The 144,179-nt window shown below is 43.8% G+C and overlaps 1 protein-coding gene across 3 annotated transcripts; it reads left to right on the forward strand.

Moving 5' to 3' along the window:
* Positions 1-5,236: 5,236 nt before the first annotated feature.
* Positions 5,237-117,905, forward strand: TAB2 (TGF-beta activated kinase 1 (MAP3K7) binding protein 2). 3 transcript variants are annotated; one of them, XM_073575652.1, is made up of 9 exons: positions 5,237-5,674; positions 44,545-44,590; positions 80,330-80,516; positions 92,012-93,452; positions 107,513-107,673; positions 113,071-113,164; positions 114,189-114,284; positions 115,672-115,841; positions 116,129-117,905. In XM_073575652.1, exons 3-8 carry the CDS (start codon positions 80,415-80,417, stop codon positions 115,815-115,817), a joined length of 2,040 nt encoding a protein of 679 aa, XP_073431753.1. In that variant the 5' UTR covers positions 5,237-5,674; positions 44,545-44,590; positions 80,330-80,414; the 3' UTR covers positions 115,818-115,841; positions 116,129-117,905. The 3 variants fall into 3 exon arrangements, with proteins under 3 accessions (XP_073431753.1, XP_073431752.1, XP_073431751.1); XM_073575650.1 differs by having other exon boundaries at positions 5,238-5,674; positions 115,672-115,821; XM_073575651.1 differs by having other exon boundaries at positions 115,672-117,905.
* The last annotated feature ends 26,274 nt before the right edge of the window (positions 117,906-144,179 follow it).

A 144,179-nucleotide genomic window follows, 5' to 3' on the forward strand; every position in this document is an offset into this window, starting at 1 on the left:
ATAATTACAAAATATCCTCAAAATATTTTCGGACCTCTCTTACTTCACAATTAATGAGGTAAAATCGAAAATTCTTCATTTTTATTTAAGCGAATTACAAATTAGATGTCATGCCCTCAGCTGCAGGCCCGGTCTCTGCTGCTCATGGAGACCGGCACCAATCTCATAGCTCCACTGGTACTACTCACCCTGTCCGTGGCTCCAAACAATCAGCGGCCCCTTTCTCTGCCAAGAACCTGCATGCTCTTGGCAGGTCTCCTGGTAATGATCTTAGGAGACGTGCCCCGCTTCCTGCACATACTTAGAACAGCAGGGCACCTGTTCTCTATTAGGGCTATGATGCTCTGTGCATAAAAGGCATCCTCCCTTTGAGGGAGGTGCCTGAACGTGTTCATTCTGTGGGATCTCTGCCTTCCACTCAGGCCACACTCTGCATACTGAAGGCTGTTGCAATATCCTAATCTCTCTGTCTCCTCAGAATCCTCTGCTGGCAGTACCCTCTCCTGGATCCTTCTGGACACTTCGGTTTCTAGCCCAGACTGACCAAGGCTCTCATCTTGGAATCAGCCAGTTACCATTGCCGGCTAGAAGTTCACACAGACCTTCCAGGATTCCTGCCACCTCCTCTATTCAGTCTGTATGGGTCGTCCCTCTGGTCCGGGTATCGCGGCATTAAGGTCCCCTGGTGTTGCGACGGAGGAGCGCCTGTATAGGGGTACACCTTGCCCGGTGCTCCACTCCGTAGTTCTGTGTCGTGGTCCAGAGGGTTCTTTCCTCAGGCACCTTTTTCGTTTGTTTGCTTCATTTAATAAACATCCTTGGTTTTTGGAAGCTCATTCTCCTGTCTCTTGTATATCGGGTATACAGCTACCACTGCACCATCAGTGGTCCAGTGAGTCCACTATACACCTTCACGCCCTGTGGGCGTAACAGTTTGTTCAGGCCATGGACTCCGCTGATACCCGATACACAGCCCAGAGAGAGCTGGCTGCGCTTCGACAGAGTCAGGATCAGCTAGTGGCCTTTATGCAAACCTTGGATACCTACCTGACTACTCTACAGACTGCCAAGCCCACCAACGTGACCCAGCTAGCAGAGCTCCATCTGGAATTTACTCACCAACTGGAGATGCAGACTCGCTTGTTGGACTATATGACCTCTGTGGAGGACCAGTTAACTAAGGTACCGCATCCTATTGTTGTGCCCACTACAGGACCCAGTCCTCGTCTTTGCAAGCCTCCTCGTTATAATGGTGACCCCAAGTTGTGCAGAGGATTTCTCAACCAATGCTTGTTGCATTTTTGTTTTTTGCCTCAGCATTATCCGACTGACATTGCCAAGGTGGCTTTCCTTGCCTCTCACCTGGAGGGAATGACCCCATCGTGTCAGATCTGCAGGTATTCCTGGACACCTTCCGCAAGATATTCGATGAGCCTGGTCGTGCTACATCTGCCATGGAGTCTCTCTTCAATTTGCAACAGGGCTCTCTCTCTGTCGGTCAGTATGCCATCCGTTTCCGTACTCTGGCTTCGGAGCTCCGGTGGACCAATGAGCCTTTGGTCGGAGCCTTCCGGTGAAAATTATCCGGCAGAATCAAAGATGAATTGGCAGTCAGGGACCTACCTGAGACCCTGGAGGATCTCATATCCCTTGCCATTCGAATTGACCTGCGTCTCCAGGAACGCTCCAGAGAGAGGATTCTCGAGAAGCGATTTCCTCGTCCTGCATTTTCTTCACCGAAACCTCGGTTTCCGCCTTGTCCCACTTCGGTCTCTAAGAAAGAACTCATAGGGCTTGATCGCGTTAAGGTGGAGAGGAATAGGCAGGAGAAAAGGTCCGCTAGGAATCCGCATCATTATGGTGGATGCCCTGCTCCTAGTCTATGCAGTGGCACGGAGAGGCCGAACAAACTCTTCCGCCTGGGACAGGTAAGAGAGGCCTCCCTAGGTGAGAATGATTCCGCCCCTCCACTAACTATATCCATACAGGTGATCTTCGGAAAGGTGCGGTTCTCGGAGACGGCCTATCTGGACTCCGGGTCTGGTGGAAACTTCATCCAGCAAGCAGCGGCCAGGCGGTTCGGGATTCCTATCACTCCTCTGCAGCAGTCCCGGCACATCATCTCCGTAGACGGAAGACCCCTGAAAGATAACATTCTTGGTATCACCGAAGAGGTGGAGCTTCAAATCGGAGCACTCCACAAGGAGAGAATTGCCTTCTTTGTGTTAACGAATCTTTCTCCACCGTTTCTACTAGGTCTTCCGTGGCTGCGCCATCATGAACCCATCCTGGATTGGCAGTTGGGAGATGTCCTTCGATGGGGTCAGTCCTGTCATGATCACTGCCTCATACCCGTACAGCCTGGTTCAACCCCGCGTCCTCCTGCAGCCTTACCCGGATTACCCGCTGCCTACTGGTCCTTCGCAGACGTATTTGACAAAAAGGAGGCCGAAACTCTTCCCCCTCACAGGTCTTACGATTGTCCCATCGACCTAATCCCCGGATCCACTCCGCCTCGAGGTAGGATCTACCCTCTTTCTCCCACTGAAACTCAAGCCATGTCTGATTACATCAAGGAGAATTTGGCTCGAGGGTTTAACCAGAAGTCCTCCTCTCCGGCTGGAGCTGGATTCTTCTTCGTCAAGAAGAAAGATGGATCTCTTCGTCCGTGTATAGACTACCGTGGTCTCAATCTAATAACTGTAAAGAACAGATACCCTCTTCCCTTAATTCCAGAGCTTTTTGATCGTCTTCGAGGTTCCAGAATTTTTTCCAAGTTGGATCTCCGTGGGGATTATAACCTCATCAGGATACGATCTGGGGATGAGTGGAAAACCGCCTTCAACACACGAGATGCCCTTCGGATTAAGTGAATCAGTGATTAGATTCATCTTGGAATCAGCCAGTTACTATTGCCAGCTAGAAGTTCACACAGACCTTCCAGGATTCCTGCCACTTCCTCTATTCGGTCTGTATGGGTCGTCCCTCTGGTCCGGGTATCGCGGCATTAAGGTCCGCGGCATTAAGGTCACCTGGTGTTGCGACGGAGGAGCCCCTGTATAGGGGTACATCTTGCCCGGTGCTCCACTACGTGGCTCTGTGTCGTGGTCCAGAGGGATCTTCCCTCAGGCACCTTTTTTGTTTGTTTGCTTCATTTAATAAACATCCTTGGTTTTTGGAAGCTCATTCTCCTGTCTCTTGTGTATCCGGTATACAGCTACCACTGCACCATCAGTGGTCCAGCGAGTCCACTATACACCTTCACGCCCTGTGGGCATAACATTAGAGATATTAAGAGTCTATCTTCGCTAAGTTGGACGGATAAGGAGATTGTGTACCTTGTTGTTAACATTACTAAAAATGTTAACTCACTAATGTCTACAAATTTGAAATTACTTTCCAACACCATTACAAAAGATTTCTCCTTTTTTGAAAGCCACGATCTCTCTTGGTGGGATAGGATTCTAATAGTTAAAACTTTTACTCTCCCTAAAATTTTATATATTTTCAGAACTCTTCTCCTCACTATCTCCACCTCTTATATTACAAGCAATCAATTAATCTTTTCATCTGGAAGAGGAAAAAGGCAAGAACCCTTACCAATACCTTAAACAAGAGTAAAGCCTTCAGAAGAATAGGTCTCCCAAATATCTCTGCCCTTTAGATATCCAATCTAATCAAAGGATCTATTAGTTATCAATTGATGAACCTCCGGCCTGGTTAGACCTTGAATGTACTGTACATTAAACAACAATAAACCTCTGAGAGATATGCTTTTTAAACTTCGGCTTAATAAAAATCCTAGCACTCATAATCACCCCATTTTCTCTCAGTGCCTATATCTGTCAGTGACTAGAGGCAGCCTACTCTCAGTGCCTCTGTCAGTGACTAGAGGCAGCCTGCTCTCAGTGCCTCTATCTGTCAGTGACTAGAGGCAGCCTGCTCTCAGTGCCTCTATCTGTCAGTGACTAGAGGCAGCCTGCTCTCAGTGCCTCTATCTGTCAGTGACTAGAGGCAGCCTGCTCTCAGTGCCTCTATCTGTCAGTGACTAGAGGCAGCCTGCTCTCAGTGCCTCTATCTGTCAGTGACTAGAGGCAGCCTGCTCTCAGTGCCTCTATCGGTCAGTGACTAGAGGCAGCCTGCTCTCAGTGCCTCTATCGGTCAGTGACTAGAGGCAGCCTGCTCTCAGTGCCTTTAACGGTCAGTGACTAGAGGCAGCCTGCTCTCAGTACCTTTAACGGTCAGTGACTAGAGGCAGCCTGCTCTCAGTACCTCCATCGGTCAGTGACTAGAGACAGCCTGCTCTCAGTACCTCTATCGGTCAGTGACTAGAGACAGCCTGCTCTCAGTACCTCTATCGGTCAGTGACTAGAGACAGCCTGCTCTCAGTACCTCTATCGGTCAGTGACTAGAGACAGCCTGCTCTCAGTACCTCTATCGGTCAGTGACTAGAGGCAGCCTGCTCGCAGTACCTCTCCTAGCTGTCAGTGACTAAAGGCAGCCTGCTCTCAGTGCGGCTATCAGTCAGTGACTAGAGGCAGCCTTCTCTCAGTACCTCTCCTGTCAGTGACTAGAGGCAGCCTGCTCTCAGTGCCTCCATCGGTGAGTGATTAGAGGCAGCCTGCTCTCAGTACCTCTATTCGTCAGTGACTAGAGGTAGTCTGCTCTCAGCACATCTCCTAGGTGTCAGTGACTAGAGGCAGCCTGCTCTCAGTACCTCTATCGGTCAGTGACTAGAGGTAGCCTGCTCTCAGTACCGCTGCTATGGGTCAGTGACTAGAGGCAGCCTGCTCTCAGTACCACTGCTATGGGTCAGTGACCAGAGGCAGCCTGCTCTCAGTACCACTGCTATGGGTCAGTGACCAGAGGCAGCCTGCTCTCAGTACCACTGCTATGGGTCAGTGACCAGAGGCAGCCTGCTCTCAGTACCGCTGCTATGGGTCAGTGACTAGAGGCAGCCTGCTCTCAGTACCACTGCTATGGGTCAGTGACCAGAGGCAGCCTGCTCTCAGTACCGCTGCTATGGGTCAGTGACCAGAGGCAGCCTGCTCTCAGTACCGCTGCTATGGGTCAGTGACTAGAGGCAGCCTGCTCTCAGTACCGCTGCTATGGGTCAGGGACTAGAGGCAGCCTGCTCTCAGTACCGCTGCTATGGGTCAGGGACTAGAGGCAGCCTGTGCTTCCCTGCCCTCTCGCTGACACATGAATAGCAGGCAGGTTGGAGCAGTCAGTCACACACAGCCAGCAGCGTCTCCGGCAGCACGGAGACAGTCTCGTCAGCACAGCATGCTCTCGCGGGATCTCGCTGGGCTCTCGTCCGCCATATTTCGCCCTGCTAGTATTTTGGTTTCGTCTCCTGCCTGGAAGCAGAGGAGCCATAGACAGAACTGCAGCTAGAGGAGGGACCGTTACGTTCTGGGACCTGTGACGTCAGAGGCGCTTGGTTCCGCTGGCGGAGCGCGGGACATTCTGGACTGGGCCCGATACAATTTTGAGGCCGGGACTTTGCAGTGCGGCTGAGGGGGGGAGGTGGCGGTGAGATTGCCGGGCCGGGGCAGCAGAGGCGACACTTGTCCCCCTCCCCCCCGCTGGACCGAGTTGGCTTCGCTAGGAGGCTGAAGGAGCGGTGTCGCGGGCCCCTTTCCGAGCTGGCGGCGGAGGAGAAGGCTGTGAGGTGAGCGGGGACTGCCGTGCAGGTTGCTGGGCCCAGGCCTGAACGGAGGTGGGGGCGGTGGGCGGTCATAGAGCGGTAGGCCCCGGTCTGGGCCTGTCACTGACACTTGTGTGTGGCCGGCTCCTCACCTGAGCCACACATGGCGCCCCCCACTGTGCAGGCACTGCAGGCTGGGGCATGGTCTCCTGCCGGGGTGCACAGGCTGTCACCTATGGGAATGGCTGCAGGTGGTCCCCATGGCTGCCAGTGTGGATTTCCACCCAAAATCTAGTAATGGCCACAGTAAGCCAGACATTCCAGCCAGAGGCAGCGTACGTCCTGTCAGTGTGCGATCCCCCGGGAGTGCTACAGCTTCTGCAGCGTCCCCGGCGTGTGTGTGAGCCTAGGTTCACATTGCGTTAATGCAGTCCATTCAACGCATAGCATTAACGCTACTGTCATATTGTGATCACGCTAGCGCATCTTCGCTATCTGTGCTAGCGGTGACGGACCCCCGAATGCTGCAGACCGCCGTGTCCGAGGGTCCGTCACAGAATGATGGCACATCGCGAACGCTTTCCGATTATGACATACGTTGGCGATGCGCTCGTCTATTGCAGTCTATGGGTGCGTTAACGCCTCCGTTACATAGCATTAATGCCGCTATGTAACAGATGCGTTAAACGCTGTCTACAAACGCAATGTGAACCCAGCCTAAGGGTATGTGTGGACAAGCCTGGCGAGCTTAGGAAAATAACAAAAAATAAAATACTTTTTATATTTTATTTTTATATATTTATCTGCACTCCATTCAAAAATAAAGAAACCACTTTTTTTTTCAGGTAATAACTGCTGGCAAAATGTTGAAAAAGAATGCTGGGGGGTGGTGATGATTTTTTTTTTTTTTTTTTGCCTTCCCATTGAGTTGTAGTACAAACTATAGAATGTTCTCAGAGTGGAAGGTGCCTGATGACTGAGTAGGTCACTTCTAGTAACTACTTGGTGTCTTTAGAAAACGGAAGAGGTTAAAATACTCTCAAAGGCCTGATCATGTGAACAGCGTTTTATTATATGTATATCTGTTCTTTTAACCGCTTTTTCTGTCGGGTTTCAGAGTGGGTCCACCTCAAGATAACATTGTGTGCACATACCCTTAGGCTCTAAGCACGCACTTGGGTTAAGAACATTGTCAGCTATTTCAGTATTGATTATGATTGTCTACAGTGCGGTGCTTGGTGTAGAAAGTACAAGAACCCCAATGGACTTTGTTTACACTGGCTGTATGATTAGGTGAGGCCATCAGTGTTTGGTTTGTGGTAGTTTGACCTATGCAAACTGACTGACAGAAGCAATGACACCACCAGTCAGGCCGGGTGCCCACAATCCGGAACTAGCAGCGCTTTGGACGCAGCACGTGTTCACTGCGTCCAAAGCGCTGCCATCTATTGAACGCAGGTGAATCCCACATGTGATCACTGAACCGTGTAGATTCACCTCGTTCAATGCATTCTATCGCTGAAATAGACATGCTGCGGTCTGGAAAGACGCATCGCATGTCAGTCTCCGTGGATGATCTGCAGTCATCTGTGGACGCAGAGTGGACATGGGATTTCTTGGAATCACAACCACTATGCTGTCACAGCTGGCCACTGCGGGCTTGACACTGCATAAATGTGCAGCGTCAAACCAGCAGCCATTACTGATCATGGGCACATACCCCCCCCCCCCCCCCCCCCCAAAGATCTGTGGCCTAACCTTATTAAAGGGACACTTCCATCAGACTGGCCTTTTTTTACATTGGAAATTTAATTTGTTATGCTTTTACATTTTTGTCTTTTTTATTCTGGTAGTATTTTGCAATTAAAATTGTAAATATAAAGCTTTCTGGTTGAGCTGGCAGAACAGAGGTGGATAGGCCAGTCACACTACAATTTTTAGTGCAGATGAGCAGAGGATTAAAATTACAGCTCTTTTCTGTGGTTGGACTAAATGATCATGGTCAAGATAGATGGGGCGGCATTACCAAGTCCCATTACTTAGGGACTGACGGGCGGCACAACATGACTTTTGATCAGTAAACTTTTAACACAGCAAACGATGAACAGTGAATGGTCTATACTAGATTGCTCAGTACACATAGACTGCCATAGTTCTCAGCAGTGCAAGAACTATTTACACAGGAGACTATGTTGTGCTGCACAAAGATCATTTTACCCAATGAATGAGCATTTTGCAGCTCATTTCCCTCTCCCAAAGATTTATTTGTGCCAAAACTTGATTCTATAGAATAGGATTTTATCAGACTTTATCAGTAAGCCAAAACCGCAGTAAAAGATTTGTGACTTCGGTGAGAAAACAGTGGCTGCTCCAATTGTCTTACATGAAAGAGCAGAGTGCAGTGACTTGATTTTTGTGCTCTGATGCTACTGTATCTGGTGCCGATATTTATCGAGGGCTTTGTGCACAGAATGGATAGTGTTTTGTCATGAAGAAATGTGTATGAAGGGATAGAGAAGTTCTAGTAAGGTTGCACAAGTGTCAGCCATGAAGAAGGAGCCTAACGCTTGTCCACGACTGATGAGAGTGTATGTGAACTGATTCTATTGGATAGACTTGTGACAGTGGATTATGTGGCAAATCGGGCCTGCAGGGATGAAGATTCACATTCACTTCTGAAGAGGTCAAGGCAGCGGTGCATTCATTTCTTGCAACTTAGCCTATAATATTTAAATCACCACTCCATTTTTTTTTTCTGCACTACAGTGGCACTTTAAATGTAAGCCCCCTGCCCCCAGTCATATACTCACCCTCTGGCGTGTTTTTTCGGTACTTCTTCTTTCCTGCGACGCCATCTTGTGAGTGCAACTTCTAACTGGCCGCAAGTCAGAAGCTACGTCACAAGCTCTCAATGTGAGAGCCAGAACAAGGTTCTCTTAGACTTGTATTGAAAAATGACCTCCGGCGTGCTCGATGAAACCCTTTACCTGGAGCAGTTCACCTTTTGCCAGAGAGCAATGGGAGTATCGCTGGAAACCGATGAAGGTAGCAGGAGGAAATACATTTAGAGCACCACTCCAGCAGTGCAATAAAAAACGCTGGAGTGGTGCTTTAATGAGGGAATGAATACAAAAGCTTGTTGACAGATGAACAAAGTGTATTGAAATGCAGAGAGATTATGTTGAAAAATGTCTTTGTTTTGAAAGGTGCTTAAAATAAATACTACAGGCGGAGGAGGCGTTTTTGTTTTAATTTGTGCTATTGCTTTATGGCATACAAAAGGACTACTACATCACATATCGTGTCAGGGTTTTGACGAAGTCCCTGGAGCGTAACCCTACCACACAGTACTAATGCTGGCTAAATAACCGCTGTTAGCCATTGTTAACTAATGAAATGCTGCTGTCAGTCAGTTGTGCGCCGCAATACGGCCCCGGTGTGTTTTTGATCTCTCATTACTTCTCCCGCCAAGTGATCTCTGGAACCAATTGGTTGCTCTGATAGCCAAGGGGCCTCTTTACCTTCAGCTGCAGGTTTGCTGTCATCGGAGATGTTGAGTTTCACAATATACTGCAACACTATTGAATTGCTGTAAATAGTAAAAGTAATCAAACTATTGCAAGTTCAGGTACTCTTAAGGCTATGTTCACGCATAGCTGTTTTTGCAGCGTTTTTTTAATTCAGATTTTCAGTTACTTTTTACAGTACCAGCAGTCTAAGATTTCAAATATCTCATTGACATACCTTGTTTTTTTTCCTGACTTTAAAGAGCTGCGTTTTTTGCAAAATGTAGCATTCCTCTTCATTGTGTGTTCAGCGTTTTTCACTCATTGAAAGCAATGGGTGGTGCAACAAACGCTGCAAAAAGCACAGGTATCAGATTTTGCTGCGTTTTTGGTACCAAACCCTGATGAAGTAAAATCTTTTTTTTTTTTTTTTTTTTTAAAGCACCTGACTTTATTAGTAGTATGCACAAGAGACAAATCTACCCAGACAAAAGCAAAACAAATAATATTTCCAAACAGGGAGCCAATAAAATAAAGCTCATCCACAAATAAGTCATAAATACCCAAAAAACAAAAATTGAACAAAAGAGCAATTAATAAATTGATATGTTCAAATTTTATTAATGAATATGTAGAAGATAACATAAAAAAGGATAAAGTTCTTGTAATGATAAAGAGATAGCGACACCTTTTTGTAAGCAGCCTTAAATGCAGCTTAAATTAGCATAAAAAAAAATACAAAAATGCAACACGTGAACATAACCCTAAGGCGACGTTTAGGCTATGTGCACACACTGCGGATTCACCTGCGGGTTTTTCCACGCGGATCCGCAGGTAAAACCGCAGGTAATGTGACCTGCGGTTTCACACCTCTACTATGTTAAAGGTGTGAAATCGCTGCGCAATCCGCACAAACAATTGACATGCTGCGGTTTTTAAACCGCAGCAAAACCGCGCGGGAAAACCCGCAGCGTAGCACAGCGGATTTGAAATGCCATAGGCTAAGGCTACTTTCACACATCAGGTTTTCGGCGTCAGGCGCGAACCGGCGTCGTGCCGGAATGCCGGATCCGGCAAATGTTTTGTAAAACCTGAAGTGCCGGATCCGGTTTTCTGCCGGATCCGTCTTGTTCTTGACAGACAAAACCGGATCCGTCTCATCCGGTTCATCCGTTTTTCTATCCGTTTTTCGACGGATTACGCCGGATCCGGTTTTTAAAATTGACCCTTGTGGCCTTCCGAACGGGATTGGCTACTGGAAAACTAGATATAGCATGTTCCTACAGCCCTTCTTTGACAGGTTGTAGAGAAGAAAGTGCAGGTTGGAGAGAAGAGCAAGTTACTGGCGAAGATGGATGTTGTCATTGGAAATATTACCACTAGAAGTTCTGTGACGGTTTCAGGGACAATTTTCCACTATACTTTGTCACCTCAAGGCAGAGTACACTGGGATGACAGAGTGTGAGAGATTTTTGCCCTAAACTTGTGTACCTTCTGGACCAACAGTATATACCTTTGCCAACCAAAGTTGGCTATCTTGTCATGGTCTTAATATTTTTACCTTTAGGCAACAGGTGTGTACCTGGTTGTGTTTTATGCAAAGTATTTCACCTTTTAACAAAAGTTGTGTACATTGGTAGGAAATCACCAACAATAAACACAACTTTTTAGGTGAAATACTTTGCATAAAACACAACCAGGAACAAAACTGTGGCAAAAAGCTAAAATTTACCCACAGTTATACCTGGTTTTGAATACCTTTTTACCTTTGAAATACCCTGTATTTAACCTTTTTTTAAAACATAGTTCGCCGCAGAAAGAAATGACAGACAACCATTGTGAAACGATAATTTAACTTTTATTTAAATTTTTTTTTTTTTTTTGTAAAATGTTTTTAAAGTGCAAAAAACTTTTTTAATAAATGTTTTAAACCCAATGGGCATTTTTATTACAAAAAACACACATTACAATTCTGTGTACTGTGGGGTGGAAATATTGCTGGAGGGGCTGCGGGACACTTCGACACTGGGTGTGTGGAGAGAGGACTGGGATCGTGGTGGGGAAGGAACAGTTAGAGGTGAAGGTGTGGAAAAAGCTACAGAATGGGTGGACATGTGGGAGGCAGAAGAGGTGGTGGGCGGTGGAGTGGAGGGTTGGGCAGGGACTGTAGGAGCAGATGATGTTGATGGCAAGTTGTATGGGGAAGGAGTTTGGTACGGGGCAGGTTGCTGGAAGTGGGGAGATGACTGGTACTGGGGAGGTTGCTGGTACTGGGGAGGTTGCTGGTACTGGGCAGGTTGCTGGTATGTAGTAGGAGGGGGAGGATGGAAAGTGGCTGGAGGGGGTGCAGATGTAATAGGAGGGGGAGGATGGAAAGTGGCTGGAGGGGGTGCAGGTGGAGGAACTACAGTGGTGGGAGGTGGAGGTTGGGAGGTAACCTGCTGTAGAGCACCGTGGCACGAATGCATTACATGCATCTGCTGGGTAGGAGATAGTGTTGCCATGCGCTCCACAACAGACCTGAAAAAGGTGTGGTTTGGCGAAGATCTTGCTTCTGAATGCATGGTTTGCAGAAGTGTCTTCACCTCCAGAATGCTGGAGTTGATCTGCTGAAAGCCTGCGGAGATTTGCTCTGACAAGACTTTGAGACAGTTCTGGAAAGATGCATTCAGATGCAATAACTCTTGCGCATAACTCTTTTCCTGACCCCTCTGCCGCTGCCGCCCAGTACCCGCAGGTGTACTAGAGGCGGCAGGGGCAGAAGGGTGGGGTAAAGGGAAAGCGATCTCCTCACCAGCAGCTTCATGTAATGTAGGCGGCCACGATGCTCCTGTGCTGGTGGATGGGACAGATGGGTCGAATGTGTGGGAAGGCTGGGAAGGTGCAGATGTACCGGGGCGGTCGAAGTGTCCCTCGGTGCCGGTCTCCTCAGGGATCGCCTCAGAAGGGTCCAATCGTGCAGGCTCCCGAGTGCTGCTCACCGTGCTGTGGAATAAAGAGGAAAAAAAAAAACAATTAAAATACTGACATGGTATGGCCCTGGCTGAAAAAAAAAAGTTACATCTAACATTTTTTTCACATGTGGTGTGTAATATTTACCTTCTGGTGAGCATTGTTTCCCAGAGGAACGACAGGGCTTGTGCGTACTTGTACTTGCTCCTGCGTCCTCCAGATCCACTCGGGGCCCGCATCTCTTTATTGAACTCCTTCTTGAAACGATCCCTCACAGACCGCCACCGATTCACAATTCTGTTCCCTGAAACGAGAAAGGAGTGGTTAGTATACAACATCAGTGTTTCACAAACTCCAGTCCTCATGGTCCCCAGGGGTCATGTTTTCAGGATTTCCATAGTAAATAGAAATCCTGAACACATGATCCGTGGGGACCATGAGGACTGGAGTTCGGGAAACACTTGTTTACATCAAGCAACCGTTACTGTATATACTTACGCTCTTTAATCTGGGCCCGAGCTTCGAGGTCCTCCCAGCGGCCCACAAGGAGAGAACAGATTTCCTCCCAGAGTCGTCGGGTAATGATCAGGTCAGCGTGGCGGCGGTCAGCCATATTCCAGAGCGGCTCCCTTTCTCTGACGAGATCGATGAGGCGGTCCACATCAATCCCTCCATCCTCACCGTCAGAGTCGGGAGCACGCTGTGAAGGCTGTTAAAGAAAAAGACAAAAATAACATAATTTGCCTCCACAAAAGAAATGAAAAAAAAAGTGCAAAAAAACAAAGCAAAAATATTTATACTTACACGCTGGTGACCGCCGCGTTGCTGTCGCCGACGACCCTGGGAGGCACTGCGAGGACCTCTTGGCCGAGCACCAGATTGGGAAGACTAGAGAAGAAAACAAAAAATGTTATGTCTTTGGATGTAGGCATTTGTTTGCTGTGTATGGTCTGCAGAACATTGTTTTCTATGTGTTGTGTGTAGTGTGATGTTGTGTTTCTGCGTTTGATGCAAAAAACTTACCAATTGTGAGCCCACTCCAGGTGTCTGTCCACCCCTTCCTTCTTCTTCTGGGAGCTCCTCTTCATCTTGTGATTCCTGTTTTGAAATAAAAGGCAATGAATAGACATATATTACAGAGATGATGGATTTTGGAAATAAAAACTTACCGTCAAACGCTGACGATGCGAGGGAGGGCTCCCAGAAGAAGATGTGCTGTCCTGTTGATGGCCAGACTCCATGGCTGTGGGTATTGCTGCTGCCAGTGATGCCATTTCTGCTGCTGCATCTCTTTGGCGGCTGTTGAATAAAGAGAAACAAAGGGCCAATGAATATCTTGATATTCCATGGCCCTAGTTTGGAGGAATGGGGGATTTGATAATTACCGTCTCTCATCTGCTTCTGGACTCCCCTCCCGTTCAGCATGCTGCTCCATTTGGGGTGGTGCTGATGGTGCTGCTGCTGCAGATGTCTGCTGCCTTCGCCTGCTCCTGGTTCTTGGCTTGGGTGGCATGTTGGGTGTGGCTGAGGGTCCCATTGTCTTGCTTTTATATATCTCCTGTGGGCAGAGCTACTGAGCATGCTCAGACCAAAAAAACCGGATCCGGCCACCGGTTCCGGCTTTCGCCGGATCCGGCGCATTGCGGCGCTCATAGGCTTTCATTGTGTGAAAAAGCCGGACGCGCCGGATCCGGCGGGTATGGCTTTTTCGCCGGAGACAAAAAACGTTACAGTAGACGTTTTTTCTAGACGCCGGATCGCGACACATTGCGACACATTGCCGGATCCGGCGAAAACCGGATGAAACGCATGGCCATCCGGCGCGATCCGGCGCAAATGCAAGTCAATGGGGGGGAAACCGGATCCGGCATTGCATTTCGCCGGATCCGGTTTCTGTCAAAAGCGCCGGATCGCGCCTGACGGCGAAAACCTGATGTGTGAAAGAGGCCTAACATGGTACCATGTCTGCGGAACTGCTGCGTTTCCGCAGGGCCAAAACCGCTGCAGAAACGCAGCAGAATCCGCAACGTGTGCACATAGCCTCACACAAGAAGCTTTTGGTGAGTTTTTGACGCTGCAGAATTTCTGCACCTATTTAAATTTGTATACTTGTGGGTTTTCATTGCATTTGCTGTGGTTTTTTTTTTTTTTTTTTTTTTTTTTTTTTTCTCTGCCTTTTTTTGTCTCCTCTTGGTGTGTCATGCTTTGAATAAAGCTGCTTTTGTATTTTATACCTCCTAGTATGTGGCTTTGACCAAATTTTGATATACCGTACTTGGGTGGGGATTCCATTTGAGTTTGAGCCGCGAAAATGCACTAAAATCGCATGTGAGTTGAACCACGGATTTACTGTATCTAATGCAACACTATGGGAAATTCCACATAGAAAGCTAAGCGTAATTAAAGAGAAATTTGACATTATACAGATTTGAAACACGCACCACAAGTCAGTTTACGCTGAGTAAAAAAAAAGCACAATTGGGCGTGAGATTTCTATAAATCCCATCCACTTTACTGGAACTGTAAGATGTTACTTTTTTGATGCTGGAAAAATACGCAGTGTCGAAAATGCACCAAAAGCATGGGAATGAAGCCTAAAAGAACTAAGTGAAAAAGAAAGTTTACATTTAAAAGAAAAAAATAATTGAAATCACGCCCCTTTTCCCAAGTTAATTATAAAGAAATGTAAAAAAAAAAAACATCTGGTATTACAGCAGTGTCTGATTTGATCAAAATTTAGCTAGCCAACCATACAGAGCAAAAAAAATCCTAAAAATTTGAGAATTGCAGCTTTTTAGTTGTCACAACGCCGCAAGACATTCAATTTTATAAGTAATCAAAACGAAGTATGTAGTTGAAAATGGACAAAATATAAAAAACAAGTTCTCGTACAGCTCAATTGATGGTGATCTAAAAAGTTGTCTCAAAAACTAACACACAGCATTTTTTTTCTTTTTTACCCACTACAAAGTTCAGATTTTTTTTGTAAGTCTCTAAAATAGTAAAACAAAACATAATTACTATACAGATTTGGTATCACATTAATTGTACTGACCTGCAGAATTATTTTAGGTCATTTTCACAGCACAATTCATGCTGTGAAAATAAAACCCTATAAACAATGTTGGAGTTGCATGTTACCTTGTTTTTGTTTTGTTTTTTTCTTCACCAATTTCCATTACTCTATATTCTAAATAAATTGTCAGTAAAAACTACAACTGGTCCTGCTAAAAACGAGCTCTTGGGGTACATTACCATGATTGGGAACATCATTGGTTTGGACACAGCGCATTTGTACATTACAAGCACAGTGGATAGGATTTATAGAAATCCCATGCCTATTGTGCTTCTATTTGATGCTCACCCGAGCCACAGCACGTTAACTTCTGTTGCAGAGATGCCAATATACGCTACTTCCAAAGTGCTGCTACTGCAAATCTTCAGACTTACGTGACAATTTTTATTATTGCTTTTTTCATGCTTTTCTGCATCCTAATGTGCTTTGTTTTGAATGAACCACTCTAGATTGATGCAAAAAATCTGTCTAAAATTCGTCAAAACAAAATCCTAGGACTATCAAGATCTAGTTGTATCGTTGGTCATATGCTATAATTACTTTCACTGTATGAACCTTTTATAATCTACTGATGATGTTGCAACCATATATACTCGTGTACAAGCCGACCCATGTGTAAGCCGACCCCCCCCCCCCCCCCCAATCTTGCCACAAAAAACTGGGAAAACTTATTGACTCGTGTATAAGCCGAGGGTGGAATCCATAGACTATGCCCCCCGTATGCTGCTCCATGGGTTATGCCCCCCCGTATGCTGCTCCATGGGTTGTGCCCCCCCGTATGCTGCTCCATGGGTTATGCCCCCCCCGTATGCTGCTCCATGGGTTATGCCCCCCCCCGTATGCTGCTCCATGGGTTATGCCCCCCCCCGTATGCTGCTCCATGGGTTATGCCCCCCCCCCGTATGCTGCTCCATGGGTTATGCCCCCCCCCGTATGCTGCTCCATGGGTTATGCCCCCCCCGTATGCTGCTCCATGGGTTATGCCCCCCCCCGTATGCTGCTCCATGGGTTATGCCCCCCCCCGTATGCTGCTCCATGGGTTATGCCCCCCCCCGTATGCTGCTCCATGGGTTATGCCCCCCCCCGTATGCTGCTCCATGGGTTATGCCCCCCCCCGTATGCTGCTCCATGGGTTATGCCCCCCCCGTATGCTGCTCCATGGGTTATGCCCCCCCCCGTATGCTGCTCCATGGGTTATGCCCCCCCCCCGTATGCTGCTCCATGGGTTATGCCCCCCCCCGTATGCTGCTCCATGGGTTATGCCCCCCCCCCCGTATGCTGCTCCATGGGTTATGCCCCCCCCCCCGTATGCTGCTCCATGGGTTATGCCCCCCCCCGTATGCTGCTCCATGGGTTATGCCCCCCCCGTATGCTGCTCCATGGGTTATGCCCCCCCCGTATGCTGCTCCATGGGTTATGCCCCCCCCGTATGCTGCTCCATGGGTTGTGCCCCCCCCGTATGCTGCTCCATGGGTTGTGCCCCCCCGTATGCTGCTCCATGGGTTATGCCCCCCCCCCCCCGTATGCTGCTCCATGGGTTATGCCCCCCCCCCGTATGCTGCTCCATGGGTTATGCCCCCCCGTATGCTGCTCCATGGGTTATGCCCCCCATAAAAAAAAAAAATGGGCTGAAAATCTCGGCTTATACACGAGTATATACGGTACTTACCTGCCTGTTGTGTGCGGCGCTGTTCTTTGCCATCAGACCACGCCTACCTGGGATCAGCTGCCTCTGCTGAAGTCACATAACAGAGCAGTGAGCTAAAGTCATATTGATTGACAGCTGTCTCCCCCAGTTAGGCAGTGGGGATCCGGCTGTCAGTCAGAATGACTTCGGCAGTCCTGCCGCATCGACAGCAGAGCAGACAAGAAGCCGCTTCTCTGTAGACATGACATCAGCAGAAGCAGCTGAATTGCTGGCAGGAATGGTCTATGCAGGCGGAGAATGGCGCCGGAGACAACAGGTAGGTAGCAAATACATTATTGTTTAGATACAAAGTCCATGATAGCGTCTTTAATTGTTATATGTCCAAACGCTGGCACCTGCACAGAACAGGGAACTTAAAAGTCTTTTACAATGGAGTGGCAAAGTGCATGCCTGACCTCCGCTCCATACATTCCCTATGGGATTGCTGAGCACTGCAGTTACTTGGCTTTTTTGACATTCCCCTGTGAGAATAAATGGAGCTGTTGTTTAACATCCAATCTGCCTCTCTATTTTGTAAAAACGATGAAAGTTTCCTGTCTGGGGAAAAAAAAATTAAGATTTGAGTGCTCAGTGGTTGATACCTTTTAATGGCTAACCATGATGTCGCATTTGTTTGCGAGAATAATTATTTGTTCTTTCAAGTTATGTGGTTCCCTGAAATTGGACCCCTACTATCAGGAAGTTACTACCTGTTCTGTGGATAGGGGATTACCTTTTTTCTCATGCTTGCATTAGGCTACTTTCACACATCCGTCTTTTTAAATCCGGCACAATGCGGCGAAAAGTGTGAAAACCAGATCCGAAATCTGATTCGGTTTTGTCACATTGAACGTAATGATCGCCGCATCGTGCCGGATGGACATGCAGCGCTTCGTTTTTTTGCCGGATACGGCAAACATGAGCCGTCCGGCATCAGCAAACAACATTCCCTGGAACGTTATTTTGCAGCGCCGGAACGGCTTTTTACACAGCGCATGCCCGGACACTGTACCCACAAGTGCCCGGCGAGAGAGATCTCTCACCCGGACACTGTGAGTGTTAGCCCCACAAGTGTCTCTCTGTCCCCCCCCCCCCCCCCCCCCCAAACCTTTCGGCGGCTGTCTCTCTCGTCCCCCGGTGTATCTTCCTCCTGCGGCCCCTTTAAATCGTGTCCGAGCCGTATCAGGCGCCACATACACATCCGGTGTCACCGCTGCAGGCCGGATCCGGCGGCCTGGCTTTTTGCCGCACACCGCCGGACCCCACACACCGGATGTGTGAAAGTAGTCTTAGCAAGTAAAAGATTTGTCACTCTGTCCTCTCGCATTACTGTAGTTACTCTAGCGTAAAGTTTCATCTATTTTCTGCCAGTTTTGCTCTGTTTGTCTATATTCAGCATAGTCTATGCAGTCAATTACTGATTTCTCCCTTTGGTGTTCTCCGATCTGAGACTTGTGCACTCATTTTATTTTGAAATATATTTCATAGTATATCTTTGTGTGTATATATACAGTGGAGAAAATAAATACTTGATACACTACCGGTTTTGCAAGTTCAACCACCTACAAAGAATCGCAAGGTCTGTAAGTTATAATGCTCTAGCTGTGAGACAGAATCTAAAAAAAATCCAGAAAATCACATTGTATGATTTTTAAAAAAAATATTTAGAATTTTTTTTTTGCATGAAATAAGTATTTGGTACAATAGGGGAAAAAATAATTTACCATATAGACTCACGTATAAGCCTAGGGTGGAAAATGCAGCAGCTACTGGTAAATTTCAAAAATAAGAATAGATACCAATAAAAGTAAAATTAATTGAGACATCAGTAGGTTAAATGTTTTTGAATATCCATATTGAATCAGGAGCCCCATATAATGCTCCATACAGTTCATGATGGGCCCCATAAGATGTGCCATACAAAATACACCCTATATAATGCACAAAGGTTAATGCCCCATAAGATGCTCCATAGAATAATATGCCTCATATAATGCCCCCATAAGATGCTCCATAGATTATGCTCCCATAAGATACTTCATAGATTATGCTCCATAGATTATGCTGCCCCATAGACTATTCCCCCATATGCTGCCCCCATAATATGCTCCATATATTATGCCCCCATATGCTGCTGCAAAAAAAAATGCCATACTCTCCTCTCCTGCTCAGGACCCGGAACCTGAGATAGTCACCTGTCCGGGGTCCATTGGTGCTTACCGCTGACTGTTTAGCCAGCAGAGGGCGCAGCGCGCACTAACCACGTCACCGTGCCCCTCTGCTGCCTAAACGTCACTCACAGGATGCAGCAGACAGCGGTGAGCAGCGATGGACCCCGGACAGGTGAATATCGCTATACTTATCCCCACTGACGCGGTCTCTGCAGCGCCGCTTCTCCTCGGTCTCCCTTCTTGCCTTCAGCGGTCACGTGATACTCACTCATGAATATGCGCATATTCATGAGTTTAATGAGCGGTACCACGTGACCGCTGAAGGCAGGAAGGGAGACTGTGGAGAAGCGGCGGGGCTGCAGAGACCGCGCCGGGGGGGGGTAAGTATGATCTGACACCCCCACTCCCCCGCCGACCCCCAGTTATATGACTCGTGTATAAGCCGAGAGAGGGGGGGCGGAGACTTTCAGCCCAAAAAAATGGGCTGAAAATCTCGGCTTATACACAAGTATATACAGTAACTACTTCACTCTGAAGCTTGTTTGTATAGGATGCGGTGATTCCGCATTGTTCACTAAATGCATGCGGAATCAACGTGCGTACAAAAGCCGGCAGCGCTTTGGACGGAACTGTGTCCAAAGCGCTGCCAATACTGATCGTGGACACATACCCTTATGGAAGCCCAGGTTGCTTTGCCTTCAGCTCGTCTGCATTGTTGGGTCTGGTGTCTCTCATCTTCCTCTTGACAATACCCCATAGATTCTCTATGGGGTTAAGGTCAGGCAAGTTTGCTGGCCAATCAAGCACAGTGAAACTGTTGTTTATAAACCAGGTATTGGTACTTTTGACAGTGTGGGCAGGTGCCACTGCCAAGTCCTGCTAGAGAATGAAATTTCCTTCTCCAATAAGCTTGTTGGCCGAAGGAAGCATGAAGTGCTCTAAAATTTCCTGGTAGACAGCTGTGCTGACTTTGGTCTTGATAAAACACAGTGGACCTACACCAGCAGATGACATGGCTCCCTAAACTATCACTGATTGTGGGAACTTCACAATAGACATCATACAGCTTGGATTGTAGGCCCCTCCACTCTCCCTCCTGACTGAATCTCCTAAACTTTTGAATGGCGTTTTCTTAATCTTTTCAAGGCTGAGGTTATCCCGGTTGCTTGTGCACCAAGTATCGTGGGTGCTCGAGTGTCATGCTCGAACCCCTCCCCTGAATGTTTCGTTGCTGACACCCCCCAAAAAAAAATGCGGGGATATGCGATACTCGGGGCATATCCAAGCACCCAGTGCAAACTCGAGTAGTGAGCACTTGTGCTGAACACTAGAGGTCATTTCGGGTTTTTTTTTTACGCTCTATTTATTGTCAGGTGGAATTGTTGTTCAGCAAAACAAGCTATTGATGATGGACATCTTTTTAGTTCTAACCCTATTGATAGAAAAAGTAGGGTATGTTTTCACTTGTCCCTCAAAATAACAAACCCTTCTATTAAATACTAGCAATTTTGTTTAATTTTTGCAGAAACTTATCATTGGGCAAAAGTAGTAAAATAATAAAAGTTAAAACCTTAAAAAGTGTTCTTGTATTAGTTGTATATTGCCTGTAAAACCACTTCAAATACACTTGTGTGAAACTGACCAGAAAAAGAAATGCTTATTAGATGCTACCTTGCTAAAGTTTAGCTCCTGGCAAAAATGAAATTTTAAAGAGGATGTCAGCAGATTTTACGATACAGATTGCTTATATTAACTACCCACTATCTGGATGTCAGGCAGTGTCCTTACTTGTTCTACAGCAGTAGAGAAAGGTGAGCACTTCACTGAGCATTCCTGCTCTAAAAAGAAGCACTTATTTATTTTACTTTTACACAGCCACAAAAAAAACCAAAACAATTTACTCACTGTCCCCACGTCAGTCCAACACTGAGTCTCCGCTGCTACCGCTGAATTCTAGTATTGGCTGTAACACTGACATCCCGTCAGCAGTGTGGCAGCAAAAAACTGGGAACAGCGGCAGAAACTAATCAAGTTAATCACTATACCATCCCAAAGCAGTGCTTCAGCACTAAGAAATTGTTTTTTTGAAGTTCTGTTTGTTTCTGGAAGTGCATTGGGATATGAATGTGCATTTTTAGCTCCTCAGTATCATGTTGTATTCCCTGCTTAGTTCCACTTTCTCTGGTTGACAGGTCGTTGGCTACAATACGTGGCAAAGGATACAGGCTGAGGAGCTGGAAGTGCATTGTCACACCCCAATGTACTTCCAGTCCCGTATACAAAACTTCAAAACCTGAAACCTGATTTATTATAGCTGAAACCTCAGTTTGGGGTCATAAAGTGATTATGGTAACTTGATTATCTTTTAATAGGCTACACAGTCGCATAAATAGCTTCGAGGGGGGGGGGGAGAAGTTTTTTTTTGACAGGTTGCCTTTAAAAAAAGGTACTTGTGCCTTCAAATAACTTTTCAGAATTGGGTAAACTTCTATCCTGCTTTCTCACCCGTGAACTCTTTGGGTGCTCTTATCTACAATTTGTAAACCACTGTTTGCCTGGGGGAGGAGAGAACCTACAGTGTTTTTTTTTTTTTTTTTTTTTCCCATACACTTCATAAAGCAGAACATCTGCTCTTTATTCACTATGTCTCTGTTAGTTAAAGGGGTAGTCTGATCCAAATCGATAAGTCTGCAGTCACATTGTGTGACTTCAGACTTGTGAATCCCCCCAGTGCACGCACTGTGTGCTGTAACGATTCATCGATTTCTGTTCTGGGAACGGGAGGGTATGTATGAATTATTGAGTTATACATTAGTGATGAGCGAGTATACTCGTTGCTCTGGTTTTCCCGAGGATGCTCGGGTGATCAAGTATTTTGGTGTGCTCAGAGACTTAGGTTTCCTCGCCTCAAGTGCATGATTTGCGGCTGCTAGACAGCTTGAATACATGTGTGGAATGCCTATTTGTTATGGAATTCCCACATGTATTCAGCCTGTCTACAAGTCGCAAATCATTGAGATGAGAGGAGGAAATCTAAATCTCCGAGCACACCAAAATACTCGGAGATCACCCGAGTAACAATGCTACTCGCCCATCACTATTATATGTACTCCTGGCCAGTGTGCATGGCCTTGCTCCATACACTTGTATTGAGTGATGTGGCCTTGCTCCATAAAGGTGAATGGAAGTGAGGCTGCGTCCACTGGCCGGAATTTTGTATAACTCATACGTACCCTCCAGTCTTGGCTAAAAGACCAGCGAATCCTTAAAGTGCACAGTGCATGCTCGGGGGGGATTCATAAGTGTGCAGTCGCACAGCGTGACTACACACTTATCGATTTTTGACAAGACAACCCCTTTTAAAATGAGCTGCAACATGGAAGACATTATCAGAGCTGAGCTGTAGTGATCTAGATCAAGCTCTGATGTGAGGTAAACACTTGTTACTGAGCTCTCTGCACAATGTTCACTCCTCTTGCCCCCACCCCTCTGCATAGAAAGTAAAGAGCTGTGTCACATGACATCTGCAATCTGGGTCCTCTGAGCAAGACAGGCTTGATCAGATTTTTCACTGTGGTTGACAGTTCAGGAGGCAGCGAAGAAGTGTCTGATAAAGTGGGGAAAAAAGCAGATTTCTCTGATAAGATGCATTAAAAAGTTCTTTATATTGTTGATTAATGCAGTTTGTTGAAAGTAAAGTTCTGTTTTAACGATCTTTATATTTGTGTAAGTTTGCTACTGAAACATTATAACCATAAGTCATATGTACAATTTTTTACAAGAGCAAAGGTGAACCAATAATAGTGCGCACACTGTCATGATTTCCCTGAATTCTCGTGCAAGTGGAATGTCTAGTTGCCACGTTTGTGATTTATGTATGCTTCCTAGACGCCTGCTTCTCAATGTTTTACAAAGCAGAGTCTAGTCAGTATGTGACCGCAAGAATGCAAATCGTATACTTGTGCTCACATGACCACCCACACTGTACAGGAACATGATTTTTCAGTTTGTGTCTGCAGACTTTTCTTCCTTGGCCACAATCAGTATTTGGTCAGTATTTTAAATCCGTATTTGTAAGCCAAAAGCAGGCGTCAAAAATCGGAGAAAAAGTACAGTGCTGTGCAAATTAATTGGGACAAAGCATTTTTTTAAGTAAAATCGTAAGTTGGTTACCAGTCAGTGATTCAAACCAGATTTAACTGCTTTGAACAGGCACTCACACCTGTTCAAAGCAGTGAAAACTGGTTTGAATCACTGACTGGTAACCAACATACAATTTTACTTAAAAAATGCTTTGTCCCAATTAATTTGCACAGCACTGTATAATAGAAACGTGTCACCACTTCTGTATTTTTCACCCACTGGTTTTGGCTTACAGATACTGATGTAAATAGTGAACGTGGCCTTTAGACTGGACAACTCCTTTTTAAAGCTGGCTGTGCAATTTTATATCACAACTTATGTCAATGGAATAGCCTGACATTGCCCAATAGATCATTTAACAGGTTTCTGCTGAAATAAACATCCATACTTGTCATGGGAAAGCTGGGAGGTGTACAGCTGACAAGCGGATGACTGTCTGTTTACAGTATAGCACCTAAAGGCTGGTTACACACACAGTATCAACTGGTGGTTTTTCTTTCTACATTATCAGCTTCATTATTGCATCATGTGACCACCTACTGACTACCCCAATCATAGTCTTCAATGTGAACTGCAACTCAGTCTCCCTGTGCATTATTATAAGGACCTCAATATGAGTTGTCTGTTTTTCATCTTCATGCAAGCTCTGTTTTACAGCATGATTTTTTTGTATTTAGATTTTATTTTACATATTCTTTTTAGATGCAGTTTTATGGTAATAATTGCGCTTAAAAAAAAAAAAATTGTTGTACACTTTGCTTTCAGTGTTATAAGTAAAGACTTAATTGATTGCTCCAATCTTTGTATGTTTGTCTGCATAAAAGCTTTTCTATACAAGCAATAGCTATTTCTGCTTGTTCAGATTTGTCACCTGTTCTTGAGATATTAACAATTTTGATTACAGCTCCTTGGCTAGGAAATCGACCATCTCTGTCTAGCTTGTAAGCACTGTGCTGACACTGGATGAGATTAGGAGGTAACTGTGTGTTCTGCCAATCCTGCTAAGTAGAGTTCAGCGACTTTGGTGGGATCGGGTTTCGTGAAACCCGACTGAAACAAAATTTGAGTCGGATGAAATTGGTCCGACTAGGGCAAAAAAAAAGTAGGACTTTCGTCCGAAACCCGACCCCAATGCAAGTCAATGGGAAATAAGTCGGCATTGAGCGGATGACATTCATCCGCTCAATGCTGACTTTTATTCCCCATTGACTTGCTTTGGGGTTGGGTTTCGGATGAAACTCCGACTTTTTTTTTTGCCCTAGTCGGACCAGTTTCATCCGACTCAAATTTTGTTTGTCGGGTTTCACGAAACCCGATCCGACCAAAGTCGCTCAACTCTACTGCTAAACTTCAAAACCGTTTTTCCAAGTTTAAAGGGAGTCTGTCACCCCATTTTTATACAAGCAATTTACTGTGTTGTAAAACACTGTTTACAGCTCGTTGCCTAGGTGACCGACCTCCGCTGGTAGATAGAAGAACATGCACACTGCTTAGAAGCACTTTTCTATTAAAGGAAATCTGTCACCCCATTTTTGCCCTATAAGCTGCGACAACCGCCATCAGGGGCTTATCTACAGCATTCTGTAATGCTGTAGATAAGCCCCCAATGTAACCTGAAAGATAAGAAAAAAGAGGTTATACTCACCCCGGCGTTCGGTCCGGTCCGGCGCCTCCCATTTTCATACGATGACTTCCTCCTTGCTTCTCCCTCGGCTCCTGCGCAGGCGTACTTTCTCTGCCCTGTTGAGAGCAGAGTAAAGTACTGCAGTGTACCGACCTTTCTGACCTTTCCCGGCTCCTGCGCACTGCAGTACTTTACTCTGCCCTCAACAGGGCAGATAAAGTACGCCTGCGCAGGAGCCTAGGGAGAAGCAAGGAGGAGGACATCATTGTATGAAGATGCGAGGCGCTGGATCGGTGCACCCGACTCCGCCCCTGGTGAGTATAATCTAACATGTTTTTCTTTCAGGTTTCATCGGGGGCCTATCTACAGCATTACAGAATGTAAGATAAGCCCCTGATGACGGTGGCCGCAGCTTATAGGGCTAAAATGGGGTGACAGATTCCCTTTTAATAGAAAAGTGCTTCTAAGCAGTGTGCATGTTCTTCTATCTACCAGCGGAGGTCGGTCACGTAGGCAACAAGCTGTAAACTGTGTTTTACACCACAGTAAATTGCAAAATTGCTTTTATTTACAATCCCTATCCAACAAACTGCTCATTTCATTCTTTTCAGAGCTTTTTCTGACGAGTTTCCACCTCTGCTCCCTATGTCTGGCTTTTTGCGGTACCGCTGACGTCACATTGAAATTGCAGCAGCCAATCACTGAACTCCGCGGCTGTGCCCCGTGTATACGGAACACCCCCTTAAGAGCCACTGAGCTCACTGATTAACTGTCAGCATGACCTCAGCACAGCTGCTAATGATAGACACCTGGAGCAGCAGAGGATACTCTGTTGGACCTGGGAAAGGTGAGTAAAGCACTTTCTTGAAAAGAAAAAAAAACTCTGAAAAAGAGCAACCCCCTTTAAGTGAATCTGCAGTTTCAGGTGATGTTTCAGAATAAGCGATCATTCTTTTGTACATGAAGATTAACTACCGTATATATGATTTCTAGCTTCCAATTGTTAGCTATTTTTCCCTCCTCATTGGAAACTTGATCCGTTTCATCTTATGCCTTTCTGCTATGTTTCCTTCTAGCGTCTCTCCCCTCCCCTTCAGAAGTTGTAATTTGATTATTCACTGCAGAGAGATTGTTTTTGACAAATTTGATTTTTTTTTTTTTTTTTTTTTTCATACTGACACGTGGGGAAAAATCTTTTCTAAGATATGATGATGCAAAGTTGTGTTTTTGTTTTTTTTTTTTTTTTTTTTCTTCATTTAGAATTAATCTTCGCTTTCACTGTTCTAGTGTACTTAGTGCTTTAAGGGAACCTGACAGCTGAAACGTACTACCTGATCCACATTGTGGCACTTAAGAGGAAAATTGTTGAATAGCTGCCAGTAGCTGACCTGCACTGTAGACTAGTCGGACAAGTGAGCACCCAGTGGCTTCTCATCACACTCTGCCCTTGAAGGGATAAGTCTCTCCCTATACACGCACATGGGGAAAACTGCCAGGGACCCGCCTGTCTGATTAGTCTACTGTTCGTCTATTACCTTTTTTTTTTCTAAGTTGGAACATTATGTCTGAAATTGTGCTGCCAGTACCTGATACATGCTGCCTTATCTACAGGCAGCATTTATCAGCTGTCAAGTTTCCTTTAACCACTTCATGACCAGATGTATTTTCGTTTTTGTTTTTCACTCCCCTTCTTCCCAGAGCCATAACTTTTTTTATTTTTCCGTCAATATGGCCATGTGAGGGCTTATGTTTTGCGGGACGAGTTGTACTTTTGAACAACGCCATTGGTTTTAACATATAGTGTACTCGAAAACGGGAAAAAAATTCCAAGTGCAGTGAAATTGCAAAAAAAAAAAAAAAAAAAGTGCAATCCCACACTTGTTTTTTGTTTTGGCTTTTTTGCTAGGTCCACTAATTGCTAAAACTGACCTGCCATTATGATTCTCCAGGTCATTACGAGTTCATAGACACCAAACATGTCTAGGTTCTCTTTTATCTAAGTGGTGAAAAAAAAATTCCAAAGTGCACCATTTTTCGAGACCCTTAGTGTCTCCATTTTTTGTGATCTCAGGTCGGGTGAGGACTTATTTTTTTGCGTGTCGACATGACGTTTTTAATGATGACACATTTGTGCAGATACGATCTTTTGATTGCCCGTTATTGCATTTTAATGCAATGTCGCGGCGACCAAAAAATGTAATTCTGGCGTTTTGATTTCTCTCTTGGTACGCCGTTTAGCGATCGGGTTAATTTTTTTTTCTTTTGGCGATTCTGAATGCGAGGATACCAAACGTGTAGGTTTGATTTTGATTGGGGCAAAAGGTGGGTGATTTAAACTTTTATGTTCTTTTTTCTTAATTTTTATTTTTTTTTTTTTTTTTTTACTTCAATAGCCTCCATAGGAGGCTAGAAGCATCCCATACTTGATCGGCTCTGCTACATATAGGCGATGCTCATAGCAATCTGCCATCAACAACCATAGAGGTCTCGAGGAGACCTGGTTGTCATGGCAACGCGTCGCTTACCCCCGATCACGTGACGGATCAGCGATGTGCTCATTTCTGGTTGGGCGCCTGAAGTTCTAGTTAAATGCCCACTGTCAACATTTGACAGCGGGATTTAACTAGATAATAGGCGCGGGCTCTCCGCCGGATCTTTAACATGGGGGCAATGTTTGACTAGTGTGACCAACTGTTTACTATTGAGGCTGCCTATGGCTAGATCTAATAATAAAAAAAAAAAAAAAATCTGGTTATATTCACCTTCCGGCGTCCCGCGCAGCCTTCCCGGGCCTCAGCGATGCTCCCGTTCCCAATAATGCCTTGCGAGACCTTTGATGACGTCGCGGTCTCACAGTAATGTAGCAATCTCGCGAGGAATAGGGACTGCTACAGTAATCGCGAGACCGCGACGTCATCAAAGGTCTCGCAAAGCATTACTGGGAACGGGAGCATCGCTGAGGCTCGGGAAGGCTGCACGGGACGCCGGAAGGTGAATATAACGCCATTTTTTATTTATTTTATTTTTTTTTACAGGGATATGGTACCCAGAGCCCGGAGGACAGTCTCCTCTCCTCCGGACCGTAGGTACCATCCGCAAATATTCTGCTTACTTTTCGCATGGTGGGCACAGCCACATGCGGAAAGTAAGCAGAACAATGCATTCCTATGTGGGCGGAATCCCCACGATTCTGCAAAATTAATGAGCATGCTGCGTATTTTTCCGCGATGCGATAACGCCGCTGGAAAATCCACAGCATTAGCACAGCATTGCGGAATCCCATAGGAATACATGGGATGCTGTTTTTTTGCGTTTTCGCGGCAAAAACGCGCGTTAAAACCCGCCGCGAAAAAAACTCGATGTGTGAACGCAGCCTAAACGCTGGTATTCCTGGTTGTGGACACGCAGCCTTATCATCCTCTCTGCAATGTGCTGCAAATCACTAGATTCATCTATACTACCTTTTCTATATTGCTATAATGAAGTGAAATCAACAGAGTTTTAAAGATGACCTGTCGTCAAGTGAACAGTCATTGTTCTTTATTCCTGCTGTTCCCCTAAGTATGTGTTGTTTTTTTTTTGTTTTTTGGTTTTTTTTTTTCTTCAGGTTTAGCAGAAAAATCTGTATAAAGAACAGTTGGAATTTCCGCTATTTTCCACCTATGTTTTTCATAACAGAAAAGATTACATATGAAAAATCTCAAGCGTGGGCCCACACACTGCAATTTTGGTTTAGTCTGCATTGAGGTTTTTTTTTTTTTTTCAAACACTATTTGGGCAGTAATGCATCATTTAGATGCGATTTTCCACAATTGCTGCAAAAAAAAAAAATTGCAGTTTTACTGCAGTCGCAGCCAAAGACTGATTGTAACTTAGAGTTTAGACTCTGACTTTGATTGGGTGAGCAAAATTTAAAAAGCCATTTTAGTTAACGTGGAATATTTGTGGTAATGGCCCTGTTAAACATGCAATCAGAAAATGGACTGTTGGGGTGCATATGCACGCAGAGGTCAAGCTGCAGCTTTAGGCTGTGTGCCCACGTAGCGCTTTTTTTAGCATTTCTGCAGTGCTTTTTGACAAGCGATTCTGCTGCAGAAACGCATAAGAAAAGCATCCAATTGATTTTTTAGGAAAAACGCACATGTTGTGCCAATGGTGCGTTTTTTACCGCTGCGGAAACGCTTAGGCTACTTTCACACTTGCGTTTTTTGCGCATACAAACGATGCTTTTTTTTTCCAGCATTTTTTGTGCGCATGAAGAAAAAACGCAGCGTTTGTATGCGTTTTCAATGCGTTTGCGGTTTTTTGGACGTTGTTTGTCTTCCCACAAAAAGAAATGTAGATAACAATCTTGCAACACACACCACCAATGGGACATCAGTGGCGGTGTGGTGTGGTAATATATAGACCCTGTCTACAGCCGTATTCACATTTGCTTGATTTTTCTCATGTCAACATGGAACTGCGCTGGCAGAGTTTTCACTTCAACTTGGATTTGGACATCGCGATGGCTAGGGCATATGCAGTTGCTTGCCATGAACAAAGGGAGAGAGAGACAGTGAAGACGGCAGCGGCGGCGTTTGTGGATACATCCGATTGTTGAACTCCGGAAGAGCCGTGGGGCGTACCACACCCTCTACAGCGAGTTACAGGCAAACCCGGAGAAATTTACAGATTACTGTATATCCGGATGTCCCAAGAAAGTTTCAGCGATTTGCTTGCTCGTGTCCAAGAATCCATCCGGAGACAGGATACACAGCTTCGTCGTGCGATTCCTCCTGAGGAACGGCTCCTGGTGACATTACGGTACGTAATATTTAAAAATCAAGGTTGGGTATCTGCATTTTTTTTTTGTGACATGTATTATTCTAAACCTGGCCTAATTATTTTTCGTGAATGTACTAATTTTTTTTTTTATTGTTTTAAAAAACCGTATACAGAAATATTAATTTTACTTCTTTCTCTGTTTCGCAGATTCCTGGCGACTGGAGAGACCCTATCTTCACTACACTTCCAGTACCGTATTGGAATCTCCACTTGTCTGGAATTGTTGTGGACACCTGCCGGGCTCTCTGGAATGTTCTTTGTCCAGAATTTATGCCCCTGCCCACCGCTGAAAAGTGGATGGAAATTGCTGACAAATTCTGGACATTATGCAATTTCCCCAACTGTTTGTGAGCGGTGGATGGGAAACACATACGGATCATGAAACCCAAAAGAACTGGATCGGAGTATTATAATTACAAAAAGTACTTTTCAACAGTACTCATGGCCATTGCGGATGCTGGATGTATGTTTGTAGCAGTGGACATTGGAGCATTTGGCCGTGGTAATGACTCACAGGCTTTTAAAAACTCAAGACATGGGCCGGAAGTTGTATGGCAACCAATTTAATTTCCCTATGCCACGGCCTCTTCCCCACACCGAAGCTCCGCCACTGCCCTTTGTAATGGTTGGGGATGAGGCTTTTCAAATGTGCGCAAACCTACTGAAACCCTACTCCAGCCGTGACTTGGACCACACCAAAAAAATCTTTAATTACAGGCTGACCAGGGCCAGAAGAACTGTAGAGTGTGCTTTTGGGATTCTTGTCTCCAGATGGCGAATTCTCGGCACAGCCATTAATCTTAAACTTGAAACAGTGGATGAGGTGGTGAAGGCGTGTGTGGTTCTACATAATTTTGTGATGGCTAAAGAGCACCCGACCTTTGAACTCGATGATGCTGCTCATAACCCATTGCCTGAAATCACTCAGCACCCTCTCAGGTCATCCGTTGAAGTTGGCCAAATGAGGGACCAATTTGCGGCCTACTTTTTTCTCCGATGTAGGACAGGTGCACTGGCAAGATGAAATGGTGTAAAAATGTTTTTGTGTGTGTATGTTAATAAAAAAAACTGTGTTGATACCTGTACCGAGTGCACTATGTCTTTTTACACTCCATTAAAATAAACAACTTCCCATGTATACCTGTGAATTAATGATGTTCTTACACCTGGGCAGGTAACTACACATACAAGTTAAACTGCAGCATCGCTAGTTTTCGTGAAATATATTGGTACGAAGCGACGCTGCAGGTTAAAAATCATATGTGTATTTACCTGCTCATGATTGATAAATAGTTATGATACTAGGCCTGGGTATTGGCCATAGGCCTGGGTATTGGCCATATGACTTGTATTTTACCCATCAGTTGATTGAACACACTTAATAAGAGTATGTTGTTAATTACAAGGTATATCTATCATCCCCCTGGCCTAGTATAACAAGTGAAATGAGGATGGTAAAAACAGCTCATCCTCAAAACACTTAATGACACCTTGCAAAGTTGAAGGCGCAGTGTGTGTACGGCGCAGTGTGTGTAGGCGGCGCAAAAAATATTAATCAAACTTTATGGTAAACCAGAAATTCAAATTTATTTTTAAACAAAAAAAAATTATAAAAAGCTTTATTTTTTTTTTTGGCGTTTGGTGGCAGATGGTTGCAAGTTGGGGATATGCAGTGAAGATGAACAGCTTATAGTGGATGAAGGTGTTCTAGGGGAAGGTGCAACAAAACTTGTGGGTGAAGGGAGGCCAGTGATGGGAATGGAACTAGACACACTAGGAGAGGACAGAGGTTCAGCGACAGTGGTCCTAAGTGTTTTTTGTCTCCTTAAACTGGCCTGCCTGGACCTCCTTGGGCTCAATGCCCGCCTTGATTGTTGGCCCCGCCTGGAACTTGTGGCAAATAAGGAATGTAGGTCCCCCGTCTGCTGCTGTGGCTGCTGCTGCTGATGCTCTGTGGTGGCAGTGCTTGTCCTTGCAGGAGGACTGGTGGTGGCAGTGATGGTCCATGTTTGCGCAGTGGTGGTGGCAGGGCTAGTACATGTTATAGTGCTGGCGGCAGGGCTGTTCCACGTTTGAGGAGTGGTCACGGTGGCTGTGCTCCAAGAATGCATGGGGGTGGCGGTGGTGCTCCAGACAGGAGCAGCGCTTGCCATGGTGGTGTTGGTGATGTGACCAGCAGCACTCAGACTTGTGGTGGTGTAATGGTGGGTGTCCTGGCTTTGAATAGAGGTGTCCGTGCAGTGGTATGCAGCACAAGTCGGTAGTGAGGTGAAGCGAGTCAATGGTGGCACAGTTGGAAATGACACCACTGACTGCTGCCCGTACCGATTATGCTGCATAGCCTGCAAGTAAGCAGTGTTGCAGGCCTGCAGCACACTCAGCTGTTGCTCAGGACTAAGGTGTTCCGCCATGCCCTTTTCAATTTTACTAAAAAAATGGTGCTCTGGTCTGTTGAGGTCGGCTGTTATGATTGAGTCACCGTAGGAGGCAAAAACAAAAATGCTAGCTAAGTCCAGAAAACCAGAGAGGTTGGCAGCTATCGGATTGCATACCCCTGATCCTATCACAACAACTAACAGTAGCCGTGGGGGGTTCCTACGATGCCCTAGACCCCTCGATCACAGCCGGAGAATTAAATAGGCCTAAAGAAAGAAAGGGGAAATCTAAACTGCCCCAGGGCAGACCCCAAAGCAATAGGCAGCCCCCAACATATAATGACGGTGAAGCAAGATGAAAACACTAACACAGACAGAAAGATAGACTGAGCAAAGACGGGGCCCAAAACTACCTAGATAGAAAAGGACAGGAAGGCTGCTGTCTGCAATCCGTAAAAAACCCTATGAAAATAAGAGCCAACAGACTGACAGTGAAAAAGGCCCTGAAGACGCTAGGCTTCAAAAAAGCTATGTCAGTACTCAGGAATATTCTGAAGACAGAGCAACAGGCAAAAGGAGATTCAGCTCATCCCAGCAGGGAATGGCAGAATCCAAAAAAAACAAGGAAAACAAACACAAAACATAAATGCAAACAGGCAAAGCAGAAACTTAGCTTTAGGGAAGCAGGAATCAGACTGGTGTCCTAGAAGTCCACAGAGAAATCACCTGCAGGGCAGAAGGGCTTCGGCAGCCTTATATCCAGTCAGTGACTCCACTCAGCCAGTCATCCTCATTAGACTCAGGTGCCTGATAATCAGGCTCATTACCTTCCTTTACCAGAATAGGGAGTTCCCCTGACCTCAGTGACGAATGGGAAAATGAACTCACAACAGTCGGCCTCCAGATGGTCAAGGCGCTGTTTGACAGAGTGGAAGCGGTGTTCCATGTGGTTAAAACCACGTTCCATTAGTGAAAAAACGCTTTCCACTCTGTCTGACAGTGACTTGAGGCTGGCATTAAAGGCCTCACTCAAGTGCATAAACTCGGGCAAGACATTCCTGTCCAAGGCCCTCTGCAGCTGGCGGGTAGTGCCCGCATAACCAGTGGCAGAGACCTGGGACAGGGAAACACCTGATTGACCAGCTTCCTCGTCAGCAGCTGTCCGTGTTGCAGATGTGCAAGGTGCTTCCTTGCTGTCAGATGGCTGAGACTGGTCCAAGGTCGTCCGATGAAGGACCGCTTCAGGGCCAGGTTGCAGGGTGCTTCTCCAGGTGCTGTTGAAGAAAGGAAAAACATTACTATGCATTTACAAGAAGCATCAGCTGTGGAATAGAAAAACACAGAATAATAAAAATAAAAACCCAAAAATTATAATACTTACGCTCTGGTGGCAAGGACCGGTCTTCGGAACTGCAAAGCTTGATAGTGCCGGTATTTTGTTCTGGTCCTTGCCGCTCAACCACTGCGAACCTGCCCCTCAGCACGAACATCAGTGTTGAAGCGGTCCTTGATCGAGCGCTAACGTGTTCGGACTTTGTTCACTGTTGGAAAAACAAACAACATTTAACAATTGTGTATAATGCACGATATATGCTATCACTAAACCCAACAGTGCCATCACGAACAAGAGTCAATGCTGCACAATACAGCAATACAATACCCAAAGCGGTCACTGTTGAGCCAGATAACACTGTTGGGTTTCCTGCTAGGATATATCTAGCACGAAACACAACAGTGCCATCAAGGACAATAGTCACTGCAGCATAACAGAGCAGGGAAATACTTACTAAACGCCTTTTTGGAGGTTGCAGTGGCGCTGTCCCAGCCATCCATCAACGCTGCGGCCACCTCATTCCATAGCCGATGGGTCACCACATTGTCCTTGTACAACCGGTCACGGCTGGCCCACAATGGGGCACGCTCCTGGACCAGGCGGATAAGGTGCTCATTATCCAGGTAGACGTCTTCATCCCATTGTGGAACCTAGACAAAAAACATTCATTAGAATATTCGAATTTTGTGTGAATAAAAAGTTAAAAAAGATCCAGAATAGAGGAAAGTTAGAAGATAAAAAATAAAGGACATTACAAATCATTTGATACTTACATTCCGTATCACCACTGTCTCTATAGTTATGGTACAGTTCTGGCAGACACCTACTTTTATACAAACATGAAGTTTTTGTAGTTGGGGGTTTTTATAACTGGTCTAACCAATGGACACCAAAAAAACGCATAAGCAAAAAAATGCATACTTGCGCATGCCAATGCGCACCCATAGACAATAATGTTAATTTTTTGCTTAAAACGTGCGCATGCGTTTTTTTAAAGTGGTTGGGCGGACCAAAAAATGCAACATGTAGCGTCTGGAAATTATGGACGCACATCTTAAAAAAAAAAAAAAAATGCAGCGCACGAAAAACGCATACGTGCGCATGCCGATGCGCACGGAAAACGCATACGTGCGCATGCCAACCCAGGTTAAATATAGGTAAAAAAAAACGCATGCGCACATATGCGCAAAAACGCAAATGTGAAATCCAGCCTTAGCGATTAAAAACGCAGCATGTTCATTAATTTTGCGGAATCGCACGCGATTCCGCATACCATCAATTATATGGGCAAAAACGCTTAGCCTCAAGCGTTTTTGCATGCGTTTTCCTATGTGCCCACCCTGGCGTTTTTAAACGCTCAGGAAACGGATCCCATTTCCCAGAAAACGCGCGTCTTTTTCCGCGCGTTTCTTGCGCGTTTTGTGCAAAAAAGCCACGCGTTTGCACACGCGTTTTCTGGGAACATTGGGGGAAGGCTAAAAACGCTCAGCTATGTGGAAATTAATGAGCATGCTGCGTTTTTAGCCGCTAAGCGATTCCTGAGCGGTTAAAAACGCATGCATTGGCACAAAAAGCCAAAAACGCATGCTAAATAATTAGAAGCATCTTGTAAGCGTTTCTGCAGCGTCTGAGCCGGCACAAACGCTGCGGAAACACTTACAAAAACGCTACGTGGGCACACAGCCTGACAAACGCTTACAAAAGCGCGTCAAAAAACGCATGCGTTTTCCCGGTAGCAGGGTGTGCGATTCTGATCAGGTTTATTCTGCTTCAGAATTGCTACGTGGACACATAGCCTTTAGCTGCACAGTCACTTAATCTTTCAGAGAAACTGGTATTTCACCTGCAAAGTCGCTCTATTATTCCTGCAAACACTTTGGCGGTTATCCACTATTGGTAGGAGTGCCGGTCAGTGGCCATGCAGTTGTCACGTGTTGGAAGCGCCTGGCCAACAAATGCGTAAAGATGATCACGGGGTAAAAACTCGATATTGTCTAGAGCTGTAATAGGTTTTGTCTAGCCTTGTGTAGACCCCTGCACTTGTGTATTCTTGTGGTGATATTTAAATTGTTGTATTTGTTTTTGCTAGTGGAAGCACTCATTCATAGTTTCTAAAACTGTCATATCCCATTCACCTTGAACTTTACTTGGTCCTGGTATTGCTTAACTTTGTCGACTTAGTTACCCATCTCTGTAATGAAATAAATCACTGTCACAGCTTTTTGAAGGATGCTGGCAGCCTAAATGTGTGAAGTGTTTCTGTATGCCATGGTTTACTTTGTCTAACAAGAATGTGCTACTAGGTTCTTGACTAGAAACTATTTCCAGAAGAAATTGGAGGAATGATTGAAGAGATATCAGAGCTTTTCCCTGGTGAAGCTGTTGATGATGGTCAGAAGCACATTCTTCTTCACTGATGGGGAAAGATCTCTAATGTAGACACATTGGGGATGATGATAATATCAAAGTTTTACACCAGAACCGTGGCGAAAAATATTTTGAATAGTCATAAAAACTGAGACTCTTTACTTTCCTGCCAGTTTGACGCAGTGCCACCAAAACTACCTGTCAGTTTCCGCAACAGTACTTATGTTTTACACCAAAAATGTTCCCTAGACTTGAGTTTAATTTCTGGCAAGGTGCACGGAGCCACATGCCACTGATCCACCAAAATTCATTAAGTGGCTAATGAATTTGAAGCATCTTATTGTTGCATGCGCATTATTATGACTGGTGTATTAAACGACATTTAATCTGTAAGCAGGTATTTACGGTACTGTGTAATCTGGCAGCAGCATGATGTAGAGACAGATCTTGATTCTAGCGATGTCACTTACCTCCATGCTGTCAGCTACATCACCACAGGAAACTGACATTTTTTTTGTATTATTTTTCATAGACTTCAAAAACGAGCCCCACAGTAATCAGACAGAACAATATACAGTATTTTTCGGACTATAAGATGCACCGGACCATAAGACGCACCCCAATTTTCAGAAGGAAAATAGGGGAAAAAAATGTGTCAAATGGGGGTCCGTCTTACAGTCTGAATTCAGCTTACCTGGGAAAGGATCCGGCACAGGTGGAGGAGTGGTCACAGGGGTCATTCAGTGGTCCAGGCTCATGCGGTGGCGGCTCTGTGCTGGGGCAGGTTGGTTGTGCTGGGGCAGCTGGGCTGGGGCATCTGGGCTGGGGCAGCTGGGCTGTGCTGGGGCTGCTGTGCTGTGCTGGGGCTGGAGCAGCTGGGCTGGGGCAGGTGGGCTCTGTGGGGTGAGGGTGGCGGCTCTCTGTGCTCCGTTGCAGGGGCGGCGGCTCCGCCAGCATTTCCTCCAAGCCCGGAGGCCCCCGCACATCCCTTGCTGGCCGCCGCCAGGTTGCGGTGGCCTCAGGGAAATTGGACGCCGGGAAGATGGCCGCCGGTCCGGGGATGGCGCATGCGCAGGTTCAGATCTCGTCCCGAGATCTCTGGGGATGAGATTCAAATCTCGGCAACGAGATCTCGCCCCCCCGAGATCTCGGGACGAGATCTGAACCTGCGCATGCGCCGTCCCCGGACCAGCGGCCATCTTCCCGGCATCCAATTTCCCTGAGGCCACCGCAACCTGGCGGCGGCCAGCAAGGGATGTGCGGGGGCCTCCGGGCTTGGAGGAAATGCTGGCGGAGCCGCCGCCCCTGCACCGGAGCACAGCCTGCTGCCACCACCGCACTACAGAGCCCCGCGGCACCAGCCATGGACGGCTGTAAGTATATTGTGACCATAGGACGCACCCCCCACTTTCCCCCAAAATTTTTTGGGGAAAAAGTGCGTCTTATGGTCCGAAAAATACGGTACATGCTCTGGCTAATTGGTTCTGGAATTTTGGTTTTGAAAACGGTCATCCATCTAGTTAATTCACCTCCAGCACTTTGGCTGTGCTACTAGATTGCATAGAGGCTGCGTTTCCATTTAGATTTTGTTACGTAATCTGCCAACAAACCCATGGCAGTTCACTTTATTTCGGTATAAATAACCTCAAAGTTATCCTCTGATTTGTGCCACGGATTCCACTACAAATGCACATAGGCATTTCCACACACACAAAATTTGCCACATTAACATATACCGTAATTCAAAGTTTTACCTGTATCAGGACTTGAAGTGTTTTTCCTCTAAAACCTCAGTGTGCACATATTCTTACTTACCCCTTTGCGCTACCCCACCTTCATTAGCACATGCATTAGATGCCCCAATTCTGACATTTTGTCCTGCTTTTCCTGATTGCCCTTGTGCGTTGGCAAGCAGGATAAGTGAATTGGAGTTGATGTCAGCTATGACTTGTCAAAATCACAGCTGGCATAAAGTTCTGGAGTTAGTAATGGAAAGCCGTCTATCAGACACCTCCATTGCGAATCCAGTATTAACCCCTTCCCGACCTTGGACGCACTCAATATGTCTTGGGTGGCTGCCATCCTCGAACGAACGGAGTTCATCTAGGCGATTTTACGTTCACAGTGGCTGTGTGCGCACGATCGCCATTGGGTGTTAGCTGACACCGAACACTCAGTGCAGGAGCAGTGCCCACATTGCTCATGACACTTTAACCACCTAAATACTGCAATCGCAGCATTTATCAGTCATGCAGAGGAATTGTGCCCCCTCTGCACTCCCATCTGCGCCTCATCGCGTGGGCCTGATCATTGCTGCGGTGACCCCATGTTGTCAAGGTGACATCCAGGTCACCAGGCTATGGCAAACCCCTCACACCATGCGCACATCACGGTCTCAGGGGCTTATTAGTGCAGCACTAATAGTTATGGTCCCATAGTGGGACAGTGTGAAAAATTGTAAAAACTTTAAAAATACTGTACTGATTTCTTATTTTTATGTAAAAAAATAAACAAAAAAAGTACAAGTTGGATATCGCTGCATTCATGATGACCCGCCCCATAAAACTGTCCCACTAGTTAACTCCTTCAGTAAACACCGAAAAAATTAATAAAATAAAGAAACGGGGCGGGGGGGGCAATGCTTTTTCATCATATCGCCAAACAAAAAGTGGAATAAAATGCCATAAAAAAAGAATGTAAGTAAAAATGGTATCTCTGAAAACGTCATCTCGTCCTGCAAAAAAGCAAGCTACCATACAACTCAATCAGTGGAAAAAAGTTAGTTTTCAGAATACAGCGATGCAAAAATAGTAAAAACTTTTATAGAAAAAATAACTGTATAAAAGCACCAAAACAAAAAAATGTAAATGTGGTATCGCTGTAATTATACTCACCTGAAGAATAGAGCTGCTTTATTTTACCACATGTGGAACGGCAGACTCCACCTGAAACCCCCCCCCCAATCCCCAAAGGAAAAAACAATTCCTGAATTGCTGGTTTCTGTCATTCTAGAATAGTGCGATCAAAAAATGTCATGTGACTGAAAACTGTACTAATAAAAAAGTTAACTTGTTCCACAAAAAAAACAAGCCCTCACACGACTGTTTGCCGTAATCTGGAATAATTCGAACTATCTAAAAATGGAAATAAAAAAACTGTTTTTTGCAAAAAAAAGCATCTTTTAGTGTGTGACAGCAGCAAAACAACAAAAAAAAAAATTGGTATCGCTCTGTAATTGCACTGATCCGAAGAATAAAGTCGCCTTATCACTTATACCTCACGATGAATGGTGTAAAAAATAAATAAAACCAATTCTTCACCTACTGTTGATTTGGTAATTCTGCCTCCCAAAGATCGCAGTAAAGCTTGGCTCACATTTATCCTGCCTTCAGTCCGGAGTTTTCGTGTAAATCTCTGAAATGCTTGATTCAGACTGAACCACCGGCGCCAAATTCCCTATGAGGGGGACGATGGAGGCACTGTCTAGCAGTCTGTGATCCGGCTGTGTCCATCTTTTTGGACGTGCATAAGAGTGGTCTGCCACAGTTTTGTGCACTACTGAAAAAGGATGCAGCTGAACAGAGGCCATACGGAGTCCAGAGCATCTCTGCGACTTCATTATAGTGAATAGATCCATCCGGGGTTTCATCTGAATCATGTAACTCTGAGAGTTAGATGGAAACCCCAAAGTAAGTGCTCATCGTAGAGGTCCAGATAAACGTGATCCCAAATGTTATGTAAAATGTTCCCAATAAAAGCTTCAAATCAGTCCACAAAAAAGCAAGTCTCTACTCAGGTCCATCATATGTCAATGGAAATGCAGGAGGCTTCCACGTTACTGGTAGCAGGCATAATGGCTCCTCAAACCCCCCCAAAAATCTAGCAAATTCTGCGCTTCCAAATGCCCCTCTCCCTTCTGAGCCCCAGTGTGCCTAAACAACATTTAGCGTCCACATGTTCAGCAATTCTGTAGTGATGAGATTCCGCCTAATTTACGGTTGTGTGTCTCCAGAAGAGCAAGCTGGGTACACCCTACTGGTCATTACAATGTACTGATCACTCCAATGGCAGTTTGCAATTTACTCAGTTACCTCAACACCCATGGAGTCCAAATTGTCACTCCACCTGTAGATAAATTCCCAAAGGGGTATAATTTCTGAAATGTCACTTGTGGGGGAATTCTGATCTTCTAGCACTTAGGGGCTGTGTATATAAAGTCTGCAAACTATTCTAGGAAAATCTGGACTCCAGGAGGAAAATAGCGCTCTGTTTCTCCCTAGTCTCGCCATATGGCTAAGCAGTGCTGTACAGCCACATATCGAGTGTTTCCACATTCAATAGAAATTGTGGTGCCATTTTTACCCATTTCTCCTTGTGAAAATGTAAAATCTGGGGCTAAATTTTTTTTTTTTTTTGTGGTAAAAAATTTTTTTTTTCTTTAGTGTCCAATGGTAAAAAACTGACATACCTCTGGTGTCAATATGATCACTGCAGCCATAGATTAATTCATTGATAGGTGTTTTTTTGTAAAAATGGGGTAACTTATGAGCAGTTCTAATGTTCTGGCATCTCGGGCTCTCCTAGTGGTTCATGGCACCCCCAAACCATAGCAGTAAAATCTTCACTATAATATGGTGCTTCTTCCCTTCTGAGCTTTGCACTGTGCCTGAAAAGTATTTCCCGTTTGCAAACTGAGGTCCATTTTTTCCTATAAGCCCTTAAAAAAATTTAAAACCTGGGGCTAAAACAATGTTTCAGTGGTAAAATTGTATTTTTTTTTTTTTTTTCTTTACCACCCAATAGTATAAAAAAATCTGTGAGGCATATGTGGTTTCAATATGATCACTGTACCCCTAGATGAATTCATTGAGGAGTGTAGTTTGTAAAATGAGATCATATATTGGGGATTTCTCCTCTTCTGGCACCTCAGGAGCTCTACCAATGTGACGTGGCACCCTCGAACCATTACAGCAAACTCTGAACTCCAATATGGTGCATCTTCCCCTTTTGAGCTTTGCACTTTCCCTCAAAAGTAGTTTTTGACCACATATGGAGTATCGCTGTAATTAGTAAGAAAAAAAAATCTCAATTTGTTGCACAATTTCTCATGTTATACCTGTGAAAATAAAAAAATTTGGGTCTAAAATTAAATTTATGTGAAAAAGTTCCATTTTAATTTTTCCTTCCACATTACAGAAATTTCTGTGAAGCACCTGAAGGGTTAATAAACTTCGAGTGTGGTTTTCAGCACCTTCAGGGGTGCAGTTTTTAGAATGTGGTCACTTGGGTATTTTCTGCCATATAGACCCCTCAAAGTTACTTCAAATGTGATATGGTCCCTAAAAAAAAAAAAAAAAAAGTTTGTAAATTTTGTTGAATAAATTAGAAATCGCTGGTCAACTTTTAACTTCCTAATAAAAAAAAAAAAAATTGTTGCCACTATTGTGCTGATGTAAAGTATACATGTGGGAAATGTTTATTAACTACTTTGGGTGAAGTAACTCTGATTTAAAGACATATAAAAATTAAGTTTGAGAATTGCAAAATTTTCATTACATCAGTGACACTGCTTATGATTGTACAATTTTACCTGGTCATGAAGGGGCAAACAGGCTTTTGGGGGGGGGGGGGGGGGTTAAAATGAAAAATATTTGAATAAAGACCCACTCCCCCCAGACACACACTGTCCCTAGTTCATCATTATTTGGGTGGGGTGGGGGAAGCATATCCACTGTATACCATTGAATCTGAAGCAGTCCAGAAATGGATACCTGAAAATATCTAAAGCGAGAAATGAACACAAGATACTGTCCCTCAGTCACCAATTTATTAGCAAGAAATGTTCCCACACAGCTCCGATGTAGTTCATCTTTCCCTGAATCCTGCTCCGGCATCTGTAAAAAGCAAAAAAAGTTCAAACTATTTATATATGCCTGGTACTGACGACAAAGCTAATCAGAGCTGCTGGATATCATTGAATGCAGAATTGGAGCATCTAATCAATGCACCAATTTTAAAGAGGCTGGTAAAGGCTCAATGATCAGGGACCTTCCAAGCGTAATATAACAACTTACAGCTGTCTGCTTTACCTTTGCTGGTTATCAAAATTAAAGGAGACACCCCCCTCCCCCCAAGTCATTTTTTATTTTATTTTTTTTTGTATATATTAGCTTAACCCCTTTCGGACTTTGGGCATAATAGTATCCCTCCCTTTGATGTGGACTCTAACGCTGAGCCCACATCTTTCCCAGCACACGTCAGCTGCCTTTGAACAGCTGACATGTGCCTCTAACAGCCGAGGGTAGAATCGTGATCCACCCGCAGTTGTTAACCTGTTAAATGCCGCTGTTAATCTCTGCATTTAACTAACGCTTCCGGTTAACGCTCCGGAAATTCCGCCCATCTGATCATCGCCAGTATATAGCAGAGCCGATCAGACAACTGCAGCTTTTAGTCTCCCATGGAGACTATTTAAGCATGCAAAAAGTGTAAAAAAAAAAAAAAAAAAAAAAAAAAGTTGTAAAAAAATATAAACGTTCAAATCACCCCACTTTCGCCCTATTCAAAATAAAACGATAAAAAAATCAAACTTACCCATATTTGGTATTGCCGCGTTTAGAATCGCCCAATCTATCAATGTAAAAAAATTAACTCGATCACTAAATGGCGTAATGAGAAAAAAAATTCAAAACGCCTGAACTACATTCTTTTGGTCGCCGGTACATTGCAAAAAAATGCAGTAACAGGCGATCAAAAGATCATATCTACACCAAAATGTTATCCATAAAACCATCAGCTTGGTGCACAAAAAAATAAGCCCCCACCCAGCCCCAAATCACGAAAAATGGAGATGCTTTTTCTTTTATTTACCAAAGCTTGGATTTTTTTTTTTTCAGCCCTTACCGTATTTTTCCGACCATAAGACACACTTTTCCCCCAAAATTTTTTTGGAAAGTGGGGGAGTGCGTCTTATGGTCGCAATATGCTAACCTCTGGGGCTCTGCGGTGCGGTGGTGGCAGCGGGCGGGGCTCTGCGGGGTGAGGGTGGCGGCGGGCTGTGCTCCGGTGCAGGGGCGGCGGCTCCGCTGGCATTTCCTCGCACCCCGGAGGCCCCCGCACATCCCTTGCTGGCCGCCGCCATGTTGCTGTGGCCTCCGTGAACATGGACGCCGGGAAGATGGCCGCCTGTCCGGGGACGGCGCATGCGCGGGTTCAGATCTCGTCCCGAGATCTCGGGGGATGAGATTCAAATCTCGGCAACGAGATCTCGTCCCCCGAGATCTCGGGACGAGATCTGAACCCGCGCATGCGCCGTCCCCGGACCGGCGGCCATGTTCCCGAAGGCCACCGCAACATGGCGGCGGCCAGCAAGGGATGAGCGGGGGCCTCCGGGGTGCGAGGAAATGCCGGCGGAGCCGCCGCCCCCGCACCGGAGCACAGCCCGCCCCCGCACCGGAGCACAGCCCGCCCCCCCCTGCCCCAGCCCAGCTGCCCCAGCCTGGACCACTGAATGACCCCTGTGACTACTCCTCCACCTGTGCCGGATCCCTTCCCAGGTAAGCTGAATTCAGACTGTAAGACGGACTCCCATTTGACACATTATTATTTTTTTCCCTATTTTCCTTCTGAAAATTGGGGTGCGTCTTATGGTCCGGTGCGTCTTATAGTCCGAAAAATACGCTAAATAAAAAAGAGCCTGGACATGTTTGGTGTCTGTGAACTCGTAATGACCTGGAGAATTTTAATGGCAGGTCAGTTTTAGCATTTAGTAAACATGGTAAAAACAATTGGAATTGCACTTTCTTTTTCAATTTCACCGCACTAGGAATTTTTTTCCCGTTTTCCAGTACACGATATGTTAATACCAATTGTGTTGTTCAAAAGTACAACTTGTCCAGCAAAAAACAAGCCCTCACATGGCCATTTTGACGAAAAAATAGTTATGGCTCTGAGAAGGGGAGCAAAAAACAAAAACACAAAAATGAAAATACCTCTGTTCGTTAAGGGGTTAATACAAGTACAGTAAACTACATACGCAAAACACTGATTATATATGACAGATTATCTACTTAGTTGTCTATCCCAAAATCGTTCTTTATCTTTGCACATCTGTCATTTCTATTCTGCATTCTGTTCCGGTACGAGTCACACGGATGGTACACGGATGTCGCACTTTGTCATCTGTGTGCAGGATGTATTGACATCTGCTGCTGCTGGAAAAAAGTGGACGTGTCTATGCATGGTCTGTGTGAACAAACTGGTGTGAGAGCAGCCCCATAGCTTATATTGGGTGTGCGTGTATGTCTCTGGTACGTGTGAAAACGGAACACCACACATACCGGAGACACTGACTTGTCAAGGGGGCTTAATCCCGTACAAGATAAATCCTAGGAACCATGTAGCCAGTGTGCTTAGCAATTCTCTCCTGTGACTTCTTTATTTTATTTTTTCTTGATCTCTCTAAACATGCTTACATTTGTGTACCAGAAAATATCAAGCCAATTCCATAGTCTCCATTGGCACGTTAAATGGGTCCACCTCCGGCTTTACACTGTTGTCCTGGTCCCTATTTAGTTTGTTTGCAATGTTGATGTCACGTCAACAGTGTTGCAGCCTATGTGTAAGTTCCGTGTCTCTGCCCATGTAGACAAACCGATCATGGCAGTGTTAGAGAGCTGGCTCTTGACCTGGAAGAGTAGGTAATATTCATTTTTTTTTTTTTTTTTAATTTTCAATATGGGAGAAACCCCTTTTAAATTTTAATGCAAGAATTCATGTGCCCTTCAATATGTTGTTTTTATTAATCTGTGGCTTCCTTTTTTCTTTCTTGCAGAAAATGCGGTGAGGACACAGATTTAAAGTCTACAAGGGCACTTGAGGTAACTCCTGTAACCTAAATATTGTTGGTGTGAAATGCTCATTTGTTATACACTTGGCTTCATTCCCAAACTACTTGTACATCTCTGCAATTGTAGGGCTGTTTAAAAAGTTGTTTAAGCGATGTCTGCTCTTTGGAAACTAGACTTCATCAGTTTTGTCTTTTAGCACTTTAACTTTTCTAAATTTAGAGCTATGATATAGAAGGCTGTTTTTCAAAGCTTATATACATAAATAACCCTGTAAAATTAATTTGTGTATATAGATTTCTATACAGTGCTTTGAAGTATTCATGCACAGTGAACTTTTCCACATTTTTTTTCATGTTACACCCAAAAACTTAAATGTATTTTATTTAGACTTTGTGTGATACAATTAACACCAAATTAAAAGTTTTTGTGGATATAATGGAAATGATGCATGGTTTTCTAATTATTTTAAAATTATATATCTGAAAATTGACATGCCACCCGTAGTCTGATGTCCCTAAATAAAATCATGAGTGACCAATTGTCTTCTAGAAGTCACGTAATTAGTAAACTGAGTCCACCTGTATGTAATATATTCTCAATATAACTCCAGCTACTCTGAAGGCCTCAGATCAAACAGCATAATGAAAACCAAGGAACACACCGGCCCCCAGTAAACTATTGTAAGGGTATGTGCATACGTTGCGGATTCTGCTGCGGATTCGGCCCTGCGGATCCGCAGCAGAGTCTCCTGCAGTGTACAGTACCATTATATTCAATGTAAAATAAAAAAACGCTGTGCACATTCTGCGGAATAATCCGCGCCGAAACACAGCGGTTTTGAATCCGCAATATGTCCATTCTTTGTGCGGATTCCTCAGCTTTTTTACACCTCTGCCATTATAGGAATCCGCAGGTGTAAAAACGCAGCTGGAATCTGCACAAAAACTGCACTAAATCAGCAGTAAATCTGCACTAAATCCGCAGGTAAAATGCAGGCCGTTTACCCGCGGATTTAGCAAAATCTGCGCGGAACAATCTGCAGCAGAATCTGCAGCATGTGCACATACCCTTAAAGTGGAATATAAGACGCACCACCATTTTAATAAAACCTTTTTTACCATTTTGTACTCAAAATTTGGGGTACTTCTTATGGTCTGATGCGTCTTATCTGAAAAATAGGGTATATACGAGGGGCGTTCATTAAAGATTTCCCCTGACCCACTTCCTGTGGACTGAGAGCAATGAAACTAGTCCTTCTCTACATAGTTAGGTCCATATATATTTGGACAGAGACAACATTTTTCTAATTTTGGTTCTAGACATTACCACAATGAATTTTAAACAAAACAATTCAGATGCAGTTGAAGTTCAGACTTTCAGCTTTCATTTGAGGGTATCCACATTAAAATTGGATGAAGGGTTTAGGAGTTTCAGCTCCTTAACATGTGCCACCCTGTTTTTAAAGGAACCAAAAGTAATTGGACAATTGACTCCAAGGCTATTTCATGGACAGGTGTGGGCAATCCCTTCATTATGTCATTCTCAATTAAGCAGATAAAAGGCCTGAAGTTGATTTGAGGTGTGGTGCTTGCATTTGGAAGGTTTTGCTGTGAAGGAAACATGCAGTCAAAGGAGCTCTCCATGCAGGTGAAACAAGCCATCCTTAAGCTGCAAAAACAGAAAAAACCCATCCGAGAAATTGCTACAACATTAGAAGTGGCAAACTCTACAGTTTGGTACATCCTGAGAAAGAAAGCAAGCACTGGTGAACTCATCAATGCAAAAAGACCTGGGCGCCCACGGAAGACAACAGTGGTGGATGATCGCAGAAAAGTTTCCATGATGAACAGAAACCCCTTCACAACAGCCAACCAAGTGAACAACACTCTCCGGGAGGTAGGCGTATCAATATCCAAATCTACCATAAAGAGAAGACTGCATGAAAGTAAATACAGAGGGTTCACTGCACGGTGCAAGCCACTCATAAGCATCAAGAATAAAAAGGCTAGACTGGACTTTGCTAAAAAAAAAAAATACAAAAAAAGCCAGCACAGTTCTGGAAGAACATTCTTTGGACAGATGAAACCAAGATCAACCTCTACCAGAATGATGGAAAGAGAAAGTATGGCGAAGGCGTGGTACAGCTCATAATCCAAAGCATACCACGTCCTCTGTAAAGCATGGCGGAGGCAGTGTGATGGCTTGGGCATGCATGGCTGCCAGTGGCACTGGGTCACTAGTGTTTATTGATGATGTGACACAGGACAGAAGCAGCCGAATGAATTTTGAGGTATTCAGAGCCATACTGTGTACTCCGATCCAGCCAAATGCAGCCAAACTGATTGGTCGTCGTTTCATACTACAGATGGACAATGACCCAAAACATAAAGCCAAAGCAACCCAGGAGTTTATTAAAGCAAGGAAGTGAAATATTCTTGAATGGCCAAGTCAGTCACCTGATCTCAACCCAATTGACCATGCATTTCACTTGTTAAAGACTAAACTTCAGACAGAAAGGCCCACAAACAAACAGCAACTGAAAACCACCGCAGTGAAGGCCTGGCAGAGCATCAAAAAGGAGGAAACACAGCGTCTGGTGATGTCCATGAGTTCAAGACTTCAGGCAGTCATTGCCAACAAATGGTTTTCAACCAGGTACTAGAAATGAACATTTTATTTACAATTATTTTCCTCTTCGCCACGACAGCACCCACTGAGAGAGGGGATCCGCCCCAGGAACAGGAAACCTACAGAGAGATAAATGGGGCGGTCCCCCTCGCTCCTCAGTTTGGTTTCCTGTTCCTAGGAAGGAACCCGCAGAAGAGGATACCTGGTCTGGTAGCCGCCTGCGTGCATAATATGAGCAGCAGGGGCCCCAGGACTGGAGGCAGCGTCGGGCGGAGAGGTGATGTTTGTTCCCCCCCAGAGCTGGTAATGCAGGTGAGGCCCGGAGGTAAGAAGGTGCCAAGGCTCACTGAGGGGACAGGGGCGTATACCCCCCCCCCCCCCAGGAAGGGGACCAACACATCACACAATGCCATTAGGCATATCAGGGATGGTGGCCGCGCGCCCCCCCTCCCCCCGAGGGAAGCAGAAGAGCTTGAGCGTTTGTGCCAGGCAGCGCTACCGGAGGTCATACCTGCAGGGGTTAACGTGTGGGCCCGTGGTGTCATTGTCGGGGCCGCTGCATCAGCGCTTCCAGCGGCGCTCCCAGGCAGGCAACCCGGAAGTAAGGGTATGGAGGCCTTCCGGGATCAGTGCAGGAGGCGGCGCTCGCGGGAGAACGCCCGCGCATGCGCAGAAGGGGCTAAAAAAAAAAAAAAATGGAGGATGAAAAAAAAAAAAGTGGAAAAGCTATAAAAGGAAGCCACGGAGGCAGCGCCAGTGTGCAGTCATGTCATCCATAGATGACCCAGCTTTGCTCCCGCTAAGTCAGCCAGTGGAATCCCCACATGGCAGCAGACAGAGCGGTGCTACAAGGAGAAGCAGCAGCACCAGAAGAAGTGGCAGCTCCAGGAAGGAATCTAGCGGACCTTCCAGGCAAGTTGAGCCCCTGGAGAAAAAACGGAAGGAGAAGAAATCATCCCACGCCTCGCCTCAGCCTGAGGCGCGGACCCCGCAGCCGGTAGTTTGCTGACGAGACTCACGGGTGAGTGTTTTTAGTCAGAATAAATAGCTGATGGCATTCTTTTTTTCTGGTCCATACCCCCCTTTTTAGGCCAAAAGAACAAAGAAGGCGAAAAATAGAGAGTGTGCCTTATGTTCTCAGCCCCTTCCAGACGGCCACCCTAAAAGATTATGCCAAGCGTGTATTGAGGAGGCCTTACAGGAGGAATCCTCATGGAAGAAAGAGGATATCCGAGCGATAATTAGGGAAGAGCTACGGGCCTTGGGCAGCTCCAGTAGTCTGGGGGGTCACTCCTCCGTGAGACAGATAAGATCACCGAGAGGAGGAGCTTCGCCGGCGTCAGTCGCCTTCAGAATCCGGGGAACTAGACTGATAGATCCCAGGAATACCCTTCCTCAGAGGACGAGGAGCAGGCGTGTTTCCCTACGGACAGCGTCAGTAACTTAGTTAAGTCTGTCCGAAATACCATGGGGCTACCAGAGAGTAAGGACCCCAAGACTCCACAAGACATAATGTTTGCAGGCATTTCCCGTAGAAAGGTCCAAGCATTCCCAGTGGTCCCAGCTATAAAAGAGCTGGTGAAAAGGGAGTGGGAAAAACAGGGGCAGAGAACCTTCCTCCCCTTAACGTCAAAGCGTAAATATCCGTTTGACGATGAGGAATTGACAGCTTGGTCGAGAGCCCCCAAAGTGGATGCGGCGGTGGCCTCTACCTCTCGTAGATCCTCCCTGCCGGTAGAGGATTCAGGAACTTTGGCTGACTCATTAGATCGTAAGACCGATACACTCCTTAAACGATCCTGGGAAGCATGTACGGCAGCTTTTAAGCCCGCAATGGCAGCCACGTGCACAGCAAGATCAATGTTGGTATGGCTGAATGACCTAGAGGACAATATTAAAAACGGAGTGGCCAGGAATAAACTCATGTCCTCTATGCCCCCTCATTAAAGGAGCAGCGGCCTTCCTCTCCGATTCCTCAGCGGACTCTCTCCATTTATCGGCTAGAGCAGCAGGGCTAACCAATGCAGGCCGGCGGGCCTTATGGTTGAAGGGGTGGAAAGGGGACATGCAGACAAAAACTAAACTGTGTGCTATACCCTGCCAGGGTAAGTACCTATTTGGCACGGAACTGGACGAGATTTTAACAAAAGCGGGAGAGAGAAAAAAAGGTTTTCCTAACCCGTATATTCCCTTTAATAGGAGCTCCTACAGAAAGCCGCCGTTTGGCAAAAAGACTTTAAACCCCAGGATCGCTGGGGAAATAAGGACCCCAAACAGAGGGGCAATCTATTCGGGAAGCGTCCCTTCAGAGGAGACAGGTTCCGCTAATACCAGTACACCGGTAGGTGGCAGACTACTGGAATTCAGCCACCAATGGGGGAAGGTAACATCAAACCCATGGGCCATTGATATCGTCTCATCGGGCCTAAAACTAGAATTTGTTTGGCATCCACCAAACTTCTTCCTATTGACTTCCATGAAGTCCCAGATACAGCAGGAAGCACTGGAGATGGAGATTGCAATATTACTAACTAAACAGGTCCTGATAGAGGTCCCAGGGGACGAAGAAGGAATGGGCTTTTATTCTCCTCTATTTTTAGTCCCAAAACCAGATGGCTCTTTTAGGACCATAATAAATTTAAAGAAGCTTAATACCTTCTTAAGGCTGAGGCCATTTAAGATGGAGTCAATAAATTCTGCAATAAAACTTTTGTTTCCCAGGTGTTAAATAGCAGTCTTGGACCTAAAGGATGCCTATTACCATCTACCCATATACCGAGAGCACCAGAAGTTCCTGCGGGTAGCGGTTTGGTTCAAGGGTCGGATTCTGCATTTCCAGTTTGTGGCAATGCCATTCGGGCTATCCATGGCTCCTCGGGTATTTACCAAATTGATGCTGGAAGTGATGTCGTATGTAAGGCTGAATGACACACTAGTGGTCCCTTACTTGGACGACCTGCTCGTAGTAGGGAATTCTGTTTCTCAGTGCAAAACAAGAATGGCTAAGATTATCTCATCCCTACAAACGCTAGGATGGCTAATCAACTGGGAGAAGTCCAGACTAGAACCAGTTACCTGTCAGAGGTTCTTAGGCCTGCAAGTAGATTCTGTAAGTCAGAAGTGCTTTCTACCAGACGCTAAAGCAGTGGCCATAATCAATAAGATACAGAATACTACAGGAAGACCCGTAATATCATTGAGACAGGGTATGTCCTTGCTGGGGTCCCTGATATCGTGCATCCCAGCGGTGCAATGGGCCCAGTTCCACTCTAGAACACTACAGTGGGCTATTCTGCAGGAAACAGAGAGACTGCAGGGGCGGTTGGAAGGGAGGATGTCCCTATCGCCAGAAGTTGTTAAATCCCTAAAGTGGTGGTTAAATCCTACCAATTTGTCTAAGGGAGTGCAATGGTGGGTAACTCCCTCCAAGGTGCTCACCACGGATGCTAGCCTCTTGGGTTGGGGGGCCCACCTGGAGGAGCACATGATACAAGGCCGGTGGCGTAAACATGAGATAGAAACCTCCTCTAATGTAAAGGAGCTAAAAGCAATTTACTATGCGATATCTCAATTTCTCCCGCAGTTAAGAAGAACCCACGTGAGAATCCAGACAGACAATACCAGCGCAGTGGCCTATATAAACCGACAGGGAGGTACGCGGTCGGGACCGTTGATGTCTATCGCGGAAGAGATCCTAGAGATAGCCTAGGTACATCTTCACTCCTTGTCGGCACTCCACATAAGAGGAGTAGACAACTCTCAAGCAGACTATCTCAGTCGCCAGGTCCTATATCAGGGCGAGTGGGTCCTCAGCAGGCACGTCTTCGAGACAGTAGCGACAGAATGGGGCAGACCAGAGATAGACCTGTTTGCCACCAGAGCCAACAGACGCGTAAAGGTCAGACAACCCAGACATTCTAGATGCCCTCCAAGCACCCTGGGCATTCCGGCTAGCCTATGCCTTCCCTCCAATGGTTCTACTTCCAACAGTAGTCAGGAAAATAAGACAAGAGAGGGCGAGGGTCATCTTGATAGCCCCGTTTTGGCCCAAAAGGCCGTGGTTTTCATGGCTGAGAGCCATGTCAATAACCGACCCGTGGATCCTGCCGCTGCACCAGGATCTTCTCTCGCAGGGACCCTGCTACCATCCACAGGCCAAATCAATACACCTAGCGGCCTGGAATTTGAAAGGGAACTATTGAAGCAGAAGGGCTTTTCGGGAAAACCTGATTAATACCCTGCTACAAAGTAGGAAAGAGTCTACTACAAGAATATACGCTAAGGTGTGGAGAAAATTCCTGGCCTTTCACCCAGCAGAGCTAGCCGGTGAAGTACCCATTACGCCCATCTTAGAGTTTCTTCAAAGAGGCCGAGAATTGGGCCTTTCAGTTAATACTCTAAAGGTCCATATATCGGCCCTAGGAGCCCTATTTAACTATAACGTGGCAGCAAATAGATGGGTAAACCGTTTTGTTTCAGCTTGTCAACGATCAGAACCGGTGCATATTCCTCGGCTTCCGGCATGGAACCTTACTCTGGTTTTGGATGCCTTTACTCAGGCCCCGTTTGAGCCCATAAAGTCGGCATCAGTGAAGTGCCTCTCATTGAAAACTGCTACACTAGTAGCTTTAGTATCAGCTAGAAGAGTAAGTGATCTTCATGCTCTATCAGTAGACCCTCCGTTCCTGTCAATAACACGAGACAGACTGATTTTGAAGACAGACCCGTCCTACCTTCCCAAACGGGCAACTAAATTTCATAGGTCTCAGGAGATATGCCTACCGCCTACCTTCCTTCTATGAGAACCCGTCAAACCAGGACGAGGTGAAATATCACACCTTAGATGTGAGGAGAGCTGTACTAGCCTACCTTGATAGGACCAGTCCCTGGAGGCAGAGTAGGTCTCTTTTTGTCTCCTTCCAGGGCAACAGAAAGGGGTCTGGAGTTACAACAGGCACATTATCCAGGTGGATTAGAGATGCGATCACAATGGCATATTTGGCAAAAGGAGAAGACCCTCCGCTGGGGATTAAGGCGCACTCTACTAGAGCTATTTCATCCTCCTGGGCCGAGAGAGCAAACGTCCCAATTGAACAAATATGTAAGGCTGCAACCTGGTCTTCTCCATCTACCTTCTATAGTCACTATAGACTAGATTTGTCCTCTACAGAGGATTTGACCTTTGGTAGATCGGTCCTTAACACGGTGTGCCCTCCCAAGTGTTTATCTCTGGAAATCTCTCAGTGGGTACTGTCGTGGCGAAGAGGAAAAACCGGATTACTTACCGGTAATACTCTTTTGTAGAGTCCACGACAGCACCCGCTCACTTCCCTCCCGTAAAAATTTTTCACACATGGGTCTCCTTGGTGGTGGAGATTGTAATTAGAATTTAATATATGATTAAACTTAGCGAATGTTAAGGCTATAGGGGTAAGATATGAATCGCCCAAACAAAATGATTAAAACATGTATGGCGGTTCCTCCGTTGTTCTCAGTAATACAAACTGAGGGAGCGAGGGGGACCGCCCCATTTATCTCTCTGTAGGTTTCCTGTTCCTGGGGTGGATCCCCTCTCTCAGTGGGTGCTGTCGTGGACTCTACAAAAGAGTATTACCGGTAAGTAATCCGGTTTTTACCTGTCCAATTACTTTTGGTCCCTTTAAAAACCGGGTGTCACATGTTAAGGAGCTGAAACTCCTAAACCCTTCATCCAATTTTAATGTGGATACCTTCAAATGAAAGCTGAAAGTCTGAACTTCAACTGCATCTGAATTGTTTTGATTAAAATTAATTGTGGTAATGTCTAGAACCAAAATTAGAAAAATGTTGTCTCTGTCCAAATATATATGGACCTAACTGTAGGTGCCACCTAGGGACACACACTTCTCCCATCTCTTTAACCCCTTTACGGCCGTCGATACTCCTTTTAAGACTGTGTTCACACAGCGTTTTTTTTAACGGTTTTTACCGCAGTTTTCACTATAAAACCGCTAAAAATAAGCTGCACAGTCATTTCTATGCATTTTGCACTTTTGTGCACATTGATGCGTTTTTTACCGCGAAAAAACCGCATCGCGGTAAAAAACGCAGCATGCACATTAATTTTGCGGATTTTTCCGCGGTTTTGGCTTCCATGCGTTTAGAAACCGCTGCGGAAAAAACGCATCAAAACGCGCAAAAAACGCAGCGGAAAAATAGGTGTGGTTTCTGGGAAGGGATTCAGGTTTTTGAGCAGAAATTTTCTGCAACGTGTGCACTTAGCCTAACGGCGGCATTTGAGGGTGCTTATTCCTCAGCGCCACTTTTATAATGGTGCTGAGAAATAAATGTAAAGCTCCCCCCAGCGTCAGAATTTCTGTGGGTTCTCGGCTACTGGGGTAGCTGACACCCTGGAGAACATGATTTGGGTCGGTTTTTACCGACCCCAGTGTTGCGATCACCGTTATTCATTGGAATAATAGCGACTGCAAAAAAAAGTCACAATTCCCATTTATTTCTCTCTCCTCTGATGTGATCTAGCACATTAGAGAAGAGAAAGATGGGGTTCCCCGAGCCCCCTCGGTGCATGCTGTGTCCCCTGGCCCTCGGCGTCTTCTTTTGGGGAAAAAAATGGTGGGTGCATGCGCAGTGTGTTGAGCTCTCCATGCATATGCTGTGACTGTGACACAGCCGCGACACATGCAGCTGCTGTGCCGATCAGCCGGCGCGCTCCATGTATCCGGGTTCCCTCTGTAGCTTATTCGGTAAGTCTTATAGTTTGCCAAATAAGCAGGGACTCGAACAAATTCGCTCAACTCTACTCTTTATACCCTTGTGAAAATAAAAAAGTTTGGTTCCAAAGTAAATTTTTTGTGAAAAAGTAAAATGCTCATTTTTTCCTTCCACATTGCAAATAATACCAAATAAATTTTACCACTAACATGAAGTACAATGTGACAAAAAAAAATCTCAGAATCAGTGGGATCCGTTGAAGCGTTCCAGAGCTATAACCTCATAACTTGACAGTGGTCAGAATTTTAAAAATCTGCTCGGTCATTAAGTACAAAATTTGCTCTGTCATTAAGGGGTTAACCAACTGTAAACACCTCGCTTGTAGAAGTCACAGGTTGCTCTAAAAGCAATGTTGTGACTTTGGAAATCAGAATCTTATCTGGAAAATGTTTGCCCTTCAAAAATTTCAAAGCCACAGGGACATGCTTCCATTTGGGCAACATGTGAGTTGTGAACTGGTCCATCGTCTTGCAGAAGGCGGACACCTCTGGTGAGCATCTGTTGGTTTTGATGACCTCCCGCAATTTCTGGAGCAGTGAAGCATAGTATGCCCCAGTGATCATGGTACCCTTTCGCTAGGAAATCAATCAATACTACTTGCTAGTCCCAAAGTGGTGTGAGCATGACCTTGCCTGCCAAGGGTTTGGCACGTGCCTTCTTTGGAAGTGTTGTACTTTTAAATGATGCCATTCAATTTACCACATTTCCATGTGGGGGGAGGTAACAATTCTGGGAATTTGTTTTTATGGTGTTCGTTTTGTGGTAAAAATGACATTGCTATATGATTCTGCTCATCTGTATAAAAAATCTAAAGTTTGCAAAAATAGTAAATAAAATTGAGTTGTGTCTCCAGTTTCAGTGATTTGTAATTTTTTTTTTTTTTTTTTTTTCTGGAGCGACCCCCAAAAATTTAATTTTGGCGTTCTTTGTTTTAGTACTTGCCTGAATTCGGAGATATCACATGTATCCCTCTTCCTGTTCTTAAATGCCACTTTGTGATTTTACAGCTGCTTGTTGTGACCTTGCATCACAGCACTGCTGCTTTCCTTCTTTTTTTTTTTTTTCTCCTTCTGCAAGCCAACCTCCTGCCCAAGGCATATTAAAGGCTGTGTGTGGGTTTGATATGTACCATTCCCCTTATTCTCCATTCTTTGCTATACTGCCACAGCTCTCTCCCTGCTTCTTGACCTTTCACATACAAGTTAAGAGCATGCAGACAGTGGAGAACAGTCATGTTTGTTGTACACGTTATGCAATTTATGGCTCATTTTGTGCTCCTTTGCAGCTTTTATAAGACATATAAGCATGGTATTGTAGCACAGCAAAGAGAGCGAGGGGGAGGAAGGACAACAAACCTGAGGCTGTGTGCACACGCTGCGGATTAGGTGCGGATTCATCCGCGCGGATTTTGTAAAATCCGCAGGTGAAACTGCAGGTCAAAATACCTGCGATTTTACCTGCGGATTGCTCTGCGGTTTTGCCCTGCGGTTTTTCATCTCCTCAATGGAGGAGATGGCAAACCGCAGGGGAATCCGCAGAAAGAATTGACATGTCAATTCTTTCTGTGGATTGAAAACCGCAGAAAAACCGCGCGGAAAATTCCGCACCATCTGCACTGCGGTTTTTGATTCCCATAGGGAATCATGGTATTGTACACCGCAGCTAAAACTGCTGCGGGTCCGCAGTGGCCAAAACCGCTGCGGAACCGCAGCAAAATCCGCAGCGTGTGCACACAGCCTTAATGTATTTATGTGATAAGCCTGGGTATGTTGAATGCTTGCTTAAAGAGCAAAAAAACAAGCTGATTTGATTTGTGACTGCAGAGAGAAGACATGGTTGGGGGAGCTGACTTGATTAAGGAGCTAGAAGAAAGCCACATCCCATCAACTGACTTATCCTCTTCCTGACATTTGCAGTATATATACGTCATGGTCAGGAATGACTTCCCTTCCAATACAGTGTATATATATATATAGTCATGGCGATCATCCGCTCACAGGGGGCTGTTGATGGGCGATTGCTGATTCTGACAGCTGACACCCAACTCTCATTGCCAGGAGCGGTCCCCTTGCTAATTAATGCCTGCTGACGACATCTGAGTCACCAGGCACTAAATAGCAAGCAAGTTGGTTAGATCACGCGCAGTGCATGATTTAACGAACTTGCATCTGCAGGGCTGATAGGTTATAAGGTATAGCAATGCTCCTTTATTGCTGTACCTTATAACTGCGATCAGTCTGCAGAACATGACAGCCCTATAGTGGAAATAAGTAATGGAAAAAAAAATAAAGATTTTTTTTTTTTTTTTTTAAATCCCAAAATACAATAAACAAGCCCTCACGTGCCGTTGTCAGCAGAAATAGTTTTTGAAATAAGTCTTTTCGTGTTAGACAGCAGCCAGACCTAAAAACCTGTTATAAATCTGGTATCTCTGTAATCGCACCGACCCGAAGAATGAAGTCGTCTAATTACTTATACCGCGCAAGGAACGGCATAAAAAATTCTTCACCTGCTGTTTTTTTTTTTTTTTTTTTTTCATTCTGTCTCTCAATGATCGCAGCAAGGATCGACTCACATTTATCTTGCGCTCTATGTTGGGTGCTTACTCCGAGGTTGCCGTGTAAATCTCTGAAATACAGGATTCCGACTGAACCTCCGGCAGAAGATTCCCTATAATGAGGCAGTTGGAGGCACTGTGGATGCCGTCTAACCTGTGATCTGGCGGTGTCTGTCTTTTTAGGCTTGCATAAGTGCTGTCGGCCAGAGTTTTGTGCACCTGAGGGAGAAAAAGGACACTGCCGAACAAAGGCCAATCAGAGTCCAGAGTAACTCTTCTGCCCCACTATAGTGAGTGGATGCCTCGGGGGGTGGGGGGTTTCATCTGAATTGCGTCACTTGGAGATTGACGGAAGCCCCGATTGTAAGTGCTTAGCATAGTGATGGATAAATGTGATCCCAAATTTTATGTAAAATGTTCCCGATAAAAGCTTCAACTTAATCCACAAAAAAAGCAAGTTCCCTCTTGGGTCTGTCATCTGTTAACGGAAATATAGGGAGCTTTTCATGTTATTGGTAGCACAAAGGCTCTGAAAACGCTAAATGGCTCCTCACCCTCCAAAATGCAAATTACCTCTTCAGGGGGAAAGAAGACTTGAACTCTATAGCGCCACCTGCTGGAATTAGCAGTCCTACAAGTCACAATCGACCTTTTTACGAATCTTGCAATGACAGAGCCTCCCACCCTCCAAACAAATTCAGGAAATTCTCTGCTTCCAAATGCCTTCTCAGCCCCATTGTGCCTAAACCACAGTTAGTGTCCACATGTTTAGCATTTCTGTAGTAATGCGAGCCCACCTAATTTACAGGTGCATGAGCTGGGCACTACAAGGTAGTGGACACTACAGCGGCAGTTTGCAATTTTCACCCATTGAGTCAAAATCATCGCAACACCTGTAGAGAAATTCCCAAAGAGGTATAATTTTGAAAATGGGGTCTCTTGAGGGGGGATTCTGCTCTTCTAGCACCTAGGGGCTCTGTATATGGAGTCTGCAAGCTATTATAGAAAATTCTGCGCTCCAGGATGCCTTCTGTATATCAGTACTGCTTAGCCATACGTTGAGACTCGGGAGGGACGGAGAGCTATTTGCCAATAGATGAATTTGAGAGGTGTAGTTTGTAAAATGGGGTCTCTTATGGGGGTTTTGCTATTCTGGCAGCTTGAGCGCTCTGACAATGTGACATGGGACCCTCAAACCAGTTCAGCAACATGTGAACTCCAGTATGGCACTTCTTCCCTTCTGAGCTTTGCACTGTGCCTCAATTGTAGTTTTTGACCACATATGGGATAATTCTGGGGAAACTGCACAAACAATTTTGGGGTTCATTTTCTCCTGCTATCCTTGTGAAAATAAAAAGATGCAGCTAATATTTTTGTGGGGAAAAATGTGATTTATTTTTTTTTTATTTTTACGGCTCAATTTTACAAACTTCTGTGAAGCACCTGGGGTTCAATGCACTCACCACACATCTAGATACATTCCTTGAGGGGTCTAGCCTCTAAAATGGTGTCACTTGTGGGGGTTTAGGCACATCAGGGTCTCTCCAAATGCGACCTGGCGTTCCCTAATTATTCTAGCAAATTTTACATTAAAAAAGTCATATGACGTAACTTCCCAGCCCTGTCGTGTGCTCCAACAGTGGTTTTCCCCCACATTTGGGGTATCTGCATGCTCAGGGGAAATTGCACAACACATTTAAGGTTCCTTTTTTTTTTTTTTTTTTTTTTTTTTTTTTTTCCCCTTTTCCCCTTTCAAAAATAAAAAAAAAAATTTGGGTCGAAGTAAAACATTTTTGACAAAGTTAAATGTTCATTTTTTCCTTCCACATACCAAACATTCCTGTGGAGCAACACCTGAAGGGTTAACCCCTTAACCCCCAAGGGTGGTTTGCACGTTCATGACCGGGCCAATTTTTACAATTCTGACCACTGTCCTTTTATGAGGTAATAACTCTGGAACGCTTCCATGGATCCTGGTGACTCTGACATTGTTTTCTCGTGACATATTGCACTTCATGCTAGTGGTAAAATTTCATTCATATAACTTGTGTTTATTCGTGTTTTTTCCAACTTTGAATTTTTATGCCCTTAAATCATAGAGGTACGGCACACAAAAAAACCTAAGTAACATTTCCCACATGTTTACTCTACATCAGCACAATTTTGGAACCCAATTTTTTTTTTCTTAGGAAGTTATAAGGGTTAAAAGTTGACCAGCGATTTCTCATTTTTGCAGCACCATTTTTTTTTCACGGACCACATCACATTTGAAGCCACTATGAGGGGTCTATATGATAGAAAATACCCAAAAGTGACACCATTCTAAAAACTGCACCCCTTAAGGTGCTCAAAACCGCATTCAAGAAGTATATTAACCCTTCAGGTGCTTCACAGGAATTTTTTGAATATTTAAAAAAAAAAAAAAAATTGAACATTTAACTCTTTTTCACACAAAAAATACTTCAGGTTAAATTTTTTTTATTTTACCAAGGGTAACAGGAGAAGTTTGACTGCAAAAGTTATTGTGCAATTTGTCCTGAGAGCGCTGATACCTGATATGTGGGGGGGGAACCACTGTTTCGGCGCATGGCAGAGCTCAGAAGGGAAGGAGCGCCGTTTGACTTCTTCAATGCAAAATTGGCTAGAATTCAGATCGGACGCCATGTCACGTTTGGAGAGCCCCTGATGTACCTAAACAGTGGAACCCCATTTTGGAAACTAGACCCCCCAAGGAACTTATCTAGATATGTGGTGAGAACTTTGAACCCCCAAGGGCTTCACAGAAGTTTATAACGTACAGCCGTACAATTAAAAAAATCATATTTTTTCCACAAAAATGATCTTTTCACCCTCAATTCTTATTTTTCCAAGGCTAACAGGACCCTAAAAGTTATTGTGCAATTTGTCCTGAGTACGCTGATACCCCACATGTGGGGGTAAACCAATATTTGGGCGCATGGCAGAGCTCGGAAGGGAAGCAGCGCCATTTGATGTTTTTGGCTGGAATTGAGATCGGACACCATGTCGCGTTTGGAAATCCCCTGATGTACCAAAACAGTGAAAACCCCCTGACAAATTACACCATTTTGGAAACTAGACCCCTAAGGAACTTATCTAGATGTTTGGTGTGCACTTTGAACCCCCAAGGGCTTCACAGAAGTTTATAATGCCCGGGCATGAAAATAAAAAAAAATCATATTTTTTCCACAAACATGATCATTTAGTCCCCAATTTTTTTATTTTCCCAAGGGTAGTAGGAGAAATTTGACCCCAAAAGTTGTTGTCCAATTTGTCCTGAGTACGCTGATACCTCATTTGTGGGAGAAAACTACTGTATGGGCACACGTTGGGGCTCAGAAGGGAAGTAGTGACGTTTTGGAATGCAGACTTTGATGGAATGTTCTGCGGGTGTCGTGCGTTTTAGAGAGCCTCTGATGTACCTAAACTATTGAAACTCCCCACAAGTGACCCCATTTTGGAAACTAGACCCCCCCCCCCCATAGAACTTATCTAGATGTGTGGTGACCACTTTGAACCCCCAAGTGCTTCACAGAAGTTTATAACGCCCGGGCCTGAAAATAAAAAAAATCATTTTTTCTCCTTCGTCTCATTGGGGGACACAGAGACTGTGGGTGTGTGCTTCTGCCGTCTGGAGGCTGAAACTAAGTATACAAAAAAAGAGTTAGCTCCTCCTCCGCCGCATACACCCTCGCCCCCAGACCGGGCGTAACTCAGTTTTTTGCTTAGTGTCTAATGGAGGCACACGCAGTCTGGATCTCCAGACTAGATTTTTTTTTTTTTTTTTTTGCTTTCTTTTCTATGAAGATATGACAGGGGCGACGGATCCTATAGAGAGGGTCCGATCTCCCCAAATCATCAACGGGCGACCACGTGTGAGTAACCCTCCACGTGTTTCTCTCCCGCACCGAGGGACACATCTGGGACTTTTCCCCAGACTACCATTTTTCTTTTTTATTTTGTAAAGAGGCGGCAACGCATCCTGATAAGAGGATTCGTTTTCCCCATAACCTCATCGGGCGAGCACGTGTGAGCGACCCTCACGTTGTTCCTCTCCTGCAACGCGATTCATTGAGGCCCCTTCCTCCCCTAGGTTGTGAGTCCAGGGGTTGAGTTGGAGGCGCAGGTGAGCTGAGGGATCGATGTTTCGTCCCCATTCCAGAAGCCTCCCCCTCCCTGCCGGGGATGGAGTTGAGAGCACCCCAAGAGAGCCCCCACGGCGTACCTATGGGTGAGTGGAAGGCCCTGCTCACCTTTGGATAAATGGGAAGGTCCGCCTCTCTCCTGACACCGCAGGTACCCGGTGCTGCCCCCAGCGAGTAGCGCCGCACGCAATTTGTGGCTCTGCCCTTAGAGGGGCTTGCCCGCTCAGTGCGGAGTGCAGCCGGAAGCCCCGCCGGCGTCCGCGGCCCCCGCGGCATGAGGAAGTCCGTGGGTATCGCGCGAGGCTCCGCCCGCCGACTTCCGGTGGTAGCCGGAAGACCCGCCCACTAACTTCCGGTACGGCGCAGCCCAGGGGGTGGAGAGCGGGGGCGCACACAGTACCGGAGTGGAAACTCCAAATCCCCCTCCACCCTCGCATTTCCGCGGTCGTTCGACAGGAGTGGAACGTGGCCTGTGGGTGAGTGCAACCCCGTTTCGAGAGCCGCACTGGTACTCAGGGAAGGGGTTACCCTCCTCCTCCTTCTGCCCTACCTTCAAGCTTGGGCAGTATGTCTGGCAAAGGGAAAGCTCACTCTTTCCTATACGCTGTTTGCGTTTCCTGTGGGGTCAGACTGCCAAAGGCGCAGGCGGGTAAATTTTGTGAAGCCTGCGAGTCGGAGTGCGCCCAGGAGCCTCCCACTGTTTCAGAGCCCAGAGGTCAGGACCCCCCGGAATGGGCGATATCTTTATCAGATTCTATGTTGTCCCTTACAAGGGCAATTGAATCCCTTCGAGGCCCGGGCAGGGACAAGGATGGTGGTCTGCCAGCGGAAGACAGCTCGTCCACGTCTCAGGACCCTCCGATCGTTAGAGGCCGCTCCAGTTCCAGACAAGCTCATGGTAAAAGAGCTCGTTCCCCGCCGGCCGGGCCCTCCGGGGCTTCGGCGGCGATTATTAGGGCATCTCGTTCCCCGTCGCTGAGCTCAGGGAGCGATCAGGATGAGGAGGAGGAGGCCTGGAATCTAGAAAGTCTGGGGTACCAAGACTCAGTGGACAGCCTCATTGAGGCAGTCAATCAGACATTAGAGATCGAGGACGATGTGTCCACGGTCTCAGGTCACAAGGTCTCCTTCAAGAAAACCAGGCGACCACATAGAAGCTTTGCCACGCATCCGGAGTTTGAGGATTTAGTCCAAAAACATAGAGAACACCCGGATAAGCGTTTTACAATGCAAAAAGCGCTGCAAGCAAAGTATCCGTTTCCTCCTGAGCTCCATAAAGGATGGGTGGAGTCGCCAGTAGTGGACCCACCGGTATCACGTTTAGCATCAAGGTCGCTATTGTCGATACCCAGTGTTTCTTCCATCAAGGACCCAACTGATCGCCTCCTAGAGGGGCTTGCCCGCTCAGTGTATGAGGCAGCAGGGTCGGCTCTGGCCCCCTCCTTTGCGGCAACTTGGGTGGCTAAGGCCATGGTTTCATGGGCGGACACTCTGCATAAGGCCCTCCAAGACAGGGATCTGCCCGCGGAAGTCTTGGAAGTTGCAAATCAGATATCAGGAGCGAGTGAGTATCTCATCAGCGCCTCACTGGACGCGGCCGAGTGTTCGGCTGTGGCAGCAGCAAATGCGATCGCCATTAGGCTAGCATTATGGCTGAGGTTGTGGAAAGCGGATTCTATCTCTAAAAAATCCTTAACCTCATTGCCTTTCCAGGGCAATCGGTTGTTCGGTTAGAAGCTTGATAAGCTTATCTCAGAAGCCACAGGGGGGAGAAGTAGTTTCCTCCCGCAGCAGAGGAGTTGCCCGGCATTCAGGCAAACGCAGAGGCGTTTTCGGCCTTTTCGTAGCCCCTGGGGGGGGGACTTCGGCCAGGGCATCCTCCTCCGCAAACAATGGCCAGAGTAGGGAAAGGCAAACCTCTTACAGAGCCAATCCGCTGGGTAGAGGCCGAGGCCGTTTGCCCAGGGCGAGGGGGGGCAGATCCCAAAAGCCTCCGGCAAAATGACTCGAGGCGCTTCGTACCTACGGACGACAGAGTGGGCGGACGCCTACTAGGGTTCAGCCACGTTTGGGTCGCAGTGGCACGCGACGCTTGGGTGGCGGAATTGATATCGTCCGGGTACAAGATAGTTTGTCGGACTCCCGCCACAGCGATTCTTCCGTTCCCGACTTTCCGGGACAGAATCGCAGGCGGAAGGGTTGTTACAGGCCATAATGACGCTTCAGCGCAAAGGGGTCATTGTCCCAGTGCCGCAAGGCGAAGAGACGCAGGGTTTTTACTCCAACCTGTTTTCGGTCCCCAAAAAAGACGGGACTGTGAGGCCGGTACTGGATTTAAAGATCCTGAACAGATTCATCAGAGTCAGGCGGTTCCGGATGGAGTCCCTCCGCTCGGTCATTGCAGCCATGGATCCGGGGGAATTCCTGGCCTCGATCGATGTGCAGGATGCATATCTACACATTCCGATATTTCCTCCACACCAGAGGTTCCTGCGTTTTGCGATCGGAGGGCGACATTTTCAATTTGTGGCTCTGCCCTTCGGTTTGGCCACTGCCCCCAGAGTCTTTACGAAGATAATGGCGGTGGTTATGGCCATCCTGCATGCACGGGGCATAACGGTACTACCGTACCTGGACGACCTTTTGGTAAAGGGTCCGTCGTTTCTAGCGTGCCAGAGGAATGTCAGTATCACTCTGGATACCCTGGCCCGTTTAGGCTGGTTGATCAATCGAAACAAGTCGTCCTTGGTTCCAGTCCAGAGAATCGTATTCCTGGGCATGGTTTTCGACACCTCCCGGGGGCTGGTGATCCTCCCTCAGGACAAGGCGCGAAGGATCAAGCAGGGGGTACGGAACCTTCTACAGCCAGGCACCAGATCCATCAGGTACGGCATGAGTGTGTTGGGCAGAATGGTGGCGGCGATGGAGGCAATCCCGTTTGCCCAGTTCCATCTCCGTCCCCTTCAGCATGCGCTCTTGTCAGCATGGGACCGGGGGCTGCTGTCTCTCAATCATCAGTGCAAGTTGCTTCCGCCGGTCCGGCGATCACTCCGATGGTGGACTCGCGACTCGTCTCTGGTCCAGGGGAAACCTTTTCCCCCGGAACAGTGGTTGGTGGTGTCGACCGATGCAAGCCTGCATGGTTGGGGAGCAGTTTTCCAGAGTCACACAGCCCAGGGGCGGTGGTCCATTCGGGAGGTAAATCTCCCGATCAACATTCTGGAGATACGGGCAATACGATTGGCCCTGCAACACTTTCAGCGGTTACTGAGACACCCGCCGGTGCGCATTCAGTCGGACAATGCTACAGCAGTAGCATATGTCAACTATCAAGGGGGCACGCGCAGCCAGACAGCCATGCGCGAGGTTGGGCTGGTACTGCGTTGGGCAGAGAAGAACCACGTGGTAATTTCAGCGGTGCACATTCCGGGAGTCGAAAACTGGGCGGCAGATTTTCTCAGCCGACAGGGGGTCACGGCAGGGGAATGGTCCCTGCATCCCGAGGTCTTTTAACAGATCTGCCAACGATGGGGGACACCAGACGTGGACCTTATGGCATCCAGAGAGAACGCCAAAGTACAAAGGTTTGTTGCTCGATCCCTCGACCCGCAGGCAATCGCAGCAGACGCTCTGGTGCTTCCGTGGAGCCAGTTTCGTCTCCCGTACTTGTTTCCCCCGCTGCCGCTGCTTCCAAGAGTCATCAGAAAAATAAGGAGAGAGAAGGTTCCAGCAATTCTGGTGGCCCCAGACTGGCCCCGGTGGGCCTGGTATGCAGATCTGGTTCAACTAGTGGTGGACGTACCTTGGCGTCTCCCAGATCGGCCGGACTTACTGTCCCAGGGTCCGATCTGCCATCCGAACTTAGGGGCCCTGTGTTTGACGGTGTGGCCATTGAATCTTGGCTGTTAACACAGGCAGGATTCAGGCGCGATGTGGCGGCCACGATGGCGAGTGCCCGGAAGCCTTCCTCGGCGAAAGTATATCACCGGACTTGGGAAGTTTTTTTCCGTTGGTGTAGGGATCGCGGAGTGGCTCCTCTGGTTTTTTCGATCCCCAACGTACTGCCTTTTCTGCAGGCAGGGCTGGACGCAGGATTGGCTCCGAGTTCGCTCAGAACGCAAATCTCGGCCCTGTCGGTGCTTTTCCAACGAAAGGTCGCTTCCGTCTGGCAGGTTAGGACGTTTATGCAGGGGGTCGCACATTTAGTACCCCCCTATAAGGCGCCGACGGAATCATGGGACCTGAACTTGGTGCTCAGAGCCCTTCAGGAGGCTCCTTTCGAACCATTGCAAGAAGTCTCCTTACCTTACCTGTCCAGAAAGGTCGTTTTTCTGGTTGCGATAACGTCTATTAGGCGGGTTTCGGAATTGGCGGCCTTATCTTGTAAACCGCCGTTCCTAACCTTTTATAAAGATAAGGTAGTTTTAAGGCCAGCTCCTCCCTTCTTGCCGAAGGTTGTGTCTGCGTTCCATATCAACGAAGACATTGTTTTACCCTCGTTTTGCCCGGCACCGGTGCACAGGGTAGAAAAGGCATTGCACACCCTGGATCTGGTAAGAGCTCTTAGGAGGTTTGTGACAAGGACAGCACCTTTCCGCCAGACAGACTCTCTATTCGTGATCCCAGAAGGGCGGCGGAAGGGGCTCGCTGCGTCCAAAGCGACTTTGGCCAGATGGGTTCGCCTGACGGTCCAAGAATCTTATGAAATCAGTGGCACGCCGGTTCCGGCAGGGATCAAGGCACACTCGGCTCGAGCAGTGGGTGTTTCATGGGCACTGCGACACCAAGCTTCAGCGGAACAGGTGTGCAAAGCAGCTACCTGGTCCAGCTTGCATACGTTTGTCAAACATTATAACGTACATACCCAGGCATCCTCGGATGCAAGCCTGGGAAGAAAGATTCTCCAGGCAGCAGTTGCGCACCTCTAATCAGGGGCGCAAATTAGCTTGGATTGGGTGAGCTAAGATCCCGCCCAGAGGACTGCTTTAGAACGTCCCACAGTCTCTGTGTCCCCCAATGAGACGAAGGAGAAACATGGATTTTTGTGAGTACTCACCGTAAAATCCTTTTCTCCGAGACGCTCATTGGGGGACACAGCACCCACCCTATTAGCCAGTTGGCATTTACTTATTTTTGAGTTATACAAATCCTTGTGTAGGGTTTAGGGTGGCCCCTTTTTCAGACATATAATTTCTTGCCTGAGTTTAAGGCGCGTTCTCCTACTGCTTATGCACTAAACTGAGTTACGCCCGGTCTGGGGGCGAGGGTGTATGCGGCGGAGGAGGAGCTAACTCTTTTTTTGTATACTTAGTGTCAGCCTCCAGACGGCAGAAGCACACACCCACAGTCTCTGTGTCCCCCAATGAGCGTCTCGGAGAAAAGGATTTTACGGTGAGTACTCACAAAAATCCATGTTTTCCACAAAAATGATATTTTTGCCCCCAATTTTTTATTTTCCTAAGGGTAACAGGAGAAATTGGACCCCAAAAGTTGTTTTGCAATTTGTCCTGAGTACGCTGATACCCTATATGTGGGGGTAAAACACTGTTTGGGCGCATGGCAGAGCTTAGCAGGAGCACCATTTGACTTTTTCAACGCAGAATTGGCTGGAATTAAGATCAGACGCCATGTTGCATTTGGAGAGCACCTGATGTGCCCAAACAGTGGAACCCCCCCCCCCCCCCCCCCAATTCTAACTCCAACCCTAACCCCAACACACCTCCAGCCCTAGCCCTAATGGGAAAATGGAGATAAATACATTTTTTAAATTTTATTATTTTTCCCTAACTAATGGGGTGATAACGGGGGGTTTGATTTACTATTTATGGCGTTTTTTTTATTTGGCAGCTGTCACGCTAAAAGACGCTTTTTATTGTAAAAATAGTTTTTGCATCACCACATATTGAGAGCTATAATTTTTCCATATTTTGACCTACTGAGTCATGTGAGGTCTTATTTTTTGCGGGACGAGTTGACGCTTTTATTGGTATCATGTTCAGGCACGAGACATCTTTTGATCGCTTTTTATTCCGATTTTTGGGACGCAGAATGAACAAAAACCAGCGTTTCATGAATTTCTTTTGGGGGGTGCGTTTACACCGTTCCGCGTGTGGTAAAATTGATAAAGCCCTTTTATTCTTCAGGTCAGTACGGTTACAGCTATACCTCATTTTAGGTCTTTTTTTGTGTTTTGGCGCTTTTATGCAATGAAAACCATTTTATATAAAAAAAATAATAATTTTTGCATTGCTTTATTCTGCAAGCTATAACTTTTTTATTTTCACTGATGATGCTGTATGGTGGCTCGTTTTTTTGCGGGACAAGATGACGTTTTCAGCGGTACCATGCATATTTATATGCGTCTTTTTGATCGCGCGTTATTGCACTTTTTGTTCGGCGGTATGATAATAAATCATTCATTTTTGCTTCGTTTTTTATTTTTTAAGGGGTTCGCTAAAGGGGTTAACTAATGGGACAGTTTTATAGGGCGGGTCGTTACGGACGCGGCGATACCAAATATGTGTACTTTTTTTTGTTTTTTTATTTCCAAAAAATGAATTTATTAGGGGAATATTTTTTTTTTAATTTATTTAGTGATTTTTTTTAAAAATTATTAACTTTTTTTTACTTTATTACATTGTCCCAGGTGGGACATCACGGTCCTGTGCCAGATCGCTGATCTGTCACATCACAGATCACTGTGACAGATCTGCGATCTGTCACAGGCACTGCACAAGGCTTCCTCCTTGCCTGCGCTTTGCAGGCATGAGGAAGCCAGCTCCCTGCAGGCCCCCGAAGGTCCCCATCGCCATCTTGGATTCGGGGACCTGCAGGGATGGAGCCCCCCGCAGCAGCGCTGCACATTGCGCTGCTGTGGGGGGCTCAGGGAAGCACGGAGGGAGACCCCTCCCTGCCAATGCTTCCCTTTAACCCCCGGTACACAGCAATCGTGTTTGATCGCGGTGTGCAAGGGGTCAACGTGTCGGGGGAGGTCCGTGACCGCCCCTGACACATTGTGCCGGGTGTCAGCTGTGATAATCAGCTGACACGCGGCCGCGATCAGCGGCGCTCACCACGTGGGTGCCGCTGATCGCTGTGACGTACTATCCCGTCCCTGGGAATTAAGTCCCAGGGCACATGGACGGGATAGTACGTCACATGACAGAAAGGGGGTTAATAAACTTCTTAAATGTAGTTTTTAGAATGGTGTCACTTATGGGTATTTTCTGTCATTTAAGCCCCCTCAAAGTCAAGTCAAATGTTTCAAACCTTGTGCTAATGTAAATACATGTGGGAAATGGTATTTAACCATTTGTGTGATATTACTATAATTTAAGGGCATAAAAATTATAAGATTGAAAAATGTTTGCCAAATTTCATTTTTTCTTTCCACAAATAAACGCAAGTCATATTGAAGAATTTTATCACTATCATAAAGTACAATATATCACAAAAATGTCTCAGTGAGATCAGTTGAAAAGTTCCAGAGTTGTTACCTCAAAAAAATGACACTGGTTAGAATTGTAAAATTTGGCCTAGTCATGAAGGTGAAAACAGGCCTGGGGGTGCAGGTGTTAAAGGGGTTGTGCCACAAACAAAAAAATACTTTAATCAATAGATCTTGGAATAAAAATAAACTCCACAATTGGATGTGTTTAAAGTAAATGTTCTTATACTCAGGTTTTTTTTTTTTTTTATAAATGTACTGTCTAATGTCTGTCTGATCATGCAGGAACATGGTCTGCTCATACAAGAGGTCCTGTGCAGGGGAGGAAGCAAGAGTATACAGACAGGACAGTGTGGGATCACAGCTGATATATATATTTTTTTTTTTTTGTGTATGTGAGGCTATGTGCCCACGTAGCGTTTTTTAAACGCTCAGGAAACTGGTTCTCCTTCCCAGAAAACGCGCGTGTTTGCAGCGTTTTTGCGCAAAAAACACGCGTTTTTGATGCGTTTTTTTCCGCGCCTCTTTTGGACTATTGGAAATAGCCAAAAACGCGGACCTAAGCGGAAATTAATGAACATGCATTTAAATGAAATGGGATGCTTCCTTTAAGCGTTTTTGATGTGGTTTGACCCTGAAAAACGCATCAAAAACGCTTAAACGCTATGTGGACACACAGCCTTAAACATTTCCCTGCCTGTTTTAAACAATGTTTTACTTCAAAGAAAGAATCGGCTGTGATCCCCTGCTGTCTACTGTATAAGTTTTACCTCCCCTGCCCAGGACCTCTGGTATGATCAGACCACGTTCCTGCACAATCAGGCACAGCCATTACACTCTACACAGCAGGAACACATTTATAAGATTAACTAAGCACAGGAACATATTTTTTTAACACATCCAGTTGTGGAACTTAAAGCCCCGTCTCACATAATGAGATCGTTAGCGAGATCGCTGAAACATCACAGATTTTGTGACGCAACAGTGACCTCTCCAAACAGTGACCTCGCCAGCGATCTCTGTACGTGTGACACATATTGGCGACCGCCCCCCCCAGCTAGATATCGCTTATCATGCTCGAATGTCCTAGGCCATTTTTTGATCGTTGGCATCCCGCTGGCCAGCATGCATCGCTGTGTTTGACGCCGATGAGCGACCTCATTGGTGACGTAGAACTCGGGGACGCAGGCATGAGTCGTCAGAATAGCTGCTGTGTGACAAGGTCCCAACGACCGCCAAGGTCGTTATACGGATCACCGTATCGTTGCTGCGTTGTTGAATAGATCTGCCTGTTTGACAGCTTACTAGCGACCATGTAGCGACGTACCAGCGTTTACCAGGTCGTATCGTTGTCGGGATCGCTGGAGCGTCGCTAAGTGTAACGGTACCCTAATTCAAAGCTTTATTAATTACAATTTACTTTGTAGGAGAATCCTTTTAATGCCGATGTTTGTGTTATGCTTTCCATACAATGGGTACAGAAAGTATTCAGACCCCTTTAAATTTTTCATTCTGATTCATTGCAGCCATTTGGTAAATTCAAAAAAGTTCATTTTTTTTTCTCATTATGTACATTCTACACCCCATCTTTACTGAAAAAGAGAAATGTAGAAATTTTTGCAAATTTATTAAAAAAGAAACACTGAAATAACACATGGTCATAAGTACAGCCATGATTCTTCTTGGGAATGATGCAACAAGTTTTTCACACCTGGATTTGGGGATCCTCTGTCATTCTTCCTGGCAGATCCTCTCCAGTTCCGTCAGGTTGGATGGTGAACGTTGGAGGACATCCATTTTCAGGTCTCTCAAGAGATGCTCAATTGGGTTTAGGGTCAGGGCTCTGGCTGGGCCAGTCAAGAAAGGTTAGAGTTGTTCTGAAGCCACTTCTTTGTTATTTTAGCTGTGTATTTAGGGTAATAATCTTGTTGGAAGGTGAACCTTTGGCCAAGTCTGAGGTCCTGAGCAATCTGGAAGAGGTTTTCATCCAGGATATCTCTGTACTTGGCCGCATTCATGTTTCCTTCAATTGCAACCAGTCGTCCTGTCCCTGCAGCTAGAAAACACCAACATAGCTGCCACCACCATGTTTCACTGTTGCGATTGTATTGGGCAGGTGATGAGCTGTGATTGGTTTTCTCCACACATAACGCTTGGAATTATCACCAAAAAGTTCTATCGTCATCTCATCAGACCAAGTATTTAATTTCTCAGAGTCTGGGAGTCCTTCATGTGGTGGTGTTAGCAAACACTATGCGGGTTTTCATATGTCTGGCACTGAGGAGAGGCTTCCGTCGGGCCACTCTGCCATAAAGGCCCGACTGGTGGAGGGCTGCAGTGATAGTTGACTTTGTCGAACTTTCTCCCATCTCCCTACTGCATCTGTGAAGCTCAGCCACTGTGATCTTGGGGTTCTACTTTACCTCTCTCACCAAGGTTCTTCTCCCACGATTGCTCAGTTTGGCTGGACGGCCAGGTCTAGGCAGACTTCTGGTGGTCCCAAACTACTTCCATTTAAGGATTATGGAGGCCACTGTGCTCAAAGGAACCTTGAGTACTGCAGAAATTCCTTTGTAACCTTGGCCAGATCTGTGCCTTGCCACAATTCTGTCTTGGTGCTCCTTGGCTAGTTCCTTTTGACCTCATGATTCTCATTTGGTCTGACATGCACTGTGAGCCGCGAGGTCTTATATAGACAGATGTGTGCCTTACAAATCAAGTCCTATCAGTTTAATTAAACACAGTTAGGGTACCGTTACACTTAGCGATGCACCAGCGATCCCGACAACGATATGGATCGCTGGTGCATCGCTAAGTGGTCGCTAGTGTGCTGCCACACAGGCAGATCTCACCAGCTACATAGCAGGGGTCGGGGATCGCTATTTACCTGTCAGACGCGGCTATCCTGACGTCCTCCCGCACGTGTCACTCGTCAGCGCCACAGGAAGCGCCCGACGAGAAATGGGCCAGGACGATCTCGCGCGATCAGCGATAACCAGCGGGGGAGCCGATCGGAGGTAAGTATCACACATAGCGATATCGCTAGCAATATTGCTGCTACGTCACAAAATCGGTGACGTTACAGCGATATTGCTAGCGATATCGCTATGTGTAATGGTCGCTTTAGACTCCAATAAAGGAGTAGAACCATCTCAAGGAGGATCACAAGGAAATGGACAGCATGTGACTTAAATGAGTGTCTGAGTAAAGGGCCTGAATACTTGTGACCATGTGATATTTCGGTTTTTCTTTTTTAATAAATTTGCAAAAATGTCTTCATTTGTTTTTTCTGTCAAGATGGGGTGCAGAGTTTACATTAATGAGAAAAAAATGAACTTTTTGGAATTTACCAAATGGCTGCAATGAAACAAAGAGTGAAAAATTTAATGGGGTCTGAATAATTTCCGTACCCACTGTATGTGCAGCCAGCATTGCCAGCACTTGTTAAAGGCTAATAGATCTGCTGCTAATGTCTTGGTGTCAGATACCACAAAGCTCCCTCACGTTTTGTGGAGTCTATCCTTGGATAGGCCAGAGCCGTATTTGTGGCACAATGGCAACCTGTTAGGGTGGTTTTACACTTGCCGTATTTCTGCAGGCTGATTGTGCGGCCCCAATAGCTTTCTATGGGGCCGCAAAATCGGCCCGCAAAAGTTCAATGGTGCGCCGTCCCGTACGGCTGTGAGGGCCGTATATATGGCCATGAAAAAATATCGAGCTTGCTCAATATTTTTCACAGCGTACTGACACAGCGCCCATTTAAATCAATGGGGCCGCAAAAACAAACCGGAAGTTTGTTTTTGCGGCGCGCCGTCACTTCCGGTTTTGCGGAACACCAGTTTTTTTTTCTCCAATACTATTTCCATAGTATTGAAAATAAAACCTGACGATCTGTAAACACTTTTTGCGGCCCGTTATTGCGGTGCACCACAAAAAATGCGGCGATATGGACTGCAATAACGGGCCACAAAAAATGCGGTAAGTGTAAAACCACCCTTAGGCTAGTGGTTTTATGACTGATGAGTGGTATATACTTTTGCACAGCACACTTTCATGGCTTACATTAATAACAGAATATCTTACAACTTGCAATTCTATCTGGTGTGATGTACGAAAGTGTTTGTGCTCTGTTGTACTGCTGAATGTGTAGATTTGAATGTTGTAGTGTACTAGCTATGTAGAAAAGAGTGAAGGTGTTAGTAGATCAGGGTGTTTCATCAACCCTGCTACACAATCTTGAGCTAATTTCTGCTACACAATCTTGAGCTAATTTCACTGCACTCTCAAGGTCAATTGTGAGAAGACTTTGTGATCAGATAGAAAGTAATGTGTACATGTATATTTCATGTAGCCTTCCCATAAAACAGTTTTCCTTGCACTGAAATTGACAATCCCGAACATGCTCTAGATTCCCAGCCAGCTTTTTCCCATATGGTTGAATATGCTCTTAAAAACCACATTTTATATCTATCAAACTGTATTTTTCTACATATTTTCATTACTCAAAGTACTTCTATAATCTACAAATCTGTGAGGCTCTACAGTGGCCTTCTCTATTTAGAGAAGCCAATTATTGGGCAACAAGTGTTCCTGATTATTGAAGTCTGATCACTTGGATAAGTAAAAAGCTTTGTAAATGACCTATATTAACAGTGCTGCCAAATATCTCACCAAAGAAACTGAATCCAAGGATTTACTGTAGTCAGATTCTGCAATCCACCAGAAAGAACAGGATCTAAAGAAAGAAAATAAACTTTCCTCCAAGGTGCATACGGTTAATGCAAATGACAGCAGGTATTGACAGAAAATTTGTTTTGCAAACCTTAACTCTTGCATTGATGTTGTACCTGGAGTACTTCATTTAGGCTATGTGCACACGTTGCAGATCCGCAGCGTTTTTCCACGCGGAATTGCACCAAATCTGCAATGGATAGCTTAAGCAATGTTAATCAATGGGAATTCAAAATTGGTGTGCACATGCTGCAGAAAATTCCGCACTAATTTGCAGCGTTTTATTTTCCACAGCATGTCAATTCTTTTTGCGGATTTGCAGCGTTTCTGCACCCACTGACTTACATTGAGTCAGTCAAATCCGCAGCTAAACCGTAGGTGTAAAAAGGTTATAACAGTGACAGCATGAACCGATGATGAGATAGTAGTCCCATCATCCGGCGACTATGTTCAGTTTTGCTAAAAAAAAAAAACAACAATTCATACTCCCTAAACACCTAATCGCCGACGCCCTTGATCTCCTGCAGCAAAAGAAAATAATAAACTAACATATACTTACCTTTCTGTCGTAGTCCATTTAATAACGAGTTTCCCACGACGATCTCACGTGTAGAAGCCACATCTGGAGATGTGACCGCTCTACCCGGCTACCGGTGATACACTGACAGGAGGTAATCCTCCCGAGTGTATCACTGCGCCGCCGAGTTCATTAGAGTTCATGCGGTAGTGCCGTAAGCGAGACCACAAACTCTGTGATACGCTGACGGGAGATAATCACTCCTGCAGTGTATCACCGGAGGCCGAGTAGAGCAGTCACATCTCCTGATGTGACTGTTGTACATGTGAGATCATCGTGGGACACTGTGTAAATGGACTACGTCGGACAAGGGAGTATTTGTGCTGGTTTATTTTTGTTGCAGGAGATTGAGGGATTCAGAGATTAGGCAATGCAGTAAGTATGGTAGATTAAATAAAGGAGTCTGTGTGATTATTTCAGTTAAAGGACTTTATTCTGGCTGTGTCTTTATTTACCATATAACTATAGGATTAGTAATGGATAGGTGTCATATTGACACTTCTCCATTACTAACCCGTGGGCTTGATGTCAACGGACAATACAAAGGTGACATCAGCCCCACAAATATTACCCCACTTGCCACCGCTACATTGCAAGTGGGAAGAGCGCGGCTAAGTGCTGGAATTGGCACATCTTTAAGATGCGCCATTTCTGGGGCAGTTGAGAGCTGATATTTTTAGCCTGGAGGTGCGCCAATATACATGGCCCCTTCCCAGGCTATTAATATCAGCCCGCAACTGTCTGACTAGCCTTTGCTGGTTTGATTTTATAAGGGGGTGACCCCATGTCAAATTTTTCCTGGGGTATATATGTGTACCATTCATGGGCAAGGCAAGAGAACCTGGATCAGATGAAATACTACTATAACAGCAGACCAAATGAGAGGGGATATATGAAGCATGTGAGATAACTCTGGATGGATACGAGACCTGCATGTCCACTGACTGAGAAACAACTAGTCACCCAGCGTTTCAATATAAAGAGAAAGCTATTATCACAACTTGAGATGGATCAACTGTATTCCAGATCCACCACACATGAAGACCTGGAAGAACATGTGCAACCCCCTGAAGATCCTGACCCAATCCCGACCCAATTAGAGAACATTGCAGCTGATCTGAAACAGAAGATCTTAGATAAACTAAATACCATCATTACCAGAGATCGACTGCCAAGGTTCAGCAAAGAAACTCCACCAGACAGTGTGCTAGAAGATGCCAATAGAGCACTTGCAGCCACCACCATAACTCAAACTAATGAACTGATATATGTTACTGCCACAGCAATCATGGGAATGCTTGGCTATGTAACTAGCAAGAACAACAGAAGTACGTGCCCACCTTGGAAAAGAAGACTGGAGACAAAGATCAAGGTGACACGAAGGGAAGTCAGGCAATTAAGACATACAGAAGGGTGTAAAGATCAAGAGTAAGACCAAGCTGGACAAATACCAAAGCCTGACCCTAACTGAAACACTAGAGACTGCTAAACAAAGGCTCACAGCACTCGCTGCAAGACTAGGGAGATACACTAGAGAAGCTGAGGCCAAGAAGATAAATGCCCTGTTCTCCAGAGAAGCATCCAAGATGTACTCCCAGCTACAGAGTAACAGATCAAAGGTAGCAACTCCACCAATAGCAGAGACTGAACAATACTGGAGGAACATATGGAAGAAGGAAAAAACACACAACACCAGTGCAATGTGGCTGCATGATCTGAGAATGAAACACCGCAACCACCTAGAGCAGGAACCAGTCATCATTACAGAAGCAGACATCCAACAGTGGGTCAAGAATATGAAGAGCTGGACAGCACCTGACCTAGACATGATCCATACCTACTGGCTAAAGAAATTGAACAGCAGTACATGAACACATGGCAAAGCAGATGAACCAACTGCTTGAAGCAGGCCACCACCCAGCCTGGCTAACACAAGGAAGAACAGTGCTGATCATGAAGGATCCTCACAAAGGAACAGTTCCATCCAACTACCGCCCAATAACCTGCCACACAACAACATGGTGTCACGACTAGCGACCGCGGCCGAGCCGGCGCCTCCACGTCTACCGACCACGCCGATGTGGGGCGAGCGTCCCTGGTGAGGACGGAATGTGGACCCACTGGACTAGGGAATAGTAGCGACCGTGGTCTGTGGCAGCTGAGCATGTGGACGAGGTAGCTGAACGACATGACACCGCACAACTTCAGGTATAGACAAAGTTTACTTGAACAAGACATGGTACATAAACGAAACAGTTATGCAGGGATCCCGGTTCCGCACATCAGGGAAGGGTACACGTCTCAGGATAACAGACGAAGGCAGGAGGACATCACGGGTTGATGCAGTCCAGGGTTGTCTGGCATGGGCATACTAGGGCGGCCTCTTCCTCAGGCATAGCACAGGCTCAGCAGAACATCAGACACCGACCTCAGACAGACTTCAGACGATGGCAGCGGTCATCACGGGTTGATGCAGTCCAGGGTCATCTGGCACGGGCATATCAGGACGGCCTCTCTCAGGCATAGCACTGGCTCAGCAGGAGAACATCAGTCACATACCCAGGACAGACACCAGACGATGGCAGGAGTCCTCACGGGTTGATGCAGTCCAGGGTCATCTGGCACGGGCATACTAGGACAGCCTCTCTCTCAGGCCTCAGGCGTAGTACTGGCTCAGCAGGAGAACATCAGACACCGATCCCTGAAGGACGTCATCACTGGGTGGACCTCAGGGAATTCGCAGAACCTCGGGACACAGGCAGGGCAACAGGAACACGGACTGGACATCAGGAACACGGACAGGGCATCAGGACACCAGGCAAAACATCAGGAACATGGGCAAGGATACCAGGCAAGACATCAGGTCATCAGGACACCAGGCAGGACATCAGGTTTCAGGCAGGACTCGAGCATCAGCACACTGGCATCGGACTCGGGACATCTGGCAGCGATCGACAGGCTGCGGACATCGGGCAGGGAAACATATGATCCGGGCATCTGGCAGAGGACATCAGGCACAGCACATCTGGAAGAGGTCGTCAGACATCGGACATCAGGCCGTGGTCATCAGGCTCTGAACGAGAGGCCACGGTCATCAGACTCCGGTCATCTGGCAGCGACCTAGAAAGGAACCCCAGCGGTCTGGTGCAAACCCTGCCGGGTTGGACTGGAACCGGCAGGGAATTGCACCGAATCCCCAGCTGAGCACAGAGTGGCAGAAACTCAGTGGACACACCGGACTCCTACTTCCAAGATGAACCCAGGTTAACTAACAGCAAGTCAGGTAGCAAAGAGACAGTCACTGGGCACAGGGTTCAAGACAAGGAGGGACCTCCGGAACATCACACAGAGGACACAGTTCAGACAGGGTCAGGTAAAGCAGCAGGTCCAGGTCCAAGATTCAGGAAACAAGACACAAAATAGACGGGCCTGGATATGCAGCCTCCAGGAAGGGCGATCTGGGTATTTCTGCCCCAGAGCAGGCGGAGAAACAAGACACAATTCAGACAGGGTCAGGTGCAGGAACAGATCCAGGATCGGGGATTCAGGAAACAAGACACAACATAGACAGGCCTGTATATGCAGCCTCCAGGAAGGGCAATCTCGGTATTTCTGCCCCCAGAGCAGGCAGAGAAACAAGACACAGTTCACACAGGGACAAAGAGCAACAGCTCCCTCAGAACTGATCACAGTCAGAGCAGGAGCTGAACACACACACACTCGCATGGCTAGGTTCAGGAACTCAATGTGAAGCTCTGGCAATGCCCCACAGGGCAGGGAACTTTTATATAGCAGCTGCTTAACAGCGATAGGCTGGAGAAGCAATTGTAGCACACACCCATTCCTCATAAAAGCAGGGGAGGTGTGGCCGCGCGCACGCTAAGCAAAACCAGACAAATCAGGAATGCAATGGACACCTGGCGAGAGCTGCAAGCCTGAACACAGGTGGTAAGCCATACACAATGCAGAGGACCTATTAACCCACGGATAGCTTTCCACAGCGGCAGCCAGGGACCGCACCAGCGGGTGGTCATGCAAAGCAGCGGAGCCACGCATGCATGTACGGCTACGCAGTGGGGCAGGGAACTGAGCAGCATCCATAACAGTAACAGACAACAGTATCCCTGCAGGTTAGGAGGAGAGGAGCAAAGGGTTAATGCAGACATGTAGAGTAACGCCGGGGAAGCAAAGTACAAACACACCGGCGTTACACATGGAAACTCCTGTCGGGCGTCATAGCCACCAAGCTACAGAACCATATATGAACCAGTACATGAATCCAGCACAGAAAGGCATTGGGACAAACACCAGAGGCTCTAAGCACCAGCTCCTAGTAGGTAGAGCAGTTGCTCAAGACTCAAGATCCAGACAGACCAATCTCAGCACAGCCTGGATTGAATACAGGAAAGCCCATGTCTCAATGCCACACACATGGACCTGTGAATGCTTTGTTCTCTAAAATGTCAATAGGAAATTAAGAACCTTCCTCCGAAACTGAATGGGGCAATGGAGAACAACATTGGAAGTCTACTCAAGACAACTAGCACAAGTGGCCATCAAATGCAGCATACACCAAGGTGATGCACTGTCCCTATTGCTGTTCTGTATAGGCTTGAACCCCCTCAGTCAGATAGTTACGGAGTCTGGCTATGGATACAAGTTCAAGAGTGGAAGCACAATCAGCCACCTCCTCTACATGGATGACATCAAGTTGTATACAAAAAACGAACGAGACATCTATTCACTGATCTACCGGACAAGGATCTACAGCGAAGACATCGGGATGTCCTTCAGACCGGAGAAGTGCGGCTGATTGGTAATAAAGAGAGGCAACTTAGTCAAGACGGATGGAGTGGAATTACCAGCAGGACACATAGCAGATGTACAGACATGCTACAAGTACCTCCGCATCCCACAGGGATACGGTAACAATGATGAGGAGGTAAGGAAAGCAGCAACATCCAAATACCATCAAAGGGTAAGACAGGTCCTGAAGAGCCAGCTCAATTGAAAGAATGAAATCTGTGTCAATACATATGTCCTTCCAGTTATCAGATACCCTGTGGCATAGTGTGCTGGCCAAAAGACGAGATGGAAGCTGCAGATGTGCAGACACGAATGCATTGAGGTCTCCACCCTAAAGGGGGTTTTACACATAGCGATATCGCTAGCAATATCGCTAAAGCGTCACCGATTTTGTGACGCAGCAGTGATATTGCTAGTGATGTGTGATACTTACCTCCGACCGCCTCCCCCGCTGTCCGCTGTCTGTCGCTGATCGCACGAGATCGGCCGGTCCATTTCTCGTCGGGCGCTTCCTGCTGGCGCCGACGAGCGACGCGGGCGGGAGGACGTCGTCATCGCTGCGTGTGAAAGGTAAGTAACGACCGCTGCTGCGTCACTACATCGCTAGTGAGATCTGCCTGTTTGGCAGCTCACTAGCGATGCACCAGCGATCCTGACCGGGTCGTATCGTGGTCGGATCGCTGTTGCATTGCTAAATGTAAAGGGGCCTTAAGTCTAACACCCAAAGATTGTATACCAACAGAAAGGAAGATGGTCGGGGCTTGACAAGCCACCATCCCGAATGCAACGAAGTATCCTAGAATACAGCAGAAAAATGGCACCAATAGATGAGATGCTGAGAGAAAGCCTAAGGCCGGGATCACACTACCGTGTGTGATGCGAGAAACTCGCACGAGTCTCTGGCATCAACACCCGGCGCTGCCGCCGACACTCAGGACTGGAGCTGCGGCTGCATGTATTTCTATGCAGCCGCAGCTCCAGTCCTATTTCTATGCAGCCGCAGTTCCAGTCCTGAGTGCCGGGTGTTGATACGAGAGACTTGTGCGAGTTTCTTGATCCTGGCCTAAGGCAGTAAGAACAGATCTGGATGAAAGAACAGGAACATGAAGTACCATGGCAAGACAAGCCACTGCATGGGATGTACCATCGACAGATAATGGAGATGGCTGACATGGAGAAATCCTACCAATGACTGGAGAAAGCTGGACTCCGAGACAGGACAGAGGCACTATTCATAGCAGCACAAGAGCAAGCACTAAGTTTCAGATCCATAGAAGCAGGAATCTACCACACAAGACAAGACCCAAGGTGCAGACTATGTAAAGAAACCTCAGAAACAGCCCAACACATAGTGGAAGGATGCAAAATGCAAGCAGGAATAGTGTATACCGAACGCCACAACCAAGTAGTGGGAATTGTATACAGGAACATCTGCACAGCATATGGGCTAAGTCCAGGTGGGAGATCCCAGAGAAAGTGGTGGAGAATGAAAGGGTAAAAATCCTGTGGGACTTCAAGATCCAGATGGATAAGCAGGTGTTGGCTAACCAACCAAATATTGTGATAGTAGACAAGGTCAAAAGACCGCATTGATAATAGATGTTGCAGTGCCAAGTGACAGCAATATCATAATATATATGTTGTATGTAAAATGTGTATTATATTGTTTTGTGTAAACATTATAATTGAATATGGTATGTAACGATATTATGGTCTTCAATAGAGAATGTGAAAGAGGTTGGACAAGGAAATGATATCACAATTTAGCTTACAAATCCACTGAGAAAATCGCATGAAAATCCGCATCGAAACCGTGTGGATTTTCATCTTCGTTTTCTGCCAAGAGGCAGAATTTTACAAAAGCAAATCTGCAACGTGCGCACATACCCTTAGAAGTAAATTAAATTTAGAAAAATGGTAATGTTAACAGTGAATTCATGTGTAGAAAGTATTGTAAATATCTTTACACAACATCGTTTTTCATATCTTTACATTTTATCAGAAAAGCTCCCTTTTGTTATAATAATACATTAGTGTAAGGCGGGTATCTTATGCATATTCAACTGCCTTTTACTTTATTTACTTGCAGAAAATGCTTACAAAGAGATGAGGTTGGGTTCCATCAAGGCCTAGAACTGTACTGCAAAGAACAGTTCTGCACAGGCAATACACGAATGGCCCAAGGAAGCTCGCAAGTGGACTTTCAGGTTTTAAATGACCTGCGGCAGAAATTCCCAGAGGTGCCTGAAGTTGTCGTTTCCCGGTGCATGCAGCAGGTTGGTTCTTTAAACTTTACAGAAACTATACCTACTTTTACTTCTTGAATTGGTACTTTAGATATGCCTCCTCTTTAAAGGCAGTACAAGTACTTCAAAGTGTGAATGAATCTGAGGAACCATTACATTATAGAGCCAATCCAAACCTTTCAATATTAGTTTGTTATATTTTCTCAAATCCTGCACAGAAAAAAAACACAGTGGGAGACAGCTTTGTGCAATGATTGATATGTATCTGTTTTAAACCGTTAATCTTTGATGGAAAGCATTTGATTTATATATTTTAAAAAGAAAATCTTAAATAAAAATAGTGACTGTGTGTATATGCATCAGTCATCAACCCCTTCCCGACATGCTCCGTACGTATACTCCCGCATTCCCGCAAAGCCAGTATATGTTCGCCGCCGCTATTTCCGGTCACTGCGCTAAGGCTAATTTCACATTTGCACCTTTTTGCACAGCGTTTCGTGCGCACTTGAAACGCAAGCAAAAAACGCAGCAATTTTTAGACGCATCAGCGTGTGCATGACAACAAAAAAATGCAGCGTTTTCATGCCTTTTTGCATGCGTTTGCGTTTTTATGCGAATGCGTTCTCTTGGTGTCACATTTCATAGGAGGAAAATCCTTGAAACATACTCCACCAATGGGCGTATGTCATGGGAATTCTTTATATATACCCTGTTTACAGCTGTGAATTCTTCAGATTTTGTTGCTTTTTCCTTTGTGAATATGGATCTGCGGTGGATGAGTTTTCGCTTCAACTTGAATCTAGACATTGCGCTGTCTCAGTCTTTTGCATTTGCTTGCCAGCAAGAAAGGCAGAGAGAGACAGCGAAGACAGCAGCGGTGGCGTTTGTGGATACATCCGATTATTGAAGTCCGTGAGAGCCGTGGAGCGTACCACACCCTCTATATCGAGCTCCAGGCAAACCAATCAAAATTTAGTGACTATACCCGGATGTCTCAAGAAAGCTTCATGGATTTGCTTGCTCGTGTTCAAGGAGCCATCCGGAGACAGGACACACAGCTTCGTCGTGCGATACGTCCTGAGGAACGGCTCCTGGTCACATTACGGTACGTAATATTTAAAAACCAATGCCTGCATAATTGTTTTTGTTCTGTCATGTACTATTCCAAAGCCTGCAGAATTATTCTTCTGCCATGTAGTAAACAAAAGCCTGCAGAATTATTATGCCATGTACTAATATTTTTTCATTTCAGTGTTTTACAAAACCCTAGACATAAATATTAATTTTTGTTCTTTCTCTGTTTGGCAGATTCCTGGCTACTGGTGAGACCCTATCTTCACTCCCACTTTCATTACCGGCTTGGAATCTCCACCTTGTTGGGAATTGTTGCTGCTGGGCTTTGTGGGACGTTCTCTGTCCAGAATTTATGCCCCTGCCCACCGTGGAAAAGTGGATTGATATTGCTGAAAAATTCTAGACAGTCTGCAATTTCCCCAACTGTTTGGGAGTGGTTGATGGGAAACACATAAGGATAACCAAACCTGCAAGAAGTGGATCGGAATACTAGAACTATAAAAAGTACTTTTCTACAGTACTCATGGCCATTGCGGATGCAGACTGTCTGTTTGTTGCAGTGGACATTGGGGCATTTGGCTGGGGCGAATGACTCACAGGCTTTTAAGAACTGACATGGGCCGTAGGTTGTATGGCAACCATTTTAATTTCCGCATGCCACGGCCTCTTCGCCTCACAGAAGGTCCGCCACAGCCATTTAAGTAATGGTTGGGGATGAGGCCTTTCAAATGTGCCAAAACCTGCTGAAACCCTACTCCAGCCGCGACTTGGACCACACGAAAAAAATAATTACTGACTGACCAGGGCACGAAGAACTGTAGAGTGTGCTTTTGGGATTCTTGTCTCCAGATGGCGCATTCTCGGCACAGCCATTAATCTTAAACTGGAAACAGTGGATGAGGTGATGAAAGCGTGTGTGGTTCTTCACAATTTTGTTATGGCTAAAGAGCACCCTAACTTTGAACTAGATGAACCAGCTGCCATCCTATTGTCTGATTTCACTTAGCACCCTCTCAGGTCATCGGTTGAACTTGGCCAAATGAGGGACCAATTTGCGGCCTACTTTATCTCTGATGTAGGAAGTGTGGAATGGCAAGATCAAATGGTGTAAAATTGTTTTCTTGCGTGTATGTAAATAAAAAACCTGTTTTGATACCTGTACCGAGTGCACTCTGTTTTTATACACTCCAATACAATAATCACCTGCCCAGGTGGCCCAGTGAATTCAGGATGCTGTGTTTTGTGCATCATGTCTTTACTAGGACTCCTGACCAGGTGACGCTACATACACAAGTTGTATGACCTTTATCATCTCTCCAGTCTGTGTTCAATAATGCAGATGGCAGCGACGGTGGAGATAATACAACTAATATTTATATCACCTGTCCTGATTTTACAAATAGTGATTTTGGGATGCACTAGCATCATTCACACTTTGACACCTGACCATGTGAGTATAAATATTAGTTGTAGGATCTGTAGAGATGATAAAGTTTATACAACTTCTACAATCCCCAGGCCTGGTGTCATGTTGAAGTGAGGATGCCCAAAACGCATCCTGACTTCAGAATGTTATCACACCTGGGCAGGTGAATACACATATGAGTGAACCTCCAGCATCTCTCCAGTCTGCGTGCAATAGATAATGCAGACTGAAGCGACGCTGCAGATGACAACTCATAGGTATAGTCACCTGGCCAGGTGTGATACATAGTTATGATGCCAGGGTATTGTAGATATGGCGTGTATTTTCTCCATCTCTTCAGTTTATTCACCACAGACTGAATAGATGATGTGGTTAATTACAAGGTATATCTAGAATCCCCTGGCCTTGTGTCGCAAAGAGTGAAATGATGATTGCCAAAACACACCATCGTCAATTCACTCTGATACCTGGCAAGGTAACAATAGATATGCCTTGCACTCAACACCATCCTCTGTTCAGTCTGTGCAATATTAGCAGACTGAAGAGACTGGTGGTGAAAATACAAGTCATATATTTTTGTTTTTGACAACACATATCTCCAGGACTGACACAAGAAACGTGTGTCGATAATGGAGCTATGTGGTGGCAAAAACACAGTGTACGGCGCAGTGTGTGTAGGCGGCGAAACACAATAACCAAACAGTATTAAGGGAAACCAGATTTTTACATTTATTGTGAAACAAGAAAACAAAACAGTTTTTATTGGGATCGACATTTGGTGGAAGATGGTGGCATGTTGGGGGTGTGGAGAGACAAGGAATGGCCTAAAGGGGAGGAAGGGGTTCTAGGGGAAGGGGCGACAAAAGTAGTGGGGGAAAGGAACTCAGGGAGGGAACTGGAGGCAGGGTGAAACACAATGTGAGGTGAGGGGGGAGGGGCGGACAAACTTCTTTGCTTTTTGGGTCTCGTGTGTCCTGCCTGGACCTCCTGGAACTGTGTGACTGCCTTGACCTGTGTGACCGCCTGGAGCTGGGGGACCTTTGCTGTGTTTCAGCAAAAATTGAATGGGGGTCACCCCTCTGCTGCTGGGTGGTGGTGGTGGCGGTGGTGGTCCAAGCAGGAGGAGTGGTGGCGGCGGTGGTGGTCCAAGCAGGCGTGGTAGTGGCGGTGGTGGTCCAGACAGGACCAGCGCTTGCCATGGTGGTGGCGGTGGAGTGTCCAGCAGCACTTGGCCTTGGGGTGGTGTACAGGTATCCGGCTTGGCGTGGTATGCAGCAGAAGTCGGTAATGAGGTGAAGCGAGTCAGTGGTGGAACAGTTGGAAATGACACCACTGACTGCTGCATAGCCTGCATGAAAGCAGTGTCGCAGGCCTGCATCACATTCAGCTGGAGATCTGGACTAAGGTGTTCCGCCATGCCCTGTTCAGTTTGGTGGAAAAAATGGTGCGCTGGTCTGTGGAGGTTGGCTTCCAGACACGGTCAAGGCGACGGTTGACAGCCTGGAAGCGGTTTTTCATGAGGGCAAAACCGCTTTCCAGTCTGACAGCTCCTCAAGGCCGTACTGAAAGACCGAGCGCAAGTGAAGGAATTCGGGCATGACAGACCTGTCCGAGGCCTTCTGCTGCTGGTAGGAAGTGCCTGCAAAACCAGTGGCAGAGACCTGGGACAGGGGAACACATGACATACCAGCTTCCTGGCTGTCGGATAGCTGGGACGGGTGCGAGGTCGTTCGATGAAGGACTTCTCCAGGGACAGGTTGCAGGGTGCTGCTCCAGGTGCTGTGAAAAGAAAAGCATTACTATCATGCATTTACAATAGTTAAAGCGCCAACTCCTGTGGAATAGAAAACTGTACAATACAACAAAATATTCACGCTCTGGTGGCAAGGACCGGTCTTAGGAGCGCCAACGACCAATGGTAGCGATATTTAGTTCTGGTCCTTGCTGCAGCGCCACTGCGACCCTGACCCTCCTGACAGACATCCCTGTTGAAGCGGTCCTTCATCGAGCGCCAATGGCTTCTGACTTTGTTCACTGTGGGGAAAAAAAAATAAAAAAAAATTAGACAATGCACTGTAGGCCAGGATAACACAAATGTGTGTGATGCTAGAAACTCGCAGGAGTTACTAGCATCACACACACACACACAGTTGTGTGATCCCGGCCAAGGTCACTGCCGCATCACACAGCATTGAAATACTTGCGGACCTGGGGAGAGGCGTTGTCCCAGTCATCCAACATCGCTGCGCCACCTCATTCCAGAGCCGCCAGATCACCACGTTGTCCGCGCTGTCCACAACGGGACTCGCTCTCGCTCCTGGACTAAGTTGATGAGGGCGTCGTTGTCCAGGGCCATTTCTTCATCCCGTTGTGAAGCCTAGAAAAGAAAGAAAAACAATCTTGGAAAGATTTTGAAATGAAAAAGATAGAAAAATATACAGAAAAGAAGCAAGACTGAAGATGGAAAAACAGGCCAGAAAAAAAGTCAGGGGGGAGAAAAACAAAAGTAGTACAATCACAGTCTATACTTACAGGCCATCTCCCCGCCCGCACTTGGACTGGCTGCTCCTGCTGTTCCTCCTCAGAAACCGTGGACGATGAAGTCTGAAAAAAAAGAAAACAAATTAATTTGCCACATGTGTAGATGCGACAGCGAATACTTACCTAAACTGTAGGGCAGGAAGGTACTCACTTCACGCTCTGCTTGGGCCAGTTCACCACGGGCCGGTCTGTATTCCTCTCCAGAAGACATGCTGCCATAAAAAAAGAGACATTAGTACATAATAAATTGAGAAAAAAGTACAGGCAGACATTAGATTTAATACTCGCATTATAAGTTGCTGCGAGTCTCCAAATTGCTCCAGATGATTCTCTCTTCAGGCTGTAGAGTAGTGGACTGTCAGTGCCAACACCTTCTTTTATATACACTACCCCCAAACAATGTTTCTTTGTTTAGGGGGTGGATTAAACCAGTGTCCAGACATGTTTACTCTTACAACGCATGCGTTCGAATTTCCATGCGCACACCTGCGTTCCCATAGACTAATGCTTTATTTTGGCGCATTCTGTGCCAAGCGATCACATGCGTTTTTTTAACGACGTTGGGCGAACCAAAAAATGCAACATGTTGTGTCTAGCACGTCTAGGCGCACACCTGGAAAAAGCGCATGCGCACGATAACGCAGACGAATGCGTGCAAGCGCAAGACCATGCGCCCGCCATGTTAAACACAGGGGCGCATGCGATCGGGTGCGCACGATGCGCTGCGCTAAAAAAAGCGAATGTGAAATCAGCCTAAGATGGCTGCTATCCCTGACAGCAGACCATCCCTGCACGTCATCCTGGGGGTCTGAACCGCCAATTCTGACCAGCCAATCAAAGCAACATGTCGGGTTTTTTTTTGTTTGTTTTTTAAGTGACATGCTGTGATTGGTGCTTTGTGACACACACACAGACGTCACAATGGGTGGGGTGATTGCAACATCGCATCACCTGATTAACGCCTTTTGCACTGATTGGCCAGAAACTATTGTTAAGCCAATCAGCGCAAAAGGGGTTAATCTAAAATGGCGATTACCACTCTGAGTTGGCGCTCAGAGCAGTGGTGAGACCCCCTCCTGTGTACCTGAGGGAGAGATTCTTTGGTGGCCAGTGCGATTCACCCCAACGATGTCCTGCATCCAAATGCTGCTGCTCCTGAGCGATCCTCCTGTGATCTGACTGCTGTGTGCTGGCTGCTTTGTGACTCACCTGTGATCGCAGCAGCAACCCCCCATCCCTTTTCCAGTTCCCCCCCCCATCCCTGTTCCATTACCCCCCTCCCCATTGAATTCTTAGTGTACTTTTTTTTGTGCTTTTTTTCATGTGCGTGGCGTCCTGTGCTGAGCACTCGTGCTCTTCCTGTGTCCGCAGCAATCTGATCAGTATCGCTGCTGAACAGAGACTGCGCCACGGGACTTTTTTTTTAGTTAACATAGCGGACGTTGCAGTGTAGTCAACGAGTTTTAGACCTGTATGAGTTCCAACACTGGGCCCCCCCCCCCCATCTTTCACCATGTCAGGGGACTTGTGTTCTCGATTGGAGCAGTCTGTTGTGCATTCTTTCTGCCGTGTTCACTGTATATAACACTAGTGACGATGGAGTAGGTGTATTCAACGCCTCTTTACTAGAGTTGAGCGACTTTGGTCGGATCGGGTTTCATGAAACAAAATTTGTTTCAGATGAAACTGTGGTGACTAGGGCAAAAAAAAGTCGAAGTTTCGTCCGAAACCCGACCCCAATGCAAGTCAATGGGGAATAAAAGTCTGCATTGAGTGGATGAATGTCATTCGCTCAGTGCCGACTTTTATTCCCCATTGACTTGCATTGGGGTCGGGTTTCGGACGAAACTCCGACTTTTTTTTGCCCTAGTCACCACAGTTTCATCTGAAACATATTTTGTTTCATGAAACCCGATCCTACCAAAGTCGCTCAACCCAACTCTTTACCCTGAACCGTTGATTGAATGCATGTGGTCTAAAAATGTACCTATGCAACAGGAACAAAAATAAGTTTTACTGATGAAGCATTATTTTTAGTCTAACAATGGTAAACATGTATCCAAAATATAGAAATTCACATGTACGTGTCCTTACTGTTTTTTTATTTTCCCCATCTCTGTAAACCAAAAAATAATTAAAAAAAATACTTTTTTTTTCCTTCCATAGACTTGGTAGGAGTCTGATTTTCAGAGAATTGGACCAGAATAAGTCATGCATGAGTTTTTGTCTGATCAAACACTTTGTTCCATAAATAAAGCCAGTTGTGTTGTTAGCCCCAGTAACTTGTTTGGGATAAAACTAACAGGGCATGAGAAAATCTATTGTGTAAATAAGGCCTAAATGAACTCAAACATTCAGGTAAAATCTGCTTGTCATTTTTGGGCTTGACTGAACTTTTGGATATTTTGCTTTCCTAATTTTAGCCATGTTTTCTAAGTTTTTACGGAGACATATTTTATCTTTATGTGTAGCTGGTGTTTTGGAATTTTTATAGCCCTGAGGATTTTATATTTTCTCCTACTCTGCAGTTTCCTTGTGGCTTTCAGCTATTTTGGTAATGTGCAGTATGGATGTCTGTCCTACACATCTGAAAAACTCCCATCTTGTTGATCTATTATATGACTGTAGCTTGATGATACATTTTTTTTTTTTTTTTTCAGGGGATGAGGGACCAATGAATCTTTTTGTTTTTGTTTTTTTAGTTTTTTTTTTCCCCCCTAAACACAGGTGTGGCATTTTTCTCCATTCTTTCCACTACCTAATCAATAGGTGAAAATCACATTACAAAAATGTGTTTATAAAAGGTCACAAAATTAATTTTTACAAGTCACATTTATAAATGTAAACATATGCAGTAGTTTACCTGTAGGACTAAAGGATTATTCCAAAATTATCTAATTCCCAATACAGTAGTCCCATAGACAATTGATAGAGATGAAGCATTGGCATATTCACTACATTGAATAGTTTGCACCAGAGCTCTTATGTTAGGATCGCGGGCAATAAAATAAACTTACTAAAAAAGCTGCATATCTTCTGGAATATTTATATAAGGCGCTCACTTGCCACATCTGTATGTCCCTGTCCCAAGTAGCTTTTATTATGTGCTTGCCTATAACCTGTACACTTGGGGATCTTTGGAGCCTGTGCAGCTTCATAAAAGTTGCAACATCTTTCTGCTTTATTAGTAGAAATTAATGCTTACTGTCAGTGGTCACACAGTTTTGCAAAAACAGAGTGGTCATTAACAATAAGCAAAGAATTTGAAATAAATGTAATGACACTGTTTAATTATCTTGAACTTTAAAGAAGCTGCTGCTTGGCAAGTGAACCGCAGACAAGCTACAGTTGTGGCCAAAAGTATTGACACCCCTGCAATTTTGTCAGATAATACTCAGTTTCTTCCAGAAAATGATTGCAAACACAAATTCTTTGTTATTATTATCTTCATTTAATTTGTCTTAAAGGAAAAAAAACAAAAAGAATTGTTCTAAAGCCAAATTGGATATAATTTCACACCAAACATAAAAAGGATGGTGGACAAAAGTATTTGCACTGTTCGAAAAATCATGTGATGCTTCTCTAATTTGTGTAATTAACAGCACCTGTAACTTACCTGTGGCACCTAACAGGTGTTGGCAATAACTAAATCACACTTGCAGCCAGTTGACATGGATTAAAGTTGACTAAGCCTCTGTCCTGTGTCCTTGTGTGTACCACATTGAGCATGGAGAAAAGAAAGAAGACCAAAGAACTGTCTGAGGACTTGAGAAACCAAATTGTGAGGAAGCATGAGCAATCTCAAGGCTACAAGTCCATCTCCAAAGACCTGAATGTTCCTGTGTCTACCATGCGCAGTGTCATCAAGAAGTTTAAAGCCCATGGCACTGTGGCTAACCTCCATAGATGTGGACGGAAAAGAAAAATTGACAAGAGATTTCAACGCAAGATTGTGCAGATGTTGGATAAAGAACCTCGACTAACATCCAAACAAGTTCAAGCTGCCCAACAGTCCGAGGGTACAACAGTGTCAACCCGTACTATCCGTCGGCGTCTGAATGAAAAGCGACTGTATGGTAGGAGACCCAGGAAGAGCCCACTTCTTACCCCGAGACATAAAAAAGCCAGGCTGGAGTTTGCCAAAACTTACCTGAAAAAGCCTAAAACGTTTTGGAAGAATGTTCTCTGGTCAGATGAGACAAAAGTAGAGCTTTTTGGGCAAAGGCATCAACATAGAGTTTACAGGAGAAAAAAGAGGCATTCAAAGAAAAGAACACGGTCCCTACAGTCAAACATGGCGGAGGTTCCCTGATGTTTTGGGGGTTGCTTTTCTGCCTCTGGCACTGGACTGCTTGACTGTGTGCATGGTATTATGAAGTCAGACTACCAACAAATTTTGCAGCATAATGTTGGGCCCAGTGTGAGAAAGCTGCGTCTCCCTCAGAGGTCATGTGTCTTCCAGCAGGACAATGACCCAAAACACACTTCAAAAAGCACTAGAAAATGGTTTGAGAGAAAGCACTGGAGACTTCTAAGGTGGCCAGCAATGAGTCCAGACCTGAATCCCATAGAACACCTGTGGAGAGATCTAAAAATGGCAGTTTGGAGAAGGCACCCTTCAAATATCAGGGACCTGGAGCAGTTTGCCAAAGAAGAATGGTCTAAAATTCCAGCAGAACATTGTAAGAAACTCATTGATGGTTACCGGAAGCGGTTGGTCGCAGTTATTTTGGCTAAAGGTTGTGCAACCAAGTATTAGGCTGAGGGTGCCAATACTTTTGTCTGGCCCATTTTTGGAGTTTTGTGTGAAATGATCAATGTTTTGCTTCATTCTCTTTTGTGTTTTTTCATTTAAGACAAATTAAATGAAGATAATAATACCAAAGAATTTGTGATTGCAATCATTTTCAGGAATAAACTGAGTATTATCTGCCAAAATTGCAGGGGTGTCAATACTTTTGGCCACAACTGTACATTGCACCCGTGCCATAGAGAGAAAACTTGTGCTCAGTGAGTGTGTTACTGGAGCCATTGAAACATGGATTGGGAAAATACAACTTTATGGGTCCATACTCTGGGCAAAATTTTTTTTTTTTTTTCTTTTTTCTGTACCTAATAAGGTCACCTTAACTATTTTTCAACAGCAATGGTGGAAAAAGTTGCTCTTGTGGGCTAGCAGATTAAGTGCATCTTACTACTTTTCAAATAAATATGTAACAATTTGATAATTAAAGGGGTATTCCTCAATTCACAATGTGATTTTATAATAATGTACAGATTTTTTAATTTGAGCCAATATAGATTCCATTTTTAAATTTGCACAGTTTTCCAGATATCTCCCCTTTTTAAGGATGCCATTCTGTGCACTATTTTCCCTTCAGTTGCTATTGGAACAGTCTTGAAGATTAATGGAGCCAAGTCAATCCTGCTCGGTGCAAGCACTCTCTCTCAGCTGATACCCTGTGTTGTGGCTAGAGCAGAGCTTCTATTGTGAAGGATATTATTGCAAGAGACTGAGCCTCCTTCATTACAGTTCAGAGCTTGTACCTGGAAGCAGCGATGCCTGTGTGCTGGTAACTAAGAGGAGCGAACAACTGCAGGATGAGTGGTGTACAAGATGCTGAGAGATATGGTGGAGATGGTGTTGTGTATATACAGGGGGTAGAAAAGAGAGATATATTGTCCGATCCTAAAATGTACAGGGACAGATTAGTTGAGATTTGTTTGCCTGCTGCTGAACAATCTGTGATGTAAAACTGCAAATGTCACTCTATTGATGCATGTGTCAGAGGAATATCTTATGTTACATACAATAGAGCTGTGTTTGCAGTTTTACATTGTTGATCTCTTAGCAGGTAACAAACGCAGCACTGCACTGCTGTTTTGGAGGCGTCTAGGAAACGGCTCTGCTGGAACCAGCTAATTGATGTAAAAACACACAGGCAGCTATACTGATATAGATGGCAGAAGATAAAATTGGCCAGGTAGGGTACTGTGTGCTTAGATTAGCTTGTTGATAACGCAGTGATGTGTACTAGTTAGGAACGCACAGGGGATGGAAGGAATGTGCTGCTGCACTCAGGCAAGGTATGTGCTGCTTCGAAATGTTTGTTTAGTAGGACCGCCCATTCTGCCATGAAGCTGGATTCACCAAAGGGGAGGAGATAATCACACAGAAAAACTTTGTTGGGATTCTATTAACAATAGTTATGCATATGTGCGTGTGAAAAATGTGATTCTAGGAATAGCCCTCTATTTATGTTATTGGGTTTTCTATAACTGATAATCCGCAAATAGTGAGGCTCTGTGCACACTTCTGGCAAAAAGAAATTTAAAAGCTAATAGAATTTGTCATAAATTTTTATAACAAAAGTGTTATGGGTCCCTAAAAATGCATTTGATTTTACCTGTGTTCAGGCCCTAAAAATGATAGTGATTGTAATCTCAGTAAAGTTAGCTCAATCAATTTTCCTTTCTTTTCCAGAATAACAATAATCTGGATGCTTGCTGCGCAGTCCTATCTCAAGAGAGTACAAAATATCTGTATGGTGAAGGCGACGCGTCTCCCTCTGAAGATTCGAGCATTGCTGGTTTAAGAAATCACATGACATCCCTTAATTTGGATTTGCAGTCTCAGTACCATGAGGGCAGGGATGGAAGTCGAATAAATGGAAACGGCAGGACTTTAAATCACAGCATAAGTGATGGACACCTTCAGGGAGGGCAATCCAACAATGAACTGTATCAATCAGAGCCACAGACTGCACCCGTTATGCCTTCCAGCTATAATGTGTTTGGGATGACAAATACAAATAATACTTCAAACCCGGGCCATCAATTTGGACTTCAGTTGGGTAGCAAAAGTTCCTCGGGTTTGCAGACAACCAGGTTTAATCCCATCATGGTTACTTTGGCTCCAAATATCCAGTCTAATCGTAATACCCCTACATCTTTGCACATACATGGTGGTCCACCTCCTGTACTTAACAGTCCACATGGAAATTCTATTTATATAAGACCTTATATCACTTCTCAAGGTGGCACAGCAAGGCAAACCCCACAGCCATCAGGCTGGATGTCTCCGAATCCCACACAACAGCAAGCTCATCAGCCCACACCACAAAATCCTTGGACAACCCTTCCTTCTTCTTATTCTCAATCACATACCTCAGCACAGCCTAATCAGCATGGTCATCAGACCTCTCATGTGTACATGCCTATTAGTTCACCCACCACTCCTCAAGCTCCAGTGCTGCATTCATCAGGTGGATCCCAGCCATTAAGCCAATACAACATTCAAAATATCTCAACTGGTCCCAGGAAAAACCAAATAGAAATTAAACTTGAACCACCCCAAAGAAGTAACTCAATGTTGCGTTCCTCAAGTTCTCGTAGTTCCACTAACCCTTCTGTTTTGAACAGCCATTCAAGGAATCAACCAACTGTTTACATTGCAGGTCCTCAAAACGCAGATGACTGCTTAGGCCGCAGCCAGCCTAAGGTTTATATTTCAGCTCCTGGAGGTGATGACCAGATGGTTAGAAATCAGCCAACACTTTTTATTTCCGCTAATCCTGGTGCAGCCAGTACCGCCAGAAATGTCTCTGGACAAGTAAGCATGGGACCTGCTTTTATTCATCATCATCCACCCAAAAGCCGAGCACTTGGAAATAGCTTGTCTGCGACATCACCTCGTGTGGTAGTGACTCAGCCCAATACAAAATATACATTTAAAATAACTGTGTCCCCAAACAAACCTCCTTCAGTTTCCCCTGGTGTTGTGTCCCCAACTTTTGAGCCTACAAATCTGCTTCCGTTTGCGGAGTCGGAAGGTATCCATATAGCAGACCCTGTTTTAGCACATGATAGGATAAATGATGGAAGGAAGCTAAGCGTGGGTTCGGATGATGCAGCCTATACACAAGGTAACAAGTTATAGTTTAACTTTTTTTTTTTCTTCCCAATTCTCTGAATGTTTTGGGGTATTTAATTTCAACTACTTCACTTCAGTGCACAGATTTCTCACAGCATCAGTGTTTTGCACTTCAGAGTAACAACAACTCGTATTTCAGAAAATTGTTTTAACTATTGTATTTTTCGAACTAGAAGACACACACCCCAGGTTTAGGCAGCAGAAAAATGGGATAGCAGATTTCCTAATAATGATATATTACCTGGTGTAAAATGGAGAGGTCAGTATTGCAAATTGTAATGCACTAGGGTTGAAAAAGAGGTAAAGTATTGTTAGTGTTCTCTGCAGTATGTGAATTACACACCTTTAGCTGTACACTGCCTGCAGTGCACACACATCAACAATACTGCTGAATGTACAGTGCACAGATATGCTACATGCAGGGCTGTGCAGTCAGAAGAAAATATCCAACTCCTAAAATATATAACTACGTACAGTAGTACAATGCAGTATGTGTTGTAAATTTTTTTTCATAATAATTTGGGAAAGTTATGAAATGTACTGTTCCTGATGTAAGGATCTGGGCTTTTAGTTGAGATGAATCTGCAGCACTTTATTTTGCATGTACAGTGGTGCGCCAGTGCTGTGGAGTTGTAGATTTGGCTTAACAACTCCACAACCCTGGCTACGCCTTCACACAAACTCGTCTACATCATAAAAACACTCGGCTTAGTTAAAACATCAAAGCATATACAATGCATTAGAACATATTGAAGATTCATCCAGGCGTGCATGATCACATGACCTGAATGGTCCTATTGCTACACAGGACATGTAACTTTAGTGATGTACAGGTCCTGGTAATTTCCTCTTTCTCCCCCTACTGATCAGATATCACTGTCAGGCAAGAGGAGAGAGAGAGTAGTTCTCTCTGGGAGGAAGAATTGTTGGTGTTCTGCTTAACCACCGAAAGCTGCGTCTCGCCTAAAATTGCAGATTCCCCCCCAAAATACTGTAATCTAAAAACCTATTCATAATGTAGTTTTTCTAAAAGCTCACTGCGAGCACGAAGCGCATAAAAACTATGACATTTCTCTCCTTCTCTGGAACTGCTTCCTTTATCCAGCAGCGTGGTCTACTCTGTATGTCAGTCTCTGTTTTCCACTGTTTTCCCAAGGAAGAGATTATGTTGCAGATGTAAAGTTTGGAGTTTGTTTTTCTATTCAAGGTGGATTCACTTGTGTTTGCTGCAAATTTTGAAAAACCATGGTTAAAAAAAACATACACTGGTACATGTGGCTTGTTATTGGGAGGGGAGAAAGGAAAGCTTTTCAATGTCTATTTGCACGCTGGTAAATGATAGTAAGATTGTCTCAAAATGCTGCACCTTTGCCATAGTTGCCTAAAACCATGTTATTTTGCAGTGAGTTTGTAGTCCATGCAATAATTTGTGATCTGACCTGTCTGTGAAAAAGCCCTTATAATCAACTCTAAGCTTAGCTCCTTGTGTTCAATGGAAGATCTAATACGTCATAGAGCAAGTATTCATCTGTGGAGCAGGCTCAGGAGCCCCATTTACGCTTTACAATCTGCTCTGTGTGTCTTATCAACATTTTATGCATGATAAATATGAAAAGGAAAGGGATCAAACCTCTAAAATTTGCCTTCTTTTGTTTGCATCTCCATCAAAATGCAATCAAAATGTAGCAGAATGCCCCAAAATGGCATGAATAAAAATGCCAGCTTGTCACTCATAAAAAAAAAAACATTTTTTCCCCATAAAACGTAGATTTTTTTTTTGTAGCTGCAGTAAAAAGGCTGTACATGCTTGATATCAACGTACTCGTGAAGACCTGTAGAATCATGTTGCTAGATGATTTTTATTGCACACACACTGTAAAAATTAAATGAAACCCAAAAAACAATGGAGGAATTGCGCCTTTTCACCACATCTGGCTTTTGTTTTCCAATTCTTCAGTACCAAAGATAAAGTAAATGGTGTATTTGAAAACTACAATTCATCCTGCAAGAAAACAAGCACTTGTATGTCTGTGTATGAAAAAATAAGTTATGGCTCTTTGAAAAAAAAAAAAAAAAGAGGAAAAGATAGAAACCCTAAATCTTCCTTTTAAGAGTTAATGCTGCACCCCCCAAAAAGCCATGTCTTTTCAGTGACTCTGGTATATTATTATTTTTTTTGTATATGGCCCTAGGAAATGTTCCCAGAATTGCTTCTCTGAGAAATAAATCAGTTTAGCTATTCAGATTTTAATGCTGCTGTATGTATGGCTGGAAGACTGGAAATAAAATTTAATGGGCATGTATGTAGCTTTAAAAGCCCACAAGCCTGAGTTTTCATTGCAAAATGTGATGTTGACATTTACAAGCCTGTTACATGTCAGATTGGTTAGCACAATAAAACTTGTTGAAATAGGACAAAATAGCCACTCTGAAAGTGAAGTTCATTAACCCCTTAACATGAATTGGCGTACATGTGATTGTATGGGTAGCGATGTGCTGATGCTCAGGAGCTGAGGTATCTTTACATGTGGTTGATGCTGACTATATTATATAACCTTTTAAATTCTACTATCAATCTCTCACGGTGGCTTTAAAATGGTGCGTTTACTGGTGCTGGTCCTCAGCCAGAGGATGAGCTTCACGAGAAACCATGATTTTCGCTAAATACCACCCTACTATTGAATTGCAGTATATCGTAAAAGTGATATAAAGGCCATCACAGGTTCAAGTCCCCTAAGGGTACATGCCCAGGATCCGGAACTAGAAGCACTTTGGTTGCAGTGTATGCCGTCTATTGAACACAGGTAAATCCACATGTGTTCACTGAACCATGCTGATTTACCGCATTCAATACGTTTCTATTGATTGATTACCTATCTAGTGTCTCCGCAAGAGAAACGGACATGCTGCGGTCTTTGAATACACGCTACAGATGCACATGCACGCATAGTGGACATGGGATTTCTAGAAATCCCTTCTACTATGCAATCCCTGGGAACGTACCCATAAAGGACTAAAAGAATTAAAAATGAAAGTTTTTAAAAATATATACTGTTTGACTCCACCTCCCACCCCTTCTTGCAATACAAAGGTACAGGTACTTCTCACAAAATTAGAATATCATCAAATAGTTTTTCAGTTCTTCAATGCAAAAAGTGAAACTCGTGTAATAGTTAGTCATTACAAGGAGAGTGATCTATTTTACGTCTTTATTTCTGTTAATGTTGATGATTATGGCTTACAACCAATGAAAACCCAAAAGGCATTATCTCAGTAAATTAGAATACTTTATAACACCAGCTTGAAAAATGATTTTAAAATCCGAAATGTTGACCTACTGAACTGTATGTGAAGTAAATGCACTCAATACTCGATCGGGGCTCATTTTGCATCAGTTACTGCATCAATGCGGCGTGACATGGAGACGATCAGCCTGTGGCACTGCTGAGTTGCTGTGGAAGCCCAGGTTTCTTTGATAGCAGTCTTCAGCTCGTCTGCATTGTTAGGTCTGGTGTCTCTCGTTTTTCTCTTGACAATACCCCATAGATTCTTTATGGGGTTAAGGTCAGGCAAATTTGCTGGCCACTCAAAAACAGTGATACTGCTGTTTTTAAACCAGATGTTGGTACTTTTGGCAGTGTGGACAGGTGCCAAGTCCTGCTGGAGAATGAAACTTTCATCTCCAAAAAGCTTGTCTTGAGAGGAAAGCATGAAGTGGTCTAAAATTTCCTGGTAGACTGCTGCGCTGCGCTTTGGTTTTGATAAAACAGTTGACCTACACCAGCAGATGACATGGCTCCCCAAACCATCACTGATTATGGAAACTTCACACTAGACCTCCAGCAGCTTGGATTGTGGCCTCTCCACTCTTTCTCCAGACTCTAGGACCTTGATTTCCAAATGAAATATAAAATTTACTTTCATCTGAAAACACATTGGACCACTGAGCAGCAGTCCAGTTCTTTTTCTCCTTTGCCCAGATAAGACGCTTCTGGCGTTGTTTATTGGTCATGAGTGGCTTGACACAAGGAATGCGACACTTGTAGCCCATATCCTGGATACATCCGTGTGTGGTGGCTCTTGAAGCAATGACTCCAGCAGCAGTCCACTCCTTGTGAATCGCCCCCAAATTTTTGAATGACCTTTTCTTAACAATCCTTTCAAGACTGTGGTTACCCCGGTTGTCTGTGCACCTTTTTCTACCACCCTTTTTCATTCCATTCAATTTACCACTAATATGCTTGGATTCAGCACTCTGTGAACTGCCAGCTTCTCTAGCAATGACCTTTTGTGGCTTACCCTCCTTGTGGAGTGTGTCAGCGACTGCCTTCTGGACATCTGTCAAGTCAGCGGTCTTCCCCATAATTGTGGATCCTACTGAAAAAGACTAAGGGTCTTATATAAACTCTTAAGAAGCCTTTGCTATTGTTATTTGTTAATTCTAATTTACTGACATAATGACTTTTGATAATGATGCAAAAAGAGCAAGTTTTGAGTGCATTTACTGAACATAAATTCCAGTAGGCCAACAGTTCGGATTTTCAAATACTTTATAACACCAGCTTTAAAAATTATTTTAATTTAGTAAGATAATGACTTTTGAGTTTTCACTGGCTGTAAGCCATAATAATCAACACTAAAAAAAAATAAACGCTTTAAATAGATCACTCTGTTTGTAATGACTCTCTATAATGAGATTCACATTTTGTATTGAAGAACTGAGATGAACTTTTTGATATTCTAATTATGTGAGAAGCACCTGTAGACTTTAAAAAAGTCTGTTCTGTCAAAATATGAAATTACCACATATTGGATCCTGCAAAGAGGAAAAAAATTAAAATATAGAATTGCGGGGAGAGGGGGTTTGCCACAATGTCCCCCCTCCCACTCCCAGGACCAAAAAAATGCAATGAAAAGCGGTCAAACCGTCATATGTACTCCAAATTGGTATCGATAAAACCATTCACTTTCCAGGCCAAAAAACAAGGTAAAACAGCTAATTTGATGGAAAAGACATTGTGGTTCTCAGAAAATGACACTTAACAAATACAAATACATTTTTATTTTATACAAACTTCAGATTTTTTTTCACAATTTCATCCAACTTTTGAATTTTTTTCACATTTTCAGTACATTACATGGTAAAATGATGAATTGTGCTGAAAACTTACCCCCCCCCCCCCCCCAAAAAAAAAAAAAAAAAAAAAGCGGTAAATAGGTGATGGCTTTTTGAAGAAAGTGAGGAAAAAAAGCAACAGCAAAAACAAATTGGTCTATGAAGGCAAGGGGTTAAATGGGATCTCCAATAATGTAAAAAAACGGTAGCTTAAGGAAATGACATTACAAGGGGAAGAGGTTCTACTCCATGTTCTCCGTGCAAAAATTTCTACATTTCTGTTTTTTTTCAGTCAAGATGGGATGCAGAGTTTACATTAATGATAAATATGAACTTTTTTGAATTTACCAAATGGCTACAATGAAACAAAGGGAAAAATTTAAAGGGGTCTGAATACTTTCCATACCCACTGTATTTAATGGTATGAAATGAGTTGTTTCCTTTTGGATCAGGGACATTTGGATCGCGATAGGAAGTCCTAATTTAAGTGTACCAATCATGTGGTAGAAAATGTCATGTTTTTGCTCTTATTTTATTCCCGTTGCTCCCCTGTGAACTCCGTGTTTTGTTTTTGTTAAATCTGCCATACAGTTTGAGATATTTGCATTTGTTTGGTACTAGACTTATTTTCTTTACAAGGGCGTGTGACTCACAGGGTAATAATGCTGAGCAGCCTAAAGACATGCTCCCAGAGAATCCTGTGATCCTGTTGTTAAAGACCACAAAAATGAGCAGTAAATTAAAAAGGCCAATATCTCTACAACCATATGGTGTTTTTCTTTTTTAAATTTAAAAAAAAATGGAAACTTAAAGGAGCAATGGGAATAAAATAGGCGCAAAAACTGTCCACTTTTGTCCTGGTGACAGGTCCTCTTTAAAGGGAACCTGTTAACCTGCAGATTAACCGCATATCTTCAATCTACAGGTTAACATCGTTCTTATACTGTCCGGCACCTGCTCGCAGCCAAATGCAGCAGGAAGAAAATGATCTTTATTCTCCCCGCCAACATTCAGTATTCAATCATGGAGGCAAGGGTGCTGATTCAGTCACTGTGCTGAGAATACAGAGCGGCCACTGTTAACCCCAGGCCCGACTGATAGCCGGCCTTGATATAGAGCTGGTGTCAATCAGGGCTGGGGGTGTATTTAAATAGGCCGCTCTGTATACTCAGAGCAGTGACTCAACCTGTGACACTCCCCCTCCTATGACTGAATGCTAGCGGGGAGAATAAAGATAATTTTTTCCTTGCTGCATTCGGCTGCATGCAGGCGCCGGGCAGCGTAACTGATAACCTGCAGATTAACTCCATATCTGCAGGTTAACAGCGTTATTTCTGGTGACTGTTTACCTTTCAAATGGCACAATTGCTATAATCATTCTAAGATGGCCAATAAGTCTGCTTATGATTTACATTTCTCTAAAAAATAAAGGGAACACTTAAACAGAATCTAACTCCAAGTAAATTAAACTTCTGTGAAATCAAACTGTCCACTTAGGAAGTAACTCTGACAATCAATTTCACATACTGTTGTGCAAATGGAATAGACAACTGACAGACACAGCAAACCTTCTTGCAACAGCTCGCATTGATGTCCCAACCTGGATGAGCTGCACTACCTGAGCCACTTGTATGGGTTGTAGAGTCCGTCTCATGCTACCACGAGTGTGAAAGCACAACCAACATTCAAAAGTGACCAAACATCAGCCAGAAAGCATTGGTACTGAGATATGTGATCTGTGGTCCCCCACCTGCAGAACCACTCCTATATTGTGTGTCTTTATAATTGCTAATAATTTGCATCTGTTTATTCCATTTGCAAAACAGCATGTGAAATTGTCAATCAGAGTTGCTTCCTAAGTAGACAGTTTGATTTCCCAGAAGTTTGATTTACTTGGAGTTATATTCTGTTTAGGTGTTCCCTTTATTTTTTTTGAGCAGTGTATGTATTGGTCTCTAAAATTTTAATTTGCCATATACATAATTTCAATCATAAAAAGATGCACCAAGTAACCAAAACCCATGAACTAGGGGTTAATGTACCACTAAATAATTGATAAATCACTGTATTGGTTACATAAGTGGAAAAAAAAATGGTCCCAACAAATGGTACTTTCAAGAAAAAAGTATTAATCGATAAGACAAAACATACTGATTAAGAAAAGGTGCTAGACCATGAAAGAGAGCCATGGAGTATCCCAATACAAAAGCCATAAATGAGGTGTAGCTCAATAAATACAATTGTGGCCAAAAGTATTGACACCCCTGCAATTTTGTCAGATAATACTCAGTTTCTTCCTGAAAATAATTGCAAACACAAATTCTTTGGTATTATTATCTTCATTTAATTTGTCTTAAATGAAAAAACACAAAGAATAGTCCTAAAGCCAAATTGGATATAATTCCACACCAAACATAAAAAAAGAGGGTGGACAAAAGTATTGGCACTGTTCGAAAAATCATGTGATGCTTCTCTAATTTGTGTAATTAACAGCACCTGTAACTTACCTGTGGCACCTAACAGGTGTTGGCAATAACTAAATCACACTTGCAGCCAGTTGACATGGATTAAAGTTGACTCAACCTCTGTCCTGTGTCCTTGTGTGTACCACATTGGTCTTCTTTCTTTTCTCCATGCTCAAAGAACTGTCTGAGGATTTGAGAAACCAAATTGTGAGGAAGCATGAGCAATCTCAAGGCTACAAGTCCATCTCCAAAGACCTGAATGTTCCTGTGTCTACCGTGTGCAGTGTCATCAAGAAGTTTAAAGCCCATGGCACTGTGGCTAACCTTCCTAGATGTGGACGGAAAAGAAAAATTGACAAGAGATTTCAACGCAAGATTGTGCGGATGTTGGATAAAGAACCTCGACTAACATCCAAACAAGTTGAAGCTGCCCTGCAGTCCGAGGGTACGACAGTGTCAATCCGTACTATCCGTCGGCGTCTGAATGAAAAGGGACTGTATGGTAGGAGACCCAGGAAGAGCCCACTTCTTACCCCGAGACGTAAAAAAGCCAGGCTGGAGTTTGCCAAAACTTACCTGAAAAAGCCTAAAACGTTTTGGAAGAATGTTCTCTGGTCAGATGAGACAAAAGTAGAGCTTTATGGGCAAAGGCATCAACATAGAGTTTACAGAAGAAAAAAAAGGCATTCAAAGAAAAGAACTCTGTCCCTACAGTCAAACATGGCGGCGGTTTTCTGATGTTTTGGGGTTGCTTTTTTGCCTCTGGCACTGGACTGCTTGACCGTGTACATGGCATTATGAAGTCTGAAGACTACCAACAAATTTTGCAGCATAATGTAGGGCCCAGTGTGAGAAAGCTGGGTTTCCCTCAGGACAATGACCCAAAGCACACTTCAAAAAGCACTAGAAAATGGTTTGAGAGAAAGCACTGGAGACTTCTAAGGTGGCCAGCAATGAGTCCAGACCTGAATCCCATAGAACACCTGTGGAGAGATCTAAAAATGGCAGTTTGGAGAAGGCACCCTTCTAATATCAGGGACCTGGAGCAGTTTGCCAAAGAAGAATGGTCTAAAATTCCAGCAGAGCATTGTAAGAAACTCATTGATGGTTACCGGAAGCGGTTGGTCGCAGTTATTTTGGCTAAAGGTTGTGCAATCAAGTATTAGGCTGAGGGTGCCAATACTTTTGTCTGGCCCATTTTTGGAGTTTTGTGTGAAATGATCAATGTTTTGCTTCATTCTCTTTTGTGCTTTTTCATTTAAGACAAATTAAATGAAGCTAATACCAAAGAATTTGTGTTTGCAATCATTTTCAGGAAGAAACTGAGTATTATCTGACAAAATTGCAGGGGTGTCAATACTTTTGGCCACAACTGTAAGACAATATGTAAATTAATCTAAGGTGCAAAGAATGTAAACATCAGTTCATAGATGAATGAAAACCATAAAAGATGATTTATGCAATGTCAGTAAAAGATAAAATTAGCAAACCTTAAAGGCACACAACACACCTGCTTTAGTATAGACTGCAATAAAATGCATGTCATGATAAAGAAATGGCAGTGAATTAGTTGTCATGTCCATTAACAAGTCTGATGCTGCAACTTGGCACAAAGTATTAACTGCATCAAATAATCAATGATAGATGGCTAGTAATAGAAGGGCATATTAGACCTAGTACTGGGCACGAAGTGGAGCGAAACGCGCTCGGGGCAGCTCTCCCGACTGTAGCAGTGGCGTGCGTCGTTCGAATTCCGCGCCAATTTGCGCCCAGACTGCACCTGTCGCTGATTGGTCACGGTCGGCCACGACCAATCAGCGACGTGGGATTTCCGTTAGACAGACAGAATTAGACTATTATATAGATGATCCCACACACAGCCTCATACAGTCCCTCATACAGTCCCTCCTAATACACCATGAGTCCACACACCGCTCCTATATACAGTGTGAGCCCCCACACATTTAAAAAAAAAAAAAAAAACACTCTCCTTGCTCCCTCTAGTTAACCTGAAGCTCTGCTCCGGTCTTTGCAGTGTGCACTGACTCTCCGCATAGCAGATGTGAGCAGACTCCCACTTCAACCCACAGTAACAATATGAATAAAACATGCTAAATCTCCTTAGCTTCTTTAGTATTGAAAGTAATATCTACCTCCAACCTCCCTACCCTACCCCATCATTGTTAAAACCCTTCAATAAAATTATTTGGAAAAGAAAGTAATATCTATAGTTAATTTTAGAGGGGTTTTCTGGGACTTATAAAGTGATGGCTTATTTTTAAAATGAGTCAACACATTTTGATCGGGGGGAGCGCCACACCTGGCATCCCTGCCCTGAGGATGAGCTGTTCCTAGTGCTGCTGGCACTGAGGTACACAGCACACTTCAGCTATAATGGCCATGGCTGGGTACTGTACCACTGCCCTCTACTGAAATGAAGATAAAGCACTTCACCGACCAGATTTTTATGACCTATCAGAATTTTTTTTCCTATCTTCTCCTCATCTGAGAAAATCGGATCACACTCTGATCACTGTGAGATTAGCATAATCAGACCTATTTTCTCAGATGAGAGAAAATATGGTCATGTGACCCTATCCTAAGGATAGGCCATCAATGAAAAAGGCCAGGACCCACCCCTTTATGAATTTTGGTATCCTGATCTAGCCATTGGGAATTCTTTGCCAGTTAAGCCTTTATGTCTACATTTAGTATAACTGTGCACCTGTTATATTTTCTTTCAGGAGGGAGTCATAAATTAAATATGCTTAAAGAGAGACAAACAAGTGTTATATAATCCATTTTATAAAACTAATGTTTATTAATACATTACTAAAAAGGCACCGTAGTCCCTAAAGTGCACAAAACGAAACATTTATCAATAGTCTGCAATATCAGACCACTACACTAGGCAGGTCTGCAAGATCAGACCAAATTTGACTTTTGATATACATTAGGATATATTGCATATATGCACAATGTATACTGTGTACACAAAAAAGTACATTGACCAAGCCAGCTGCGTAGTCTGTGTGACCAAAGCGATACTGGATTAGAAAGTGTTGTACAGATAAATGAATTTATATGTATATGCGCACTAGCTATGCCATCATAGAATCATAGAATCGTAGAGTTGGAAGGGACCTCCTGGGCCATCTGGTCCAACCCCCTGCTCAAAGCAGGATTCGCTAAATCATCCCAGTTAGATGTCTGTCCAGCCTCTGTTTGAAGACTTCCATTGAAGGAGAACTCACCACTTCTCGTGGCAGCCTGTTCCACTCATTGATCACTCTAACTGTCAAAAAGTTTTTTCTAATATCTAATCTGTGTCTCCTCCCATTCAGCTTCATCCCATTGCTTCTAGTCTTTCCTTGTCAGACCTGATCAATACTGGATTAGAAAATTTTCCAATATTATCTATACATTTACAGTTATAAAAAAACAATGAAACAAACCGAAATAATATCCAATAATGAGAATTTAAGTACTAGCTGAAGAGCCCGGCGTTGCCCGGGCATAGTAACTAACTGCGGTTAGTTATAACAAATTATAATGAAAAAAAATAAATAATATACCACATCATTCCGTCAGCCAGAGCCACCGGACTACTACCCCTAATATCCCACAACATCCTGTCACAGCCGCCGGACTGCTACCCCTAATATCCCACATCATCCCGTCAGCCAGAGCCACCGGACTACTCCCCCTAATATCCCACATCATCCCATCAGCCTGGAGTCAGAACCAGAGCGCTGAGTGGAATAGCCCTAACTTCCATACCAGGGATCCCTTTAATAGAAGCCTGGGGTGAGAATCGGAGCTCTGAGGGATTTACCCTAACTTCCATACCGGAGATTCCTTTAAGAGAGGCCTGGGGTCTGTACCAAAGCACAGAGTGGATTTGCCCTCACTTCCGTACTGGGGATCCCTTTAAGAGAGGCCTGTGGTTAGAACCAAAGCGCTGGGTGGATTTGCCCTGACTGCCATACCAATGATCCCTTTAATAGAAGCCTGGGGTCAGAATCAGAACTTTGAGGGATTTGTCCTGACTTCCATATCAGAGATCACTTTGAGAGGCCTGGGGTCAGTACCAAAGAGGGAAGATGTGCCTATTGGATGGAGGATGTGTATATGGGCACGGGAGGGGGGATTCATTTCTGTCGTGCTCTCTGCTCCTTTCTGGGGGGCAAACAATGGCTGGTAGCTTATGTTCCCAGGAATGCTAGATTTCTCTCACCATGTCTGTGTCAGCTGAGGTGTTTTCTGGAGTGGGAAAACTGTTGCTCATAGCAACCAATCACAGCTCAGCATCTTTTAAACAGCTGTGGTGAAATTAAAGATGCTTAGTGATTGGTTGGTGCTATGTGGAGTGAGCTTGGCTGACACACACACATGCTGTTGCTCATAGCAACCAATCTCAGCTCAGCTTTTTTTTTTTTTTTTTAACAGCTCTGGTGAAATGAAATATGCTTTGTGATAGGTTGGTGACACACACATTCAGTTTTATATAGAAAGATAAGAGGGGCAGGAAATCAATGCCATGGAAAGGGCACAACACGGGACACAAATAGGTCAGTGAAACTAAATCTGGACCACATATCAAAAAATAGGCACAATTAAGTACAGTACATGCGGTACAAATAAAGTGCCAATGCATAGGAAGTTATGTGTAAAATTTTATATACTATGTGCAACAAATGGTATAGAGCTTAGTAGAATAACTATAAAGTGCCAGTGCATAAATTAAGTTTGCCACACATGAAAGAAGGATCACAATGGACCTAGGGACTCATTGTAAACAGAGAAATATATTGCATAAAAGCAAAAAAAAGTGAGCTGAAGTGAATAGCATAGTGCTGTTGCGGTGATGGAGTCCCCAGGATGCTCCCACCCTGATGCGCGTTTTGGCATTGCCTTCGACCCCCTGATGAAGGCAAAGCCGAAATGCGCGTCGGGGTGGGCGCATCCTGGTGACTCCATCAGCACATGAGGTAACAGCACTATGCTATTTGCTTCAGCTCACTTTTTTTTTGCTCTTATGCGATATATTTCTCTGTTTTCAATGATTCACTAGGTCCATTGTGATCCTTCTTTCATGTGTGGCAAACTTTATTGATGCACTGGCACTTTATAGTTATTCTACTAAGCTCTATACTATTTCTTGTATATAGTATATATAATTTGTATTTCCCATTTAAGGGGAACAAGAGATATAGAGATGAAAACGATATATACTAGTCCCAGGTGATACCACATGGCCTATACATCCCTGAGATGTCCTACTATTTACTCTGCCTGACAGTGGAGGTTGGCACCCTAGTTACAAGGTTTTTAGCGCCCCCGTTCCATGGCGACTGTCCCCAGATATTCCTGTATGTCCCTTTTATAACACATATTGCATAGGGAAGCCTATACTACACATAGTCCAACTGTCTAGTGAGAAGAGAGAATAAAGCAGATGCAGTTTTTTCCTCTCAAAATGTGGAGAAAAATGGGGGGGTGCGTCTTATAGTCCGGATGTACTGGGGGTGGGGGAGCGGTTTTGGCAGAACAGCGGGTCACAGAGGCAGGAGCCGCAGCTGCGGCTAACTCCTGTGCTTGCTGCTAAAGAGAAATGAATATTCACTGCATTCCACGCCCATGGGTGTAGAGGGCAATAAATATTCATTTCTTTTTGGCATCCTGGTATGATTGGCGCCATTATAGTCCTGGTATGCATGGTTCCATCCTTATCCTGGTATGATTGGCCCCATCCCGGTCCTGGTATGCATGGTCTCAATCATACCACGACTGGGATGGGGCCAGTGATACCAGGTTAAGGATGGGACCCTGCATACTAGTATAGGGATGAGGGCGATCATTTCTGCCAGGATAAGGATGAAGGGGACCATTCCTACCAGGATAGGGATGAAGGAGCCATGCATACCAGGCTGGGGATGAGGGCCATGCATACCAGGGTAGTGTTGAGGGGCCATGTATCAGGATGGGGATGAGGGGCTCATACAGTATATACCAGGATAGAGTATATTAAGTACAGAATTGACCACATTTTTTTTGCTTCATTTTTTTTAACCTAATTTCCTCCTCTAAAACCTTGCTCCATGTTATGGTCTGGTGCGTCAAATAATACGGTAATACTTATCAGTATGTTAGGGGATAAAGATGGGGTCCCATGCCTCTTCCTCAACACGTTTCCCCAATACGGTTCATCAGGAAGCCCAGTTCATGTGAGGTACAGAGATTCTCTGATATTCATAGATCCATGTGGTATCAGGAGGGCATTCTATCGCATAAATGACCTTGTTTTGTGCTGTTAGTGTTATACCAATTGTTTAAATTGCGTTAGCTTTGTTTTTTTTTTTTTTTTTTGTTCAGTTGTTCCAAATCACTTTAGTGCAATTGATTTTTTTTTTATTTTCTTCACAACTGCCAATAAACCTTTAAACCTGCTTTTTTTTTTTTTTTTTTAAGCTTTGCTCATACATCAGAAGGCAAGAATGGAGCGGCTTCATCGAGAACTAGAAATACAAAAGAAAAAGTTGGATAAACTTAAAACAGAGGTCAATGAAATGGAAAATAACCTCACCCAGAGACGTTTAAATAGGTCGAATTCAGTTTCACAAATTCCATCAGTAAGTTTACACTGTGCCTTAAATTAATGACTTGCGTTGCGCATGGTGTGTTTTTGGTATTTTTGTTTTTGAATTTTAATTAAATTCGAGGCTTAAATGTTGCAGTTGTGATTGATGTTTCTTTGAAACCACTGACTTTGTATTGGAAAACTAACATACTGTGGCAACCTTTGTGAGATTTCAACGGTAAACTAGAGCTCGTCTCATAAAGGGTTGTTCCAACTGATCACATAGGTACTATTACTTTAAAGAGGAGTTTATCAGTTATAAGGAAAACCTAAAAAAAAAAAAAATACAGGTCTTCTTCCCCCACGTGGTATCTCGCATAGCTGTTAGGTAGTAAGACACAGAGATTCCTAATTTAATCCTTTCTCAAAGGTCCAGTGCGATTATTAAGTTTCACAGGAAGTTTTTAGTTTTCCTCATTCGATACTGCATAAAATAATAAAGTGACAAATTATTATACGAAGTAGAGGGAGTGCTCACTTTTTTTAAATTAAGTTTTTCACCTTTTACAGGGTGGCAGTGACTAGACAGCAGTGGTAATCACAGTAAACATTGCGTTATAATCATGAATCAGCTTCTCCCCCAAATTATAAGCAATGTAATTATTGCAGTAATTATCAATACCCCTCTAACCCAGTTTATTAACTTGCGGTAGTAATAATGTCAAATGTAATCTCCTTTCACATGCTAGTAGGGTGGATTTAAAGCACCACTCCAGCTTTTTTTTTGTTTGTTTTTCAAGTGCGGGCATGGCGCTTTAATTGCAAGTCCCCTGCCCCTGGTCATCTACTCACCCTCCGGCATATTCACAGCTTTTCGGTGCCTCTGGCCAGAAGTCGGAAGCTACGTCACAAGAGCGCAGTGCAAGTCTATAAGAGTCAGAACAAGGCTCTAAAAGCTTGGTATTAATAATAATAATAATAATAAATTTTATTTTTATAGCGCCGACATATTCCGCAGCACTTTACATTTCAGAGGGGATTTGTACAGACAATAGACATTACAGCATAACAATAATCACATACAGTAGATTATAGCAAATACCAAGAGGAAAGAGGGCCCTGCTCGCAAGCTTAGTCTATGAGGAAAGAGGTAGACACGAAAGGTGGGTGGTAACAGTTGCCCTGATTGTATGGACCAGCCATAATGTTAGGTGTGTGACAGTACGGACACAGAGGGCTAATGGATGCATAAAGCATGTGGGAACATGATGCGGGGAACCTGGTTATGGTAAAACTTTTGGCTCATACAAACTTGGGGCGCATACAGCTCCCGTTTATGTTTTTAGCTTTTGCCAATGGACCATTGTGTCCCAAAGATTGTAATAAACAAGATGAACGCTGGAAATCATTGTCGAGGTGAGAAGAAGTCGCAAAAGCTTGCTGTGGCCCTTCATAGCCCAGAGCGCCTGCCTGGTACGAGTAGCCTCCAAAGACAGTGGGGTTGTCATAGTAGGATGTTTTCTGCATCTCCTGGATCCCCGAAACGTGTTGTCACCTACTCGGAGGGTGTCCCCACCCTTACAGAAGAACATTGGCACCCCGCGATCACCTGGCACTGAGAGCCTGGTATTGTAAAGTAACCTCCGCAGCTACATGAAACAGGTCACTTTTTTCGCCGGGGAGCGACGGCGAAAACAGCGGAATACACTGGAACATGAGTAATAGACGGGGGCAGGAGACTTGGTTAATGCACTACTCCACCGTTAGAATTAACAAAAGAAAAATACTACGCTGGAGTTTTGCATTTGTACTGCACGATTAGTGTGAGCAAACGTTTCTAGGAACTCTCATTTTCAGAATATCATGCAGTGTAATAAGGCTGCCATCACTTGATGAATGCTTGTTCGTTGGGTGAAATCTTTTGGTTTGCTGGAAAGTAATTGTTCTTAGTAGTGGATAGATCTGAGCTGCTGACAACAATGGCTGTTTGTGCTAGCAAAACCATGCATTACTGACTTATTCTGTGTGCATGTTAAGGGGGTTATCCAGTCCAAATTTATAAGTCTTCAGTCACTCTGTGTGACTGAAGACTTATGAATCCCCCAACGCATGCACTGTGCTTTGCGGGCATTTGCTGGCTTCTGATCCAGGACCAGAGGGTCTGTGTGAGTAATACTTACCATACTCCCGGCCAGGGCCTGTCAATTGTATGGAGCAAGGCCATGCCCACAAGACAGGCATCGGCCGGGAGTGTGGATAACTCATACTCTCCTGTTTTGGGTCAGAGACCGTCGAATCCCCACAGCGTACAGTTCAGTGTGACTGCAGACATCAATTTGGACCAGACTACACCATTTAAATGCTGTCTGCCTGTTCAAACAAGATATTAAACAACCGCTGAGTGGCAAATGTGTAGCTGATTGGCTGTTGTTCAATGCAGCTAGTTGGATAGCATAAGCCCAGCTTTATAGTTGACAATTATTGGGAGAGTACCATTCCTTGGAAATCTGAAAGCTACTGTAGGTTCTCGAAAATTGGACACTGTAAACAGGCTGCCAAATGCCTGAATTGCAGATTTTTGGTCGCCATGCTTGCTGTGTATTATAAAGGTGTTTTTTTCTTTTTAATAAAAAAAAGTAATCTATACCCCAAAAATATCAGTGAAAATCTGCTCCTCACACTAAAAAGAAGCCTTTGCACAGCTCGATTTACTGAAATACAAAAATTTCTCGTCATAACCCAAATTTATTTTTACAAAGCATAGATTTTTCTTTTTAAAATTTTGAGAAAAAGAAGAAAATAATATGCAAGCTTGGGACTTCTATAATTGTACTGAACTAGAGAATCCTGTTTCCAGGTCAAATTCACCATACAATAAATGCTGTAAAAACTGTGGAATTACACTTTTTTCATAATTTCGTCCCATTTGGATTTTTTCCCATTTCTCAGTATATTTTTTCATGAATATTTGTCTTTTTTTTAAAAAAAAAAACAAAACATGGCATTCAATTGAAAATTTAAAAGGTTTGGCTTTTGGGAAGAGGCAAGAAAAAAGCAAAAGGGGGAAAAAATTTCCAATGAAGGGGGATATGTGTTTACCAAGATAGACCACTGGGCATTACAGTATCTGTGTGATGGGGGATCACATTCAACCTTGTTAAAACCATAATGAGTCTGTCAGATTCAGAAGTGCACTTTTCAGTGGCTTTCTGCTCTTGCGATGACCCCACAAACCCTTTAATATTTAATACATATGAAACTGTTTTACATCTATCTCAGTCATTTTTTTCAGTAAGGATAGTATGAATACAAATTATGGGATTGACAAGGCTACGATTAAGTGGATTCATAACTGCCTCAGTGTTCAAACTCTGAGTGGTAATAAATGGTTGCACATCCATTGGAGAAGTGTTTCAAGTGGGCACCACAAGGCTCTGTCTGGGCCTTAGTGTTTCTTCAACATTTTTATAAATGATCTTGATAAGGGAACTAAAGGTAAACTAATCAAATTTGCATACAATGCAAATCTAGGAGAGATGGCTAAGGCTGGGTTCACACTTGTGTTTGGCTTGTCTGTGTATGGCTGCGTATTTCCTCCCTTAAGCGCTGCCTACTTCCGCATGCGAACAACGTACCTATCTTTAACATTGGGCACGGCAGAGACATGCATTGTATGCGGATGTGTCCGCATGCGGCGTTTTTCCCATGCGGTTGGCTGGCACGTAAAACGCCGCATGCGGACGCATCCGCATACAACGCATCCGCATACAACGCATGTCCCTGCGTACCCAATGTTAAAGATGGGTATGCAGGACGCATGCGGAAGTAGATGGAGCGTAAGCGGAGCTTAAGGGAGGAAGTACGCATCCATGCGCAGACCAGCCAAACGCAAGTGTGAACCCAGCCTAACAATATAGAAGACACAAAGGATTCAGAAGACTCTAGATAAGCTTGAACAATGGGCAGCGACTAATAGAATGATGTTTAACAGGAAGAAATGCAAGATTCTACATATAGGGAAGATAAAGGAAAATTACATTTACAGAATGAAAGGAATAGAACTAAGCAACAGCATGTGTGAAAAAGACTTGGGTATACTAATAGATCACAGACTGCACATGAGTCAGCAGTGTGATGCAGCAGCAAAAAGGCAAACACCATTCTGGGATGTAGTAAAAGAAGCCTAGATCACGTGAAATAATTATCCCCCACTACTCCTTGGTCGGACCTCATGTGGAATACTGTGTCCAGTTACATTGAAAAACTGGAGCAAACTTAGAGGGGAGCTACCAGAATGGTGAGCCAACTGCAAACTGTCAAAAGAGGAACAGATAAAGGATCTGGGAATGTTTAACTTGCAAAACAGAAGGCTAAGAGGAGACTTTTAAACTGTCTACAATTATTTTTAGGGATGTCACAATGTACAAGGATCATCCTTATTATCTTTTGCACATGGAAACACAAGAAGCAATGGAATAATACTTTTTACAGTGTGGGTGATCAGTGAGTGGAACTTAAAACACAGGATGGACAGACATCTGTCGGAGATGGTTTAGTGAATGCTGCATTGAGCAAGGGGGTTGGACACGATGACCCTAGTGGTCCCTTACAACTTTTAACATTCTGTGCAGATGAAGAAAAATTAGCAGCCATCATTAACCTTAAAGGGGTTGTCCACCAGTAAAATAACACCTATTCTCTCTTCTGGTGTTGGCACTTTCTCATGTGACATTGTCAAGTGATCCCTCCGGCCAATTGGTGCTTGCGTGACACTCCCCTCCCCCCTCCTTTGGACAATTCAGACAGCCAGAGGAAAAGAGAGCTGAGGTTGCTCTCTCACTTCCTCCAAGAGGAGAGTTAAGCCCTCACACCCCAGGGATCGCTTAACATAACACTGTCACCCTATCCCTGGGAGAGCCAGTGCTGACACTGCTGAAACAGCGCCAGCACGGAAGGTCAATATAGCTATTATTATTTTACTGGGAGCGGGGAGTAGTGGACAGACCCTTTTAAGTTAACACTAAAGTTCTAAACCTAAATAACGTGATATAAAAGAAACATAGAGGAAAGCCACACTAGATGTTTGTGCATGACTTTCCAATATATATTATAGCCTGTCCTTTTATCTATTCATGGACACAGTAATATAGCACCAAATGCCTTTGTCTTTGTGTTACATTATGATAATGTATCAATAAAATGGTCATGTATTGTCTAATTGTGCATAAACGTCACGCATGGGGCTTTTTTTTTCGTTAGTCATACAGCTTTTAGTGCATTGTAGGTTGGGGAGAAAAATGTTAGTGACTTGCTGCTTAGATGCATTTCAGTGGACTGTGTATTACGACTTGTCGCACAGCTACTGTTGCTCAGTGCATAATGCATACTTTGTTTTGGATGGTTTTAGTACTCTAGAAATTTGTGTAAGATCTTAATTTCCCTTTTCTAGCTGGAAGAAATGCAGCAATTAAGGAGTTCTAACAGACAGTTGCAAATTGATATAGACTGTCTCACCAAAGAAATAGATCTTTTCCAGGCAAGAGGTGAGTTCATAGCATGTTCTAACTTTTCTTTACCATCTCTTTTTAAGTCTTCCTTTTTATATGCCTCCGACTTGTTTTGACATGTTTTCCCCCTAAAGATTTTTTTCATTTAGGCTATGTGCCCACGTAGCGTTTTTCATGCGTTTTTTCCTGAGCAAAAATGCATGTGCTTTTTGACATGCGTTTTTGACGCGATTGTCAAGCGTTTTGACATGCGTTTTCCTATACGTTTTTGCAATTACAGTGTATGTATGCAGAATCGCATGCGATTCCGCACAATTAATGAACATGCTGCGTTTTTTTCCGCTAAGCGTTTCCGCAGCGGAAAAAACGCACCATTAGCACAACATGTGCGGATTCCATTCTATTACATTAGATGCTTTTCTTAAGCGTTTCCGCAGCAGAAACTCTTGTCTAAAAGCGCTGCGGAAATGCTTAAAAAACGCAACGTGGGCACACGGCCTTACAGTTTGCTTCTAAATATAATGTGTAAGCTTCATAAATTATAATTTAATGTATGTGTGGCAGTGCAAGCTGTAAGCTAATGTAGATTTTTTTAATATTTAGTAATTTTGTTCTGTTTTAAATTACATGATGCTGTTGCCCCTTTGTCTGTTTTGTTTTCAATTACTAAAATGAAATTTTGCGTCTCAAATGGGGCTGATCGAATAGCTTTGGATAAGAGCTTATCCGAATAGCTATATAGCTTCCCGAATAGCTGCCTCGGTAACCCAGATACCTAGAGCGCTCCTGATAATCAGCTGTTCGGTGCAGCAGCTGCATGTGTCGTAGCTGTGTGACAGTCACAACACATGCATGGATAGGCCGAACAAACAGGCTCTTCATTTATTTGTTGGGTGACTGTCACACAGCTGCGACACATGCAACTGCGACACCGAACAGCTGATTATTGGGAGCGCTCCAGGTTACCGAGGCAGCTATTCGGATAATCTCTTATCCGAAGCTATTCGATCATCCCTAACAATGGTCACCAAACTTATTTTTGTTACTTGTTTTTGTTTAGGACCGCATTTTGATCCCAGTGCCATTCATAATTTCTATGATAATATTGGATTTTTAGGCCCAGTGCCACCAAAGCCAAAAGGTACACAGTCTGTTGGTAAGTTCATGCAAAAGCAAAACATGGTCAAAATGAAACTGCAGTATTGTATACTAAACTGACAATATGCAAATTAATTAAGGGAATCTGTCAGCAGGGTTTTGCTATGGAATACGAGAGCAGCATGGTTCCAGCAATGTAGCACTTACTGGACTGCTTAGTGCAGTTTTGATAGAATCTGTTTTTGTTTTTTTTTATCTGCTGTAGATGTAGCTGTGGTCAGAGTGCTAAGCTCTGTATAACTCCACCTGCACCCGGTTGGCAGCTTCCTGTGTACATTGTCAGCAAGCTGCCAACCAGTGTTAAACCGGTTAGCTGGTCTGGCTTGCACGACGCACCTAGTCTGACAGTGATAGTCTCCTGCTGATGAAACACTGATTGTAGTGAAACTACAGCAAGCTGCTAAGCAAGCAGCACATATTTGCAATAAGGCTCTCTGCCCATACATTATGCTGTCCTCAGACTAAATGGCAAAAACCTGATGCAGTCTCCCTTAATATAAATGTGTGTTTGGCAATAGTTGTCTTATCCATAGGAAACTGTTATAATGAACCATGTAAATGATAACGTTCGAGTCAAACTTGCCTTGCTGAGCCTGTGGATCGGGCAGTATTAGCCGTCAGGTTCTCTTTTATACTTTATTTCAGGATCCCTCTTCAGAGCTTGTCGCTGCATATTGTTTTGTTTTTGTTTTTTGTCAGGTTCATTTTACTACTTTAATTAAATCAAAACAAGCATTTATCAGATCTGTATCACAAGAAGGAACCGAAAAACATGAAGAGATCCAGTACTTAATTAAAATATCAAATTTTTATTGAAATATTCAAAGAATTTTAAAATAACAAAATGCCCAGTAGGAGGCACTCAAAAACACCAATTCATAATAGTCACATAAGTAATGCAATAGCACATCTACAAATAAATCCTGACTCTAACAGTTAGATATATATTACCGTAATTATAATATAAGGAGTATATAATCTCCATAAATTTACATATCTATAGCAGGATGTAAAAAATACAGGCAATCAGATCAATACTTACAATTCAACAAATCGCCTAATGTCTCAGAATAACTGTGATTGTCTGAACCTAGTCTCTTGTAATGCGGTTGCAAAAACCAGCCAGACTGTAAATTTTTTTAGGGACAGACTGTACCCTGTGAGGAAAAGACGCTGCTGACTGTGCTGACTATGAATGGCGCTGCCTCCTGCCCCAACACACGTTTCGCCTTAGCTTCTTCCAGAGGCGAAACGTGTGTTGGGGCAGGAGGCAGCCCCAAAAAATGCTTGTTTTGATATTGTTTGGAAGTGCCAGATAAAAAAAAAAAAAAATTGGGATTAATTTTGGTATATATACTTTAATTAAATGTTGTGTTTTCATTTAGATCAAAGGTCCACTGTCAAAACTCCAACAAAGGTTCCCGACACAGAGGAAGATGAGGGAGCTCAGTGGAATTGCACTGCATGTACTTTTCTGAACCACCCTGCCTTAAACCGATGTGAACAGTGCGATATGCCCAGGAATTACTGAGCCAGTAGGTCAATTTTGTCAATGGTAATATACAGAAGATTGTCAAAAACAGCATTTTTAATGATGGGAAAAAGAACGGCCTTGTGGTTGTTTACTACTAGCAAACATAAGTCCACAGAATAATACCTCAGTGTTGGTTGTGCGCAGTTGGGTTTTTCCCCTTTACTTAAATTCTCTAATCAGTGTAAGACTGATTCAACCTGGTTCCCAGCTGACCGCCTGTACCATGTACAGTATTAATAGCCTTTAAAGAAGATTTCCCACTGCGCCCAGTATTTTGGGTCCTTACTACTTTTTTTTTTTTCAATCAGTTACTGGATCGTTCTTGGATATACAGAGAAGAAGCAAACCAAGAAATTTTGTTTTTGGCTTTTATATTCTCCTTGTGTGAAACCAGCAATCCCAAATAAACACTAAAACGTAAAGGATTTGCAACTTGCTGTAAGCTGTTGCCGTTACATGAACAGAGGAAGGACTATTCAGTTCATGTGTTTTAAGTGCCTCTCGGGAACCTCCCATGACTTGTGAAACCAGCATCAGTACAATCAAGTGCAACAAAGATGAAAAACTGCATGTGCGGTCTCTGTACAATACAGTGAAAATACCTAAAGCTTTTTTTCCAGTTGTACATAGCTCTGAAGCCTGCTCTAAGTGACCTGTTTTCCCATCTCACCTTTATTAATTTCATGTTTTTCTGTATGTATAGTGTAATAGGTTTTTTGTTTTTTTTTAGTGTTTTTTTTTTTTCTTTTTTTTTGCACAGTCAATGTCCTTTTTAGATCTCTTATCAAAAATTTGGTGCCTTTTAACTGGGTGGTGGGAGGGAATAAAGAATTGTGCATAGTTTGATTTGTTGGCCATCTCTCCACCACAAAACATATTTCTTTTGTATATCCTGATGTCCTGTGAAAATCATGAAAATCATGAAAAGGCAATGTTGCACCATCATTTTTGGTACACATTGGACTTTACAGTGGGTGACTATTTTGTATTGATTTCCTTGAAATGTTTTATTCCAGAATGTGCCAAATGACTCATGCCTGTTATGTCTTAGAGCAAGTGGTATATTTATGACAAAAGGAAAACCCAGATTCTTAACCATCGTGTGTAGGCAGCCAAAGTAATCCCACTATATGTGGATGCAGGTGTCATTTTGCACCATCATATGTTCAGTAATACAAACGTACTGTATTAATATTGTCTGTTGAGAATGAGAGACATTTTGCTAATGCCCAGAATCTCCTTGGGAAGCTCTGTTTTATTAACTTATTTTGTATACACATGGGTCCATGTTCTTTGCTACAATGGTCTCAAATCAGTGCTTTTCCAATTTGAGACACTTGTATCTTAAAACGGAAGCTCCTATGTAAACATAGATCTGGGTAATTCTCATTCCTTCATACCCAGCAAAGAAAAATATTCAGAGGTAGGTTTTGGACAATTTAAAAATATTCACTGGCTTGAAGCAATGATCTCTTGAACATCCTGAACCTTAGGGCAGAAATCGCCCACGTTGTGTAAGCAAATCACTCTTTAGGAAATAAAACTATACACTGCTTGGCATCTCAAATGTACGTTATTGCTGCTCTTGTTTAAGTATTAAGAGAATAAATTGGTGACAATCAGTGGCTCACTTTTTTCTTTTCAGGCTTTTGATATTGAAGTAGCCATTGGCTTAGTAAAGTCATCCACTGTAAATGACTCAGCATCAGACAGTTGTTTGTAAGGTTTTTGTACCAGAAACTAAAATGTGATGAGCCTTTTTTCTTAAGGCTATTTAAATTTGTTGCAGAATAAATTTCTAGGTAACCAAAGTGTTTGAAAGGATTGTTATGTCTTAGGCCTTACAGCACTATAATTGGGCTAAACAGCAGAACCAAAGCACTTGCAAGCAATGCTTTTTGTTAAAAGACCATTTTCAGCTTTTTCTGCAGTTTTCTGTGAAGATTGACAAATTTTTACTTGTTTTAATAATAAAATCTAATTTGGATATCTTGAGCTGATGGTTTTGTGATTTAGCTGGGTAAACAGTCTTTGTAACAGATAAGTTATTTATAAAAATTAAAAAATATATATTCTAAATGCCAATTTGTGGGTTTGTTTTGTTTTTTTCCACATACTTCTAGAAAAGAACAGACTGATTTTCACAGGGCTGTGACGTCTGTAAGGCCTCTTTCACACTTCAGTTGTTTGACGTCAGTCAAAATCCGCCGGTTTTAGAAAACAACGGATCCACCATTTTTCCCATAGACTTGCATTAGCGGTGGATTTTGACGGATGGTCATCCTTTGCATCCGTTTTTTGACGGATCCGTCATAATTTTGGCGTCCGCTGTCTGGAGTGGATGGACAATGAAACGTTTTTTGTCTGTGTTAAAACAGCGGATAGCAACGGATCCGTCATTGTCCGCCATGAGTTATATTGGACGTCTATGGGAGACGGATCCGTTGCAAACCGTTAATTGACGGAATCCGCCAACGGATTCTGGTTTTTTATACTGAGCATGGCTGGAAGAATTTCCTTTCATGAAATTTAACCCCCAAACCCGTTCTGGCAGCAAAACTCCCTCGGCCCCCCCCGGTCTCTCCCTCGGCCGTCTGTTATGAATGGGTCACCGAAGCGGATTGCAGACCCCTGATCCTATCCGTACAACTAGCAGTAGCCGTGGAGCGTTCCTACAATGCCCTAGATGCCTCGTCACAGCCGGAGGACTAACTAAGCCTAAAGACAGAAAGATGAAATCTAAACTGCCCCGGCGCAGATCCCCAAAGGAATAGCCCCCAAACATATATTGTCGGTGAGACAAGATGAGACACAAACAGGCAGAGAACAGACTGAGCAAACGGTGGGGCCCAAGCTGTCTAGACAGGACAGGATAGAAAAGATACTGTCTGCAATCACGCACAAAACCCTGAAAAAGTTCAGCACTGATATACAAAAAAACCTGAGATCACACAATCTCACCCCCGCTAGATCAGCACTCTGGTATAAACTGGCAGCAAGCAAAAAGATACTAACGGGACTGAACAAGCTGCAACATATGAAGCAGGGCCCAGTGCTGCCCCCAGCAGGGAGCACGCTGAACCCTAGCAGCTAAACAGAAAGCAAAAAAAAGACACAACCAGATTCAATTCAAAGGATTAGCAAAAGAATCACTTAGCTGAACATGCAGATCAGACAGGGGACAAAAGAGCTCCAAATGCACACTGAGGAAATCACCAGCAACCTCCAAGAGCATCCAGCTCAATTATATGCTCCCAACCAGTAATCCCAGGTTTCCAATTATTGTCGTCAGGTGGGGAACTTCCATCCCCCTGACCAGCTCCACTACTCAGCAACCACCAGAGGGAGCTTCGGCTCAGAACTGCGAGCAAGAGAATTCACAACACCTCTCCCTCTGTCTCACTCTGTCTCCCTCTCACGCTCTGTCTCTCTCATCCTATTGCTTTAAATTTCAGACATTGGTGGCTGAAGCGGATCCGTCAAAAATACGGATCCGGTGCATCCATTTGTTAAACGGAACCGGATCCTTTTTTTAAACTTTGGCGGATTTAAACTGACGTCAAACAACTGAAGTGTGTGAACAGGCCTTAGCCAAACCTCTGTCTGACTCCTCAATTTCCCCGACTCAGACTCCCTCATACATTTCACACTACTGAGCATGTACATAAAGTGCAGCACAGATTCATCTCCGCTACGACCCCACAGCACTGCTCACTACTGAGCATGTACATAAAGTGCAGCACAGATTCATCTCTGCTACAACCCCACAGCACTGGTCACTAATGAGCATGTACATAAAGTGCAGCACAGATTCATCTCAACTAAAAGCCAAGATCCTTAGCTCAGGAACAGAACGGACATTTCATAACTTTTCCAAATTCTTATGATAAAATATTCAGTAGGAAGGAGTTGGTCCATTTTCTGTTTTTTTTCACACCTATATATTTGTGATATACCGCTATTTAATGATGTATTGCATCCGAACTTTTACTGTACTTAGGATGCTGTTTTTATGTTTTTACTGCTTTTTTTTTTCCAATCTTGTCCAAAAAGAATGTGCTTTCCACACTTGCCCAATTCCAGTTTACCCTGCTTGGCTTTGTCTGGGTTGTCTACTTAATTAACCCTACCGGTGATTATACCATTGGATCACCAATGGTCCTCAAACATCTTACTGTAAAAAGTAATTGCAACTTCTAAATGCAGATCTAACTGATTAGACACAGGCATTACAATATAGGATATAGTAGTTACTGACTAATATTTTGGTAAGATATCCATACTAGTAGAAAAATGATTGTAACAAAATGGAGAGAAAAAAATATACCTAAAAACTTAGAAAAACAAACATTATAAAACCACTAAGATTGTACAGTTCGTGTTCAATCAGTACACAAACACTAACACTTGTGTAAACATAGATGCAGAAAGACGTGGACCACACATCCAAAAGGTATACATTGATATATTGTGGCTAAGCAAAAGTTTTCAAAAGTGAACATGAGGTTGTTAGTTTAAAATTCTGATCAGACTGGGTGAAGCCCACTGCCATGTCACTGCCCTTAAAGATGCAGCACTGTGTGGCAACCTCCGAAGCAACAATAGTGCACTGGCAGGAGGCAGGCAACCTGGTGCATCACTGCACACATGACTCATGGCCCAGCTCTGATATATTGCTAATCTAAACATATGGGATAATCTACCCTGCTACCTTGTTAGCCAGTAGATATAAAAATACATATTTTTCCAAATTTAAAGTGACTTAATTCTAATTTTGTATTGAATCCATTCGGCACAAGTGTTCTTAATGTATATACCGTAGCTCTCCTGCAGGATAAAATTGCTAATGGAATCTCCACCTCTCCATATTTTCTGGACTCTCAGCTGCATGAAATTTTAGTCCTGATATTTTTTTTTCTCTCTACAATTTTTAACACTGAGGACACGCTGTGTTTCAAGACTTGTTTTAATGACTGCTGTTTGTAATACAAGGGTTATAAGAGCTAAGAGGTTTAATCATGTAGACAAGCCCTGTACGAAGCAGAGTAGGAGAAACTCAAGTTGGCCAAGACACCTACTTTTTGGACTATATTGCAAGACATTGCTTATCATTTGAATCTTGTGAGTATGATAAATTGGCATAATGCCTCATGGGATAGTGGTGCTTCCTTAGTGTAGCTTCCTTCTGGTTTCCCACACCTATAGATTTGTGAAGTGAGATTCTGTAACTGTTGAAGGTCTGATAGTGCTGTCCACTGGTTCGAGAAAGAAGAGATACTTGTATCTTCAAGTAAGAGGATAAAGGGACTCTGAGCACAGAATGACTATTGAAAACCTATACAAGTGCTGGGTGCTCTCTGGTTTGACCAAACATTTAAGTGCCCCTTCCCACCTCCTTTTCACACTCTCCACCCCAACCCCCTCCTCTTTCCCAGATTTTGCTTCATAGAGCTAGAGAAGGGTTGGGATGGAGACCAATCAGGTGGGAACTTGCACTTAAATGTTTGGCCAGACCATGGTTCACTGAATGTGTATTTGGTTTGAGCAGTCAGTCTGTGCTGACATTCCCTTTAACCCCTTCACTACCAAGGGTGGTTTGCACGTTCACTCCTGGGCCAATTTTTACAATTCTGACCACTGTCCCTTTATGAGGTAATAACTCTCGAACGCTTCCATGGATCCCGGTGATTCTGACAGTTTTTTTTCGTGACATATTGTACTTCATGCTAGTGGTAAAATTTCATTCAAATAACTTGCGTTTATTTGTGAAAAAAATAAAAATTTGGCAAAAATTTTTAAAATTTTGCAATTTTCCAACTTTGAATTTTTATGCCCTTAAATCACAGAGATACGACACACAAAAAACTTAATAAATAACATTTCCCACATGTTTACTTTACATCAGCACAATTTTGGAACCAACATTTTTTTTTTGTTACGAAGTTATAAGGGTTAAAAGTTGACCAGCGATTTCTCATTTTTGCAACACCATTTTATTTTTGCAGACCACATCACATTTGAAGCCACTTTGAGGGGTCTATATGATAGAAAATACCTAAAAGTGACACCATTCTAAAAACTGCACCCCTTAAGGTGCTCAAAACCACATTCAAGAAGTTTATTAACCCTTCAGGTGCGTCACAGGAATTTTTTTTGAATATTTAAAAAAAATGAACATTTAACTTTTTCACAAAAAAAATACTTCAGGTTCAATTTTTTTTATTTTACCAAGGGTAACAGGAGAAATTGGACTCGAAAAGTTATTGTGCAATTTGTCCTGAGTACGCCGATACCTGATATGTGGGGGGGGAACCACTGTTTCGGCGCATGGCAGATCTCAGAATGGAAGGAGCGCCGTTTGACTTTTTCAATGCAAAATTAGCTTAAATTCAGATCGGACCCCATGTCACGTTTGGAGAGCCCCTGATGTACCTAAACAGTGGAAACCCCACACAAGTGACCCCATTTTGGAAACTATACCCCCCAAGGAACTTATCTAGATATGTGGTGAGAACTTTGAACTCACAAGAGCTTCACAGAAGTTTATAACGTACAGCGGTACAATTAAAAAATCATATTTTTTCCACAAAAATGATCTCTCCACCCCCAATTTTTATTTTCCCAAGGGTAACAGGACCCTAAAAGTTATTGTGCAATTTGTCCTGAGTATACTGATACCCCACATGTGGGGGTAAACCACTATTTGGGCGCATGGCAGAGCTCGGAAGGGAAGCAGCACCATTTGACGTTTTTAGCTGGAATTGAGATCGGACACCATGTCGCGTTTGTAAAGCCCCTGATGTACCAAAACAGTGAAAACCCCCCACAAGTGACACCATTTTGGAATCTAGACCCCCAAGGAACTTATCTAGATGTGTGGTGAGCACTTTGAACCCCCCAGTGCTTCACAGAAGTTTATAACGCCCGGGCGTGAAAATAAAAAAAAATCGTATTTTTTCCACAAACATGATCTTTTAGTCCCCATTTTTTTTATTTTCCCAAGGGTAACAGTAGAAATTGGTCCCCAAAAGTTGTTGTCCAATTTGTCCCAAGTGCGGTGATACCCCATATGTGGGAGAAAACTACTGTATGGGCACACGTCGGGGCTCGGAAGGGAAGTAGCGATGTTTTGGAATATAGACTTTGATGGAATGGTCTGCAGGTGTCATGTTCCCTTTGGAGAGCCCCTGATGTACCTAAACAGTGGAAACCCCCCCACAAATGACCCCATTTTGGAAACTAGACCCCCTAAGAAACTTATCTAGATGTGTGGTGAGCACTTTGAACCCCCAAGTGCTTCACAGAAGTTTATAACACCCGGGCGTGAAAATAAAATCATTTTTTTTCCACAAAATGATATCTTTGCCCCCAATTTTTTTATTTTCCTAAGGGTAACAGGAGAAATTGGACCCCAAAGTTGTTTTGCAATTCGTCCTGAGTAGGCTGATACCCTATATGTGGGGGTAAAACACTGTTTGGGCGCATGGCAGATCTTGGAAGGGAAGGCGCACCATTTGACTTTTTCAACGCAGAATTGGCTGGAATTGAGATTAGACGCCATGTTGCATTTGGAGAGCACCTGATGTGCCCAAACAGTGGAAACCCCCCCAATTATAACTCCAACCCTAACCCCATCACACCCCTAATCTCAGCCCTAACACTAGGCCTAACCCTAATGGGAAAAATGGAAATAAATACATTTTCTTTTAATTTTATTATTTTTCCCTAACTAAAGGGGTGATAAAGAGGGGTTTGATTTACTATTTATGGCGGTGTTTATTTTTGGCAGCTGTCACACGCTAAAAGACGCTTTTTATTGTAAAAATAGTTTTTACATCACCACATATTGAGAGCTATAATTTTTCCATATTTTGATCCACTGAGTCATATGAGGTCTTATTTTTTGCAGGACGAATTGACGTTTTTATTGGTATCATTTTCGGGCACGTGACATCTTTTGATCGCTTTTTATTCCGATTTTTAGGACGCAGAATGAACAAAAACCAGCGTTTCATGAATTTCTTTTGGGGGGTGCGTTTACACCGTTCCGCGTGCGGTAAAATTGATAAAGCGGTTTTATTCTTCGGATCAGTACGGTTACAGCGATACCTCATTTAGGTCATTTTTCAAGTTTTGGCGCTTTTATGCAATGAAAACAATTTTATATAAAAAATAATAATTTTTGCATTGCTTTATTCTGCGAGCTATAACTTTTTTATTTTTTTGCTGATGCTGTATGGCGGCTCGTTTTTTGCGGGACAAGATGACGTTTTCAGCGGTACCATGGATATTTATATGCGTCTTTTTGATCGCGCGTTATTTCACTTTTTGTTCGGCGTTATGAAAATAAATCATTTTTGCTTCGTTTTTTATTTTTATTTTTTAAGGGGTTCGCTAAAGGGGTTAACTAATGGGACAGTTTTATAGGGCGGGTCGTTACGGACACGGCGATACCAAATGTGTACTTTTATTGTGTTTTTTTTTTTTTTTTTTTTTTTTCCAAAAAATGAATTTATTAGGGAATATATATATATTTTTTAATTTATTTAGCGATTTTTTTTAAAACTATTTTTACTTTTTTTTTTTACTTTATTACATTGTCCCAGTGGGGACATAACTGTCCTGTGACAGATCGCTGATCTGTCACATTACAGATCACTGTGACAGATCAGCGATCTGTCACAGGCATAGACGCAGACTTCCTCATGCCTGCGCTTTGCAGGCACTGAGGAAGTCCGCTCCCTGCAGGTCCCCGTCACCATCTTGGATCCGGGGACCTGCAGGGAAAGAGCCCCCTGCAGCAGCGCTGCACATTGCGCTGCTGTGGGGGGCTCAGGGAAGCACGGAGGGATCACCCTCCCTGCCAATGCTTCCCTTTAACCCCCGGTACAACACGATGGTGTTTGATCGCGGTGTGCAAGGGGTTAACGTATCGGGGCGGTCCGTGACCGCCCCTGACACATTGTGCCGGGTGTCAGCTGTGATAATCAGCTGACATCCAGCCGCGATCAGCGGCGCTCACCAAGTGGGCGCCGCTGATCGCTATGACGTATTTTTCCGTCCATGGGACTTAGGGCCCAGGTCACATGGACGGAATATTACGTCCAATGTAGGAAAGGGGTTAATCCCTTTGCCCCCAAATCCTGTTTTCTCCTTCATGACAGGCCAAATTTTAGAATTCTGACCATTGTCACTTCCTGTAGTAATAATTCTGGAACGTGTCAACAGATACCACTGATTCAGAGATTATTTTTTTTCGTGACCTATTCTACTTCATAATATGGTAACATTTGCTTGATATGATATGCGTTTATTTGTATAAAAAAAAAAAATTTGAAGTTTGGTGAAAATTTCAGTTTTCATGCTTAACTTTTGTCCTTAATCCATGTACAATATAAAGCAATAGTGTAGTACTGTGTTAGCCAGAAAAATAGATGTAAATACTTATGTCCCCCCCAAAAATTGAGAAAAGTAATCAAGGAGTGATACCTTTATTGGCTAACCAGAGAAATTATATAATTTCTCTGGTTAGCCAATAAAGGTATCACTCCTTGAATACTTTCCTCAATTTTTTGGGGGGACATAAGTATTTACATCTGTCCTTAAACCAGTCACACAAAAGTTAATAACATTTCTCATTTATGCTTTACATCAGCACAACTTATAAATTTTTTTACGAAGTTATAAGGGTTAAAATTTGTTCAGTAACTCATCCCATTTGAAGTGACGTTGAGGGGCCTATATGTCAGAAAATACCAGAAAGTGACACCATTCTAAAAACTGCATGCCTTCAAGTCCTCAAAACCAAATTCAGGAAGTTTATTAACCATTCTGTTATTTAAAGGAACTAAAGCAATGAGGAAGAAAAAAAAGTTTACTTTGGCCCCCAATTTTTTTTATTTTCATAATGGTAAAAGGGAGCAATGGACACCCAAATATGTTGTGCAATTTCTCCTGAGTTTGCTGATGCCCCATATGTGGGGGAAAACTACTGTTTGGACAGTCGATAGGGCTTGGAATTGAAGGAGAACCGTTTGACTTTTTGAACACAAAACTGGCTGCAATCGAGAGCGGCCGCCATGTTGCGTTTGGCGAGCCCCTGATAAGCCTCAACATTGCAAATCCTCACAAATGACCCCATTTTGAAAAATTGGCCTCTCAGGGAATCTAGACATCCGGTGAGCACCTTGAATCCACAGGGGCTTCACAGAATTTTATAACGTTGAACTGTGAAAATAAAAAAATATTTTTTTCCTCAAATGTTTTTAGCCCCGTTTTTTTATTCATTTTCACAAGAATAGCAGGAGAAAATGTACCCCAAGGTATGCTGTCTAATTTCTCGTGAGTGCGCCAATTCCCTACATGTAATCTATAAATACGTTTCCTTCACAGTGCAAAGCTCAGAAGGGAAGGAGCGCCTTATAGTGCAGATTTACTGTTATGGTTTGCTGGTGCCATGACCCACTGGGAGATCCCCTTAGGTGCCAGAACAGCAGAACGCCCCCACTACCACCATAAGTGACCATATTTTACAAACTACGCCTCAATTAATTTGTTTTAGCCCCAGATTTTATATTTACACACTGGGAAATGGGTAAAAATGGCACCAAAATTTTTCCCGCAATTTCTGCTGAATATGGCAACACCCCGGGTATTTTCCAGTAACAAGCATCAGTGGATGTTTGAGTGAAAATTGCAAATCTGCCATTGTAGTGCCCAGTACATTATGCTTAGGTCATGTTTCTGGTATCATGCACCCATAAATTACGCGGGTTCTCATCTGTACAGAAATGCCAAACATGTAGATGTTAAATGTGGTTTAGGCATACTGTGAGACTCAGAAGGGAGAGAGGGATTTGGGAGCACAGAATTTCTTTTTGTGGATGAGGAGCCATTTTGATTTTCCAGAGCCTTTGCACTACTAGTAACGTGGAAGCCCCTTATATTTCTGTTAACAGATGACAGACCTGAGTGGGGACTTGCTTTTTTGTGTGTTGATTTGAAGCTTTTGTTGAAAACATTTTACATAACGCTTTGGATCACATTTATCCTGCGCTCTACGCTGAGCACTTACATCGGGGTTTCCATCTAAATCTCTGAATGACAGGATTCATATGAAATCCTAAGGGATCCATTCACTGTAATGAGTCAGCAGAGTTACTCTGCCCTCTGGTCACTGGTGTCATTTTCAGAAGTGCACAACTGAAATCCCTGATTTACCTGCAGACTGGGTGAGTGCTAACATTCCATCTTCTCCTTGAAAGCTTAATATAGATCTTGCACCACCCTGAAAAGTTCTGTGCATGAGGTTGTGAAATAGCTATATGAGTCATTCAGACTGTGAAAAGGCTTCAGAAATTGGTGCCCTGATATTATTCCTCTCACATGACTCTGTGGGTAGAAATATAGAAAACTTACAGGTGCATCTCACAAAATTAGAATATCATCAAATTTCAGTTCTTCAATCCAAAAAGTGAAACTCGTATAGAATCACTGCAAACAGAGTGATCTATTTCAGGTGTTTATTTCTGTTAATGTTGATGATTATGGCTTACAGCCAATGAAAACCCAAGAGTCATTATTTCAGTAAATTAGAATACTTTATAACACCAGCTTGAAAAAATGATTTTAAAATCTGAAATGTCCTACTGAAATGTATGTTCAGTAGTGATGAGCGAAAGTGCTCGCCACTACTCATTACTCGCCCGAGTATGACTGCACTGAGATTACTCAGAAGGAACTCGGGTCTCCATCCTGCATCTTTGGCAGTCTTTAGAGACCCAATCACCAAGCAGGGATTGTCTGCCAGGCACTGTAACGCCACAGCCATCTTTGTTGTGGTCTTGCAGTGATTGGCTGGCCGCACAGCATCATCAGGGGTATAAGAGACCGAACGTCGCCCTGCTCGGCGCATTCAGCTCTGGACTGAGATGGTGTAGGGAGAGCTGCTGCCGAGATAGGGTCAGAATTGGGAATTTCTTAGTCAGTGTGGGTATACTATCCTAAACTACTTAAATACTGCTAAACAAAAAGTTCTTCTAAGGACTAATTCCGGAGTATACAGGTTCCAGTGTTAGGTAGGCAGGGGACTGTACGTCGCTCTATACATATCAGTGCAATGCCTGCAGGCACTGTATGTGTGTATATAGATATCATTGCATACATCAAGAGGGTCCATTCCATTACTGTCTGCTGCTGCTGCCTATAGCATATGTTGGCCATATATACCTAGCCCCAGGTATAATTGGCTAGGAAAATTTTTTTTTGCCAGGTTAATAGATTATTTTATTCCAAAGCTTCCAGAGCCCTTTTTTTTCTCTCCATTTGCTTTTTGACACTGCACAATAAAGCCAGATCCTTTCCTAGCACAGCGTGAAAATCCAGCAATTTTAAAGGGGTCCCAAAAATCACATTTGAATGCGCAGAAAAATCTGTAATTTGTGGTACTGTAGAATTATTTTTTTTTTGAGTGTCTTACACAATTTGACACTATTTTGCTGAACCCCCAAAAAATACATACAGGCCACATATTTTACAGTGTGGTATATCTGTGACACGCCTCATACATCTGTGTGCTAAAAATTTGGGCATTTTAGACCTAAATTCCATTTTTTTGCTGTCTGTTACTCTTGTTATATGCAGCACTATTTTGCAGACCTCCCAAAAAATACAGGCCACATATTTGGCAGTGTGGTATCTCCGTGCTCCAAGTTTGGGCATTTTAGGCCGGTAGTCCAGTGTTTTTCCTGTCTGTTACCTAGTTATATACAGCACTATTTTGCATTAAAAAAATACAGGCCACGTACAGTACAGAACAAAAGTGAATTGAAAACCATTTCCGGTGACTACCTCTTGAAGCTCATCAAGAGAACGCCAAGAGTGTGCAAAGCTGTAATCAAAGCAAAAGGTGGCTACTTTGAAGAACCTAGAATATAATACATATTTTCAGTAGTTTCACACTTTTTTGTTAATTATATAATTCCACATGTGTTAATTCATAGTTTTGGTGCCTTCAGAGTGAATCTACAATTTTCATAGTCATGAAAATAAAGAAAACTCTTTGAATGAGAAGGTGTGTCCAAACTTTTGTTCTGTACTCTATTTGGCAGTGTGGTATCTCCGTGCCAGGCCTCAAATATCTGCATGCTCCAAGATTGGGCATTTTAGGCCAATATTCCATTGTTTTTCCTCTCTGTTACTTAGTTCTATACAGCACTATTTAGCAGACCCCCCCCCAAAAAAAAATACAGGCCACATATTTGGCAGTGTGGTATCTCCATGACAGGCCTCATATATTCCAGTGTTTTTCCTGTCTGTTACTCTAGTTATATGCAGCACTATTTTGCATAAAAAAAAAATAAAAAATACAGGCCACATATTTGGCAGTGTGGTATCTCCGTGACAGGCCTCATATATTTGCGTGCTTCTAGTTTGGGCATGTTAGGCCAGTATTCCAGTGTTTTTCCTGTCTGTAACTCTAGTTCTAAACAGCACTATTTAGCAGACCCCCCAAAAAATACAGGCCACATATTTGGCAGTGTGGTGTCGCTGTCAGACAAAAAAGCCAAGAAGCCTGCGCTGCCTATGGTCAGCACACAATACATAAAGCTCACGTGCACATATTAGTTTCTAACTGTACTTTAAAATGAGACATTTAGCAAACAATTGATCAATTCTTTGAGCCACCCTGCCATGCCAAGACATTTTCATATGGGGCAGTCCTACTCTACGTTTTTTACATTTGCTGTGCCATTAAGGCCTCCTAATTGTTGTTTTAAAAGCAAGACTGTATGAAATGCAAATGTACCTGAAGCGTTTCTGAATCACTCCCGTGGTGCCAGAAGGGCAAGCGCAGGTAAAAGCCGACAAGGTCCGGACATGGACATTTCAGATCTGACCTCCACACTGTCAAACCAGCAACCATAGATGAAGGGTGAAACAGGCCCAGACACAGGTGCATAATCAAATAGGGCCTGGGGGAGGGTGGGGCTAATGTATGTGTGTACAGCAGCCTAGATCAATCACAAAGAAAATTAAATGGTGTGCATAACCAAGCGCACAAGGCAAAAAGTGGGGGTCAGGCACAAACCAATAAAAAACAAAAAAGCCAGAAGCCAGCACTGCCTATGGTCAGCACGTAATATGGTCAGCAGCCCTCCCCTCCCGCAGGCTCGATTTGATTTTGAACCTGTGTCTGGGCCTGTTTCACGATTCATCTATGGTTGCTGGTCTGGCAGTGTGGAGGTCAGACCTGAAATGTTCATGCCCGGACCTGGTCGGCCTTTACCTGCGTTCACCCTTCTGGCGCCATAGGAGTGATTCAGAAATGCTTCAGGTACGTTTTGCATTTTATACAGTCTTGCTTTTAATTCATTTAGGAGACCGTAATGGCACAGCAAATATAAAAAACGTAGAGTAGGACTGGCCCATATGAGAATGCCTTGGTGCGGCGGGGTGGCTCAAAGAATTGATCAATTGTTTGCTAAATGTCTCATTTTAACGTACAGTTAGAAAGTAATATGTGGATGTGCACTTTATTGTGTCCTGACCATAGGATTCGCTGGCTTATTGGCTTTTCATTGCTGTCAGACGTCTGATGTATTTGTGGCCACAAATTGTGGCAATTCAGGCCTACATTCCACTGTATTTGCTGTCTGTTTTGGGGTAAAAAATTAAACAACACAAGCCACATATTTGGCAGTGTGGTATCGCTGTCAGATGTCTGATGTATTTGTGGTCTACAAAATGTGGCAATTCAGGCCTATATTCCACTGTATTTGCTGTCTGTTACCCTAGTTCTGTACACTTTTGGGGTAAAAAATTAAAAAATACTGGCCACATATTGAACAGGCGCCAGATCTGGCTGTGGGCTACAAAGTGTGCTTTTGAGACTTCCATTGACCTTTTGTTGCTGTGTGTTTATCGTAGTTCTCTACACTATTTAGGGCTTAGGGGCAAAAATACAGGCCACATATTGAACAGTGTGGTATCTCAGTAAAAATACTTCTGTTTCAAGTTGTTTTGGCTGCTTCATGACAGTCTTAAATGCTCCAATTACTACCACCATCATCATCTTCTGCCTAGAGGCAGTCAATGCGCAGACAGAAAGTCTGAGGAGCAGAGGGTGAACGCGTGGGCGGTGTTGTACTCCGTCTCTGGATTACAAAGGCAAAATCTGATTTGCTCTGCCTCTTCCAGTCATGATTTAGAGTATGTGAGAGAACATGGGGCCAGGACTCGCAACTACTGAAGCCTGGTGTTCCAAGGAACAAATTGGGCAACAACTTTTTGGTCCAAATTTTCCTGTTACTCTTGGGAAAATTAAAAATTGGGGACTAATAGATCATTTTTGTGGGGAAAAAATAGAATTTTATATTTTCACACCCAGGCATTATAATGTTTAGTGTAAAGGGGGTTTTACACTAAGCAATATCGCTAGCAATATCGCTAAAACGTCACTGGTTTTGTGACGTTATAGCGATATTGCTAGTGATATCGCTATGTGTGATACTTACCAGCGACCGGCTCCCCCGCTGTCCATCGCTGATCGCGCGAGAATGTCCGGCTCCATTTCTCGTCGTCTGCTTCCTGCTGGGCTTACTGCTGTGACGTCCAGCGACGCGTGGAGGCGGGCGGGAGGACGCAGGATCGCTGTGTGTGAATGGTAAGTATCGTGCGCTGCGTCGCTGCTGCATCGCTGTGAGATCTTTCTGTATGAAAGCTCACTAGCGATCATTTAGCGATGCACCAGCGATCCTGACCGGGTCGGATCGCTGGTGCATCGCTAAATGTAAAAGGGCCATAACACTTTGGGGTTCAAAGTTCTCAACACACATCTAGATAAGTTCCTTAGGGGTCTAATTTCCAAAATGGGGTAACTTGTAGGGGGTTTCCACTGTTTAGGCACATCAGAGACTCCAAATGCGACATGGCGTCTGATCTGAATTCCAGCCAATTTTGCGTTGAAAAAGTCAAACGGCACTTCTTCCCTTCTGAGGTATGCCAAGCGCTGAAACAGTGGTCCCCCCCCATATATCAGGTATCAGCATACTCAGGACAAATTGCACAATAACTTTTGTAGTCCAACTTCTCCTGTTACCCTTGGTAAAATAAAAAAAAATTGGGCCTGAAATAATTTTTTTGTGAAAAAAAGTTGAATGTTAATTTTTTTTATTTTTTTTTAAACATTCCAAAAATTCCTGTGAAGCACATGAAGGGTTAATAAACTTCTTGAATGTGGTTTTGAGCACCTTGAGGGGTGCAGTTTTTAGAATGGTGTCTCTTTTGGGTATTTTCTGTCATATAGACCCCTCAAAGTGACTTCAAATGTGATGTGGTCTCTAAAATAAAATGGTGTTGCAAAAATGAGAAATCGCTGGTCAACTTTTAACCCTTATAACTTCCTAAAAAAAAATTTGGTTCCAAAATTGTGCTGATGTAAGCATGTGGGAAATGTTACTTATTAAGTTTTTTGTGTGCCATATGTGATTTAAGGGCATAAAAATTCAAAGTTTGAAAATTGCTAAATTTTTGCAAATTTCATTTTTTTTTCACGAATCAACGCAAGTTATATGAATGAAATTTTACCACTAACATGAAGTACAATATGTCATGAGAAAACAATGTCAGAATCACTGGGATCCATGGAAGCGTTCCAGAGTTATTACCTCATAAAGGGAACAGTGGTCAGAATTGTAAAAATTGGCCTGATCATTAACATCCAAACCACCCTCGGGGGTAAAGGGGTTAATACAGAGAATACTGAACGCAGGGAGAAAATAGAGGCGGTATGGGGGATTAAGATTCAGGAAGAGAACAAATGTTCAAATAACGAGTAAACTTATCAGTCTGATGTTTCCTGAGGAGGGAGGCTTGGAGATCCTGTGGAGTCGTCGTCGGAGACGCGTGAAGTCTCTGACCTGGTCCTGGAGGAATGTGCGGCACTGTCTCAGTCGCGATGTATCCTGGCTCTCCTAGGCATATTCTTGCGGTACCGGGGCTATGTGTCCATGGAGGAGGTGTCTGTGCCGAAGGATGGAGGTCAGCGGTGGAGACCAGGAATATCCTGCCAGTCTCTGCATGTTTACCCTAGTCAAGCCTACTGTGTGTACCGCCGTCAGATAAAGGTACAGTACGGGATGTCTCCTCAGTGTCAGAGGTGGGAGAAATCACAGTCACGCGCTGCTCGCAGCCTGGCTGTGCGTGTGTCGTCTGTCGGCAATGCGACCTCGTCTGGCGTCGCGCTATGGAGAGTGAATCAACCTGCTGCGCTTGCTGTCTTCCCACCAAAGGGGCTGTTTTGGATGTGTTTTTGTTGATCGGCTAAAGCTTTAGATGCTGTATGGAACTTGTGCAGGTACCTGGGCCTTCAGACACAGACTATCACAAAAGCGGACCCATTTTAGTATTCTCCCTGTTGCCCAATCAATCTGGGGGGAAAGGGGGTGCAGCCACGGTATCCCCAAAAGGTACCTCATCAATACCCTCTGGAATAACCAGAAAAGAGATTATCTTCTGATGGTTTGAAGACACAACGAGGGAAAGGGATACTCTGATGGGAAATTGGGGTTGGCAAAATGGACTCATTAGCTACCCGAAAAGACATGGGCTTAGGTAGCATTACCAATGGGATAGCGTGCCATTGGGCGAAGGTAGCGGACATGAAATTGCCCTCAACCCCGGAGTTCACACAAGCCTGCACTGTGAGAGTAGCGGACCCAAACGTCAGAGAAACCCCAAAAGCCAAATTGGGTGACACCTCAACAGGAACAAGTGAACCTCTCCCCAAGGTCACTTGACGCTGTGACTCTTTAAGACGTTTGGTACATTTATTGGCAAAGGGACCGACTTGCCCACAGGCAAAACAAGTCGGCTGCAGACGTACAGAGAGGGAGATTGGTTCTGCTCTACAGGGTCCTCAATCTGAGTTGGGTGACACATGGGATTGGCGAAGTTCGGAACCAATAGAACCCTAGACTTAGTGTGAGCTCGCTCCAAATCACACTCAGCATGCCGAAGATCTATGCCAGTGGCCGCTGATATTAACTCTTCCAGGGAAATTGGTATCTCCCTAGTGGCCAAAGCATCCCTGACATGATCTGCTAAGCAGTGCTAAAGAAGAAAAAAAAACAGCTCACCTTAATAGCCTGTGGAGTGGGGAAGCACGGAAGCCATGGATTTGTCATGGATAATAATGAAGAGAAAAAAAAAGATTTTCCAGCTTCCAAAAAAATTCCAATTTATTGTAGATAAAACATGGAAAAATAGACAGCAGTTCACATGGTGTGAGATAAGGCTACGCGTTTCGAACAGAACACTGTTCTTTCTCAAAGCTGCTCAATACGGAGAATAGCATGATTAAATACTTGCTGCAACCAATGAACACGGTGCAGCACTCACATGGTGAATAATTAGTGAATCACATAAAATCACAAAAGACATCAATACAAATTTACAAAACATAACAAGGAAAAATGCATATAAAATACAATAAGTGAGTAAAGATGACGGAAAAGAGAGAAAAAAAAAACTTATAAAATATACAAACAGATCTAGTAATGGAACATTATCTCCTTTCTTGCATTTAGACCGTTAGGGTAACAGGAATTTAGACAAAATATCCAGTATGCTTCACGCATCATGAGCCGTCTTCTATTATCTCCGCCTCTTGTCGGTATATTCAGTCTCTCAATGCCAAAAACCTGAAGAAACGCTGTGTCTCTATGATGATGATTAATAAAGTGCTTAGATGCAAATTAGATAGATCGATTCCCACTAGTGGATGAAACAATGTCAGTAATGTGTTCAGAGATACGAATTTTTAACATGCGTGTGGTACAGCCAACATATAAAAGATTGCATTTTGTACATTTAATTACATATGCTATATTTTTGCTATTGCAATTAATAAGTTGTTGGATTTTGTACTGTTTTATATTACCACTATCGTAAAATACATGTGTTGTCTCTGAATGGACACAAGTTCTACACCTTGCGGAAACCGCTATGAAAAAACCCGCTGTATTTCAGCCAGGTTTCCGTCTGTACCTTGGGATTAAAATAACTTGGGCTTAGAGTATTGGCCAGGGTGTTAGCCCTTTTGGCCACAATCTGGCAGCCAGCTGACAAAATTGTGGAGAGAGTTTCGTCCTCATAAAGAATAGGGATGTTTTTTAAAATAAGCGATTTTATATCTCTAAATTGAGGACTATATTTGATAGAACAAATTACTCTGTCATTTATAGTATGGTCAACAACATTTGGTTTGTCAGCCAGCATGTCAGATCGTTTTTTTTCTCTGCACAATTTTTTTTGGCTCTATCCAGATACCATATCGGATATCCTCTTTTCTACAATTTGCTGCAGCATAATTCCATCTCTTTCTTGAGAGCAACAGGATCACTACAATTTCTCATGACCCTAGTTAACTCTCCAACTGGTATAGACTTAGTGGTGTAACTAGGGTGACTGCTGGAGGTATGCAATATGCTATTGTCTGATAATGGTTTATAATGAGTGGAAGTAATAATATTCCTACCCTGTACACCGCATAATTTCAAGACCAGAAAAGAGATGTCATGAGGATCGTTAGTGTACATGAACCGAAGATTAAAGTTGTTGGAATTAAAATAATTAACCAACTCTGGTATGGCAGATACATCGCCACTCCAAATAAGGAGTGTATCATCGATGTATCTGCCATACCAGAATATGCAGGAGGCAAAAGGGTTACTCATGGAATACAGAAATACCTCTTCCCAATAGGACATCACTAGGTTAGCCACCGAAGGTGAGTGCTTACCACCCATGGATACACCTTTACATTGAAGGTAGAACTGTCGATTGAAAGAAAAATAATTATGACCCATCAGAAAATGAATAGCTTGCATAATAAAATTGCATTGATCCATAGTATATTCACTATATTTGATTAAGTGAAATTCTACTGCCTTTATGACTAGGTGCTGAGATATAGGTGTGTATTGAGCGACAACATCACATCCAATCCACTGATAGTTGTTGCTCCACACAATGTGCGACAATTGATGTAAAACATCCTTAGAGTCTCTAAGAAAACCTGGGACTCATGTGACAAGTGGCTGCAATAAAGAGTCAACCCACTGACTAAGGTGTTCAGTGACAGATCCAATGCTTGACAAAATGGGGTGCATTGGGGGTGACAGTCCCTTGTGGACCTTAGGCAGACCATACATGGTGGGAACAATAGGGGGATTTACCTTTAAACATTCCATCTGAACTTTAGTAAAGATACCCAGGGAAAATCCCTCATCAATCAGCTGAATCAATTCATTTTTAAAGTGCATAGTTGGATCAGCAGGCAATTTTTTAAATGTAGCTACATCACTGAGCAGCTCATCAATTTGACCCTTATATACAATTGTATCCATTATTATTATCAAGCCACCCTTAACTGCTTTTTAATACTTATATCATGCATATTTTTAATTTCTTCAATAGCTGCCCGCTGTTTGGGATTTAAGTTACCTTTAACCCTTTGAGCTCTAACAGAGGTATCCAAAGCTCTCAATTCACGCTCTATGACAGTTTGAAATCTATCCATGCAATTGACTCTTGACTGAATGGGATAAAACAGGATTTTTTGCGCACAAATGTTCAGCTTGGCCAACTTCTCTTTTAATTGCTGTGTTGTTCAACTCCAGATCCATAAGATTCAATAAAGCACATTGTTCTCCAAAGCGCAATCCACAAAATTCATTCCGCAGATCTTGAGGTCGACTTGTCATTTCAGATTCTTGCTTGAAAAAATGTTTTTTGACAGTCAAATTACGTATAAATCTATTCACATCCAATAAAGTATGAAAAAGGTCAAATTGACGATCCGGTGCAAAATTAAGGCCAAGAGAAAGGACTTGCATTTGTTCCATAGAAAATGTCCGACTAGAAATGTTTAATACATTTGAAAAATCACCTTGAGAACATGATGTTATTTGTTGTTGTGGGTAGCCATTCTTGTATTTCTTGCCATGTTTGCAGCCCCCGCGCCTCTTACGTTTTTTAAAAAAATTATTTTGGGTTTGCGAAAATATGAATTCGTATTATCTTCATTAATGGCTATATTGCCATCATGATAAACTTCAGTAGAACTGCTGTTTAGAGTCCACATCTGAAGAACTAAAAGACACGCGGCGTTCTGAGACTTCAGAGGATTTACTGGTGCGTTTTAAAATAGGGCGAGGACTCTTTGGTGATTTTTTTCCATCTGCCCCATTCATACACCTGGTTCATCTCATAGTCACACAGATCGAGTTGAAATTTGCCTTTTTTCCGACTCATAATCAAATTTTCGATTTTAAGGATAGACTTTTGTATATTTAAAAGATTATCCTTAAATTTAACACTGTCTTCTTAAGACTAGTTTTGATCTCATTAATCTCAGATTGGGCACATTTTTCATCCTCATGCTTCATGATAAGTTGCATAAGCTTTATTGAGCAACTGCTCAGTAGTAAATTCCATTCTTCCACAAATTTTTGTGAATATATGGTTGTGGGGATCTTTTTAAGACGTAGTCCCCTTGGGAACATGTTTTTTTGTACATAGTTTTCCAGTGTTGTAAAGTCCCACCATATCTTTGTTTCATTTATCATAAGTTTTTCAAGTTTTTAGTGTCCAAAATGAATTGATCTGTCGGATTGAGCAGCTGCTGCAGATCCATTTCGACTAGTGTAAACAACTGTGCAGCTTTGTGTGCTCTATCTGGACTAGCAGTCATGTTGTTAATAAAAAAAATTCAATAAAATGGATATACCGCAACCACAAAAATTATATGTGGAGTTACCTCCAATGAGGTTAACTACTCAATTTGTAAGGCTATAAGTGTGCATGGTGAAAGAAACTAAACAGTGCCAAACAAGAAAAAAAAAACAGCTCACCTTAATAGCCTGTGGAGCGGGGAAGCACGGAAGCCATGGAATCGTCATGGATAATAATGAAGAGAAAAAAAAGAAAGATTTTCCAGCTTCCAAAAAAATTCCAATTTATTGTAGATAAAACAACATGAAAAAATAGACAGCAGTTCACATGGTGTGAGATAAGGCTACGTGTTCGAACAGAATACTGTTCTTTCTTTCTCTAATAATAATCTTTATATAGCGCCAACATATTCCACAGCGCTTTACAGTTTAACAGTTCCAAACATAAGTCATAAGTAGCAACGTTAACAATACAATAATTAAAGCAAAATAAGACGACCCTGCTCGTGAGAGCTTACAATCTACAATGAGGTGGGGAAGATACAAAGTACAGGTGTGTATTTACAATGGTGTATTTACAATGATGGTCCAGCCATCTTGAGGGCATGAGGGATGGATGGAGATAGTGAATGGGCTACACATGCACACTTACACATAGAATGACTGTGATTAATGATCGTGATAGGCCGCTCTGAACAAATGTGTTTTGAGGGAGCGCCTGAAACTATGCAAATTGTGGATAGTCCTAATTTCTTGGGATAGAGCATTCCAGAGGATTGGCACAGCGCGGGAGAAGTCTTGGTTTCGGGAGTGGGAGGTACGGATTAGTGCAGAGGTTAGTTGAAAGTCATTTGCAGAGTGCAGTGGTCGGTTAGGCCGATAGACAGAAATGAGGGAGGAGATGTAGGGGGGTGCTGCACTGTGGAGAGCTTTGTGGGTGAGAACAAGTACTTTGAATTGGATCCTATAATGAATGGGCAGCCAATGTAAGGACTTGCAAAGAGAGGACGTGTCCAAGTACCGATTATCCAGATGGACTATCCTGGCCACTGCATTAAGTATGGACTGGAGAGGGGATAGTCAAGTAATGGGGAGGCCAATTAATAGAGCGTTGCAGTAATCCAGGTGGGAGTGGATGAATGCTACAGTGAGGGGTTTTGTTGCTTCCATGGTGAGAAACGGGCGGATTCTAGAGATGTTCTTTAGGTGTAAGCAACAAGAGCGGGCAAAAGATTGTATATGGGATGTGAAGGAGAGATTGGTGTCAAACATAACACCCAGACAGCACGCCTGCTGCCGAGGTGTTATTGTGGTGCCACCCACGGAGAGGGAAATGTCAGATTTAGGGAGGTTAGTAGACGGCGGGAGCAGAAGAAGTTCAGTTTTGGAGAGGTTGAGCTTCAGATAGAGACATGATGTTGGAGACTGCAGACAGACAGTCACTAGGGTTCTTTAGTACAGCGGGGGGTAAGGTTGGGGAATGATGTACAGTATATAGTTGTGTGTCATCAGCATAAAGATGGCACTGAAATCCAAATCTGCTGATGGTCTGTCCAATTGGGGCCGTGTAGAGAGAGAAGAGAAGGGTGCCAAGGACTGAGCCCTGAGGTACCCCGACAGCGAGAGGAGGAGATGATGTCGAGCCAGAGAACAAAACACTGAAGGAGCGGTCAGAAAGATAGAAAGAGAACCAGGAGAGAGCAGTGTCCTTAATGCTTTCTCAAAGCTGCTCAATACTGAGAATAGCATGATTAAATACTTGCTGCAACCAATGAACATGGTGCAGCACTCACATGGTGAATAATTAGTGAATCACATAAAATCACAAAAGACATCAATACAAATGCATACAAATTTACACATCATAACACGGAAAAATGCATATAAAATGCAATAAGTGAGTAAAGATGAAGAAAGAGAGGGAAAAAAAACAATCCTTTTTCCTTATAAAATATACAAACAGATCTAGTAATGGAGCATTATCTCCTTTCTTGCATTCAGACCGTTAGGGTAACAGGAATTTAGACAAAATATCCAGTATGCTTCACGCATCATGAGCCGTCTCCTATTATCTCCTCCTCTTGTCGGTATATTCAGTCTCTCAATGCCAAAAAACTGAAGAAACGCTGTGTCTCTATGATGATGATTAATAAAGTGCTTAGATGCAAATGACATAGAGCGATTCCCACTAGTGGATGAAACAATGTCAGTGATGTGTTCAGAGATATGAATTTTTAACATGCGTGTGGTGCAACCAACATATAAAATATTGCATTTTGTACATTTAATTACATATGCTATATTTTTGCTATTGCAATTAATAAGTTGTTGGATTTTGTACTGTTTTATATTACCACTATCATAAAATACATGTTTTGTCTCTGAATGGACAAAAGTTCTACACCTTGTGGTACCGCAATGAAAAAACCTGCTGTATTTCAGCCAGGTTTCCTTGTGTACCTTGGGATTAAAATAACTTGGGCTCAGAGTATTGGCCACAATCTGGCAGACAGCTGACAAAATTGTGGAGAGAGTTTCATCCTCATAAAGAATAGGGATGTTTTTTAAAAAATTGTGCAGAGAAAAAAACGATCTGACATGCTGGCTGACAAACCAAATGTTGTTGACCATACTATAAATGATAGAGTAATTTGTTCTATCAAATATAGTCCTCAATAGAGTTGAGCGATACCGTCCGATACTTCAAAGTATTGGATCGGAATGGATAGGCCGATCTTAAAAAAAAGTATCGGTATCGCCGATTCCGATACCGGAAGTCCCATTCAAGTCTATGGGACTTCCGGTATCGGAATAAGAAAAATCCTGTTTTTCCCTTGTACAGCCTCTCTGGGGTCTGTACGGGCCTTTCGGGGGGCTGTGCCGGCCTGCCAGGGGGTCTGTGCAGGCTCCGGTGGTCTGTGCCGGCCTGCCGGGGGGCTGTGCAGGCTCCGGTGGGCTGTGCCGGCCTGCCGGGGGGCTGTGCCGGCCTGCCGGGGGGCTGTGCAGGCTCCGGGGGGCTGTGCCGGCCTGCCGGGGGGCTGTGCAGGCTTCGGGGGTCTGTGCAGGCATCGTCCGATGGGACTACAAGTCCCATCGGGCGATGCCTGCTACCATGACAGTGATTGACACATTAGCCAATGATGGGACAGTAGTAGTCCCATCATCCGGCTAATGTGTTGAATGTAAAAAAAAAAAAAACATGCTACATACATACAACATGCATACTACATACATGCTACATTCATACTACATACATGCTACATTCATACTACATATATACTACATGCAACATACATACTACATACATACTACATGCATGCAACATGCATACTACATATATACTACATGCATGCAACATGCATACTACATATATACTACATGCTACATACATACTACATATATGCTACATACATACTACATATATACTACATGCATGCTACATACATACTACATACATACTACATATATGCTACATACATGCTACATACATACTACATATATATTACATGCATGCTACATACATACTACATGCTACATGGGAAATTCCCACGCAGCAATGGCATAAAGTGAGACTAGGGACTTTTTTTTTTTTTAAGTGGCGGAGGAATACAGTGCGGAAGGATACCTACCTTCCGTCATTGGATTCCTGCAGCCCGTAGAGAACGGCAGCAACAGCTGATGCTGCAGTTCTCTACCCAAGATCGTCGTGGGACACACTCGTGGACTGCTTCGGATCGTGGGTGAGTATTTTTGTGGTTTGTTATGTTAATATTTATTCCGTAAAAGACAATGGCTTCGGGGAACAATGTGACAAGTATTGGTAAGTATGTTACTCTATGTTATATGTACTGTATGTCTATGTATGTCTTGTATGAATGTATTGTATGTAGTATGTATGTAGTATATATGTGGTATGTATGTAGCATGTAGTATGTATGTAGTATGTATGTAGCATGCATGTAGCATGCAGTATGTATGTAGCATGCATGTAGTATATATGTAGTATGTATGTAGCATGTAGTATGTATGTAGCATGCATGTAGTATATATGTAGTATGTATGTAGCATGTATGTAGCATGCATGTAGTATGTATGTAGTATGTATGTAGTATATATGTAGTATGTATGTAGCATGTAGTATATATGTAGTATGTATGTAGCATGTAGTATATATGTAGTATGTATGTAGCATGTAGTATGTATGTAGCATGCATACAGTATGTATGTAGTATGTATGTAGTATGTATGTAGCATGTAGTATGTATGTAGCATGCATGTAGTATATATGTAGTATGTATGTAGCATGTAGTATGTATGTAGCATGCATGTAGTATATATGTAGTATGTATGTAGCATGTAGTATGTATGTAGCATGCATGTAGTATGTATGTAGTATGTATGTAGTATATATGTAGTATGTATGTAGCATGTAGTATGTATGTAGCATGCATGTAGTATGTATGTAGTATGTATGTAGTATATATGTAGTATGTATGTAGCATGTAGTATGTATGTAGCATGCATGTAGTATATATGTAGTATGTATGTAGTATGTATGTAGTATGTATGTAGTATATATGTGTTATGTATGTAGTATGTATGTAGTATATATGTGTTATGTATGTAGTATGTATGTAGTATATATGTGGTATGTATGTAGTATGTATGTAGTATGTATGTAGTATGTATGTAGCATGTAGTATGTATGTAGCATGCATGTAGTATATATGTAGTATGTATGTAGCATGTAGTATGTATGTAGCATGCATGTAGTATATATGTAGTATGTATGTAGCATGTAGTATGTATGTAGCATGCATGTAGTATGTATGTAGTATGTATGTAGTATATATGTAGTATGTATGTAGCATGTAGTATGTATGTAGCATGCATGTAGTATGTATGTAGTATGTATGTAGTATGTATGTAGTATATATGTGTTATGTATGTAGTATGTATGCAGTATATATGTGGTATGTATGTAGTATGTATGTAGTATGTATGTAGTATGTATGTAGCATGTAGTATGTATGTAGCATGCATGTAGTATATATGTAGTATGTATGTAGCATGTATGTAGCATGCATGTAGTATATATGTAGTATGTATGTAGCATGTAGTATGTATGTAGCATGCATGTAGTATGTATGTAGTATGTATGTAGTATATATGTAGTATGTATGTAGCATGTAGCATGCATGTAGTATATATGTAGTATGTATGTAGCATGTAGTATGTATGTAGCATGCATGTAGTATATATGTAGTATGTATGTAGTATGTATGTAGTATGTATGTAGTATATATGTGTTATGTATGTAGTATGTATGTAGTATGTATGGAGTATGTAGTATGTATGTAGCATGCATGTAGTATGTATGTAGTATTTTTTTTTTTTTTTTTTTTTTTTTAACATTTAACACATTAGCCGGATGATGGGACTACTACTGCCCCATCATTGGCTAATGTGTCAATCACTGTCATGGTAGCAGGCATCGCCAGATGGGACTTGTAGTCCCATCGGACGATGCTTGCACAGACCCCCGGACATCAGCACAGCCCCCCGGCAGGCCGGCACAGCCCCCCGGCAGGCCGGTACAGACCCCCACAGGGTGCACAGACCACCGGCAGGCCGGCACAGCCCCCCAGCAGGCCGGTACAGACCCCCACAGGGTGCACAGACCACCGGCAGGCCAGCACAGCCCCCCGGCAGGCCGGTACAGACCCCGGGCAGTCCACACAGCCCCCCGGCAGGCCGGCACAGCCCCCCGGCAGGCCGGCAGAGACCCCCGGAAGGCCCGAAATGACGGCGCATCATGATGCGCACACACCGCGCATCATGATGACGTCAGGCTGTCAATCAACTTTGAACTTCCGATTCCGATGCCGACTTCCGATATTGAAAAAATATCGGAAGTCGGTATCGGAATTCCGATACAGCAAGTATCGGCCGATACCCGATACTTGCGGTATCGGAATGCTCAACACTAGTCCTCAATATAGATATATAAAATCGCTTATTTTAAAAAACATCCCTATTCTTTATGAGGACGAAACTCTCTCCAAAATTTTGTCAGCTGGCTGCCAGATTGTGGCCAAAAGGGCTAACACCCTGGCCAATACTCTAAGCCGAAGTTATTTTAATCCCAAGGTACAGACGGAAACCTGGCTGAAATACCGCAGATTTTTTCATTGCGGTTTCCACAAGGTGTAGAACTTGTGTCCATTCAGAGACAACACATGTATTTTATGATAGTGGTAATATAAAACAGTACAAAATCCAACAACTTATTAATTGCAATAGCAAAAATATAGCATATGTAATTAAATGTACAAAATGCAATCTTTTATATGTTGGTTGTACCACACGCATGTTAAAAATTCGTATCTCTGAACACATTACTGACATTGTTTCTTCCACTAGTGGGAATGTTTCTTCCACTAGTGGGAAACGCTCTATGTCATCTTCATCTAAGCACTTTATTAATCATCATCATAGAGACACAGCGTTTCTTCAGGTTTTTGGCATTGAGAGACTGAATATACCGACAAGAGGAGGAGATAATAGAAGACGGCTCATGATGCGTAAAGCATACTGGATGTTTTGTCTAAATACCTGTTACCCT

The sequence above is a fragment of the Dendrobates tinctorius genome, unplaced genomic scaffold (genome assembly GCF_039654945.1).
Source record: "Dendrobates tinctorius isolate UK_male_01 unplaced genomic scaffold, ASM3965494v1 ptg000046l, whole genome shotgun sequence".
In the NCBI taxonomy this organism is placed as follows: Eukaryota; Metazoa; Chordata; class Amphibia; order Anura; family Dendrobatidae; genus Dendrobates; species Dendrobates tinctorius.

What these genes read in the sequence shown, in the direction of transcription:
- TAB2 (XM_073575651.1), top strand. Translation starts at nt 80,415, where the DNA reads ATGGCCCAAGGAAGCTCGCAAGTGGACTTTCAGGTTTTAAATGACCTG. An exon ending in AGATCTTTTCCAGGCAAGAG is followed by an intron (nt 113,165 to 114,188) that starts GTGAGTTCATAG and finishes GTTTTTGTTTAG; the next exon opens with GACCGCATTTTGATCCCAGT. An exon ending in AAAAGGTACACAGTCTGTTG is followed by an intron (nt 114,285 to 115,671) that starts GTAAGTTCATGC and finishes GTTTTCATTTAG; the next exon opens with ATCAAAGGTCCACTGTCAAA.